The sequence below is a fragment of the Engystomops pustulosus genome, chromosome 10, assembly GCF_040894005.1.
Source record: "Engystomops pustulosus chromosome 10, aEngPut4.maternal, whole genome shotgun sequence".
NCBI classification, from domain to species: Eukaryota; Metazoa; Chordata; class Amphibia; order Anura; family Leptodactylidae; genus Engystomops; species Engystomops pustulosus.
Window position 1 is genome coordinate 33,434,874 of NC_092420.1, and position 144,179 is coordinate 33,579,052.

General features: G+C 43.0%; 2 protein-coding genes across 5 annotated transcripts; both read right to left on the reverse strand.

Moving 5' to 3' along the window:
- Positions 1-2,766: 2,766 nt before the first annotated feature.
- ADSL (adenylosuccinate lyase) lies at positions 2,767-17,921 on the reverse strand. Its single transcript, XM_072129103.1, has 13 exons — positions 17,585-17,921; positions 15,296-15,499; positions 15,090-15,134; positions 14,923-15,002; positions 13,667-13,838; positions 12,872-12,918; positions 12,376-12,466; positions 10,349-10,418; positions 9,443-9,590; positions 6,631-6,721; positions 5,491-5,580; positions 4,262-4,438; positions 2,767-3,006 (listed from the first exon to the last, which is right to left on the reverse strand). Exons 1-13 carry the CDS (start codon positions 17,792-17,794, stop codon positions 2,920-2,922), a joined length of 1,512 nt encoding a protein of 503 aa, XP_071985204.1. The 5' UTR covers positions 17,795-17,921; the 3' UTR covers positions 2,767-2,919.
- An 8,724-nt stretch (positions 17,922-26,645) lies between these two features.
- TNRC6B (trinucleotide repeat containing adaptor 6B) lies at positions 26,646-108,594 on the reverse strand. Of its 4 annotated transcripts, none has more exons than XM_072126668.1 (24): positions 108,472-108,594; positions 106,916-106,999; positions 104,989-105,084; positions 68,645-68,732; positions 62,178-62,547; positions 55,625-58,036; positions 53,039-53,197; positions 52,740-52,915; positions 51,946-52,020; positions 51,316-51,361; positions 51,064-51,212; positions 49,925-50,095; positions 48,535-48,660; positions 48,305-48,436; positions 46,759-46,860; positions 45,757-45,925; positions 45,272-45,397; positions 44,828-45,004; positions 44,034-44,180; positions 43,772-43,855; positions 43,449-43,685; positions 43,180-43,250; positions 42,958-43,097; positions 26,646-41,580 (listed from the first exon to the last, which is right to left on the reverse strand). In XM_072126668.1, the coding sequence occupies exons 3-24, from the start codon at positions 105,021-105,023 to the stop codon at positions 41,211-41,213; spliced, it is 5,562 nt and encodes a 1,853-aa protein (XP_071982769.1). In that variant the 5' UTR covers positions 105,024-105,084; positions 106,916-106,999; positions 108,472-108,594; the 3' UTR covers positions 26,646-41,210. The 4 variants fall into 4 exon arrangements, with proteins under 4 accessions (XP_071982769.1, XP_071982770.1, XP_071982772.1 ...); XM_072126669.1 differs by having other exon boundaries at positions 108,493-108,574; XM_072126671.1 differs by lacking the exon at positions 49,925-50,095.
- Positions 108,595-144,179: the final 35,585 nt, after the last annotated feature.

The window sequence follows — 144,179 nt, forward strand, 5'->3', positions numbered from 1 at the left end:
GAAAGTCTCCATTTGGAGACAGAATGCGTGGGAAGTCCTCCATTACCACTGAACCGCCCTGCTTCTTTATAACTGACTTGTAATGTATACCTCTCTTTTTACTTACTCATTACTAGGGGCTAGACAGCTTTATCCTTATTGGAGGAGGTGTGTGTTTGGTGAACCGTACCTGGTGGCGCTAAACACTTGATTATTGAATGTTTTTTAATTGCTTTTAATTTGTCCTTTACGTCTTTGATGGAGTATCTTCAATGTTATTGAAATAAAGACTTTAAAGACTTATTGTATTTTATTGATTTTGTCTTTTGGCACACTTCTTTTCTTTTTACAATAATTTCTTAACCTCTTCCCGACATTTGACATACTATTACTGCATGGCGGGAGGTGCGTTCCCGCAAAATGCAGTAATAGTATGTCATGCTTCTGGCGCCGGCTTCAGAACGGAGCCCGAACCAGAAGCTGCGGGTGTCGGCTATATATTATAGCCGACACCCGCCTCCAACACCGCGGCGTGTCAGGGGCATTTGACTGTAATCGTTCCCCCCCGCGGCGCTTACCGGGGGGTGTAAGTGCCAGTGTCCGGTGCTGCGCGATCTTCTTCCGGGGAGCCGGGTCCTGCCTTCTGGAGCAGCATGCTCAGTGTGTCACATAATACAGTGTAATACATCTGTATTACACTGTATTAGATGAAGAATCGCTTGTTCAAGCTAACCTGTAAAAGTAAAGAAAAAAAAGTTGTAAGAAACATTATTGGACCCGTACGGTGAACACCGTAAAAACAAAACCTGAAAAACTCGCCAAAAATGTAAATTTTCATAAAATCCCTTCACAAAAATGTTCCAAAAAGTCATCGAAAAAAGTTATGTGCACCAAAATGGTACCACTGAAAACGACAACTCAACATGTAAAAAATAAGCCTTAAACCAGCTCTGTCAACCAAAAAATATTAAAGTTATATCTCCGAAACACATGAGATTTTCTTTATATTGTAATTGTAAAATACATTAAAAAAAACTATATAAATGAGGTATCACCGTAATCGTAGTGATCTATATAATAAAAATATTATAGTATGTTTAGTGTATGGTGAACGACCCCCGAAATATAAAAAAAAAAAAAAGAAAAAAGAAACCCAAAATTGACAATTTTGTTTTCCTCCATACATTAAAGAGTTAATAAAACCTCATCAAAAAGCTACAGACCCACTAAAATGAAGTATTTGTAAAGTGCATCTCATGTCGCAAAAAGTAAGCCCTTATATGTCCAAATTGCCAAAAAAATAAAGATTGTATAGCCAATAAAAAGTGACAATGCATAATCTGCTCTAAATGGCGCAGCTCCCCCCTCAATGCCCTGGCGTGTGCCCATACAGCAGGTGACGACCACATATAGGGGATTGTTATACGCGGGAGGGATTGAGTATCAAATTTTGTGGAGCGTTTTGGTATTTTATCCACAGAGAATTTGTACATTTTATGAAAAACACATTCATTTAGCCAAAAAAAAAAATGTAATTTCAAAATTGCATCAGATTTTGTTTTAACCCCTGTAAACCAATTAAAGGGTTAACAAACTTCATAAAAGTTGTTTTACGTACGTTGAGGGGTGTAGTTTCTATAATGGGGTAATTTATGGGGTTTTACTTTTATTTAGGCCTCTCAAAGTGACTTGAAACCTGAGCAGGTCCCTCAATAGCAGGATTTTGCTTTTTTTATGAATATGTGAAAAATTGCACCTAACGTTCAAAGGCCCATAACATCCTGCAAAAATAAGAGGATGCCTAAAAAAAAAAACACGGTACAAAGGAGACATTCGGTGAATGTTAGTTATTACGTTTTTTGGTGTTATGACCTATGTGTGGAAAAAGTAGAACATTTTGAATTTCGAAAATTGCTAATTTTTCCAAATTTTCACCAAATATCTGATTTTCTCATAAATAAATGCAAAACATACCACCAAAAGTGTGTCACAAGTACAAAGTGTCCCAAGAAAACAATTTCAAAAATCACTTTTGTTTTGCAAAGGTTCAATTCTGCACCCAGAATCCAGAGCATTAATTTAAATACAAATGGATCCAAAACCTCCTGCAGAACTGTACATTTGTAGATTTAGTTTTTCCCCAAAATAGGAATAATACACTGGGCTGCTAATGCGGAATCATCTGTGGCTGCTAACGCAAGTTGCAGAGGATTCTGCTTTGTTCAACACACTATGAATTTGCCTCTTTTTACCCGTCTGGATTCACATTTCTCCGCAATCACAGATGTGAGAAGTGCCGTGCCACGGACTGATCATTCTGCTGGGGACTGAACTCTGTGCATCATACATCTGCATGATGCATAGAGTTTGTTTTCCCGATATGCGCCATAGCAAATAGTACAGTGTAGGCCGATCACGGACAAATGTGAAGCCAGCCTAACGTGCTCAGTCCATGTAAATGGACTTCTATGTTGGTCAGATCCGATGGACTAGTATAGTGGATGGGATTCCTTGCACCTTTGAATTATGATGCAAAGAGTCCATGTCTGTCAGCTAAGTCACATGAAAACAAGCAGTGAAGAGTCAGGTATTGCCAGGGATAAGTCACTTTTTGAGGCTGAAATGAAGTCTGAAGTGCCGCTTCTCAATCGTTAGTTCTATAGTACCTGTATAAGTGAGGAGCTCTGCTTTTGAGAGTTTTCAGAGAGTTACCACTGGTGAATATTTAATAAATCTGTTTACAACAGAAATCAGTGGTAATTCGCACCAAAAAAATAGTCTAAAACACTGTGTCTTACCAGTATAATATGAAGTCAATTGCAACACAGTAAATACAATAATAAACATTCTGTAACAATAGCAGGCAGTGCAGCTGAAGAACTGGGATCACAGAAATTCATCTATTTTATTTCCAAAATAAATATTTCATCTTGATGCATATTAAAGGTCCAGCTCTATCTTCACATCCATTTTGTTCTGGTAGAGGGTCAGTAATGGAATTGCCTCTTCCTTCAAAAATTTCACCACCTAGAGAACAAGACCAAATAAATTCTCCATTATGTCAATGTCCTCAGAATATTTTGTTGCACAGTAAATGAGGTATCAAAGGAAATATACCATCAGAATCCAGTAAGGTGCAGCCCCCCTACTTTATTTCATAATGATTGAGAAATTAAAGAAAATTTATTGCAATCCGCTCACCCCACTAATCCCCTTCTCTCCAGTACCTCATCCTGTTCGCTTTCTTCCTTTGAACCGGTCACAGAGGAAGAAGAGTCCAGACTCCTTTCCTCTGCTCGACCCACAACCTTCAGTGACCCCATCCCCTCACATCTCGTACAGTCCCTCTCCCCAGCAGTCACTTCTCACCTCAATTTCTCTTCGGGCATCGCTCCCTCTTCTTTAAAGCATGCGGTTGTTACCCCATTACTAAAGAAACCTTCCCTGGACCCATCCAGTGCTACTAACTACTGGCCAGCTTCTAATCTCCTTCCAAACTCCTGGAACGCCTGGTCTATTCTCCACTCTGGATGGCCTTCCCACCCATTATTTAAGCACGCTATCACACTTGCTAACTGTATGAAATGTCAACTCTCCCTTTACTAACCCATCCTATGTCCTATCTACTATCTGTTATCCGGCAAACACCAGATATATACCAAGCTCCAGGCTTCTCTGCAGTCACTTTCACCATAGACTTTGTACACAAGATGGCGGCTGACGGCTGGTCCAAGAAGCAGAATATTTATTAAATTTTATACTGTTCCCTTATAAAGAACAGCTGGACCATTATACAAGCTCTTATGCCTCTTGTGTCAGCCCCTTCATCCTCAAAGACTGTAAGCTCTTGCGAGCAAGGCCCTCACTCTTGATCCATATCACTGTTTGTTCTCTGTAATGTTATATTTGTACATGTCCCCTATTTGTAAAGCGTGAATTTGATGGCGCTATATAAAGATTATTACAGTGATGTTAAACTGAGCAACTTTGGTCTGAAATGGTGATGCATTGTAGGCTGGTAACTCTTTGAGAAACTATGTTCTATACTAAAAAGAATGAACCAATGTTGAGCATTGCTGAAACCAAAGGGCGAGGCCACATATAGTGGGTAATGTGCTGCAACCCCACGCATCTGTAAACATCACAGCTCCAAGTCAGTTCCACTAGTAACACTGTGTGTCTAATACGGCATTATTCAGTATTATAAAGGTCTCTGTTAACCAGTTCCTAGAAAGTGGAATCTGGTATAAGTAGTCTATATATACGATTACATTAACCCCACCTGTTGAGGGGCCCTTCCGACAAAAGATTTTGGATCCATCAATTGCTCTAATTGTCCATGAATAGGAGCAAAGTAGGGGTCAGACCGAATTCTGCTGATCAGGTCATTGTCTCCACCTTCCTGCTTTACTACTGCAGCAGCTTGTTGGGAGAGCACCCGGATTCGCTCATGACAGTCCTAAAACAGAGAGGGACAAATGGAATGAGCGATTAAACAAATGAATTATATTTTTTAGGTTAAACCTATTTTTCAGGAATATCTTATAATTTTTCTTTCCATTTCACAAAATATACTATTATCCTAGTCACTAAGCCATCTAGACATTTCCTAAATTTTGTGTTTTTTTTTTTCTGCAGCAGTCAACTCACATCACAGATAAAATTACAATAGAAGGTATGATCGCTGTAAAAAAAATAAATAAAAATCAGACCCTCCTTACGGACTATAGATGAGGTTACAAATTATTTTGCTCTTACTTGCACAGCACATGACTAGATACTACGATAGACCTAAGGCCTTAATGCTGCTGTAAAGCACTTCACTAAATTCTGGAGGGATATGTTCTCGCATCATGTAAAAGAGTAAAAGAATAAACTGGACATACATTCCCTATAAGTAAATAAAGGAAATCTACTATCAAAATAGATAGATCATAGATCCAGCCACCTTGACGGTAGTTATCTTATATCTTTATTCATGGCATCCTTTATTCTAAAATCAATTTGTAAAATTATATTAATGAGCCATTACGCCTGCTCTTCCAGCACTTCACCACTCCCTCTGCCTGATGTAATCTCACACAGTAAGAGGGGAAGTACTTCTGCACAATGTAACAGCCTGTGAACACAGAGAATGGATGAGGCTCTGGTAACACAACTTAAAAGTATGCTAATTAGCATAATTTTAAAAGTTGATTTTTAGAAGGACGGAGACCATGGTTAACAAACATAAGAAGATTAACAGTCAAAGTATCTGGATTTATGAGTAATTGACAGAGGTTTATCTTTCTTGATTTTGATGGTAGATTTCCTTCAAAGGAGTGAACCGAGGACACTGTCATGCTATGTTGACTTGTTTGCAGAATGATAGCTTTGTACTGCTGTTACATGTACCATACCATTTAGTTCCATACAGTTTAGTTGTAGTTCCTGCCACAGTGCAGGGGTGGAGTAATTGCTGTACCCAGAGGTTGGTTCCCATGACAAATAGCAGGGGATCGTGTAACCCACCTGTCGGTTTCCTCCACTTTTCACCATTGCCATTATCACATTCTCTGTAGCCATGAATGGAAGCTCCTGGCGGATGCGCCTTTCAATTACCTAGGGCAGACAACGATGGAAGAGAAGGCATTAGAAAACAAATCCATTTATGCAGCAATGATCATACAAACTACTTTGTATTTAGATGCTGCACGCCATACATTCATTCATATTTCATAGCGCTAAATAATAAATCACAAGGTTACGTGTTCACAATGTTATTTTGGGAACCTTACAGACTACATTACAATATCTAAATGGGTATCTCATGTTATGCATTTATGGCATATCCACAGGAAGGACCTTGGCTCCCATGGAAAGTATATGGAAAGAACTGCACATCCACGAGTGGATAGCCACCATATGGATAACCATAGAGATCCTCGGAAGGTTTCAGATTCACATGTGTCAGACATATATGGCATATCCTGTGTGCATGAATATTGGACACTGCGATTTTGTTTCCTTACCAACTAGGTGAACAACCATCTAAACAAGTGCTGCGGTTCTGCATTTGTATATATTGATATGCACTTGGTAGCTAAGGAAGCAAAGTTGCTGTGTCTAATATACTTTCACACAGGACATGCCATATATATCACAAAAGGAACCCAGAATTAAATTGAAAACAATGCTCTGGCAAGCGGCTCGGCACTGCAGACACATGATGTCGGGAGCGCGCAGCTGCTCAGCGCGCCCTCACCCTTAGCTGAGTCTCTTAGCTGACAGCATCCGACGCTGATTGGATGGTGTCAGAATATTTTAGCATACTCACACCCCCCCACCCGTGCTGCAGCTCCTCCTTTCTGACGGTACAGACCTCGGAATCGTCAGATCACGGGGGGCACATCTCGGGAACGGAGGGGGCTAGAACGAAAATTCCAAGTGCCCCAGAATCATGATACTAGCGCCTACATGCCGGTATGTTCAGTTTGGGAAGTCTGGGGTGGTGACAGGTCCTCTTTAAATAGACATCATTAAAAAGTAGTAGCAGTGACAGAAAAATTAAAATTCTATGACTAGACTAGAAATTGCAGATTGTAGCGGTAATAGTAATACCCAATCGTAGAGATACTAGGTCAGGGTTGTGATTTTATTGGTCCAAGTTACCTTTGGATAAACCACAAGCCCTTCAGAGACATTCTGCAGAGTGCTGAGAACAATATCTGCAGTCAGAAAAGCTTCAGCCAGACAGACGCGTCTACAAAAGAGTAAAAATAGAGAGATGGTAAATGCAGAGAAAAAAAAAATCAGGAGATTATGAAATCTACAGTGTCTTATGGCTCAAGCACTGTATTTGGAGGGTCACAAATGCCTCAGCAGACACATGGACAAACCTAGTGCACAGAGAAGCTCATCAACAGCAATGGTAGATCTGCCGTGCTTATAGAGTGCCATACACAATGGGGGAAACGTATCAAGGCGTCTGCACAAGAACTTTAATATGGGTTTTGAGACCATTTTTATGCACTTTTTTAACTTGTGGCCTTAGGAAAAAAGTCAGTGCACATTAAAATGTATTATTTTTGGCACACCAAACTGGATCAACTAAAAGATGGTGCATAGTACTCAACAGTCTTATACTACGCCGAATTTATCATCCAGCAAGGCGGGGTGTTGGGTTAGGGATATATGTATGTTATGTACCGTTCTGTGTGTGTAATTGTAATGTTTATTTTATAGTGTTGTAAAATCAGAAAACTTCAATAAAAAATATCGGATTAAAAAAAAAATATATAAAAAATGATCATCCAGCATCGGACGCAGAGATAAATCTGACACAGAAGACTGGTCTAATAACACATTGATACCACGTTTCCTAATTTTAAAAAAACAGTGTCGTGTTAATTTCTCTTCCTAAAGAGGCACTAGATCTTTTCCATGAACAAAAATTCATGTGACTCATTTCTATTAGAATCATTGGCCCCAATTACTCATAATTAACAATAGCACTTTTCTTAACCCGTTCACGACCGCGGGTGCATGGAGAGGGCTCACGCGCTGAGCCCTCTCCATAGCCGGTAAGTCTTTGCTGCATATTGCAGCAAAGGCTTACCGGTAACACCCGCGATCGGTGCTAGCACCGATTGCGGGTGTTTTCACCTCGATTGCCGCCATCTTTTTTCGAGGATCGCCGCTCCCCGTGTCGCCATGGTAACCTCGGATCTCACGAAGACCCGAGGCTACTTCGGGTTAACCCATGCATTACAATGTGCTATCAGCACATTGTAATGTATGAGTAGTAAAATCCCCATATACTGCCATACTGTAGTATGGCAGTATATGATAGGATCGTGCAGACACCCTAGGGTTAAAGTACCCTAGGGAGTCTGAAAAGTACTAAAAATAAAAATTAAAAAAAGTAAAAAAAAAAAAAATTTTATAATAAAAAACCCTAAAAACTCAAAATCACCCCCTTTCCCTAGAACTGATATAAATATAAATAAACAGTAAAAATCATAAACACATTAGGTATCGCCGCGTCCGAAAATGCCCGATCTATCAAAATATAATAACGGTTTTTCACTGCGTTTAATCCCGTAACGGAAAATCGCGCCCAAAGTCGAAAATGGCATTTTTTTTGTCATTTAAAAAAATTCTATAAAAAGTGATCACAAGGTCGAACAGTCCTAAAATTGATAACATTGTAAACGTCATCAAAATCTGCAAAAAACAGCACCACCCACAGCTCCGTACACCAAAGTATAAAAAAGTTATTAGCGCCAGAAGATGGCAAAATCCCCCAAAAAAATTTTGTACAGGAGGTTTTAATTTTTTTAAATGTATGAAAACATTATAAAACCTATACAAATTTGGTATCCCCGTAATCGCACAGACCCAAAGAATAAAGTAGACATGTCATTTGGGGCGCACAGTGAAATCCGTAAGATCCAAGCCCACAAGAACACGGCACAAATGCGTTTTTTTACCAATTTCACTGCATTTGGAATTTTTTTCCCGCTTCCCAGTACACGGCATGGAATATTCAATACCATCTCTATGAAGTGCAATTTGTTACGCAGAAAATAAGCCGTCACACAGCTCTGTACATGGAAAAATAAAAAAGTTATGGATTTTTGATCATGGGGAGTAAAAAATGAAAATGAAAAAACAAAAAAGGGCCAGGTCCTGAAAGGGTTAAAGGAAACCTGTCTTCACATTTTCATAAATACAGCTAGTGACAGGTTCCCCAAGAACCCTATTAACTGACAAACCTCTTAGCTAAAAATGGTTCCCCTTACATCCCCATAGATCAACTTTATCTGATATAACCTGGCATCAGGTAATATCATCTACTCCTCCTCATGTGACCTGTGTGATGTCATCTAATGTCCTTTACACAGTTATGTTTGCAGTGTCTACCTCATGCATGCATCCGATCACATGAAATCATGCACTTCTACTCCTCACCATACCTCCATGTGGGCATAAAGTGATTTCATATAAAATCATGTAACAGGACCTTAGATGACTTAATATGATTTTACAACATTGCAGCCAAGGTAAGGAACCATTTATGGATAAGGGCCATGTTTTTTAATCAGTTTTATTTTGGGTGGGTTAATTTTCATGGCAGGTTCCCTTTAAGTAACCATTTCTTGTTCAGGTAGCTTCTCTAATCGCATTTGCAATGCAACTGTCCGATTTTATCCCATGAATTCATGTTGCCACCTCTTGCCGTATGCAAGTTATCTACTAATAGTAAGGCATAGTGTGGGAGGAGAACTGTAGTAATGACTGTTGCTATGTCTATTTTCAGGGGAGGCCTTATATTTTTAGAATTGAAAAAAAATTGAACTAGTTTTCGGGAAAACATTTTTGGGTAAATCTCCCCGAATGTGTTTTTTTTTCTTTTTGCTTCTAAAGAACCAGGAGGCTTGTAGCTCCTTTTGTAATAAATCTCCTATATGGATAATTATACCTATTGGCGCTGTCATCCAGTGTCCGCTCAAACCACTGCACAGAAGCCGTCTGCAGTGGATTCATGATAAGGGTCATGAGATGACGAGCAAGGCTGCAGCAACGCTCAGAACGCATGGGGTTCCTCTTGTAGGGCATTGCACTCGATCCTAGGAAAAAAAGAAAAAGATTACAGTTATGGAACATATACAGAATATTTGCCAAGTTTAGAGATCAGAATCATCATTGTAGAAAAAAAAAGGACACCAGACTTCAAAAATGGATATTCAGATGGTAATAAGCCTGTAGTCAAAATCGCACAATCATACAAAATGGTCAAACGAAATTGGAATTTGAGAGAATTCTCAACTCTTGTCTTCTATAATTTAATTAGATGAACAATAACATGCGACATTCCCTTTAAGTAAAAGCAGGCTTGCCATGGATACATCCACTTTTATAATCAAGGGCTTTAAAGGACATCTACCTACCTACTGATGGGTAAACTAGTCCTCTACTTACAAGCTCCAGTGGAATCCTTTTTCTGTACGCCACAATTTTGAAAATATAGAGTTCTTAAAATCAGTTTGGGGTGCTCCAGGTTACGTCACCAGAGCTCCTCAGTTTATAATTCAACCTCCCTCCACTACTCCGACTTGTTCAGATTGCAGAGATGGGGAGTGAATAAGTGATAAGCCAAGGCGCTCAGAGGCGCTCCAGTGACGTAAGCCAGAGATTTTTTTATAATTCTATATGGTTGAAATTGCAGTGTACAGGGTTATAATAAAAGAAGTTCTAAGAAGAAGGATACCACAGGAGCTTGTAAGTAGGACTAGTCTACCACCAGTAAACCTGATGTCCTTTTATGTTATATACACATTCAGCAAAATGGAATTTGACAAGAAATAGAATTTACGCATTCATTTACCAATCTGCTCTTTCTCAAATGGCTCCTCAAGTTCCTTCAAGTTGGCTAATAAGCGAATATCAGTACATATCTGTGGGAAGATAAAATGCAGTTTTTACCCTCAATTAAATATATTTTTACCGTACACAACATTCTGTAACCATTTTACAGACACAAGTCGTAGCCTGACCATAGGTCTAACGATCAGAACTTACTGCATCATAACCATCTATGAAATGGCCAAGTCAGGCTGGAACCAGCATCACAAACAAACGCAACCGCTTAAAGGAAACCTACCACTTCCGATGGGTGAGCTGGTGCCGGTGCTCATCTTCGTTATGTTTTTCCAACAGATGTAAAGCGTTTAAATGGTTTAGTAATCTTTATATACAAGTAGCTTCACCGCACCGTGGCACGCGCTCGCCGCCGTATATAAAGATTACTAGAGCGTTTAAACGCTTTACATTTGTTTTATGAAATAAAAATAAGCGCCAGCACTAGCTCACCCTGAGCTGGTGCATGTCATTTGCAGGTAATAACCTCCATCGGAAGTGGTGGGTTTCCTTTAAAGGGGTTGTCTGGTATTACAAAAACATGAATGCATTCATCAAAAAACTGCACATACCTACAAGCTGCATGAAGACAATTTTTCTTCTTCACAACAGCTTTTTTCAGATGCTAGACAACCACTTGTGTCACTATTTGTCTCCAGTCCTCAATTTCTCTTCCAACTTACTGAATACAGGCAGTCCCTGGGTTACATACAAGATAGGGTCCGGAGGTTTGTTCTTAAGTTGAATTTGTATGCAAGTCGAAACTGTATATTTTATAATTGAAGTTCTAGACAAATTTTTTTCTTTTGTGACAATTGGAGTTTCAAAATTTTAGCTGCAATTGGACCAAGGATTATCAATAAAGCTTCATTACAGACACCTTACAGCTGATCATTGCAGTCTGGGACTATAGTAAAGCATCCAGAGACTTCACCAGAGGTCACAGTGAGCAGAGGGGTCCGTCTGTAACTATGGGTTGTCTGTAAGTCGGGTGTCCTTAAGTAGGGGACCGCCTGTACATGTTTCCAGGTTATGCATCTAAACGTTGGAAAAGCAGGAGGCCGGGAATGTAGCTGGAACTTCTCAAACAATTGTGACAGTATAATAGGGCAGATCATATTTCTCGAGCTCTACAGAGACCGTTCAACAGGTTGGTCTACAAGGGATGGATGTACAAACAATCATCATCCAAACAATACCAAGAAAACATTTCCCAAACTATAATGCTGGGTATGTCCAACAATGGTTGGTAAGTCCGCTCACTGTGCTCAAAGTGCAAGAATCTGACAGTCCCTTCCTTTGAGAGCCAAATGGATAGTAAATTTGGGACTTTAAGTACTTAATAAAAGGCCAAAAACATATATACAGTAGTAAATCCCTGTATATTATAGGGCTAGTGTACAACACTGTGGAGAATCAAAATGCAGTAACCAAGTTTGCTCAGTACTGCAGAGAGTTAACTCAAGACTATTTTTACAAGAGATGTTGTAAGATGTCATTATACGAACAATATGTAAATTATTCTCTTGTATAATGTGATTATAATTGGTACCACTGCTATAACAGCAGCTACACTCAGACTAATGGAGCTGCAGCGCCACGTATATACGTCTTTTCATTCAAACAGAGACATGGGACGCCCATTTTGTGCTCCGAGATGACTGTATACAACTGCGGACAGCCAAGTTAAGGCTCATCTAATGACATGGAACGCATGGTGCAATATTTAGTCATGTCATGGATGTGTCCCATGTGCTGAGCCAGAACATGCACCATATGTAATGCAAAGATATAATGAATTCTAGGGGAGGAGATCATATGATGTACACAGAATATTTAATGCATTTATGTTGAAGATTGAATGATCCACTGTCATAATAAATGAAAACAAAATAAACTAGAATACTCCTTTATATTAGATTTACAAATGAGACAAAAAACTATAAAAGCTATGATTTCAGCCATTTGTCCTGGTCACTCTGGATTCATACTCACCTTGTGAACTGTAGCTCCTAGGCTGGCCAGAACCGACAATACTTCTACATCCACTTTACGACTATAGGTTTGCCCAGTAACTATATAGGCCCTTTGAAAAACAATACAAAAAAAAAAAATAAAGACTGAAGTTTTAAATTTTCTCGCTCACCCTTGAATCAAATATATCCTTAGATCATGGCTGTAAGGCGTTTTCCCGCTGGAACACCTATCCCCAATCCACATGATGCCGCCTAAATGTTAGAGGTTGACTGGGGTTTCTTTAAGCATTACATTTTGTCACCACTAGATGGGGCAATGCACAAACATGTCCTAGTCTGGCCCATTAGTCTCTGAAGACTTTGACTATTGTCCTCTATGGAATTTGTGAAAGATGGACAAAACATGGACGCTTAGAAATCCAGTTGTGTGTGTTTTATGCACACATCACTTTATATGTCATCATCAGTGCAGTAAAGCGAACAGACGCAGAAAGAACGTAGAACTAGAATCTCACCTTTTAAATCCTGCCATATTAGTCACCAGTCTGTCCAACTCTTCCACCTACACAAATGGACAAACACAATGAATTCTGGGACCAAAGCCAACCCAATGTTATCATAAATCAATGGAAGACAATGGACAGTCACTTCTGATGCATTTTTTTTAGTATACACCATAAGATTAAAAAAATTAAATTGGTCCACAGGTATAATGGGGAGCAGTTTTTGCATACAATTGTCAAGCATCTTCACACTTCGTTTCACGTTGAAAGTCTATGCCAGGAAACTTCTTGATGTGCATGCTTAATGCTTCCATATACTTAAAACTCAACATACAGCAGGATACAAAGGATGGAAAAGCATTGTAAACTACACTATTTTGTCCTATTCGCTGATTTAAGACAAGTAGGCGCAGCCATCGGGGAGTGGGGCGTTCCTGCCCCCGCGTGTGCGCATTCGCTGCAGCCAGCAACTTTTCATATATGAAAAGACGCTGGCTGCATTTATTGAGATAATCTCTGCGCGTTATGATAAATCATTTCCAAGGTATCCATTTAACTGAGGCTATAATTACCAATGGGAGATAGATCCCACTGCATGGCATCCATCACCAGCCTCCATTAAACAGAGACCTTGGATGTATCCACAGTGGTGTCACTCTCCATATGTAGGCAACACCCTGAATATAAGCAGAAGTCAATCACCGCCTTACTTATTTCTAGAAGGAATGGCAGAGACGGCACATAGACCTCTAAGAAAGACGGATTTTCTTAACAAGTTCTTAAAGCCCGTTTCCAACACAACCATACCTTGTCATGGTCTCCATCAAAAAGCTGCAGGAAGCTGGCTTGTGTGCCCGTTGTGCCCTTTACCCCTCGGAATCGGAGGTCATTTCTGGCACGCTCTAGATTGCGTAGGTCCATGCATAGGTCTTGTAACCAGAGACAAGCACGTTTCCCTACAGTGGTCAGCTGAGCTGGTCTACAACATAACAACACATGGCTTACTCAGTAGTCAGAACAAAAATTTTGAACATCAGTGAAGCGTCAAGCAATTGGTGCCCTATGGCAATCTGCACACATTGTGGATTGTGTGTGGATTTTACACATAGATCTGAAATGTGTGTAGAAATAGCGATTGAAGTTTAATTAATTTAAAGGTTATGCACTTGTGCCATGGAAATAAAAAGTACAATTATGTTCTAAACAGTCAATTACTTGGCAAAACTGCAGCTGAAAAAGAAGTGGGGATATTGGTGAACGGTAATAATAATTTATTTATATAGCTCACACGGATTATGCAGCGCTGTACAGATCTGCCAAATCAGTCCCTGCCCCATTGGGGCTCACAATCTAATCAACCTACCAGTATGTTTTGGAGTGTGGGAGGAAACCAGAGGACCCGGAGGAAACCCATGCAAGCACGGAGAGAACATACTAACTCTTTGCAGGTGTTGACCTAGATGGGACTTGAACCCCAGACCAAAGCGCTGCAAGGCTGTAGTGCTAACCACTGAGCCACTGTGCTGTAAACTTAATTTTAGTGACCAGAAGTACATGCACCCTCTGCATCTGTAGCTGTTCCTGGGAAAGAGTGATATAAATATGTACAGCATTATTCTAACACATTTTGCTAAAAGTTACTACTTTAGGCAGTCCCAGAGTTAAGTACAAGATAGGTTCCACAGGTTTGTTCTTAAGTTGAATTTGTAAGTCGGAACTGTATACTTTATAATTGTAGCTCCAGTTTCAAAATTTTAGCTGTAATGGGACCAAGAATTATCAATAAAGCCTCATTACAGACACCTTACAGCTGATCATTGCAATCTAGGATTATAGTAAAGCATTCGGAGAGCTTCACCAGAGGTCTTCTATAAGTCAAGTAGGGGACCGCCTGTATATACATACTGTAAGGGAACAAAAAGCCCAAACAAATCCAACAACTAGTGAATGTGCAGTACAAGTCAGTGTACAACCAAGCTAGATAGATCATTGCAAATGTTATTGGGTGGACATGAAGATCAAATAACAAAGGTCAGAACTAGAGCAGCTGAGCCATTGCTTACTGATAGTGGGTGAATCCTAAAGTTGGAAGATCAGCATATTTTTCTGCAAAGTCTGCCAAGCGGCTTATGACCCGAGCAAGCTGTGATCCAGAGACAGGAGAAAGACACAATTACAATACAGATAGTGACTTATCCTCACAGCTTCTCTGAAGCCAGCAGTTCCTTACCTTTGGAAGAAGTAGATCAAATCCATCACGTAGAACAATAAGGTCCTGAAAGTAGAAGAAGGTCATATTGTCAGAGCAGAAACTCTAAAGTAGATATATAAAAAGTTATAGCCAAACTGATGACCATTCTTTAAAATGTACGACCGGCTTTGCTCCAATTTGACCTTTTCTTAAGATCAGTTCAAGAAACCAAAAGCAACACTCACTGTATTATCCCCTACGTAACAGGAGGTGGCCCCCAGGTGAATTATGGGTGCTGCCCTGGGACAACAGTGGGCAAATGTATGCACGTGTGCCATGACGTCATGCCGCAAACGCTTCTCCTCTTCAGCTGCCATCCTGAAGTCTATGTTCTCCAAGTTGGCCTCCATCTCTTGGATCTGCTCTTCTGATATTGGAAGCCCCAGGCTCTGTACAAGAAGATACAGCAAAGTCAGTCCCTTACCAGTCCTCTGCCCATGCACTCAAGGATCTGCCGGACAGTTGGGTTCAGTTCAGTCACGAGGTTCTTCTACAGCTCAGTTACGACACCAGGACTGAGCTGCACTACAAGCTGTAACCCCCATGCATGGTATACCGAGAAGACGATGCAGTTAGGGGAAGTGGGCGTCAATATCAAATACATACACTAATGACAAGCCAACAATATAAAAACAAAACTGAGAAAATTCTAAAGTTTGCATAAAAGGGTTGGCTGCTTATCGTAAGTATAAGACCCTAATTGGATCACCCATATTATACTTACCCTGCTTGGCGTTTGCCACAGGTCACATGACCGCAGGCAGCAAGAATCAGGACGGGCTTTTAGGGGATGGAGTCAAAGTAGCCAAACACATTGTAAACAGTGAAAACGATCCAAAAACGGGTCATGTGGCATCAGCCTTACTGACAAATCAAGGTAATCCTCCAATATTTGTTATCCATTGCCTATTTTGAGCCCAAGTCTCTGGTGGGTGTTTACTTAGCCCCTCAGATTCACAGGCTGCTACTATTAACAGAATGTGTCTCTGCTCATTGTAACAACCAGTGAAAAGACATGGGGCACTGGAAATGCCCTCCAGAGACCCTCAGGCTCATTAGCATAACTTTAAAATTATATTTTAGAAGGAAGGAGGCCATGGATAACACATATAAGAAGATCTATGAGTAAGTGCCCCTGGTTTATCTATGCAAGATTTTCATAAGTTTGCTATAAGTGGCCAACCCCTTTAAGAACTGAAAATTACCAAAAATTCAATTTAGTCAGGAAGAAGAAAAAAAAAGGGATGGCAAGACAAAAGACGGGAAACAAGCAATTATATGTTCTCAGAGGAGGAAATCAGGCTCTTATCGGCATGATACGGCAGATGTATAAATAGTCCTTTTCACTGAACACCCACATGGTTTATAAAGAAATCTAAGGGACCTCAACTGGAAAGCAAATTACTAAGCACGCCACAGTACGACCCCGCTGACTAAACAAGCGCCTGCATGAAAACCATTGTGCTTGTGGAGGACACATGAAAAACTATACCCGGGGTCCCAGTCTGCAGAAAGGTTACGATGAGAAAAAAAATCCTTGGGCCTAAAGATAGTCTCCAGCTAATAACTCAGCCTGCACGGCTAAAAATAAAACATCTTAATGGTCAGGCCGTGCACACTACACAGAGGAGCCGTGACAGCAGATACCACACTGCGGGCGTCTAGGTTTACAATATTCATTTATTGTATATCCCCTTTAAGCATTAAATGTAAAATATAGGATTGTCCATCAGATCAGTTCTTCATCTAAATCATTGGTGTTCTCCATAAAGACATAGCACCTCCGCCCCCCAGGGCTACCGATAGCACCGCCCCCGCGCCCCCCAGGGCTACACATAGCACCTCCCAATGTCATGCTCAACTGTTACTCCTTGCACTCCTAGCTGGACTGTCCATCTGGATCAGCGCCAGGACATGTCCAGCCCGTCCATAATGAATAGAGCATAAGGAGAGAAGGACACTATATATGGGGGCATAAGGAGAGGGGGTATAAAGGGTGCACTATATATGGGGGCATAATGGAACGGGCATAAGGAGAGGGCATTATGAATAGGGGAGGGGGGAGGTAATGCCTTTTAGGTAGGGCATTAGGTATTGTGTAGAACTGTGTATATTAGCCCGGCCAGGTCTAGATGGAAAGGGGCAGAGTCCTGCTGCGGATTCCCCCGGATCTTTCCTCATTATGGGGTTGGCTTCCTTGCAGGACTATTCTGTGAGATGTCACTTCCACCTTCTCTCAGGGTCTGTCATGTGCAGGTTTGGTTGTACTGACCCTGTGCCTCCATGTCTATATACACCTAGCGGGACACATGCATAGCACTGGTATAATAGTATAACAGCCTTGGACTTCCCGGGAAGTTGTAGTATGGTCTCAGCCTGTGACAGACGCCTGCACAGCGCACACGTGTTGCCCCCTTTAATAACCCCCTGATCACACACGTGCGGTACCGCAGCCAGTGCACAGGTTACCTTACCCGCTGGGCCTGCGCCAGGTACAACCACAGCCGCCTCCAGGTCTGGAATTTCTTGCTATCGCTGAAGTTGAAGGCCATTTCCCGGCTGGCATATCGTGACACCAGGGGGGAGCGGTACCGCAGGACTTCTTCAGGCCCCTGGGCAAGCGGAGACACACTGCCCGCCACTCTCGCCGCGGACTCCCCGCTCAAACCACTGCTTGCGTCCATCTCCCTGTACGAGTTGTGAAGACTATGGAAAGCGAGCCTGCCACCTCCAAGATGGAGGCGTCTCCCCGCCGCCTGTCACGTGCGGTCACATGACTCCGCCATCTTAGCTGCGGCGTGCCGCGCTCTGGTTACCACAGTGACGCTGTGTGTACCTGGTGCGCAGCAGAGAACTAATAGAAAAACGCAACTCTATGTCGTATTGTTGGGTTTTTTCTTAGTCCAATGTACAATATGTGGTTTTCATACGTTTTAAGGAGCGAAAAATAAAAGTTGTGTTATTTCTTGCGTTATTTATAAAGTATTTTTTCTCCATAAAATGTGATGTAACTCTGTATGCAATCACTCCAGCAGAGTAGGTCGTACCCAAGGATAATCTAATTTCTAAGGGACACCATGGCTACATTTATGGGAAATTATCTTAACACAGATACATTTTAAAAAAAAAAGCATCCAATGGAAGAAATCAGTTTACAGGGGTGCTTCTGTAACCCATCACCCGGGTAGCAGGCGCACCCATGCCCATTTCCACTGCTCCCGGCCCCCGGCGTTCCACTCACCTCCCCAGGATCCAGCGATGACTCCAGCAGCGCGGAATGCACATCCCCGCCGCCTAGGGCAAGTGCGCCGCAGCTTAAAGAAATTTAAAGGGTCAGCTCGCCGATAATTGGCGCTGGCTGGCCAGCCATACTGCTTAAATTCCAGCCCCTTCCTGTGTCCCCTGCCGGATCTTTATGCCTCACAGCCTTAGGCTACATTCAAACTGCCGTTCCCCGCCATACCGTAGCACGGCGGGCACACTGCAGTGCCAGGGGAGAGCGCCTCTCAGCCCCTCTCCATAGGAATATATATACGGTGTACGGAGCGGAACAGGGCCGCACGTGTGCTGTACCGTACCGCTCCCGTTGGGCGCCGTGAGTTCATAGTGATGTATGTGGGCCGTATATATGTTGGCGGTATATATCCCCCATATGTTCCTGTGAACATAGCCTTAGAGAAAGCTTCCTTGCGCTTATCCTGCCTTCCTGTGTCTCCTGCGTTCCTGTGCCTCCAGTGTGCCTGTGTGTTTCTGTATATTCCTGCGTCCCCATGTGTTCCTGCTCCTGAATCCTGTGTTGCCGTGTTCCTGTGTTACCAGAGTCCCTCCATGTTACCAGTGTTCTTCCGTGTTGCTGTGTTCCTGTGTCCCGTGTGCCTGTGTTCCCATTCCCATCTGCATGGACCTCCGGTTGCTGACCCCGGATTGGACTTGACCCTGCATCTCTGCCACCTGCCCTGACCTTGTGCCTGGACCTGACAATGTCTCCTGCTAAGGTACCTCGACCTCGGCTGCCACCGCAGGCTAGTCGCACCTGTGGAAGGACCTGGTGGTGCCCACCCGCAGCAAGTTGATCCCGCTTTGCAGCGGGCTCTGGTGAAGACCAGGTGCCACTTAGACTCCGGTCCCAGGTGTCGGATAGTACAACCTCCCGTGGTGGTTCATAGGATCCGCTGATCCCGAATCCTGACATCAGTCTATATGGTAGGTGATTTAAATGAAAAATGCCCGGATGGAACTACCCTTATAAGGTGTTTGTGATTTACCTCCACGGCAAGGTATATAACACCGTGTTATTTTCACTAAAGTCTGTGAATAATCTGGGCTGTGCATTTACCAATAAATTCTTTGACATATATCTAATTATGGAAAAGATTAAAAATAGCCCACAGACGTTATGCTTCACATTAACATGGTAGAGGCGAGACTACCATATGCATTTTGGCATGAATCATATTGTAGTTGCGTAGTTTTGAATGACATTCTGTTTGACAGATGGAGTTTCCCTCTAAGTAAGGAAGAACTTTGGCGACAAACATCATGAGAATGAGCACAATGCGTTATTTATTTTTTTATTTAGGCACATTTATATCACAGTGGTATGCAATGGTAAATTTAAAGCAGTGAGGCAATAAATTGTCACCTGAGGTAAGATTTTCATCTCGATTTTCATCTCACCTCATGGTAGATGCCATACCTCTCAACCAGGCCGGCGTCAGCACCCGGCTGACCCGGGCAAGTGCCCGGGGCCCCAGAGCTTCCAAGGGGCCCACCACGACCATGTTCGGGTTCGCCAATTTAAAAGGCAACCCCCGGTGCCTCATGTACGGCCCAGGCCGCACGCATCACAGGCCTATCCGCCCTCTCCTACGCGGTCCCCTTCCACGTCCCGACCGAGTGACCAGTCCCACGGGCGGGTGGGAGAATGTCACGGCTTCCCCCCCTCTTCCCCAGTTTGTCCCGCCTCCTCCTGGCCCCATAGATAAGAGCTGAAGAGCAGCTAAGGCATCGGAGCCAGGAGGAGGCGGGATCACCTGCTGCTACCTCCTAACATGATGCCTGCTGCAGGAGTCATGTGAAGAGGTAGCTCCGCCCCTGTCTGGCCCCGCCCCCTCCGTGAGTCAGTCAAGCCCAGGAGAAGAAATGACTGCAGGGCCGGGGGAACGAACGAGGAAAGGTAAGAAACAGGGTTTTTTTTTAAATGCCAGGAGACAGGGGGCCACAGGGAGAGAAAGCTGTAGTTCAGGGGGTGGATAGAAAACAGTGGGAGCTGGAGGACAGAAGAAGGCTGCTGGGGAACAGGAGGAGGCTGCTGGGGACAGGAGGAGGCTGCTTGAGGAAACAGGAGGAGGCTGCTGGCGGACAGGAGGAGGCTGCTGCGGGACACAGCAGGAGGCTAGAGGACAGAAGGAGGCTGTCCGGTCGCCAAGGGCGGGTGGGAGAATGTCACGGCTTCCCCCCTCTTTCCCGGTTTGTCCCGCCTCCTCCTGGCCCCGTAGATAAGAGCTGAAGAGCAGCTGAGGCATTGGAGCCAGGAGGAGGCGGGATCAGCCGCTGCTACCTCCTAACATGATGCCTGCTGCAGGAGTCATGTGAGGACGTAGCTCCGCTCCCGTCTGGCCCCGCCCCCTCCGTGAGTCAGGCGAGCCCAGGAGAAGAAATGACTGCAGCACCGGGGGAACGAGGAAAGGAAACAGGTTTTTTTTTAAATGCCAGGAGACAGGGGGCCACAGGGAGAGAAAGCTGTAGTTCAGGGGGTGGATAGAGAACAGTGGGAGCTGGAGGACAGGAGGAGGCTGCTGGGGGACAGGAGGAGGAGGCTGCTGGAGGACACAGGAGGAGGCTGGGGGCTGCTGGGGGACAGGAGGAGGCTGCTGGCGGACAGGATGAGGAGGCTGCTGGAGGACACATGAGGAGGCTGGAGGCTGCTGGGGGACAGGAGGAGGCTGCTGGGGGACACAGGAGGAGGCTGGAGTCTGCTGGGGGACAGGATGAGGCTACTGGAGGAGACAGGAGGAGGCTGCTGGAGGACACAGGAGGAGGCTAGAGGACAGGGGGAGCTGGGAACAGGAGGCTGGAGGACAGGAGGAGGAGGCTGGGGGACAGGAGGAGGAGGCTGGAGGACAGGGGCCACAGGAGGAGGCTGGAGGAAAGGGGCCACAGGAGGAGGATGGAGAACAGGGGGCCACAGAATGAGAAGGATAGAGAACAAGGACCACACCATGTGAGGAGGGGTAGGGGAAGGATTAAAGGGAGGATAAAATTAACGAGGGGTATTCTATGTTGCAGAGTTGCATTAGGTGTAGTTATACAGGTTAATGGGGGTGGGGTGGGGGGGTTGGCCAAAGAAAGGGGCATTGTACCATGTGGGGACCGTCAAGGTCAATATTATACTATGCTTGTAGGTGGGACGATGGGCATGGTTTAGAAAAGGGGGAGGGGTTTTGTCCCTCTTTATTTTGGCCAAAAGTTGGGAGGTATGTAGATGCGGTCCTGATGGCAATGACAACCCACACAAGATGCTCAGGTAGCGCAGCTCATTTAGGATGACAAAAAGGTTAGCCGTATCTGTCAGGACAGTGTCCATAGCCTGGAGCAGATACCAGAAGATGTGGTGGGGGCTAAGGGCCTAGAAACAACTGTCCAGCAGGACCGCTACCTCCTGCTTTGGCAATGCTCCTTGCTTCTTCTTGCACAAAACCCTGCAAAATGACCACCAGCAGCAGCAGGCCACTAATATCCATGTGCCAGAAGCAAACATAGGGTCCTATGATGGATGGATGTCCACAAGTCTGTGTTATGCTTTGGCTTTGCTAGAGAACACAAAGATTAGCGGATTTGACATTGGCGTCCTGTGCTTATCATGGATGAGAGCAGGTTTATACTGGGCACATGTAATGGTTCATTCACACGCGGTATGCCCGCTGTATGCTGGAGGTGAGGAGGAGGTGACCCCTCCTCCCTCCATAGAAAACAGCGGCACTCGGCCGTCTATGGGGACGTATATGCGGCTGCAAATTTGCAGCCGCATGTACTTCCCCTTGAACGGATGTGTGAATGAGCCCTAACAGATTTGACAGTTTGAGAATACCCTGGAGAACGTTCCATCACCTGCAACATCCTCCACCGTGACCGACTTGGGTCAGTAATGGGATGGCATTTCTTTGGATGGCCGCACAGCCCTCCATGTGTTTGCCAAGGATATCCTGACTGCCATTCCCCAAACCTAAATCCAATTGAGCACATCTGGGACATTCACTATTATCACATCGCAGCATCTATCCAGGAGTTGACTGTTGCTTTAATCCATGTCTGTGAGGAACATCAGCTGCCTCATCAGGAGCATGCCGAGGCGTTGTAGGGAGGTCATGCAAGCATATGGAGGTCACACACTAAGGAGCCTCATTTCCTTGTCTTGAGGCATTTTCACTGAAGTGGAATCAAGCTAAAATTTGATTTTCAGTATCCTTCCAAATACAGGACTTCCATGGGATATTCATTTTGATCATCTTCATGTATTGTTGTTCTTAACACATTCCACTATGTAACTAAATACAGAATGCTGCATGTCTATTGTTTAGTTTGATAGTTATTGCTCTGTTGTCTTATTTAATTTGTATATGTACCCCCCCCAAGGATCTGAAATGTTGTGTAAAATGATGCCACTACATACCCTATATCAGTGATGGCGAACCTTTTAGAGACCGAGTGCCCAAATTACAACCAAAATCCACTTATTTACCGTGAAGTGCCAACGTAACATTTTAAGAAGTAACTTATTGCTAGGAGCAAAAGGAGGAAGGTTGGAACAGCACTGTGTAAAAACCGGGTGCAAATCTTCTCAGCGGGTCTGACGTGACTCGCTTAACACAGTCAAAAAAGAATAGGTAGAAGCAGCACTCCAATGTGTAGTGAAAACAAAAGAATTTAATCCACCATTGATGCGACGTTTCGCCTGATCATTACAGGCATTTTCAAGCATGTGTTCTTCCACATCCTCCAATTGTATCGGCCGCCTAATACCACTCTGTAGAGGAGGTCTCTCTGTAGAGGATGAATGGTGGGTCTAGCAGGATGACTTCGAAAGGTAATGCAGCCCAGTCCACATCTTCTCACTTTTTCTCCAGTTCCAATCAGCCAACGAAGTGTCGCTTATAAATAGCGCTGAGAGCAGTATCTCATGAGTTGCCTGCGACTGCAGAAAGATTTGGTGGATTTGGTCCTGTTTGGTGAACTCTGTCCTGCAGTGATGGCCAGGGTGCCCACAGAAAGGGCTCTGAGTGGATTTAAATAGGTGAATCCAAGGGAACCCCTTCATCACTCCATCAAGTGGAGGAGAGTGGAAGGCGCCCAAATTGTCTTTGCTGCGTTCCCCACCAAAGTAATTCTAACTATTCCATAGTAAGGGTATCTTGTTTCTTTTATCCCATTGTGTTTTCATAACTGTTAGTATATTGTTTGTAACCTTTTTAAATCTGACAAGTTAAAGTTTTTATGAGTGTATTGTTCTTCCACATTTATTAAAGTTTAACCTTAATAAACCCCTGCTTGTAGCCTTAGAGAATCTAAGTTTCTGAGGGGGTTGTAGTTACCAGGTCCTATAACATAGCATATTTAGTAATTTCACGTTCTGTTGTTCTTAGTACAAGTAACTTGTGGGTGGTGGCAGTGAGTAGATTTACCGTGAAGACACCAGCTTGTATAGGTTTTTTGGGCTAAATTGTGTAAGTGTACCCCTTGATTGAACTCAAGAGTGGGGGTTCATAAAAATAAAATACAGTTATGCTTCATGCCCATGATTGTGAGCATTCAAGCAGGGGTGTAACTAGGTGAGGCCGGGCCCCATAGCAGATTTCTGCATGGGGTCCCCTTAAAAAAAAATAAATAATAAAAAAAAAATATATATATTTATATTTATTTTATATACACATATTTGTACACTCATTAATATACACATGCAAAGTGTTACATTTATAAACACACCTTTTATACACTTTTTTTTTTTAAATCAGGTAACTTTTATTTAAGCATATAAACTTCACATTCTTAGCATACAGAGATCATAAGCGCTTTGTGTAATGTACAGTTAGTTTCAAACATTATACAATACAAAACATTCCCCCCCCCCCTCCCCAACTCCCTCTCCCCTCCCCCTTGGGTCTGGCTGTTTCACTATTCCAAAAGATTGCCTCTCGTTCCAGTGTCTACAGAGTCATCAATCTCCATTCTCCCTCATAATTCCGACCAACCTTCGGGACGGACCCTCCGCCACCTTCGTACCAAATCCTCAGCCCCTATACCTGGACACTCAAGCCATTTCTTCCACTGCTTCTCAAATTTCTTGAGTGCATTTCTCTTTAGGTATACCCCCAACTCCATCTTAATGGTATTATTGAGTACTCTTTTAATTTCTGACATTCTCGGCGGGTCTGTATCTAACCAATGCCGCGCAATGGTCTTTCGTGCCTGGTACAACAATTTTGCCACTGCCATTTGTTCCGCCTTTTATACACTTTTACGCACATATTTATGCATTCATATATTCACAAGTGGGGCTTATTTATCATACGCTGGAGCTTGTGCTCTTTCGCAGTCGGATACATCAAGAATCTCCGGCTTCTTGATGTATCCGGCCAGGGCCTACGGAGAGTTTAAAACGCAGATGGCGACTTTTCACATGTAAAAATTCTCCGGCTGTGCACACTGACGTTAGGGTGGTGGATTGGGGAAAATAATTGAAAGTGCTAGCTATAAGATACGTCTGCAATAATTTTAGGGCGCAAAAGCCCTGATAAATATACTCCATAGAGTATACACAGTATGTACACATCAATTTGGAACACATTATATACATAAATACATACATATAGTATATATACATCATATATTAAGATACACATACATGCAGTATAAACACACCATATACACACATAGGGGCACATTTATCGTATGCTGGCGCTACATGACGCTGTTCCAGCCCGGCGGCAGTCGCCGAATCTAGCAGGAGGCCCCATCCTCCTGATAAATCCAGGTGGTCGGCAGCACAGTAATGCCTGGGTTCTCCTGCAACAGGTCTGACCTGGTGTAGAATTGTGCCATAGCCTGCGCAGGGTATAGGAAGAAACAACCTGCACCGACCGAAACATGGCATTACAATGCCCCCTCCTCGCCCTCTGGGACGTGGAGGGGGTAGAAGTCGCAATTCCTGGCCTCTATTTATTATTCACCTGTACAAGTATAAGGTTAAATGTGCCCCATACTGTATTTACATACAAATAGCATTTCCATACAGTACATACACACCATATATCGTATACAACATACAATATATACACACATATATACATACATACAGCATGTACACTCATACAGCATGCATATACATACCACACAACGTCCAAACATACACGTATTTATATGAGCAAACCCATCTAAAAGATATCAAAGGTACATACATCTTTGGGTGTGCTGACAGGCAGGCCGCAGATTTTTGCAGCGGGCCACTGATGGAACGGAGGGCCGTGTGGCAACAAATGGTTGGGGCTAGACGCAGATGGAATGGGCGGGCCGGTCGGCGAAAGATGAGATGGTCTTTGTTGACAGGCCGGCCGCGGATGAGATGGGCGGGGGACAACAGATGACATTGTCGGAGGCGGCCGCTGATGGGTTGGGCCGGCTGGATGCAGTTGCAGAAGGTGGGTCCAGCAGCCTGGGAGAACGGCATTCATAAATTTTGTTTTAGCCATCCATCCCGGGCCCCTGTGCCACTCTACAGCCACCATTGTAATCAATTGTATGTGTGTCTGACACGCATACAATTAATTCTACTGACATCTGACTGGACCCAAGCCCGGTTGCCCTGATTGCACCAGATCAGTTGGCCTTTACTTGCAGCCTCTTGGAAAAGTGCTCACTTGTTGATGGTTGTAGAAAAGACTACCTTGAGTCGCAAATGTGCCTGCAGAAACTCCATCAGCTCCATTGAGTTGTATGGAACAGAACGGTCATGTGCGGCCGTCTGTTCCATTAATCCCGGGAGTGACAAGGGGTCCGACTGAGGTACCTGGGACTCCATTGGATTCCTTGTTCTCGTGATCTGTGGGGGTCTTGTCACCATATTAGGCCATATCCTAGAGTGTGAATGCTGAAAGCAGGAGGGAAATGAAACGCTGTAGCCAATGCCTCAAGTTTAAAGCCTATTCCTAGATGAAATCTTGGCATCCTCGAGGGAACATACAATCAATTTCGGAAAGAGCGGACACCATTTAACCTGAACTTCAGTGCTGCAGTTCTGCCATCATCTCGCATCATCTTTTGGTATGATTGAACAAACTAAAAGGAGTTTCTGTTGCATTTCTCTTTCCTGCTAAATCAAATTCTAAAATTTCACTGTGATAGGACTGACTAGAGCCAGCATATGTAATAGATTGACAGTACCCTATGGGCCACACGAATCTCTACATAAACACCTGGAAGTGCAAAATAATCGAGGATCAGATATTTAAGAAACATTAGAAAGAAAAGACAGGAGCCAAATTAATTAATGCTTTAGCAGCCAAACACATTTTAATAGACTTTGTATTCCAAGAACCCCCCAAAAATATCTTGTCGTAGTTATAATGTGAAGCAACAAAGTTGCACATAATACAATCAAATGTTTTTAAAACAAAAACTTGTTAAAAGCTCCCACATTTGTCCCCTTTGAAAAGTTAAACAAAAAAACAAAAAACAAAAAACCTCAGTTTTCAGAAGACTCCACATGTAAATCCCTTGTCTACCAGACTCACTCTTCATATTAGGAGCTGCTGGTAGAGAATGGATAAATATATAACATCTGACAGGTATTTTGAGAAGTTACACAGACATTAACCAAAGCATCCAGAAAAATCCTGGCAACCCCACCCAATCCCCAATAATTTGGGTTTTTGTCTCTGAGTCATATGTAATGATACAGTACCAGCTGCTGCAAAACACAAAAGATTTGTAAAATTATAACTACAGTCTCAGCTTATACACAACTTATAGAGTTAAACATTTTAGCTTGCAGGAATTGACAAACATAAATTTTTCCTTCTTGTAAAGTACCACAATACTATATAAGATTTAAAACATGGTCTACAGAAACAAAAAATAATACAAAAACAGAGGGGGCGCTGTGCCAGATGGATATGCTGAAATGTGATTACTGGAGGCTAAACAAGAAGAGGTTAACATGGGAAAACATGTATGGTGCACCCAACAATTTTAGCCTGAGGAAGTTACAAGATGTTGAAGAACCTGATTTTGTCGCAAGATTTTTATTTTTTATTTTCTGGCCAAGATTTTGGCATAAGCCAGCCAAGAGCACAACTCAATTCCACGCTATAGCCCATAGTGACCTTTCCATTTAGATTGCTTGTTAAGAAGTGTCCAAAGCTGGCCACACACTTTACATAGAGGTAACGTTTCGCCATTGAGCAGATAAGCTACAGGACACATCTGCCTATATCCATTCTTTGTCGGGATAATCGGGCTAGCCCCACATTCAGTAGACCGTCATCAACCCTTATCTGGTGTCATGAAGGCCATGGCTGCAGTTGTTCATTAGATTTTCCAGAATACACAGCACATTTGATCCGGACACCAAGACGCACAATATACCCCACTTTTATCCAACAGTCATCCTAAAGCGGTGGAGGGTAGTGGCCATCGCCGACTATATAACATAGTACACATGGAGCCTTGCGTCACCTCGGAAGTATCTGATATACATACAGAACTCATGTTTATGGACAGAATTTCAGGATTTCCCTTTGCCTACATTGGAAACTTACTGGACATTCTTATACAGCTTCCCGATATTCCACAAATGGAAGCAAAATGTAGCTATGGGTCGTGTTTGTTACGCATGGAGTACAAATAGCCATAATATTAGGTGACAAACACGGCTGGCCAATGCTTGGCAATCAAAACCCAGAATGCTTTGCAAGATAAAGCAGATCATATTCAAGTATATTTTAGGAACAAAAACACTGAAATCTAGAAATCTCTCACTGCCAAAGGCTGTAATAATCTGATCAGACAGCATCGCATAATGACGGGAAAAAGTAAGATCAGCAAAATATGTGCAAGACGTCTTAATGTAACCTCCTGAGGGTGGCATAACGTATCAGAGTCACGGCATACATGTACAATGTAACCTCCTGAGGGTGGCATAACGTATCAGAGGCACGACATACATGTACATTGTAACCTCCTGAGGGTGGCATAACGTATCAGAGGCACGACATACATGTACATTGTAACCTCCTGAGGGTGGTATAACGTATCAGAGGCACGACATACATGTACATTGTAATGCCCTTCTCTTACCTATTGCGGCTGACCCATGTTTACCCACACCCAGTCCATGACTCCTGAACTCTAGAATCACATGACAGGTGAATGGAAGTATTCATGCCTTAAATTGTTGTCTAGTAAACATAAAAAAACTTGCAACAGACAGGATTCATATGCGTTTCAGTCACTTGTGTTTAGTATATATAAATCTTGAAAGTAAAAATTAAGACATTTTCCAGATAACTCTTCGCGGATTGACTTCACGATTTCTAAGTCAAGGTATTTATGCAAATTGCAAGATACATTTGGTCTGAGAACTAACATCCAGCAGTAAGAGCTCAAAAAGTTAAGTAGGTTAAAAAGAAGAAAACAGTAACTGAATGAAAAGCTTCCATTGACATGCTACCTTTGGCAGGAAGGAAGGGGGGGGGGCACATACTTAAAGGGGACTGGGGAAGGATGGCGCTGACCAGATGCACATTTATGGATTGTAAACAATGGACGGTCAGTTAAAATCCAATCCCCAACCCGCGTCATGGAGTACATGAATATCGCTTTCCATTCCCCAAGGCTGTGGATGGTTGCAGACATTTCCAAGCAATACAGAAGAGCAGCCTTCCAGGTACAGCACGAAAAGGCTGATCCGAAAACACGGTGGCATGATGGCATCTTATCCAATAGGAAATAAAAACACTGCGCCAGGTTTTAAAAGAAACATCACCTTTCAATATCTGGTATCTTTCCTAAAAGGTTAAAGTCCTGGGACTAGAGACCGATGACAGACAACAGAGAATAATGTGGCTAAACCTGATAAATTAAACATTACAAGAAGAATATAGAATACAAAGACACATTTTTCATGTTTTTTGCTTTTTTTCCTTTTTTTTTTTTTTTGCTTATTTTGGTTAGTTAAGAAAAGTCTTCGTTACACAATGATTATAAGAAACCTTTTCCCTCTTAAATGCGGAGGAATCACAATTTTTTTTTTTTAATTTTTCTTTTATATTTGTTCCCTTCCTTGTCGATCTGAAATTTAGTTCAAAGCTCTGTACCCTCTTTATAGGCGCAATGTTACAAAAATAATATATAGTGCATTGTTTTTTGTTTTTTTTTTGATTTTGGATAAATTGTCAAATTTCAACAGCTTTCAACGTCTTATTAGATGTGATAAAATAACAATTGCTTCAAAATTGCTATAAATGCTTACTATATTTTGGCAAAATGTGATTATTTGGGACACATTCCATAGAGGTAAATTGTCTATGGACCAAAACCAGTTACTAAATTTCGTATTAACAAAATATTCACAGTAGTTAGGCTAGGGATACATGTCCAATATTCCTAGGCCAGAACACAGCTGCTGTCTGGCATAACGTAACAATGCTATCAGGTGGCATTGGGCATTGCCATCATGCAGGACCACTCTATACATTAGCTCAACACTAGTTGCCATGTTGCTTCAGCCTTAATGTAGGCAAATCTATAGTTCAGCAATCCACAATAGTTTTTTTTTTCTACTCGATTATAAAATAAGGTTTCATCTCAGATGGTAACCCCTTGCATAAATCTTCTGAAATTAAAGTTTTTTTGCCATTAAAAAAACAAACAAACACACACTCCCCCCCACAATTTCATTAAATGAATAGCAGAGCTCCCAAGTGTTATCCTTTGCAGGAGCCTCATTTACTCAAGTGTTACATTTCGGCATCGCCACCCGCAGTCAACTATGGTATTCGCTACAAGAAGTCTGTGCTTTTCACGCATTCCTAAAACACTGACAAACAGAAAAAACTAGGCAGCCTGTAAAGAAGCAGTGCACATTACGGATGTCGCTCTGGTAATTGCTGGGTGCGGGCAATACCCCTCAGATTAGGTGATATACAGTGTAAGATATAGGATAGAGTTTACATTTGCATATATAGCAATTAGAGGCAGATTCTGGGACAAGGTTACAAAGCCTGTTGTGTACGAGTGAGCCGGTAGATTTCGATACAATTGTGCACTTGTTAGGATGGAGCCCTGTTCCCCCTGCCTCTTCTGCCCATCATGACAGAGCTGCTGCCTCCAGCAGTTAACAGTGAGTGATAGCCCAGCAGGAGAAACTGTACAAAACACAGGTAGGAGAGAGAGGAGGAAGCCACCTATTGGTCACACCTTTAAGGCAAATACCCAAAATATGCCATAATGAGTACAACAAATAGATACATATATAAATATATATATAGACGCAGACACAACAAAACGACAACACAATACCTGATGCGCACAGTTTCCACCAATGGAGACCTTAAGAGGAGGGGGGGGGGGGTAACATCTTCATATACATAAGAGAACAGGTGCATGGCTTACTGTATATGTGCAATGTTCCTGTCTATCCTATATATGAGAACCTTATGGGCCTAGGAGGTAATATTCTGCAAACAGCAGATCGGCTGAATGCTATGGACAGATGTTGTGCTGCAAAGTAGGACGAGAGACGCCATTCAGAATAAAGCTTGTATACCAGTAACTGGAGGAGTAACACCTCGAACGATGCATCAGATCTGTAAACATTCTGGAATGAGGTAAGAACTTACAGCTAAATATTCATGGTCAATATACCACAAGAAACCTCTTTACCAATTCAAACACTCTCATGGACAACCTTAGCAGCAGAGACACTTTTGGACCCTATGGTGGTGCTACAAATAACTGGTAGCTAAGTTCACATGTCCATTAGGTTTTCAGTTATTTGGAGCCAAAACCAAGAGAAGTTGAAGAACCACAACAGGTTCCAGAAGGGTCCAGTGCCCATTATGGAAAAACCTGCACCTGTTCTGTGCGTTTGACCACTCCTAGTAATGTAAAGGAAATGACTGAAGACCTAACAAGAAGTGAACTTGGCCGTACAATGTCGTCCCGTGCAGCCTACATTCGGATGACCGTCCTTCTACACGCACCCACAGACAATTTTACTGGACCATCAGTGAAGACACAAAAGTCTCACTTACCAAGTGCCGCAGGTGAACCTCCAACTACATTAGTAATATACATGAAACAAATGCTGGAGCGAATGTCAAACTAGTCAGGAAGCCCCCATACACAACATGGTTGACCTGTCCCACCACAATAATCAGGTATGAATATTGCCTGGGGGATGTCCGTGCCACAGAGGGAGTAGGTCCTGACATCTCCCAATTTAAGGAAAATCTCAAAAAGTGCACAATACCTTAGGGCACGTTCACACATGGTGATAACGCAAGGTTATGGCATGCATTTTGTAGACGCAATGTTCACAGCAATGTAATTAGGTAAAGCTCTTCTTGCTTTTGAAAACGCATGTGCTAACATCACGTGTGAACGCGCCCTTAGGATCTAGAGAAGTAGAAGAGAAACCTAAATTAGGATGAATTAGATATTTAGGGATTTTGCATGCCTAGTACTTCATCTACTGCATAGCACTGACCTACACATGGTCACCAACCACTCAAAACATTACTCTCTCTTCACACCAGTCAGATAGTAACACTCAAACAGAAAGAAAAGAACTGGAACTATGAATTCACTGACTAACATCTAAACCAGAGACAATTGTTACAATCACCAGATTATACATCATGCTTGAGCTTTTCTATTTGTAGCCATCTTAGATCCAAAATCAGACTAGACGTAATACAGAGGAGCTGCGGAGATATTTCACTTTTGCACATGATGTGAATGGCAAGTACATGCAATACTATTGGTTAAAAGTACCAGTACGTGTCACATCACAATACACCGTTCACGTCCAGAGATGCATTTAGAAGTCTTCAGGGCTCTTCTTAGACATAATATCACTACCTGCTGGTTTAGCGTCTGTACAGCGAGGACTAAACTAGTGCGCTATAGGAGGCGTCCGTCAGCACAAGGATCATTCTATCGGCCAAACAGGCTCTGACTATAGTTTAGGGGACAATACAAGAGTCTATAGGGTCTTATACAAGCTGAATGTGTGTACGTGCCATAAAATTACTCTGGGCTCTGTCAACCATAGGCACATGTTCCTCAACAGAAATTGAACTGTGGTACTAGGAGACTTCTGAAATTATCACAGGAGGTTGCCTGGCAAGCCAGGAGCGACCCCGGGAGAAGAAAGAGGCACGTTATCTGGGAAAAAGAATTCACTTCAGGTATCAATATAGACAAAACCGTTAAAGTCAGATTTTGAGGAGATGTAGGTATTATTTCTATGAGGAACCTCAAAAGTAAAAACACGAAATATTCTGTAATGCAGTACAAGGGATTAAAGGGCTTTTTCAGTGGGTAAAAAGGGGTAGTGGGCTCAGATTTGTTTTAGTAAAAATAATTCATGTTCTTTATATTCTCTTCCTCTTCTATCCTGATGCCGTGTTCCACAATGTTCTCTGAGCCATTCTCTGCCCGTGGTCAGGACCTGACATAGCCGGTCATTGGACCTGGGCAGCATAGAATGATGAAAACATCTTTTTTTATTTTTTTTGGAGCCAATTGAGTGCGTTCTCACCATTTTTCCTGTGAAAAATCATTTTGATGGGAAAGATCCTTTAGCTGGATAGCGACTACATGGGAACACATTCTCTCCAAGGAGTTAACAAATACTTGTTACTAAAGGACACATTTGGTACTGAAGAGTCAATGGACTCTCCTTACTGAGAACTAAATGTATTGGGCTAGTCCTTTAAAATATTAAATCTTTGCACATCTTTGTTCATGTACGATCAGGAAACCTTTGGTACAGACAGATATGGAAACGTGTTGGGGGTTTTAACTTTTTTTTTGGGGGGGATGGGGTGGTTGGGTTCAGTTCCTATTCCTTCAGATAAGCCTGTGCAATTCCAAAACGAGTTTTGGTAATGGCATATTCTGCCAGCATTGGCATTAGCAGTCATTTCATTTGCCATGTAAAACTGCTTTAAGGCCTTTCCCATACTTATTTTTTCATATTTTTAGTTTTCACCAGGCATTCTGATATTTGAGATGGCAGGACTATCATAGTCTACAGTGTTGTTCCTGCTGTCAAATATCCTTGAACCTAATAACTTTTATTATAAAAGTCAATGGTGTCTGTCATGAAAAAACATGGTATAGTGGTCATTGCGGTGGAAGCAGGGACACTTACTCACAGATCCAGGCATCATGACTGATGTAATCTTCTTGTATTTGTTATCCATGGGGGATGGCGAGACTTATACATGCTGCTGCACCGTGTAACAGTTGTAAAGCTAGATCACAGAGGGGCTAAGGTAGCCCTTCTGATTCATTAGCATATTTTTAAAGGTTTATTTAAAAAGGAAGGAGGCCATGTATAACAAATATAAGATCATCACAGCCTGGATCTATCAGTAAGTGCTCCAGGGTTATCATGATTGATAAGATATGTTATTTCTTAAAGAAAATCTACTAACTGTTAAGGGGAAATATTAAACTAGAATTTTTGGACAAAGGGCTCCAATTGTTTTCTATTGTTGGCCACAGCAGTAACCTGCCTCAAGCAGATGAGGGACCATAAATCATCATTAGGGGTGAGGTTGGAAGAGAGGACTGATACTTTAATATAAATTTTCAGCCTTTAAAAAAAAAAAAAAAAAAAAAAAAGCAACTCCAAACAATGTGGGATAATAGCACCAATACAAGGGTATCACTTCCACCTCAATCTGGAAGTTTAGAAGTTTTTTTTCTTCCTATAAAACAGCAAACAGATGGTCATGGAAGTAGTAGAAGGGAAGGGATTGGGTTGGACCAGATGTACCAAGGTCGAAAAGTGGTTGCCATAAGTAACTATTACCTTTTCTGTCCTGATTTTGATAATACTACAGATTCCATAAGTCGCAACCATAACCATTACTGCTAAAATATAGCTTTCAAAAGTTTGCAGTGTGCCATGGATCCTATAAAATTCATGGCAAAAGGAAGAAGTGTCTGGAAAGAGCTGAGAGTATGCACACAGGAAAAGCCATAATAAGACTAGGGAGGGGAAATATTTATTGATGAGCACCTTTTATTTGTAGACAAATATTTATGAGCTTTAAAAGGTCAATTTTATCATCATACAGAGTGCAGCGATCTGATATCACCTTCATAATAGTAATATCCCTGTTACAACCAGAGGTGTCATAGATAAGTGGTACAGATATTTTATGTTTCTCTGACTCCTGCACATTTCAGCGGGGCACACAAAAATAATCCAAAAAGTCAAATACAGATAAGATGGTGCCTGTTTATCCACATAGAGAGGTATTTCCTATTATCTAGTAAAGTGCATCCTGCACCTACACACAAAGGAGGCAACCGGTCCACACAGGAATAATGAAGGCTTCATGGTTTAGGTTATACTTCCCATTGCTTGTACACGCACACAAGTTGCCTCCAATGTGTTCAGGACTTGACTGGTAACCCCCATACCATCCAGACATGACTTGGATGTACAATATATTTATCTCAAAATGCTAAAGGATTTACTATGCCCCTGGGTTAGATAGAGAGAATACACAATGGCTATAAACAGTGTGTACTGTCCCTTTAAATGCATAACTTATATGGAAAACTATACAAGGAAAATTAGCAGCATGTACAGAAAACAAAAAAAAAGTTCTGTAACTTTTGCTGGAAAGATGCAGCCTTTTATGTACAGAGCCCAAATGGCAATGAAGAGAAATGACATGTTGTAGGGGAAGAAAGCAGTGGACATCACCGGGCTACTGTGATCTGAAGACACTACAAAGGAGACCTGACCGCCACGCACACGCAGAAATACAGTCCATATTGGATGTGGATTTATACACATTGATCTAAAAAAAACAAAGCCTCTGTCTGCAAGAGTCTTCTTTGGGGACCCCTCTAAAATGTTTTTTTACTAAACAGAGCGACGGATGAGTTTGGGATCCTACATCCATATTTTTATGGGGCCCCAAATGTAATGACAGGTCCCCTTTTGGAGGAAAGCTATAAACCTCCTAACTTGTCATAGTAGTAATAATTTGCATCCCCTTTATTATCTAAACTTAGCACTCTGCATTGTACCACTGTGCTCTGGTTATCCCCCTGGAAATGTATCATTTATCGCCATATACAGCATCTATCGCTACATGCCCTAACCAAATCCGACACACACACCATCAATGGTAAAATCCAGATACATTTCCAGGAGGATTACCTGAAGAGAGGTCCAACACTTGTGTTATGTTCTGAAATCAATGGCAACGAGGAGAGATATAACCTGGAAAATGAAAAAGAAATACCGCTAAGAGGCTTTTATTGGCTTTATAAGGTTTCTTATGCTCATCAATCATAAATCTTTGGCTCACAGTTTCCTTAAAGGGGCTTTTATGTAAATGGCTGAGCAGATATCCCCACTTTTTTCTATGGATGAAAGGAGAGGATCCAAAATTTGAACACGTAATAGCATAGCCCAGCCCAGGGATATTATAATCAGATATTAATACCCCTTTAAGGCAACATGTGGCATTTTAGGCAATAAAATGCAACGTGGACAAAACACTAAGATGGAACAAAACCAAAAGGCTGTTCAAGTAGTCACACTTCTACATCTTTCTCACTCTTCAGGAATGGTTGAAATGTTGTGGATCTACTAGTACCATGAGAGGACTAAACCTGGAGTGTTCCCAAACATGGAAGTGCTAACCATGATAGAGTGAGCAGTCCTTCAACCTCACAAGTGCTCTAGGATACGGACAGGTCATGGTAAACATCCCATTCACCCACAGTGACCATTTGGGCAAAACTTGAGCCACGATTAGGTGCTGAAACTGGTTTACCCGTCATCTCAGGACATGGGCACAGGTATTAAAGAGTGTATTAATAATGACATAAGGCAAGTCTGTGCCCCATGGGGATGAAATGGGGCCAAATACGGCATAGAGCTGGTGACGTGTTCCTATGCACACACTGTTTGCTGGCGATTCCAAGTCCGTGATATCAAAGAGGTTTTATTATAGCAGTTCTATCAGATGACACCACCAAACTTAGACCTATATGGCCACAGTTCCCCAAGTATAGGGGTGTCCCTCAGCAAGTATGAGAAAGTTACTTCAAAAAGAGAAAACCACCACCACATAACCCCTACTATGCCTCGCTTTCTAGGCCACTCAGGACTCCTTTTACTAGTTAAGTGCGTAACTAACCCACAGCGAGGGTTATGGTTGTGTGCAGCAATCATGGTGAATGGCTTGTGGTTTCTCCAGGTCAGAAAATGAATGTCTGGAGTCATGGTCCAACCCCCCCTCCCTTATTTAAAAAGCAAAAACACAACAAAAATTTACTAATAAAAACTGCCAAAAAACTAGACACAACATATGAAAAAAACAACAAAACATTCGCCTCCAAGTCATTCTCCCCCGCAGTATATAGTCACACGCAGCCAAGCAGCATCACAATAGTTACTCTAGCGGACACTAATGCATAGATACAGGGCCATACAGAGAATACAGTACCTGCATTTTATTCCTGTATACCAAATCCAAACCACCATGTCCACCACTTACTAGCCATCAACACATCGGGAGCTGATGAACGGGATCACCTTCCACCTGGTCTATTGGTGTAGGTAATGGTCCGCTATGAACCTCATGGAAGAACACTGTTTATCTCTATGTAAGGGATGAAATGTCACACTATAACAGCAAGTCAAGCATCCATATAAGTGCTGTCAAAGATCACTGCTTGGGTGATGTCTACCACACAAGTAACCAACCAAGCTTGTTCCTGCTGCTACAAAAAGAGCACGTTCCCGATAGGTTATTCCCAAAAGATACTGTATCATCTGTCCTAAAGACGTTCTCAGAATATAGGCAGCTAAAAATAAAAACCCTCCAGGTCACAGGTCCCAATCTGAGAACAAATTAATGGTGAGGTACTTACCTAACAGATAAGGTGTGAGGCAACAAGAAATTTTACAGCAAATATTTTTCAATTTTCAAAATTATATAGTTACAGAGCCCCCTGGTCACCATGTGAGGACCCATGGCTAGGGATGGCGGACAGAATGCTAAAATCTAAGAGCAGATAGAATCTGTTTCCTGATTCAATTCACAAGAGAAACCTGAATGGGCCCTTGAATTTTGTGATTCCCACTAATTTCTATGGGTCAATGTAAGATCGCTTTACTATATATATATTTTTTACACACAGCTAGCAGTCTGGACTAGAGGTCTGTGTATGCAGCTTACGTAGAGAGGCACAATGAGTGTTTATAGGAATGGAACATGTCACTTGTTGGGATTACAGCTTGGAGTGTGCTTAAAGAGAACCTAACTCGGTGATTTTTTCTGCTATCTGCATATAATGGAGGCGGAGAAGCTGAGCAATATTTAGGGGTTTGTGATTTGGAGTGAGATTTCTGAGTAAATTTTGTCAAGACTCCTAGAAGACACAGTGAATGGCATCTTCTTCCCTGCATCAGTGTGTACAGGGATTGCTGCCAGCCATCCTATGTGGTTGGGTAAGCAGGACTCTAATGATCTTCCCAAGGAGACCTGATTTACTTCGCTTTTTAAATAGAAATCCTTCTCCAAAAATCATTAAAAAGCCGTTTCACACGAACATGTGCAGCCCATGTAAACGGGCTGTATGATTCCACGGCCTGCACACAGAGCAGAGGACTGGAGTCCCTGTAGTATATAGAAATATGCAAGAACGTTCCTTGTAACGGCCAAACAGCCGCGGCTTTAATAGTTAATATAGTTCTGACAGGGCTGTTTGGCCCTCCTTGCATTATACTTCTATATAATGTAGGGACTCCCGTCCACTGCACTGTGTGCAGCCCTTGGGTGTGTGTGTCATCATACATTCATGTAAAACAGCCCTAACCCTGAGCATCACAGAAGAGAAGTCACCTGATAAGTTTCCTCTAAAGAATTAAGATGCCAAACTGAGGCTTCTACAAAAAATTATAAAAAATACTAGCCACACTTTCAGTGCAGTAAACGAGTAATAAAAAAAAAAAAAAACCTGATGCTAGAACGGTACCTACATGTAAGCAGCAAGCCACCAACTTGTCAAGCACAAGGGGATGTTAAAAAGGCTAAAAAACACATACACGATAAAAATATGTTGACAAAAACCAATAAAATGCCGGTTTTCAGATGGCCAGAATTTGCAAGGTTAAGAATAAGACAATAACAGTATTAAATAAAAAAAAAAATAAAAAAAATAAAAATAAATCACATTTGCATCCGAGTCTCCAAACTTCAACGACGACCAAAACATGTGAGAAGCAGCGCCACGTCTGTCCGTGGCTTTTTTCCGATACTATAGCTCAGTCCCAATCAGCGATGATACCAGTACCAGCCCTTTTATTAGTGCCCTTTACATTACATACACACTGGACTAATTGTTATCCATTAATACTCTAAAAAGTTGTTAACCATTTCATCAGACACATGGTACTGCTGTATACTGGGAAGTGGTATAAGCCAAATTTTTGGGCAGACCATTACCAAGAGCTACTGGTTTGATAAGCTTAGGCACCATATCTATTTATGGGTAATACATGATCACGGTGCACACAGCTAACACCATAGATATTTATATATAAAAAAAAAAAAGAGACAAAGGGAATGGCCAATAATAGGCATCTAATTGTGCTGGATGTAAAACATATCAGCAAGTCATCCGGGACGTTGTGACTAGCTCCACTAGGTGATCCACAAAGGGCATACGTTTACTCTAAAGGGGATCACTTATGTCTTCAATTGTAAGTTTATTCAGTAAAATAGCACCCATTACCCATCTTCTAGACCTAGGTCTGCTGACAGGACCTCTCTAGGCAGGTTAAATTAACTAGTCTGCGAAAAAAAACAAAAAAAACCCCAAAAAACATAGAAGAAGATTATTTTGGAGCGATTCCTATTGAAAGGAATACAATTCAAACCATATTATGAATAGGGCCCAGTGCACATATCCATTATAAGATTTAGGATAATTACAGACATGGAATAACACTCATATGATGACAACTTTAAAGATGCAATGAAAAAAAAGGAGCAATATATTTAGCAGCAGATTATACAAATTTGTATTGTATTACTTCTGCGTGTAAAACTGCATGACCGCTCATCAAATGTATTAAATATAATGCCACCTATGGCGCTCATTCACCAGCCAATATTCACCCCCTCTTCCCATTGGTGTCATTATGTCAGTTTTACAGGCCTGGAAGGAAAACAATGGTGCGGATCACCTGGAAATTGGGAAATGATGTGAGCGCAGTAACTGGGATTAGACAGAAGTAATAGTTTAGGTGCAGGTATCTAGACTGGCAGTGCAATGTATGCAGCAACTACAGAAGGCTTGTACACCAAGCCTACAACAAACTAAGTCTGTCACTTAGCTTTACCGCAGAAATTCCATAAAGAAATCCCTTCCAGATGAAAGCCAAGTGTGGTTCTTGCATTTCTGGAAGTCCGCTGTCTTCTAAACACATCCAAGAATCCATGAGGCAACTAGAAACTCTAAGTGCCACCAGTAAGAGATCAGAGTTCAGCCATTGACCCTTCTGTTACCAGAACATATCTAGAAAATGAAGGCCTCTCTGGCAGCAAATATAACACACACACCCTGCGGACTTAATGCACTGTAATATGCATTACCCGCAGGAACATAAAAGGGCTTAAACCAACACAACAACCTAACACGTTGGGCAAAGAGTATGTTGTATCAAATTGCCACCTCATTGAAAGCCTATGCCCCCCCCCCCTCCCTCGGCAGGCATTTTCCTGCAGATATTGCAGGAACACCGTCAATTTTGGATATTTACATGAACTCTTTGAAGGTTTGCCCATCACATGGACAACTGGGTGAAAGGGATAGACAAAATAAAATGCATGACTGTCACAGTACACAATACAAGATGAGCATGATACAATTTGGTTTTCTTTGCCAGCCATGCCAAACCTCCCCCCTCCCCCAAGCTGGGAAAGAAACAGGTGCTTATGTTGCCACGTTCTTGAAATGTTCATTAAATGCATGTTAGAGGAGCATTTCACTCGCTTACCCTGAACAAAAACAGCTCCATTGTTGGGTAAAGCACTTTGCTACCAGTGAGAACTTTAGTGCATTGATGTGCAACATGTCACAGCCCGCTCTGGCAGCAAACTGGTTATTTTTATTTCATTTTTATATTTTTTCTTTTTTTAAATACCCCTCTTCCCTGCATCTTCAAAAAATAACTTTTGCACCAACATAATTTGTTTTCAGCAGTCCCAAAATGCCATGTAAAATAAAACAAAAAAAACCCCACCCCACTCTGAACCCCCCCCCCCTCCCCCCACAAGCACAAAATGACTCTTAAATGGTAGGTTTTGTGAATTCACATTGTCTTTCAACATTGGCTTTCATTATTCAAGTATTTCAAGACTGATATGTGTTTTTGTCCTTTTTTTTTAGTTTTCTTTCATTTTCTACATCTCCCTCCCCCCCTAGACCATTTCATTCAGGACACCCTTCCTCCCCCTTTTCTTCTGATCTCCAATGGGGGGAGAAGAAGGAAACTGCAAGCACAAAATTATTAGGAAAATAAAAATAAAGAAAAAAGTAAAATTAAAAAAAAAAAACACTTTATAGTGACCGCAGGCTTTTGTAACATTGGCGATCAGGAGTCTTGACTTAACACCCACCTGATTTCACTTTGTTTTCTTTTCCTCTTTTTAGATTAAAAAAAAAAAATGTATTTATTGCAAGTTTTGAAGAAAAAAAAAAAACACAAAAAGATCAAGTTAGTGCTGCTGCTGCTCTGAAAGGTCACGAGGTCAGAGTTGAAAGTTCAAAAGTTCATATTGAGTCGGTCCCTCCTCCCAATAGATCACCGGGTAGTAGAGGGGCGGGGCTGCCCATTCGATGGGCGTCCTCTGTGCTGGGCACCCCCCACAGGCTGGATGTGTAGCTTGGTGTACTCCAAAGAGATACGCCTGGCAGGTCACTACCACCACCGCCACTGCTCCACTGTCCCAGCCCTGTGGTCCCTCCGAAAAGGTTAAGGGCTGGTCCTACTGGTTCAGCCTGATGGTTCTGTCCCACTTCCAAAGGCTGCCAGCCTGCGCCAGGAGCAGAGGGAGTTGGCGGCTGAGCTTGTGCAAGGTAACGGCTCACCTCCTCATCCGTTGCAAATTCGGCCAGGATGGTCGTGTTACCCAAAACGCACCTGGGTTGTAAGGGGATAAAACATACAATGAATGCACAATAAATAATCTGCTGTGCTACGTACGTTAAATAGAGGACAGATCCCGGTGCACAATGAAGGTCTATTACACCTGGTCACGGTGCAGTGAATCCACCTTGTGACACTGCAATGTGACCGAGCCAGGTGAGGTGCCAGTTAAAGGGGTAGTACCAACAAGAAGCCATATCTGTTATCCTGTCTAGTATCTGGCCTGCATATATGGAGAAAAAGACTAAAAAAAAAAAAAACTAGGTTCTTCCTTCAAGGATCAGTATCTGACCTACCAGTATCATAGCACTTCAACGCTGATATGGATTCCCCATGTCAGAATGGAGCAGTGGTGCATAAGGCCATTCATATTATCTCTATGAAACTACAGTAGAACGCACCTATCATCATAATTTATAAGCTTCCAATGCATGTCTTTGACACTTTAGAGAATATGCAGCTTTGATATTTAAAGAGGACCTGTCACCCAGAAATTCGGCACTAGGAGCCACATACTAAAGTAAGCGGCTCCTAGAGCCAAAACAAACGCAGCAGTGTTACAATGATAGTGTTATCGGAAACCTCCGATATCTAACATTGCTTAAGAGTACAATAGAAACGCCAGACCACTCTCATGGGCGGTGACTTCCGCATGACACGTGGCAGTCATCGCCGAGCTATGGAGAGAGCGGGGAGGTCCAGGGAAGCACCTTGGACTGCCCACTCATGAATACATCGGACCGCTTTGTACTGCGCAACGGTTTGTTTTAACACTAGGAGCTGCTTATTTTAGTAAGGAACCCCTAGTGCTGAATTTCTGGGTGACAGGTCCTCTTTAAGCAAAGGAGCTTCACAGTGCTCTTCTACCCCTAGCTATTTTGTTCAGACAGAGGTATAAGGGGCTTCATAGCATTCAGATCTCCACAAATCAAATCCTTTTGATTTCATGTCTACCAGCAGTTAGGCCAATACAAACCTGCAGAAAGTATTTGTTATTTGCCCTGGAGATTTGTGTACCCATACCTTTGTGTGCATTGTTAGTAGCAGCAGGATTTAAAAATAACAATAATTTTTTATTTAACTCTTAGTGTTCAAACAGCACAGACTATACACTTCATGTAACAGTTTCACTTTTAATAATGGTTTCTGCTAATTATCTCATACTCCTCCATGTGATAGAGGCTGCCAGGCTAGTGCCTAAATAGTCCTTTATGTACACGCTATACCGAGCTCAGTAGATTTACTTCAAGGAATATCCCTTTATTGCATTTTTTACAGTCGTTGTAAAGATTTGTACGGTCATTAAATACCCTATTCAAACCATTTCATAACATTTACATCTCTGGGGTTAAAAAGATGCATGTGACTTACATGTGCAGGGCATTCTGGGCCTTGGCTGCCTCCTGTTTGGTGCTGTATCGGATGAGAGCTGTGCCCTGGGTGAGGTTGAGATGGAATGTCAGCAGGGGGCCATGCTGCATGCAGATCGTCCGGAGTGTGGAGCCGTCGATCTAACAAGACAAAGTAACTTAATTAAAAATAATACAAATATTTCCTGCATTAAATTCTACACTTGGCAATGCTTGAACATACCTGTGGTGTCAGATTTAGAAGGATAAGCCAATAGCTAGGGCGCACAGAACTGCCGTCACTCCAGGTCGAACCTATAAAAGTAGCAGAGCAGTTTCCAGACAAAATGCAGTATTCATACACATCAAGTAGTGTTCTTGGCAAATCACCCCCTGCATGAGAGGATCCTTCAACCACCTGTGGTTGAGCAGATCCTGAACTATCATCTAGAATCTAGTTACAGAGAAACAGTAAAGTAAAGTAAAACAAGGCAAGGCCCATTGATCATTTACCAGATGAAATCCTGGAGTCCTGTGCCCCCCATCCTCTGGCAGACCGAGGGGCTGTGCTGTTCCAGGGGGAATTGGTGGCTTTGGGGTTGTTGGTGAGCCCTGGAGGGGGGCGAGGCAGCCCAGGGCTATTCCTGGACATCTGATTCTTCCACATCTTGTTTGAATGATGTGAGGGGTTGTGTCCAATGGGGTCTGGCGACCAGGCGGATTTATAGTCTCCAAACTTTGCTGAGAGTGCTAATGATAAAACACAGGCTATTTGTAAAGCAGTATATTCCACATGAAACCCCATTAAGATTTCAGGCATTATACAGGGTCAATACCTGAAGTGCTGTGGATATTCTCTGAGGCACTGTAGGGCCAGGCACCAGGTGAAGGCAGCGAGGTGTTGAGGGAAGAAGTGGACCCTAGAATAGGAAAATAGAAAATCAGGAAAGACTATTTCTTGTAATATCAATTAGAAAACAACTGAGGTTACATTGCCCTCTTGTGGTGAAACCTAAAAAACAATGTAGATACTGGGTGCCATAATTGAAACCACAAATGTCCTTATGCAGGCGATCATTTACATGACTCAGTACTTGCCTGTTGGGGTGTCCTGCAGTAGCTGGTGGTCAGTATCTACGATGGGAGATGGGGTTGGACCCCCCAGCACACTGCCAGGGGTAACATAAGGGTCGGATTCTGGGTCAATATTCTGCATTCCTTTCCATGGCACGCCTGGTTGAAATTCTGCAAAATTAAAGTGGGGGAAGCACAAAGACTATTTTCCTCACCTTAAAGATATGCAAAATTTCTTATGAAAAAATAAATATTAACTTTTCTCACACACTGGAGCAACAAGTAGGCAGTCACAAGAGCATTGCTATACTATGATCACTAGGGGGCAACCTATTATGAAAACCGGTGCAAACCTTATCACCATAATTTTTAAAGCAGAATATAATATTATAAAGATTGCTAAGAATCTATATATAGAATGTGACATTTAATTAACTTTAGCTTCTTAGACAAGGGTTCTCCCATGTTATCTGCAATGCACTCATAGGGAATAAACGGCTGATCGGTGAGGGTCCAAGCTCTGGGACACCCACCAATCATGAGAAAAGTCCTCCAGAAAGAAGGTCCCATTCTAAGTAATAGGTGGAGCAGCAGGTTGAGAAAGTGAGTCACAAATTGCTGAGCTACAGGACCCCTGTTCTCCAGATTGAAGGGGGTTCCAGTAATCACTGATAAGATTTGTATCTCCTATCCTGGGGATAGGAAAAAATGCTAACTTAGCACATCCCCTCTCAAATCACAAAACCAGGTAAGCCCTGGCATTTCACAGGAGAAAAATATAAGACTAGCACCTATATGCACACCCACTAGTGACTTACCTGGGGGCCAACTGGTATTAATTGACTTGCTTCCCATTTTGCTTGAAGGAGGTGATTTGGCAGGTAACCAGCTGTCACCCGTTGGCCCTCCATGCAAACCTACAGAATCTCCAGGCATCATGTCAAACTGGTTATAGGGAGAACCACCACGATTCTTTCCGGGGGGTGCAATGGAGCCTTATGGTGGATAGAAAGGAGATTAGAAAAAAATATAATGATAAATATGGAATGATATATATAATTGAAGAATTTCTCCTTTCTGCGGTTTATACTTCAGACTTGGCTCAAAAAGTGCTACAAAAATATGTCCTAAAATTTTATGGGGCGTTTATCATGTCGGATGTCATGAAAAGGCTCTAAGTGACCACACACACTTAGAAGTCCTTGTACTCATTTTCATTTAATCCCATAATGCAGTCTCATACATGGTAGTTTCACCCTTACCATTTTTAGGTAGACTGACATCTTGGGACACTGAAGAAGGCAAACCCTCCATCATGGACGTCCACTGCTTAAAACGAGATTCTACCCCAGTCTCCTTTCCATAATCGACTCCACTGGAGCCGAAGCCTACAAATGACAGAAAAATAATAATAACAATAATGAAGTAATTGAGTATGTACATTACAAATCAACTTTGACCAAGTAGGCAATTTATTTTTTCAAGTGATTTTTGGGGCCTAACAGAAATTTCAAGGTGCAAAATAAATAAATTTAAACAAAGCCTACCCTAGGAGCTCCATTACACAGGCCTCATTTCCCTCTACTACAAAACTCAAACTCAAGTGACCATAACCCCTGATAAGTTGTCGTTGCTCATGTGACCACCATGGCCAATGTCTTGCCCAAAGAAGTCATAGGATGATCAACCCAATGGGATACTTGAGTATAACAGAATAACCCAAACACCACTGAGTTATAGCACTAACCTGATCCATAACCAGGCATGTGCCCTTTGGACTGCATGTCTGAGAGCCCTACAGGATCAAGATGAGACTTGGGTCCAGCTGGGTGTGATGGAGAGTGCTTCATACCGGGCTGCCTCTGTTGTTGCTGCTGTTGCTGCTGCTGGAGGGCACTTACCATTCGTGCCAACTGCTGGAAAATGCACAATCATGCAAAATCAATAGCTGTAAGACTACAGAGAGTAAGACTTGCGTACAGGAATACAGGAGACAACATAATGGCAGATTCACAGTACTATTGTCAGTCCGTGAACCACGGATTGTGAGGGTGCTGTGGCATGGACCGACACCACTTCAGGGGACAGACATACATGATAGTGATCTATAATGTAATGCCAGCAGTGGTGACAGTGTAAATATGATTATTCTTTGCGCTAGTAAAAAAAAAAAAGTCTGTCTGTGCAACAGGACTCTCACTGATCGACAATGGCAGTGTGAATCTGCTCTAAAAGTGGAGAAAAAAAAAAGAAGTAAAACAAGCCACTATGCTAACTTCATACGAAAACAGAAAAGAAATGTTAAAGAAAAAAATCTTTCTTTCTGGCTATTGACAGCTTCACACATTGTGACACATACGGATTTCCTGCTGGACATTAAACCCTGTGGATGTGACCTTGAAGAGGGTGTGTGGGGTTTATGCTGGAGGGCGGATTTTGTATTTTCATATTTAGTTGTTGTTAATAAAAAACCTTAATAAAAATGATCCGATTTAAAAGTACAAGGAGGGAGCTCCCTTCTGTCACCCTAAGTGTGCCGCAAATGGGTTCCTATTAAAACCAGAGCATATACATAGTAATGCAGATTGCACTCTAAATTTACATATACAGGTACAACAATATATGAGCACATGTACAGCCCACAGTGTCAACAGAGCTCAGCCGCCAATTGTTTCATGCATTCTTCCCATTTACACCCACAGATAAATGTACATTAATAGAGGCTGAACCCGTAGGGTTAGATGGTTACCTGCTGTTCTTGCTGCTGCCTGACAGCCTGAGAGATCTTCCTTTGATTCTGCAATAGCTGCTGCTGCTGCTGCTGTTGTTGCTGCAAGAGGAGCTGACAGGCCTGTGCAGAGAGGATGCAAACAAGTCAGAACCAAATACATCAAGAGGCAACGCAAATAAACTAGGGCTGATTTCCTTTGTAGAAGATTGTACCGATAAAGTCAAACCAGATGACTGGGATACAATGTTCAATGGACACCTACCACCATATTACTGGTGGTAGTGTGTCCTAATTAGGCTGCTCATTCCATCTAAGAGATGGGGGAGGGGATGCGCGGCGGTTTTATTTATTTATTTATATTTTTTTACACTTTTCTGGCATCTTTATTAACAAAATATTAACTTTGTAAAACAGCTGGAGGCGCTGAAGCGGACTGCGCCCGAGCGGCTCTCGCCTTATGCCCGGCTTTTCATTTATGCATTCCCCCAGCAGGGGATGTGCATAAATGAAAAACCGGGGAAGTCAAGAGGCGCTTGGGCACCGTCAGCCGGAGTGCATTAGGCTGTTTTAGACAGTTAATAAAGATGCCAGAAAATTGGTAAAAAAACAGCCCCCCATCCCCTAGATGGAACGAGCAGCCTAATTAGGACACTCTACCACCAATCAATCTTTTAGGGTGGCTGTACAACAGGCTAGATGCATGAAGTCTGTCATACATGATGGGTACAATGAGAGAAGAAACAGATGACAATCTTATGGTTTATGGGGTCTTCCCTACTGTCTTACAATGATGGAAATGAGATTGGAAAACTTGTATTTCTACTATCACAATACACTATTGCTGGCAGGTGTGGTGGTGGTCAAGCCTCTCTCCTGTTGTTTTTTCATCATGTCACGCCCGGGTGGGTAATACGAATTTGTAGATAACTTGGCATACATTTTTGGGCCATTATAGTGGAGATGCGTTCACGTTGATTGACTTTTTGGACCACCACCACACTCTCTTGTGTCTTGTGGAATATTTTATATGTTTTTAATATTATGTGTCTTGATTGCTGTAAATATTTATAATAAAGATTGTTTTCATTTTGATTCCCAAACAGTTCTCTGTCTGCCTTTGGGATAGATTGTTGTCCTATATGCCTCTTTTGGTATGATTATTGTGGTCTTGGCGTTAGGATCTATACAGGAATAGGGTCATCTGATTGGTATTCATTACACACAGACTTTATCCCCTTCCCCCACTGAAATAAACATGCAAGCTTGGTAATGCCAAATGGATTCCCTTTTGGCAGAAATACATGGTTTTCTAAAAACTTATATAACATTGTACTAGTAGCCAAAACAATGCTGTGCCATTTGTTACTAAAAATATTTCACTGGACACACAGTTGAGTCCAGTGTATTGATCAGGAAAGTGCCTTGGTGCCCCACAGGGTGGCTGGCAATTGACAGGTTGCTATAAATGCACAACACAGTCATTGACCGTCCCGAGTGGTGGGGTGAATGAATACATATAGAATTCTGGCATTTTATTTTGGTGGTATTGGTTTCTTACACTCACCAGCTGGAACTGCTGGATTTGAGGGAGTTGGCTCAGCATGGCAATCTGCTGAGGGGAGAGTTGGGGCCCCATGTTGAACAGTCCTGGGTTCATGTTGCTGTTAGGGAACTGCTTCAGCATAGAGGCCGAGACCTAAGATAACAGCAAAAAAATATAAAATGTAACAAATCCAAATAATAGGTCTGAAAAATGATGGCACTCTTAAAATAAAGAAGACATTATCATCTCACCTGGGGAGAAAGGAACTGGGGAGGCACTTGTGCCCGGAGGTTGGGAGATGAGTTGAGCGATGGCACAGGGTTGTGCATGCCTCGCGATTGTGCACCGCTGTTCCCGAACAGACCGTGATTGCCACCCTATACATTGGAAAGCAAGAAATGTTACATCAAATTATCTGCTGTATAGACATTCACTAAATTAAAGTGGACTTAATGTAAATGAGCAAGAAAAAAATAACTGATGTTAAAAGCAATTGATAAGCAAAATAACAAATCTTCTTCATAAGTGGGGTCTTCGATCAAGGTATTTTACAACAAAAGGGAGACCTAAACATTAATGGGGTCAGTGATGAGACTACACGGCCATCAAACGTCTGAACAAATATGGATTTAGCCATCATTTGCAAGAAAAAAAAAATAACAAAGGAAATCAGGGTAAATGGTGTATACCTAAAGTTGGAGCTGCCATAAGGACAAATTGTGTAACTTTACACCAGCTATTCCAGTTCCCTCACACTCCAAGATCTAGGTTACAAGATTTTACCCCATTAAACTACCAGCCCCCTCAGGTGGGGTATGAAATGTTGTTTCTAAAATTACATCTTTAATGTGAAATCTCACCCGTTTACTTACAAAAAAAAAAAAAAAAAATTACTCAAAAGTCATGTGAAAATGGCCATTTGAACAAGTCCTCCCCTCATCTGTTCTATAGCACCTAGAAACATTCAAACCACATCAGGCTTATGGTTCTGTGACCTACAAAACCAGAGATACAAGGAGATAACAATCCAGTCCCAGACTTTCTTTTGTGACTGTGCATTTCTTTGGTTCTGTAGCTCACCCAGGGACGAAGTGAAAGTGTTATCCGAAGTGTCTGAGGTAAAAGTGTTCTAATCAATCAGATTTAAGCTTTAATTTTTCAAACAGCTGTGGGAAAATGAATGCTGCCCTCTGATTGGTTGCAAGGCAACTAGAACATTTCTGTGTCTTAAGGGACACTACCCCTGCAGCCAACTTGACGACTCTCAGACAAATATGACTTGTGTACACGTCCCCTTACAGTAGGGTAATAAGGCATAGCTCAGTCCAACTAGTAACACTGTGTGAGCCCAAAAAAGGGAGAATTCCCATCTCAAATACTGTGGGTCTTATAGGCAGGTGCTGCCTCTTCACAATGTTATTGTAACCACTGCAGTGGTTGTCCATGAAGTCTATCATAAAGCCAGGGCATAACCCAGGCATATGACATCCCTAACGGGAATGAAAATACCCTTTAACACATATTTATTAAATGCACTTTTGCAGTCAATGATTCACAGCAAGGTCCAAACTATACGGTTTGTAATATTTCACAGAAAAGATAGTGTGCCTTATAAGGTGGTCCGAAGCACACAATTCTTACTTGTCTAGCAGCGAAGGTTTGGGGGTTGAGGCCCGAACCAATAGCCCCCAGGCCCACGGATGGGAGCGAGGAGCCGGAGGGAGATAGCTTGTAGCTGGGGGAGGGAGAAAAGGGAGAGCACGGAGCCTCGTCCCCAAGGCACCCGTCTTGATTGGAGAAAGGCAAAGTCAGCTAAAGCCAGTCAGGGGTGTTGGTTAGTGATGCAGCAGAAGGCAAAAGGGAGAAGGAGAGACAGACACAGAAATTCTATTCAGTGCAAATGAAGGATGAGCCACTGCTTTACTAATCACATTCACTTTCTTACGTAGACAGCATGCAAGAAGGATCCAAGTGAGAGATCATTTAGAATAGTAACACTATGAGAAGTCTACGCAACATGTTAAGTTCATGGTCCCACAGGGCAAATACTACACTCAGGGGATGGTCACAGATGATTCATTACATTCCAAACCAGGAAATGGGGAGGACAGTTTCCTTATCGGAGGGCTCTATTTCACATACTGATGGCAAAACCAAGAAAGTAGGTCGTCACTACTGCAATGGCCACTACCAAATATAGGCTGTTATAGACTATGTGGCGACCACTATGGGGCTATGAAAGACACACACTATATATTAAAATGTAAATAGCAATATCATTGAAAAGGTTATTCTGACCACTGGGATCACAGGAAAGTTTTACAGTGTTCCCGCTTTGAGTAGCAAGAGTACATCCCTTCCCATGGCACTACCGGAAACAGTACAAGTTATTTTCGGCAGTGCAGTAGAGATGTATAGGTTGCTGCAAGCATGCACATACAGTGCTTTGATGCTGGCAGGGCTCATTACTTGTGTGCTGAACCCATGTCAGACCTTGAAGATCAGAGAAAAGGTAAGTGGTGAGGAAAGCTGATGCCCATGAATTGGTATTAATTTAGGAGTCATAGGTAGTGATGTGGAAGGGAGAATATACATTTTAAAAAGTATGACAAGGGGTACAGTACTTTCTGTACCAGTCACGTCCAACATCAGAAATCAACGAAGGGGAAATAATACAATACAATATTCGTGTAGATGCTTTGACTTTCCTGATCATAGAGAATGGCATCGATTCCTATTGCCATCAGCCTTAATACTTGCCCACAAAGACGAATACGCACCTTCTCAAAATAAGGCCCGCTGTCTGCGGCTCCCATCTCTTTGGAATTGGGCAGACGGAAGCCAGACCGGTCCTTCCGCATCATATCATTGAAATCCCCGAGATTCATGCCCCGCTTGTCCGCCTCAAACTTCTTATCTGGAAGAACACCTGTGGGCAAGGGGGATCACCATTAAGCTTTGGTATGTAATAAGTGGAAACAGCACGTGTTGTTACGCCACGTAGAACAGAGTCAAAATGCATACAAACTCACCAACAGGGTGGTCCATCTTACTAGCAGATGAGTCATCCACTTGGCTCTATAAAGGACACAAAACATATTAAAACACATTGATTATTGTGGTACAGGCTCTCCAGAAGCACTCCAATCTAGGCAAACATTAACCATACAATGTATGTATAGCATAAGCATCAGAGGCTGGGCCCCAGAGTGATAAAGAAATGAAGGTTACTGAAGGAAATACTAGTTCTTTCTGCATACTGTACAACTACAAAGATAAACATTTAGGAAATGCCTCCCAATCTTAGCACTGTGGGGTTGCATTCACATGGAACGAGTCTGCTTTTCCACTGTGGAACATCCACAGCATTTACAGTAGCAGCGAAGTGGATGTAATGGGAGGGTAGAGGTTAACATAACAACAAATGGCATACTAATAAGAAATAAAGACTGTGCCGTAGGGTGACATAAAGCTGATATCCTCATAGAATAGCCATGGTCGCCGCTAATAAACCCCTTAGATCATGCAGTAAACAGAGGGTTTGTGTGTGTATCCAATAACTTATTTAAGCAAACTGGTCCCCCTGAAAACAGGCTCATAATCAGATGCTTTATACCGGTGTAAAGACACAGATACCATTCATGTCTGATCATACGACTTACCAGTAATCCCATGTTAGAAAACTGTTTGGACAATGGGTTTATCCAGGAATCATTGTTTCCCCCCTTTAGGGGACCCTGAAAATAAAAAGACATTGCATAATGGTTGGAAATATCATATGGGACCTGGCAATCGTAAAATCCAGCTTCATGCGAGACTAGTTTTTGGATTGAAATGGATGCAAGCCGGGCCACATTCCTTAGCAGTAATTGATATACTCAAGTTAAAATGGCTGTCACAGCTGGTTTTATGTTTGTTACCAGGGCCAGCGTCAGCACTGGTCATACCTGGGAAAGTGCCAGGGCCCAGAGCTGCTGGTGGGCCCACATAAGGCTGTACATAAGGAATCTATGGGGACAAGGGGGGTCCGTATCTAATAAATCCATAGAGGGCGAGGGGGGCTTTTAGTATAATAACCATGAGTGGGCTGCTTGGTATGATAAACTAGGGAATATTATACTAGGCCTACAGAAACCTGGTGCACATGGAAGGGATTTGGATAAGCAATAGCGATTCTGACCCCGGTGACTCTAGCCTTAAAGGCAATAATCACATTATAGGATATGTCAGAGAGCTCTTACACCATTGCATCCCTGCATCCAATTACGCAAGGACCCCCCCCCCCATCCACAACCTCGTCAGAAATACATTTTTATTATCTATTTTTTATTTTGTACAATATAAAATATAATAAAAGATAAGCACTAATAAACAGCACTCTCAGAGCACCTTGTGGCATAGCACAGGGCCTTTACTTTTCAGTGTATAAATGTTTCCAGTCTTACAGGAGCCTCACCTTGATCTGTGGTTTCTTTCCTTGGCCCCACCCTGCCGAATTATGGGAGGAGCCACTTCCCTGAGAACCTGCGCTATTCCAGACACCACTCTCCTCCTCTTCATCCCAGCTGCTGTGACGCGTCCCCGCCACCGGTCCTTCAGTCTCTCCCCAGCCGTCTTGCATAGTTTTTGTACCTGCATAAGAGAACATGTCTGTATGTGGCATTACTGCAGACCTCACTGGATTTAAATGTAGGGGGGAAAAATGAAGACATGAAGAAATAACAAAACAATACACTTCTTCATAGAGGGACTCACCAGTTTTCATGGCACTGGGAGCTACAGGGGCTGCATTTCCCCAACCTGGGGTTGGAGGTCCTGTCTCTTCACCTTCTCCCCATCCGGAGGCAGGTTCAGACGGCTCACCCCAGGCTGACGTCCCATTATCAGCTGGAGGACCCTTATTTTTGCTCCAAACTATGAAGAGAATTACAGAAGTTTGGTAGAAAACAGAAGCAGTGGTCTCACCTGCCACTATATGACCAATATACATTACCAGTTCAGACTGGGATACTGAGGATGTGTTCATATGTGGAGTTTGCAATGCGTTTACAAAAGTAATGAAAATGCCCGGAGCTCGATCGCATCTGGGTTTCCAGTGAAACGCATGCGAACGGTCACCAGTACCCAGTGTTTTGTATGTACACAAAGCAAAACACAATGAGAAAGAACACAATGTAACAGGCGCCCACTGATTGCTACTATTGGAGCGGCCGGATTATGGCCCCCACATCATACTGAGGTGTAGCCAATACGACATGGCTGTTCTAATAATCTCTGATAAGAGAACAAATGCGGTGGTAAGACTGCAGCTCGTCCTCCCTCCATGTTTCAGAGCACGCTAAGCCTCCGTTCACATCACATTTAGCACCTGTGACCAAGGAGCGCATCAGCCTCCCGATATAGATCACCGACTGAAGGCTGCAACACATCGCTATCTATAGGCATCAGGGACTCCAACATACACAACCTATCTGGGTCACAGGCATTTGGCAGTGACCCTATATACTATGTATACAAACATGACTTCTATGCTTTATGTTTACATATCCTCTCAAACAGATGTGAATGTGCAACTGAAGTTCCTGCATACAGCAAGGGCAGGAATCCGCGTCCTCCGTAACCCCCACAGGATCCATTGTAGTCCATGGAAACAGGCCTGTATGTAGTCCCTATCCCACAGACTGCACACCTCCAGACAATGGGGAGCCCTTGCATTATACCAATATACGATTAATACAGTGCCGAAAAAGCGCCAGTCTGGCCGCACATGGGAAGTCCATGCTTATTTCGTTATAATGCAAGGACTCTGTACACGGTGTGTAGTGTGTGGGATAGACGGACATACAATTGTGTTAGAAGGCCTAAGGCTGTGTTCATACCTTGCGATTGAATTGAGTTTCAAAATTCAATTAAAACACAACATGTAAACACAGCCTTAGAGTGCGTTCACACATTCAGTTTTTCAGATGCAGTTTTTGAAGCCAAAAGCAGGGGAGTATCATAATGGGTGAGAACATATCATTGAGAGGCGGTACTCTAGTACTGGTTTGGACATCAAAAACTGCATCTGAAAAACTGAACGTGTGAACAAAGCCTGCAAGAACTCCTGGAGATGTCTCAGCCTGCAGTCAGTGTCACGTCAATTATACATGCAAATCAGACAAAATAAATTTCCTGATTTTTCACAATGTAAGATACTAATGCACAAATATATCTAATTTTATCTGCCATCTTTGGAGCCAATGGTAATTATCACAATCACTTACAATGCCTGGTGTTATTGCTGCAGGCCCCTGCCATACCAGAAGTAGTGGGGATCCAGTAATCACGATGGGCAAGAGTTCCAGAACATAGATGTCAGTGAGGACTGAATGGCCACAGCGATCACTGGATCCCCACTACTTTCAATCAGGGATGCAGGAGGAATGGTTTTCTTCATTGGTGACGTATAAACAGCTGTGTCCCAATGTTAACACAGCTGCTTACACTTCCAGCAATAATGAAAACCATCCACATGAATAGTAAAAGCGTTTAAAAATGCAGCCAAAATATGGCAAGTGTGAACACACCCTGCAGTAAATAGAGGTCTGTCCGTGGTCATGTGATGGTTACGGCTCGTGGGAGTAAGCAGACATCTGTCTTGTAACACGCTGTATATCTCTGTGACATCACATGACCATGGACGGCTTTCTGTTCACTGGAAGTAAACACTAAGGCCACGTTCACACGGCGCGCTGCATCACATTTTTTGCTGTAATTTTGATGCATTCCAAAGGCTTGAATCGTGATCACACGCAGAGGTAACATTGTGGTTTAGCAAATTCTGTGGAAACGTAATGTAACATTAGCTTGTGACCAAGGCTGAAGTCTTGGAATGTGTCAAAAACGCAACAAAAAACGTGATGCAACGCATGGTGTGAACGTGCCCTGAAGCTTACCATATAATGAAAACCATAAAGAATTGTTACACAAAGTATATTGGAAAATTGCATATTATCATCATCACAAACAATAACTTTTACAATATAATAAAGACCTAGAAAAGACCACACATCTAATTTTAAAGGTAACTGAGGGGATGTTCACAGTTTTTTAGATGCAGTTTTTTTTTAATGTCCAAACCAGGAGTGGAGTGAAAATAGCGGAGCAGCAGTAACTCTTATTGACATATTCTCACCCATTATGATCCAGACCTGCATTTGGCTTCAAAACCTGCATGTGAAAAACTGAACGTGTGAACGCACCCTGACAAATCAAGCAAATTCCTCCTGCCCTCAGTAAAGACAACTGATACAAAAGATAATTTGGGACAAATGATAGCAATAACAGGTTTGCTCATACCTGATGGCGTTGCCTTGTTGGCTACAGGCCCTGGCATTCCCTGCTCCCGTGGCATCTGTCCAGGGTTTCCTTGCGCGTTCTTGTCCCACAAGCTAACATTCTTGTAATTGTAATTGCTAGGATCCCCCCAGGCTGCAGTACCATCGTCAATGTCCATTTTACGCCCGATGTTTTGGGTTGATGGCTCCTCCCAGCCACTTGGTTCTTCATCCTTCGGCACGGAAGGGGTAGGACCACCTTTCCATCCTGGGTTAGGTGGCTGTCGCCCAGGTCCGGGTGTTGGAGGTTGCGGACCCCAAGAACCAGAGGACTGTGCAGCTGGGGCGGCTTCCTGCTGCTTATTCCAGGGTACGGGAGGCCTAGGTGCTTCTCCCCAACTACCTCCACCGGGTGGCCTTTTACTCTCTTCCCAACCACTTCGAGAAGCTGGGTTAGTGTTAGCCCCATTGCCCCAAGAGCCAACATCATTTTGCCCTACTTCTCCCCAGCCAGAGGAAGCTTTGTTTCCTGAACCATCCCAGCCAACAGGGCCTTTGGGAGGCTCCATGTCCTCACTATTGCTTCCTCCCCATCCATTCTTTCCAGCAGACCAGCCACTTCCAGGATTAAGTTGTCGCGTACCCCAACTTTGCTCAGTACTTGAACCATTATCATTGTTCCATCCAGGACCTGCCTTTTCCTCTTGACGTCCACCAACCCCACCCCCATTTCCCCCACTACCACCCCAACCAGATGGGCTATTTTTATAGTCATTCCAGCTAGTTGCTTTGGTGTCCTTCCATTCCTGACCGGATGAAACAGGGGCAGGGGTTTCTCCCCAACCAGACTTATTTTGATTGCTTTGGTTGGGGGCATCCCCCCAACCCCCTGAGCTCTTTGCTTGTGATGTATTTTCCCAGCCTTCAGTGCCACGGTCTGCTTTACCATCAGGTCGAGAAGTCACTTCCTCCGAATCCCATGCTGCATCTTGCTTTATCTGGGTTTGGCCCCAGCCCGTGTTGGAAAGTACTCTAGGATCTAAGTCTGTTCGATTTAGCATGGACTGCAAAACAGCCTGACTATCTGTGAGAGTAGATCTATGTGAACGCCGACTACAGGAGTTCAAGCTGTCTCCACTACCCCCAGCCTTGGGGTTACTTCCAGTGCTTTGCCCACCTGCCTCACTTCCTGCAGAGCTGGGAGAGCGCCCCCAACAAGCCGATGATGACGAGTTGCCCTGGTTCTCGGATAGTGAGTGGCCCTTCTGATTGTCCCATGCTCCAGTGCTAGAATTTCCTTGGCTTGAACCCCCCCAATCTCCAACCTTTAAGTCCTCTTGTCCAGACGGCTGCTTCCATTCTCCCTGAGACACCCCACCTGCCACCAATTTGTTCCCTTCACCCCACTTTACTTCACTGGGATCTGCCTGTGAGCCATATCCCCAAGAACCATTTCCACCACATTTGTTATCCCAAGAATCTCCCCTGGACCCATTGGGCCTATGAGATGAAGACACTTTCCTTGCATCCTCCCTCTCTCGTCCATTATTTCCAGAATTGCCATGTCCACTATTGGCATCTCCTGTGACAGACTGACCCCTTGTTGCCCCCCAAGTGCCCACCCCTCCATTCTTTCTTTCTCCAGTGCTTTGAGCAGAGAGGTCAGAACCTCGGCAGGCATCCCCAGCCCCAAAGGCAGTTCCCTTGTTTTCAAGGGGATTTGAAGAATTTGAGTTCGTAGAGTTAGTGTTTCCATTTTTTGGTCCGTCAGTGTGATGGGTTGTTGCCGGATCCCTGCCCGAGGCTGCAAACCCGGCACCCGCATTTTCCATCTTTGACTGCTGCTCCCGAGAGGTTGGACCCGTGGGGCCAAGCTGTGCGCTGGAGAAGCTGCCGTCTGGCTCTGGGTTCCCTTTCCTGCTGCCTTCCTGAACCAGGGCCGGCCAGGCCGACGGGTTGGTATTTGGGTTAAAATTGCCGAAACCAGAGGCAGGCCCCGTTCTTTCAGACCCACCCATATTCCTCCAGTTTCCTAGTCTATTAACGCCCTCTGTAGCAGGGTTGGAAGACGGGACGGGCTTAGCCTTGGGATCAGCTTTCCATACCCCCTGGATACATTCACCGCCAGGCTGTTGCTGCTGCTGCTGTTGTTGTTGGCCTTGGCCCCCCCTTCCTTTGTGATTAGTGGCGCTTCCTTGTGGGGGACCCTTCTCCGAGGCTGGGTTCGAGGCACTGTTGTTGTCTGTGGCGTTTTCGGAAGGGGGCTCTGCGTCCACGCCGGCTATGCAAGGCCACTCTTCCATATCCGACCCGTCTACAATCACTTTGTCCCAGGCGTGGGGAGGGTTTGCGTTGGGGCCGCTGCTGGATGGGGCTCCCGAGCCCCAAGTGGAATTTGCATAATTTGAATTAGCAGCTGCCCCTGACGATGAATCTGAAAAAAAAAAAAAAAAGGAAAATGAGCTTAAACTTGAACAAACCAGCAAGTCTTTAAATGATATTTGACTTCATCTATAAAGTACTTGGAGGGATTATACACTGACCACCTATCCATAGGAGTTTAAACAAGGGTCTAACCATTGGGTATTTGTACAGCAGGCCCGCACAAGGGACCCGAATGTTCCGAATAAATGCTGTGCTGGCATGCAGGAACAACTAGCACTCACTCATATTCACTATTATGGGACTGCAGGACTATCCATCATGGAAAGCCCCTTTTAGGATGCCAGAAGGGAAGATATGTAGATACGGCAATATCCCTGTTATAGCCTGTGCAGTCAATATGCCAAACACAACTGTAGTGCAATCTGACAAAGAAATTGTTGTGCACCTCTGCCTTGAAAAGTATCAACATAATAAAAATTCAAAATCCAACATTACAAAAATACTAAAATGCTAATACATTGTGAAATCTGATGTGCGCCTATGTTACACTGACAGAGGATACACACACATCGTTAGAGACGTTTCTGTTTCCACTCTGACGGATAAAAGCCAACGTTTTGAACCTACATAAGAGTCTACAGATGTCTGGACAGAAGTCTTGAACACCACATGGGTTGCCCCTCAAGAGGCCTCAATATGTGAAAGAGATTCTTAGAGCCTGAAAAGCTATTCCAGAACACCATGTACACTGCCGCTCTCCACAGAAAGGGGCCTTTGTGTTGTGAAGAGACCCTGCCACATGCAGAGAAGACTACGCTGCTATTCCCAATGCGTCCTGCACCACACAACTACTGCAGTACATACGGGATATCAGGATATCTAACATTTGTATAGTGGTCAAAACAGAGGCAAAGAGCAAACAGCTATGACATATGTAGATAGTTATAACTGAACAACAACATTATCATAGGTTGTGATTCCAGGCCCCTCTAATGTAGCTCTCTGGCTGTTGCAACCTACAGATTCTTTTGTAGCTGTACAGTGAGGCTGCATTCACATGACAGCCCGGGGTGGGCACACGTTGGGCGCGCTGAAGAGGAGAGGTGAGTGCTGCTCGCCCCTCACTATAGAAAACAAGGTTGCATAGCCGTTCTTATGGCCAAAGACAGAGCATGCTTTATCTGTTTTGCGGCCACGGCATGGTGAACACAACGGCTTGGGTGCCATAGACGGCTATGGAGGAAGTATATCCAGCCGCTAATTTGTTGCTGTATATATGTCCCACATATATATTCATGTGAATGCAGCCTTAAAGGGGTATTACCATTACAGCAAATAAAAATGTTATTGTTTGAATAATGAAAAGTTGTACAATTTTCAATATACTTTCTGTATAAATTCCTCTGTTTTCTAGATCTCTGCTTGTTGTCCTTCTATAGGAAAGTTCATTGTTTATTATAAGTGGAGGGAAATCTGACCATGGTCGCAAAGGTGCACGGCTCGTTATATCACACGGCTCTCATTACTCTATGTCAGTGGTGGCGAACCTATGGCACGGGTGCCAGAGGTGGCACTCAGAGCCATTTCTGTGGGCACTCAGACCATCGCTCCAGGACAGAGTTCACTAAATAGGACCAAATCCACCTGCAGTCCCATGCAACTTAAGAGATGCTGTTTTAAAGCGACATTTCATTTGCTTTTTGGAACTGCGGGAAAAGTTAGGCGTTGACAGAAGTACAATGTAGTTCATCCTGCTGGACCCACTATTCTTTCTCTACAGAGGTACCCTGGAGAGAAGCTACAATGAGGGTCTGCATCTGTGTTCCTTCTTTCAACTGTATTGGTGGCCTCAGGGGGTCAATACGATTGAAAGATGAGGAAGAACAGGTAGCAATAAGTTACTGCTTAAAATGTTGTGTTGGCACTTCATGGTAAATAAGTGGATTTTGGTTGAAGTTTGGGCACTCGGTCACGAGAAGGTTCGCCATCACTGCTCTATGTGGTACTAACGAGCCGTGCACCCATGGTCAGATTTCAGTCCATTGAAAGTAAACAAACAAGCTATCTGTAGAAGGACAGCAAGCAGAGATCCAGAAAACTGAGGGATTGCTACAGAAAGTATATTGGAAAATTGTATTCTTTTTAATGACACAAACAATAACAAATGTACTACATCTAGGTCCTGTTAAAGTATCATTCTGGGTGGTGCAGTGAAAATGGTAGACTCCTATAAAAGAGCTTCTAAAATATTTGAAGGACTCCCCCACCGTTCAGCTGATTGGAGATGTATTTGCATTTCTAACCATACAATGCTGCAGACAGTGTTAGGTGTTGGCCCTGGAAAGCTGTGTCACCATACTTTTGTCTGTGTTGTTAATTGCAGAAGGATTGTAAAAACTTATTTATATTCCAGGATTGTAGCTGGACTTCAAAAACATTGGGAGCAGCCATCTGGTTGACTATTATAGCAATGGGGAGGGGCTAAGGAACATTATGAATGCAGGGATCAAAGAACCCAGCAGTGTGAGGAAACTCCAGATGTGTTTCAAATCCAGCTACAATTCTGGAACATAAATCAATTTTTGCACAGTTCTGCTGCTAACAAACTGTTAGAACTGTGATTAAAAGGAAATCTAGCATCAAAATGAAGCATGATAAATCAGGGAGCCTTGTCAGATTGCCATCCTCTCTATTGTCGAGAAAGGTCTCCCCCGCCCTCCTGCTCTTTTGGCACTTCCACCCTCGCTCTGACTGCTATAATCTGAGTGGGTGAGTGGGTGGGTGGGGGGAGTGCTCACAGTGTAACAGCTTGTGAATCTACAGCACGTTTGGGCCCTGGTAATGCCCCCAGAGCAGTATTTCAAAAGATGATTTTAGAATGACCCCCTAAAATAGTTGTCATATTGTCACTTCAACGCGCTTTAGCTTAATAGTAGCCTTAAAGGAAATGTACCATCAAAATCAAGTATGATAAACCAGGGACACTTACTCATAGATCCAGACACTGACTGCGGTTGTCCTTTTAAATTTGTTTTCCACGGCCTCCGTCCTTCTAAAATCATCTTTTAAAATTATGCTCTGGTGGTGTTACCAGAGCCCCAATGTGAGCACTTCCCACTCCCACTCAGATTATAGCAGTCAGAGCGAGGGTGGAAGTGCCAAAAGAGCGCGGGGGAGACAGTGTACCAGCCTGTAAAGCTACAGGCTGAGGGGCTCTAGTAACAACTCCCAGTGCCATTCTGGTTCATTAAATAATAGTGAAAATTTATTTTAGAAGAAAGGAGGCCATGGATAACAAATACAAGATGACCACCACAGCTGCGGTGCCTGGATCAATGAGTAAGTGCCCCTGGTTTATCATGATGGATTTTAATGGTAGATTTGCTTTAAGGCTACTTTCAAGATAAAGCCTGTCAAAGGTTTTAAAAATATATATCTTACTGTCCATTGCTTCATTTGTTACAAAGTGACAATATCTATCTATGCAGTCGACAGTGCTCACTTTTCATTAGAAAGGATGATGAACTTGAACTCTGACAAGGTTTGTACATATACTAGTTTATGTTGTACCTTTGGGGTTTTTTTTTTTCCAAATAAAATTTTAAAGTGTGAATTTTTCTAATTTTTACAAAACTAATTCCACCATTGGCTTAAACAACCTTTTGTTCCTCTATAAAGAGAATAAAGCTCAGAGTAAACACTGTCCAAAAAAAAATCTGAATTCTAAAATCCCTTCTGCTGCTTGAAACTTTGCAGATCTCACCCCTGACCGCAGACATTGGCGCAGGAAGAAATAACCATGAGAGGATAAAAGTAGATTCTTGTGTGTAGATTGGTGACAAGTCACACTGGAGCCCAATGTTCATTGCTACTGGGGCATACGTAATTTGCTGTATGCTATATGATATTTCTAGCACTTTGTGACTCTAGATGGAAGATTGTGAGAGTTACTAGAATAAAATATTGAAATAACAACCGGGATCAGTTTTAGGCGCAGTCTGACCTGTGTTCAGCAGGTTCTGATCCCCTTTTGTTTTTCCCTATTATAACAGAAGGCAATCTTTCCATCCTAAAACAGTGTGTAGCGAAAACCCTCAATGCAGGTGTGAACTGAACCTTAGAGGTGTGCCTGGGGTGAATAGAAGAGATAGAGCAATCCATGATTGAGGCTATGGCACCACCTTTCTTACCTGTAGCGGGTCCACTCTCCCCCGGCAGCAGTGCTCCTGCCCCTGGCTGTGCGTTGCCTGGGCTAGTCCCTGGTGCAGTGGAGGAGGGGGGAGTCCCTGCTCCTCCCCCCAGCAGCATACAGGACGCTGGAGGGGGCTGCCCCCGTTTCAGTAACACTTTGTGGTCCTGCTGGCAGCGGAATCGCGGTGGCACCTCCCGAGGCATGTAGCGGGCGGTGCTGGGCGGTTGTCCGTTCGGCACTGCCACCCTTTTGGCATTGTTGCCACCATTTACTGGTGGCGAGGGGGAACTGCCAGGTAGGCTGGCGGCCGTCGCTTGGCTTGAACTTGGTTTCGTCACTTCGGGCACTTTGGTTTTTTGTTCTGTGACCTGTCAAGGTAAGTATATTGTAGTTACATCAGCTTGTAAGAAAAGGATATTCTTGTAACAAAAACTTTAAGAATTGCTAAAATTCAAACGTTTTTTGACCGACTGCTTAAAAACGGCAAAAAAAGCCACGTGTGCTATCACCCTCAGGCTACAGTCACATGGCCGTATGGAGGACGTAGGTAGGGCAGCAAGCTTGTGGCCGTATACACGTCTCCCTTAGACGGCAATGGCCACGCGGAGCGATGCGGTGCCGCACATGTACCACTCCGTACAAAGATAGGACGTCTTTCCCCGTGTGCCGTACATTTCTATAGAGAGGGGAGGGGTCACCCCTCCTCCTCTCCAGCGTGCCAGGCGTATGCCGGCCCAACCATATGTCCGTCTAAATGCAGCCTAAGGGTGAAGACACACGTGGCGTTTTTAGGCCGTTTTTAGTTAGTGCGTTTTCACATCGTTAAAAAACGCATGCGTTTTTGACCAGTTTGAATTAAGATAATTGGTCAAACCTGCCAAAAACGTATGCGTTTTCAAAACGGCCCAAAAATGCCACGTGTGTCTTCACCCTAAGGGTGAAGACACACGTGGCGTTTTTAGGCCGTTTTTAGTAGAGCGTTTTCAGATCGAAAAAACCCCGCATGCATTTTTTAAATGCATTTATGCATTTTTGAAAACGCATGCGGTTTTTGAAAACGCATGTGATTTTGACAGGTTTGACCAATTCAAACTGCTCAAAAACGCATGGGTTTTCAAAAAACGCATGCGGTTTCTACGATCTGAAAACGCACTAACTAAAAACAGACCAAAAACGGCCTAAAAACGCCACGTGTGACTTCACCCTTAGTGTGCGGTCATACGTGGTGTTTAACGCATGAGTTTTAAAATGCATTGCAACAGCTGAAGAGAGATTTCCCTAATTAAACTGACATTAACATTTGTGTTTACAGTAACAAAGTCATGTGTTCACAGTATTGTAACATGCGTTAGCGGTTGCGTTTTGGAAACACACATGTTAACAGCTGTTTGATTAGACAAATCTCTCTTCAGCTGTTGCTTTGTGTTTTGAACTTAAATCGAAAAATCCCCAATAGGCACAATCACCTGGGTTTTACATCAATACTTCAGGAAATAGCTGTGGTATAGGTAGTAAAACAACCCACCCTTAAAGGGAACCTAAAACCAGATTTTACCCCATTAAACTACTAGCCCTAGTATGAAATGTCCTTCATTTATGCAATATCTCCTCCATTTACTCCTCCAAAACAAAGCTCCTCCAAATTCATGTGAAAATGAGAGGAGTCATTACTTCAGATGCCCCTATCTTTGCTTCTGTAGCATCATGAATCATGAAGGTGTCATACTAAAGATAAATATCACATCTTTCAGATCGCATCAGACATGTGGTTCTGTGAGCTACAGAACCGGTGATTAACACAGTTGTAAAATGCGGCATCTCCTGTTACATAGATCAAAGAACCACAAGGCTGATGCAATCTGAAAGAGGAGATCCTTATCTTTGTCATATTAAAGAGATTCTAGGGCAGTGATGGCTGACCTATGGCACTGGTGCCAGAAGTGGCACTCAGAGCCCTTTCTGTGGGCACTCAGACCATCACCAGAGATGACTCCAGGTATCTTCCAGCAGTCCCAGACAGCCCAGGACTTGCTGTGCACAGAGCTATATTAAAGTGACAGCTCTACCTGGGACTATTTTCTGCTTTATTGGTGTCCTCAGTGAAAACTGTGACAGAGAAGGGAGTATAACTCACAAATTAAATTTCTGTGTTGGCACTTTGCGATAAATAAGCGGGTCTTTGTTGCAGTTTGGGCACTCTGTCTCTAAAAGGTTAGCCATCACTTTTCTAGGTGCCACCTAATAAAATAAATGCGACAATCTCCCCAGCAGCCTCTAAAAGTAACTCCTCTCAGTCAAAATCTGACTCTTCTCTGTTCGTTTTCACATGACTTTGGAGATTTTTTTTTTGTAGGTAAACTGGTTAAATCTGACAGAGGGAATTGTAGAAGTTTAGTGGGGTAAAACCTGGTGACAGGTTCCCTTTAAAACATGATCTATTGAACTTAGACAAAACATAGTCAGATGCAGAATTTGAAGCTGAGATAGTGAGTAGAAGCCAGTTTAGAAAACATCTACACCAAATGGTAAGCGGATATGAAGTGGCCATTAATCGTTGCCAGGTAGAAGTCTGAAGAACGGAATCTGCATCAATGAATTTGTGGTTTTCAAGCCAAAGTGCTTTCTCTTCAGCCTGTAATTGCTTGTCCCAGGAGGAGGAGGGCAGCGGAGGAAGTGAACGTACAAAAGACGCAGGTATTCTACACAAAAACTTCAGTGTGAGACTTCTGAGAAACTCCAGGACAGGGACGTCAATGTTAACCCAATACATCCTGAACCGGTTTACAGCTCAGAATAATTTCATGAAAAAGTAGGACTATCCCTACCCTGGTAATCCATCAAGGACAACTACTCCAACTCCATTATAGAGAAGGAAGCGATTACATATGTAGTACTGCGCAGATATGAGGGTCTGGGGGCGGCTGCTTTTAAAGCGATCCAGCTGCAACATACAGTGAGCGTCTATAGACCTGATTTACATAGGTTGCGATAAATCCTTTCACACAGACGTGTGGTCACAGTGGTTAGTGGAGAGTTTATTATTATATAGATGAATTATGCTTCGTTAATGGCTCCCTGTGCTTGTTAGGCCACTTAGGTACCCCAGGGCCAAGTCTTTCTGTGGCTATTCCAAGAAATTGGAATGCTGGGGAAACCAACTTATATTTGCCTGGCAAACCATAAGGCAAGTGCTCAATCGGAGGTCCCCAGTCCACAGAGGTTGTTCACATGGTGCATAAGTATTCAGACCTTTTGTTGTGACACTCACATTTAACTCACATGCTGTCCATTTCCTTCTTATCCTTGTTTAGATGGTTCAAATCCTTCATTGGACTCCAGCATGTGTTTAATTGAACTGATTGGACTTGATTAGAAAAGGCACACACTGTTCTATTATAAGTCCTGACATTTCACAGTGCATGTTATAGAGCACATGAGCATCATGAGGTCTAAGGAACTGCCTAAGGGGCTCAGAGACTTGTGGATTATGGCAAGGCACAGATCTGGCCAAGGTTACAAAAGTGTATTTGTAGCACTCAAGGTTCCTAAGAGCACATTGGCCTCCATAATCCTTAAATGGAAGTAGTTTGTGGTGACCACAACTCTCCTTCGACCTGCACCAGTCAGCTCTATGCCACAGTGTGCCGACAGAAGCCTCTCCTCAGTGCAAGACATATGGAAGGCACATACAGTTTCCAAAAAAAAACAACACATGAAGGATTCTTAGACTATGAGAAATAAGATTCGCTGGTCTGATGAGACCAAGATTGAACTTTTTGGTGTTAATTCTAAGCAGCATGTGTGGAGAAAACCAGGTTCTGTTCATCATCTGCCAAATACAATCCCAACAATGAAACATGGTGACAGCATCAGGCTATGGGGGTGTTTTTCAGCTGAAGGGACAGGACGACTGGCTGCAATTGAAGGAAACATGAATGCGGTCATAGCACAGAGATATCCTGAAAACCTCTTCCAGAGTGCTCTGGACCTCAGACTGGGCTGAAGGTTCACTTTCCAACAAGACAATGACCCTAAGCACACAGCTAAAATACCAAATCAGAACATCTCTGTGACCATTCCTGACTGACCCAGAGCCCTGACCTAAACCCAATTGAGCATCTCTGGAGAGACTTGAATATGGCTTCCACCAACATTCACCATCCAACCTGAGGGACCTGTAGAGGATCTGCAAGGAAGAGGATTCCCAAATCAAGGTATGGAAAAACTTGCATCATTCCCAAGAAGACTCATGTCTGTACAAGCTGAAAAGCTGCTTCTACTCAATACTGAGCAAAGGGTCTGAATACTTCTGACCATGTGTTATTTCCGTTTTTCTTGTTTGATAAATTAGCAAGACTATCTACATTTTTGGTTTTTTTTTTAAACTCAATAAGGGGTATAGAGTATACATTAATGAGCAAAAACAAACCTTTTTGATCTTACCAATTGGCTGCAATGATACAAAGAGTAGAAAATGTAAAGGGATCCGAATACTTTCCATACATACTGTACATAGTATGCATGTACTGCAGGCATTGTCAGTCTGTGTGGTATTACATTTATACAGCACTACAATCCCCTTATGGTTATATAAATGATATGCAGACTCTCCTATATGAGCTTACAAAATTGCAGGATCTTGTAGATAAGTTTTTATCTTATTGCAGCAAGAACCCAGCCAGAGCTCCCAGCAATAAAGTAACACATGCATGATATGTGATAAGGTGGGACTCTGACATTTTGTAAATTTTGCTTTTTGAGGCAGATGATTGGAAGAGGTGTAACCACAAGTCCCCTTAATAAATCCTTATATTAAAAAAAAAAAAAAAAGGTGAAATAATCTCTTCCCAGAAGTCTTTGTGATTGTGTTATGCTATTTAACAATCAACCATTCCCCTGGTCAAAGGCATATATGGCGGCCAATATAAGCACAGATTGGATAGTGGGACAATAACCCTCACTGGGTATCATTTATTGGCAATTTCTAGATAAATTTCTAGGCAGAATAATAAAGGAAAGGCACCAATGCATGTTCTAAACTATTGAAGTATTTATTAAGTCATGTAAGGAGGGCGCACAGTGTAAAACCAAGGATATAAAATCTTGAACAGTGGGAAGAGATGAATTGTAAGTATGTGTAATATGCTCATTGTCCAAAGCTCGCCCACTGCCCATCTCATACCAGCCTCTCTCCAGAAGCTGCGCTTACATGTAACGCAATAGGCAGGGGCACTTATTGCACTTATATGCCGGATTGTGGAAGGTTAGAAAACCTATAGAATCCACTACACCCTTATAGAAATATTCTGCTTCCTGCAGTAGGGGTCATTTCTAGAACAGGACAGATGATCATAATCAAGCATGGTAAACCAGGACATCAACTCATAGATCCAGGCACCATGACCGGTAACCACCTTATATTTATTTTCCATGGCCTTTGCCCCTCTAAAAATCAACTTTTATAATAACCGTATATACTCGAGTATAGGCAACCCGAGTATAACCGAGGTACCTAATTTTAACAAAAAACGCTTAAAAACTACTGACTCTAGTGTAAGCCGAGGATAGGAAATGTATAGAAAAACGCGGCTTATACTTGAATATCTAAGGTATGCTAATGAGCCACAAGGGCAGATTCACAGGCTGTTACAGTGTATTTCGCTCCCCCTCTGATATCGCAGCTCTTCCCCCTGCCTTATAATCTCATCAGTGGAGGGAGAGGTGCTCGTACACATTGTACATCCTGTGAGGACAGAGCACAGAGGGGCTGTGGCAACTCCCGCAGGGCCCTTCTGTTGCATTAGCATAAATTTTAAAAGGTGATGTTAGAAGGAAGGAGGCCATGTATAACGAATAAGAAGATTACCACAGTCACTGCATCTGGAGTAAGTATCCCTGGTCTATCACGACAAATTATTATTTATTTATTTTTTTAAAGACCCTTTCCCGAACAGATATTTTATTTATAAAAAGCTATGAGCACAGAGCCTTTGCTGCATGTACAGAAATATAAAACTGAATGCAGTCCATCTACCACCATAACACAACACATAACACAGAGGATCAAATAGTCAGGGTCAGATCCTACAAGAGCACACAAGTGTATGGCACATGAAAGGATGCAACATCCAGCCGGGTGCAGGAGGGCCGAGTGCTCCTCGCCACTCCCCTCTCCCGTGAAAGCCTAGCAGCAGGTGCCGTAATATGGCAAGATATAGGACATATAGGTCCTATATTTTTCTGTGCTCTGTGCGGTTAAATGGTGCGTGCTCAACGCATTGTCACCGGGTGCCATATACAGCGTTTTGTGCCATATGTTTTAAGGACACGTCCCTGGGGATAGGGAGAGGGGGATTCTGAAGTGTCCTTACATCATTACGCCAGGACCTTTTGATGAGCGGATCATGGTCCCCCTTAGGTTCACCTGCATGTGGCCTAAGCAGGACATGAGCTAGAAGAGCCTACCTTCTGAGCAGCGTCTTTCTTCTTCTTATCCTCTTTCTTCCTTTTCTTGTCTTCCATTAACTGTTCTTCCCTTTCTTGCTCCTTCTCTCTGCAAGTGCAAACACAAGAAGAACATTTAGAAAATGTAAAAATTCCATTTTTAAATAAGATTTTAAGAAAAGGGTAAACAGTAACGGGAATATGCAAATAGCCAACATTTAGAGACAAATCTTCGGCTTTAAATCATTAGTTATGACCACAAACTGCAGCCAGCATTATGTATTGGCCCTGGAGAGATGTGTAATCATAGTTTTGTGTGTGAGGCTCCTGTAATTGCTTCATGCGGGTCTTTCAGGTGGGATAGTTTCTGCTCTTGGCAATGAATTGTTGCACAGCCTCTTCCCGCTTGCTGGTGCGGCTGTGGAGCAGCATAGAAAGCAGAAAGCTCTTCAGGCTGAAAGACTTGCCAAAAGCCCTTGCAAGAGCTGCACACCCGAATTATAACTTAGAGAGGTTGTCCATGTATATAAAAAGATTTATATATTGGTGTGGAAGCTTTATTAATAAACAGCAATTACTCAACACCAACCCCCCCTCCCCCCGCTCTTGTTCAGCTGTGACACCGGTCATCAGCCGGGACTCTGACTTTTTTTTACATTTTTTTTATTTTTTACAGAGGCCGGTGCTGTCTGCTGCATAATAAAACAAATGCTGTGGCTTGCATGTGGCTGTGGTCGGGACAGGCTGCAGGTGACCAGGGGCCCCAGAGGAGGAGAGTAGAAAAAGTTTGTTTTACTAGCACACCCCCCCCCCCCCGCCTCCCCAAAGCCATCTATAGTGGTTTTATTTCTAAATCCAGGGCAGCACCTTTATCACAGTCTCATGACCACTACCAGCATACACAAACATAATATTGGCTGCATCTTTATATGGCCAAAACTGCAGACAGATTCCCTTTAAGAATATCTCAAAAGAGCCAAGGTCCTGCACTCAACCAATCACACGGGGCGCTTACAAACGTTTTAATGGTAACCTATGAAAAACGTGTGGTGCGCATTCACCATCTCATATGTTTAGGTGTAAATACATCTGCGATTGGGGAGGATCCCACCTGCTGCAAATTTATAGAGTTTCTAAATGCAATTCAAACGCAGAGTATGAGCGCTGCTTGTAGGGAACTTCCAGCCTGACACTGGGTTTACATATTCATATATTTTTGTGCAGTTTATGAAACCAGAACCAGAAGTGAATTCATGATCACACTGGCCTATTCTATTAGGCCATGAAAAAAAAGCAATACAAGGTGAAGATCCGCAATCCGAATGAATTGACGCTCACTTGCCGGGTCATTTATACAAAAATTCACGCTGCATGTAGGAGGTATGATGGCTCATCCGTCATGCTTAGTATGAGCAGCACCACATCACATGGGAAATACCAGCAAGTATCTTTATGTTGGCATAAGCATGCATTTCATCATATTGGCAGATTATTTCCCTGCTTACATGGAGGTTAAGGCTCTGTTCATACATTCATCTGGAACAACCAGGGCCAATTTGAGACAAAGTAGGGTCCTGGTCAAAACTAAAAGTGGGGCCCCAAAATAAAACTATTTTATGAACAGTTACAGTCAGTAAGATGCTCCTTTAGCATTTTCACCTGGGCATTCAACAAAGGGGTATTAAAGGAGCAGTAAATCCTAAGCCTACAAAAGTACACAAGCAGGGGGCCCCTTTAGGACAGGGGGCCCTGGGCAAATGCCCAGTTTTCCACCCCCTAACACCAGCCCTGGGAACACCTGTGGATCATGACACTTTTTCTGGACTAAATAAATGAAAACATTGACAGCAATGTGAACAGAGGCTTAAGTGGGAGGAGCACCTGAATCTATTATCCTGGATCTGATACAATGTAAACCGTCAATGATTACAGTCTTATGCATTCCATGTCCTTTCTGCAAAACTAGAGACAGTGGTTTTTCCAATAGACTGTACTAAGGGATTAGGCAAATTCATTCATTCACGTCCACCTCCCATGCACCTCTACATCCTGGCTGTGGAGGTACAGTATACATCAATACTCACCAGGGGCATAACTAGGAGGGGCAGGGTCCCATAGCAGGCTTCTGTATGGGACCCCCTTAGTATACATATTTGTTTACTCACATGCGAGTTACAATCACACATTTATATGTGTACCAAATGATTAATCTCCCCCATGTGTCCAAACATCCAAACCCCACATATTTTCACAAGTGCAAACACAGCAATTTGAGCAGCATCTTATTGTGCCCTGTTCTATCACAGGTTTCAATTGTATTGGTGTCTTTAGGAAAATAATACAGTAGAAATAAGGAGGAGAAAACTGGATTATCATTGCAGTTTCCCTCCGGATATGCAGCAGATTTACGTTGTAGTGGTCATTATTAACCCCTTAAGGCAGTGATGGCTAACCTATGGCACTGGTGCCAGAGGTGCCACTCAGAGCCCTTTCTGTGGGCACTCGGGCCATCACCAGAGATGACTCCAGGTATCTTCCTGCAGTCCCAGACAGCCCAGGACTTGCTGTGCACAGAGCTATTTTATAGTGACAGCTCTACCTGGGGCTATTTTCTGCTTTATTGGTGTCCTCAGGTGCTGGTATCAATGAAAACTGTGACAGAGAAGGAAGTATAAATCACAAATTAAATTTCTGTGTTGGCACTTTGCGATAATTAAGTGGGTCTTTGTTATTGTTTGGGCACTCGGCCTCTAAAAGGTTCGCCATCACTGCCTTAAGGGGTTTCTGTATATGCCCTTTTTATAACCCCCCTCCCCCCCGCCCCCCCAATTTGCACTTCTTTCCTTTGTGGACACAGTTTTTACTGTGTACTCCAAATGACAACTGTAATTTATTCTCTGGAATAGTACCATTACCGGGATACCAAATTTATATTGGTTATGTGGGTTATTTATTGGTTTAAACATTAAAAACTTTTGCACAAAAAAGTATTTGCGTTTCCACATTCTGCCATCAACATAAATTCTTATTTCTGTGTACATTTTTTGGACTGTACAACCTTTTGATCACTTTTTATTCAAACTTTTTATGAGTTGCAAAATGGTGGTTTGGACATTTGGCACTATTTTCCGTTATAGGGTTCACCACCAGGAATAACCTTTTAATACTTTGATAAAAGACCCGGAACTATTGAGACTTTTTTAAATTTTTGTTTTATATCAGTTCTAGTGAAGAGAGGCGATATAAACTTTTTTTTTTACCGTCAGTCTGACAACAGATGTTTATGTATCTATACAACCAGCCAGACAAGCACATTCTTGGAGAGACGAGAGGTAAAATGTCCAGTGTATGGGCCGGCTTTGGGTCACACATCAGTAAAGTTTATTTTATCTGCGTCTCTACAGATGGGTCTGCACAGGGAAGATTACACAGGAATTAGGAGTAACCACACCCAACCGTCTGGGGCAGACTCTATGGAGGAGTGTCCCACTGTACTCCGCATCATCTGAGGTCACCGCACGAACGCTGCAACATGCCAAACCAGGTCTACAATCCAAATTACCCCAGGCGAGGAGACGCGCATTGTACTGACAGTCACTGCCACTTCTCTTCGACAAGTTCTGTAACAGCAGCTCAAGGAAAATGTATTACGCTTATAACCAGAGAGGAAAAAACATTTACGTCAGGATTTAGAGGCTATTCACAGAAGTGTTATTACTGTTCTGAGGAAACGCTCCCAATCTCATCCATGTGCCTTTTAAAACCAAAAAAGGTAGAATCTATAGCAAATCCCCTGCATGTGATTATGATCCATCTACCTGTATCACACGTAGAAGTCTTCTACTTACACTGCGCCATTATGGGGAACGCAAGTCTAAACATCCCCCTGTGCTGCCAACAAGTGCAGACTATGAGGTGATGAATACGAGCTTTGTTGCAGTGGTAGGTAGTGCTTCCAGGAAGATCCATTCCCTATTACTGCCTATGGCGTGGTCGTCTAGTATTGGTTGGAAACAAAAAAAATGATATTAATGCTGGATCCCACATTTGCCTATGTCATTCCTGGTCTTGCGCCGACATTATGACATGGCCATGTGACCCTAGACTATGGGCGGTCAGCTATCCATGGACTGGCTGCAACTATGTGATATCGGCAATCCAACTGGAACAGTACTGCGTTCACAATAAACCTATGCCCTCTGTGCTGTAGCCAGGTGTGCATATGTTCATCACATATCGCTCCGTGAGGCCATTACCGACGGTCGTGTGAATGCAGCCTACCAGTAAATCATACAATATTTCTACAAGCATTATAAGCACAGCTTTATTCTACCTTCAGACGAGCAAACATGACATCTTATCTGGTGTATTATCTGGATCACAGGTTACCCAGCGGTGCCAGACATTCCAGCCAAACACAAGCTACACTTTGGACGTAGGGGCCGGGCACCGGTAAAAAGGCAATGTGATAGTACAGTAATCTTGTACTCAGGTTACACTGAATCTACACATAAAGGTGTGCACAAACAAACTAAATAAGCTTTATGAAGGAACTGGAGCGTGTGGAGCCGTAATACCGGCAGTGAAGGAGGACGTGCCCATGTATAACTTCCAACATCAGGAAGAATGGAAAGAGGGACACGTCCTGAGGCACAGCAATACCGTGTCCTTAATCCCACCGCACACGTTAATCCCCCCGTGCTGCCTTCGTCGTGTAACATACAGTAATGGTACCCCATTAGTGTCCTCGTGGTGGCCTCTGTTTGGTGTAGAGTCATACCATGTCCTCATATTAATGATACTGTATGCATAGCAAGAATGGGGCAAGGATGGGCCTTAAAGGGGTATTCAACCAGATAGTTGTCCTCAGACACAACCACCTCTGCACCCTGGCAGCAGCATACATTACCATCACCGGCTGCGGGACATACTGTAACCAGGGACAGCTTGTCACCATTTATAAGGGACCATATGACTACAAAAAAAACTACATAAGAAAAACTGAACATGTAAACGCGGCTGGAGTAAAGCATTGCTGTTGCCATACGCCAGTGGTGGCGAACCTATGGCACGCGTGCCAGAGAGGGCACGCCGAGCCCTCTCTGTGGGCACGCGGACCATCTCCCCTGCTGTCCATATATAAATCATTAGAACTCCCGGCAGGCAGGAAAAGCTGCCGATCGCCGAGAGCTCCAGTGATCTCTTTCACTGACGGCTGCATCAGACCTGCTCTGTGCTCATTAATGCTGCCTAGAGACACAGCAGCAGGTCTGTGCCCGCCCCTCCACCCCCTCCCCCTCCCCCTTCAGCCCGGGAACATGAGGAGAAGAGAGGGAACTGCCGGAGCACGCAGCCGGTGCACAGTGAGTACAAAAGTGCAGCAGGAGGGCAGGAGCTGCTCTGTGTGTATTACACAGGCAGCAGGCAGGCAGCTTTGGGACACTGAACAACTATAGGTGCTTATTGTTTAGTGTCCCAAACTGCCCTGTATGACACATGTCTGTGGCCACATGTATACTGCCCCCGGTCCAGTTCTCCTGTCACTGTGCCATGCTGCCAGTGACCCTGGGGTGCGCTATACTGCCCTCACTGACAGCATGGCACAGGTGCCCAGAGCTCCAGACCAAGAGCAGTATATATATGTATATATGTATGTGTGTGTGGCCACAGACATGTGTCATGTGGTGATTTGATGGTAAATTCACCTGCCTGATTCCATGTAGATTTGCTGTTCAGTGCACCCACCCTACAACATACACATTACCCTACACACCCCCTCCCGAATTCAACAATCCTTCATATTGCCCCTGGATGGGGGTAGTGATCCTCTCTGGATGGGGGTAGTGTTCCTCACTGGATGGGGGTAGTGATCCTCACTGGATGGAGGTAGTGATCCTCTCTGGATGGGGGTAGTGTTCCTCACTGGATGGGGGTAGTGCTCCTCACTGGATGGGGGTAGTGCTCCTCACTGGATGGGGGTAGTGCTCCTCACTGGATGGGGGTAGTGCTCCTCACCGGATGGGGGTAGTGCTCCTCACCGGATGGAGGTAGTGCTCCTCACCGGATGGGGGTAGTGTTCCTCTCTGGATGGGGGTAGTGTTCCTCTCTGGATGGGGGTAGTGTTCCTCGCTGGATGGGGGTAGTGTTCCTCGCTGGATGGGGGTAGTGTTCCTCGCTGGATGGGGGTAGTGTTCCTCGCTGGATGGGGGTAGTGTTCCTCACTGGATGGCGGTAGTGTTCCCCGCTGGATGGCGGTAGTGTCCCTCACTGGATGGGGGTAGTGTCCCTCACTGGATGGGGGTAGTGTTCCCCGCTGGATGGGGGTAGTGTTCCCCGCTGGATGGGGGTAGTGTTCCCCGCTGGATGGGGGTAGTGTTCCTCGCTGGATGGGGGTAGTGTTCCCCGCTGTATTTGCTCCTGCTTTGTGATATAATTGCTGATGTTGGTCTTTCTATGGTGGTCTGTTCATTATCAGTATGGTGGTATTTATCTTGTTGTACTGGTAATGGTCATCATGTAGCAGTATTATATGTCCCTTATAGAGTGGTATGGTGTGATTTTAGGCTAAATAGACATGTTGGCACTTTGCGATGATTACATGGACTTTGGTTTGGAGTTTGGGCACTCGGTCTCTAAAAGGTTCGCCATCACTGCCATACGCTTACATACAAGAACGACATCTAAAACAAATCATTTTTTTACAAACACATCACTAATGAAACTTCCAAATGAAAATAACACAAGACAAATATGGGATAAGAGATAAAACTTCCAGCGGTGCCAGTCTACAACACAAGTGGCATGCACCCAAAATGTGGGACACTCTCCATTGCGGCAAACGTATGCGGGATACATATGTGTTAATGTAGCCTTAAAGTGGGAGACCAGCGAACACTGCAGAGGAGGACTGGATCACTTGCAATCTGTGTTCAGAGCCCAGCAGTTTAAGGGATAGGTGGCTGCTCCACCATTGCACCAGCCAATGTCTCTAGGACTAATGGGCAGCGAAGGAGGAAAAAAAAAGCATGTTTTATATGCAGGGGTAGACTACTATAATGTACATTTAAAATATGGAACAAAATTTCAGACTGTATAACCCCCTTACCACATGTTGCTAATGTATGATAAAAAACATGGGGATGAATAAAATACTGAAGTAGTTCTACCACTCCACGAGTCAGGGTAAAGACTCATTTGCCTAGATACTGACAGCATGTGTCACCTGCTAGCGATCCAGTTATCTAGCTATGCATTAATGTACTAAACAGCAAAATGTCCAACTAGTGAGGTGTGGAGTATGGATACTTGTCTGACAGGTAAGTGTCCATTACCATTCAGTGCTTGCCAACTATGTTGCAATGTAGGAACATACATACAAACCCCTCCCTATACAATGTGGAAGACTTGGAGTTTGCAAATAGCAACCGAGCGCTAGTATTGTCCACCTCCAGCTAAGTAACCGGGTGCCAAACAAACATGTGATGGAAGCGGCTTACACTGCAAATGTTGAATTCTGGGAAGATTCTGGGAGGCGAGTCAGGATGTCGTTGGCCAATTTACCTCCAGGGCGACAAATGCTTTACTAACATTTGGTCTCAGTCAAGGGTTTACACTATTCTGTCATCTAGCAACAAGTTCTTGACTATCAATTTCCCTCTCCATCACTGGCGGAGGTGGTTAGAGACACGAGGTCCCTGGAGCACACGGCATGCTTGCCTATCTTATACAATTACTGTCTATATACAGTCTATAATTGCCAGACGTATGCCAGGACTGCCCCTCTAGGGAGAATTTGGCATTCAGTGGCTGCATTTACCAGAACTACCAAGGGGATGAACTTGTGGCATCATAGTGACTTATGGTGCCACAGGACACATTCTCCAGGATATCTCCAGTCTGGAGCAGCATAAGACACGGTATAATCTATGATAATAATCAACTACAATCAATACTGGCGTTAATTTTACGTTTAAGTCTTCAGCAAGAAACAAAGCAAAAATATTACTTCTACAATCTAACTTCTATGGTGACCACCAAATCGCTCCCCTTTATCTACTGTCAGGAAAAATCAGGATTTCAATAAGGATTTCTATTGCCTTCTACAAAATAAGAGGAAACTGGCCTTCCCGACCCCGGCCTCCCTCTTGCTCCACAGTGAATGAGAGATCACATGACAGGTCAGCGAGCTGTCAGCGTCTATAGGAAGCTGCTGAATTATGTATTCTCCGAGGCCTGGACAGGGCAGAGCCCGTGATGAAAAGCAGATGGGCCGGTCTATTACCACACACTGTATAAACCAAAACCAGAATTTATACATCATAGCAAAATGTTATAAGAGGTACACACTGCACAGTACAGACGCCTTCCCAATCCTTCCTCTTCTACAACTATTAAAGGGAACCCGTCACCACTATTTTCACAAATACAGGTCGTGACAGGTTCCTATAGAGCTCTAATAACTATCTGACACCCTGCTTGTAGCTAAAAATTATGCCCCTGAGATTCCCATATATTCAACTTTATAGTTTTATCTGGTAACTAAGCATGGCTACAGTGAGTCCAGGTGGGTGTGGCCTCCTCAGGCTGAATCCAGCAGCTCCTCCCCATCCCTATCTCTGTATGCTGCTATAAGGTCATGTGACCAGGGTGACATCATCACAGGTCCTATAGCTTTTGTAGCATTAGGAACTGTACACTAAGCACATATGTCATGAAATCACAGCATATTTTATCACATCAAATCACAGTAGCCTGCATGGAGAGGAGTAGAAGTCCATGGAGGCTGCTGTGATGGTTTTATGTGGTCAGATATGTACATGGGGTATAGTTTTCATATTAAGTAGCTCAAGGACCTTTGATGATGTCATCCTGGTCACATGACATTAGGCCACGCCCCCCATGGACTCGCTCCAAAGCTGCATAGATACCAGGCAAGATTATAACTCTGATTTTATGGGGATCTGAGGGGAACAATTTTTAGCTACAAGCAGGGTGTCAGATAGTTACTAGAGCTCTATAGGAACCTGCCACTACCTGTATTTGTGAAAATAGTGGTGATGGGTTCCCTTTAAACTTGTGATTGACTTTGATAGGAGTTTTTTTTTTTGCAACACTGTTTTTACATGCAGACAAAACAGGAGGAGAGAAAAAAATATATATTAATGGGGATCACCCCAGTGCCACGGCTCTGATCACTGCAGGAGTTATTGGCGGGGGACCGCCCGAGCAACCTTTGTAAAATGGGGCAATGGGTAAAAAAATGTTATAAATTTTTTAATGGTCTGACTAATGCCATGTCATGTATACACTGCTGAACTGCACAACCTGAAGGGCAGGCATCATTTCTCCAGCAATATTATTCCTGCAGACTCCAGGCTCCAACTATGTCTCCTAATCCCTTATCCTCACAGCCTTAAGGAAAACAACTGGCTGGAGCAAGCGATTCCCGGCTCTCTTGTGTATACAACAGCACAGAGATGAGAAAACCCCAACTGGTCAAAGATGGATGCATCAGCAGTTACCCCTGTAGGATTATGCAGGAAATGCTGATATACATCAATGACAAATTATTTAACTGACCTTATACTAAAGCTTCTTTGGATGCAGATTTGTAGTCTTCATTAACTTTTGCGGCAGATACAGCTACATTACAGGATCAACCATACACAGCTGTAGACTATGAAGCCCTGTGTATCAGTGTATAACGGAGAGGCACACAAATATTGTATAAAATAAGAAGTGCACATTACACTGGGTACCAGCATTAGGTCTCTAGGCACAATAGCACAATCAGATTCCTGGAAATGTTACTTCTATGGTAACTTGCACATATTCCGGCAATGGAGGTAACGTTTCCATACACTACTGTGCTATGTCCCTGGAGTAGAGATCTGCAAGTGTTCCTTATCCTAGCACTGACTTCAGACAAAACACTCTCCCGCAGATATGTACGTGTAATAAATGCAATCCCACAAACCATTTTCTTATCTGTATATAGTAAGAAAGGTAACAGCCATGTGCCTGTGTGTTTTGAGGTCACAGATCATCCATTAGGAAATCGAGTGACCTCTGCTCATCATATGCAGGGGCCCACAGAGGGTTGTGAATTCCACTTGCCGAACTTCAGCACCATATAAAATGAGGAGACAAAACTAATCTGCCTCTATACAAGAATGGCGGCAAATTTTTTGGCATGACTCACATTTTACAATCTCCACTACAGATTTGTCCCTAAACCAGCAATAAACCACATGTGATTTTCCCAATGCAGTGTGGGGGGAATCTGCAGCATTTTGGAAATCTGCAACTTTCCAGATCTGACCACTTGCCAAAATAAATTTCAAAAGTTGAATGGACCCCCAGCGATCTGACACTGATCAATGATCTGAAAGACAGGAGGTCATTAAATAAATCCAAGAAAATTCCCTATAAATCTGGGGGATCTTTTCCTAGAACTCCATGGTGTTCCAAAGAGCCTGACAATCCGTGTGGACTGCATCAGGACACACCTCATTGACTAACTGAGTAGCAACACTCCAAAACAATACACATTAGGGCAATGTTGCATTGGAGTCCAATAAGACTTTATCATCCAGATAAATAAAGTATTTCTCCAACGTAAGCCCTACGGACCCCATAATAGTCAATAGAGCCTCTTGTGCGACAGGAGCATATGTAGCCTGATCCTCAAGTGATTTGATCCGTGAATAAGAATATATATGCAACATCTAAAAAGGAAAAGCCACTGTCATCATAAACGGACCTGCAGCGCTGCTCCGGAAACTTCAGGACACATTACACTCAAAAGTGACATTTTAGACCACCAGCAATGCAGGCAGCGCCATCAATGTGACTTGTATTGCAGATAAGAGGACACAGAGAACACACTGGTCAGGATATCAGGTTATAGATGCATTGGGAGGGGACGACTCTCGGCCACAAAGCACCCCTAATATTGTAAAGGAATGCAGGCAACGTTTCTGCATGCGTATTCATATAACCTACAAAAAATACTGACTAAATTTGGTCACAAAAAGGGTTGTCAAGACATGTCTGATTTTTTCCAAAAACAGCTCCGCTCCTTCCCATGGGTAGTATTTGCCATTCCAACCAAACTGCACTGGCCCCAATCATGGTCAAGTGTGGTGCTGGTTTTAAAAGAAAGCAGCCATATTTTCCTACCTCTGGACAACCTCTTCATTACACACATCTACTATATATATATATGAAAATAGGTCCAATCTGTCAAATTTAGCAGACCATCTAATGTTTATGGGGCCTAACATGGCAGATGGTAGCGGAGAGAAGGATGAGGCAAGTTAGAATTTAGATGCCAAATACTTCTGTCTTCCAAGTTTGGCAGCAGCTTTCTCCTTTAAGGGGGTTTTCCCACAAAACAAGTTTGGCTAGTGATGACCCCCCCCCCCCCACAGATCATGAGAACAGGGGGGTGTCCTAGGTAGCTCTATGGACGCCTCATCACTCCCTGAGATGAGTGGATCTAGCTTGTTTTGTAGGAAAACCCCTCTAATGACACCTGAACCTTTGGCAGAGCCAACTGCCGGTCCAGGCCGTACTGGGACACACCACGGGAAATAAGCAGTACATTACAAGTTTTATTTGTTTGCAGGAATGCAAAACTATTGCAAAATTTATCATTTTGATATTATTTCCAATATTAGTGACTTTTAAAAAAAATATATTTAAGCAATTTTAGTTACCAAAACCCCAATTATTTAGAGGCAAGATATATCTTATGATTATTCACTGGTAGCACATGATGCAAGTATATGTAAAGTAAGGCCCAAGGCGTACCCTTTCCTCCTGCTCCCGTCACTGGCACATAAATAATACACAACAGGTGCTAGAAGAGCACATCCTGGAGAGAAAAAGGGACAGTTAAAGGAAACCTACCACTTGTAGTGGCAGGTTTCCGATGGAAATACCGGGCACCAGCTCAGGGTGAGCTGGTGCCGGAGCTTATTTTCGTTAGTGTTTTAAACCGCGGTATCGCGGTTTAAAACACTTTTTAAACTTTATAGCCGGCGCAGGCAGGTACGCGCTCGGCTCTCCTTCACTTCCTATGTAGCCGCGCGCACGGTAAGCGCCAAGCGCGTACCTGCCTGCGCCGGCTATTAAGTTTAAAAAGTGTTTTAAACCGCGGTATCGCTGGTGCCCGGTATTTCCATCAGAAACCTGCCACTTCAAGTGGTAGGTTTCCTTTAAAGGAAAGCTACCACCAGGATGAAGGATTGTAAACCAAGCACATTGACATACTGGTGTTCACCCGCTCTGGCATGACCTGTACTTCCTTTAACTTCTTCTGACCTCGTTTTCAAGAAAAATAGGCTGTAAAAATTATGCATATGAGCTTGATGGGCTCCATGATGCATTAACGCCTATGGAGCTAGGCTCAGCTTCATATTTCCTGCTTTTTATTTTTTTTAATGCTTCATCCTGCTGGTAGATGTCCTTTAAGCCTCAGTTCGCACCTGCCTAGGAGCTTAAGAGAGTGTACCTTGAGTAAAAAAAAGATCTGAAGCTCAGAATTCCACAACACAAGTGCTTGACATTAACTACTGCTAAACAGGAAGGCATCAAAAACAAAGATATGAGAACTGACCCGCCATGGTCAGCCACAGCACCATGATAATCCAACTAATAGGAAGTGCAAAGTTAGACCGTATGGCCTTAAAACTATGCCGGTTTTATCATTCAATCTGGAGCAGCTTTGGACACTAGGTGTCCATCAGTCTCTGTACAGAGAGGTTGCGGTAGTAACGTCACGTCCATGATGATGTGCCCAGCAGCCAATCAGCCAAGCCACGGAGTTGCTCCAATGGCCATGTGCCATCAATGTGGCTGCTGCAGCCTCCACATACAAATAGACTGGCAGCAACAGGAGCTAAAATGAGAGGAGAGAGGGAAAGACCGGAATATATATTTTTTGCATCATATGATGCTACTTTATAAGTTAGTGATGCCTAAATAAGCCAGGAAAAAAAATGTATAAGCATATAGTTCACAGACTTCTGCATGAATTTTTTTCCAATCTCTATGTGTCTACATTTCTATAATGTTGGGAAGTACATAAAGCAAATAAGTCCATGTCTGGTGCATCCAAACTCTGATCTGATGAAAATTCTTTGCTAGGGGTCTCAGCCCTATATAGTAAGCTGCTGAAGGTCCCTCTGGCGTTACATTTACTGTTTACCAATCAACCCACAGTAACCAAATCCACAGCAGCCGAAGACTTTTGGCAATCGTATAGCAGGTGGTAAGGCCCACTAAATAAATATGGCTACCAGTATAAACATATAAATTTCCCACCATTAACAAGTAGGAGTTTTACAGCATCTTCTCCTTTATTTGGATATAGCCGTGCAGAAGTTGCCCATGAAGGAGCTTACCCAACAAGATAGCATTTGGCCCGCTCTCCCAACTACTTTCCAATATTTCAATAGTGAGCGAGATAAAGGGCTGCTCGACACTTATCTCTGGCTAAAAACTCATGAACACGGTCGGTCTCTGAAGTGTGGACCGTGGGGTAACCGGTTATCATAAACTGAATAGTGTGCCAGCAATGGGGCTCCCAGAATCAGTCATATATGATGCAAGGAGTCCCTGCTTCCACGTGAAAGAGCAGCAGCAAAATCTAATCTTGATAACAGGCTGTCGCTGTTCTAACTATGACGCTCTATGACTATTCAGCAGCTTTGTCGTTTTAGCTTCAGCAAAATGAATAACCAAACCTGCTGAAATCCTAAAACACCTGACAACAGGCATTGGGAGAGGAGGCCAATGTTGTGATGGATATATGGGGGTCTTTAGTTTTTTCCATGTCTGTAGTTTTTTTTTTTACCATTTCTCCCGGGGTGGTTTCGCTGGTTACTACAGTCTATAGTATTTGAGTACTTATTTAAACAACTTAAGCCTTTTATAGGACATCTAAAACCAGGGCTTTAAAAATCTAATGTATAACCTTTACCAATCCAGGCCTGACAGGGTTTTCTTCCATCTTGTGGAACGTCTGGTGGAGTAAAAGATCGTCTAATTGGAAACAAAGTTTTTATCCGCTCGTCTTCAGGTGTACAATCTCGAGGAACACCTTCCACTCCCTTGAACCAAATAAATTTGAAGCAATTTGATCAGTACTCACTTGTTGGTATAAATCGTGGTATGATCTTTATTGGTCCCGGATAAATGTACTACATGTATACAGCCATGAAATTAGAAGATGCCATAAGGTGCTTGTCAGACCCTTTTGGTCTTTTGTCATAAATGACTAAAGGTCTGAAACATATTGATGACTGTATACCTTTAGTGCTTTAATCCTGGACCAATAAAGATCATACCACATTTTATACCAACAAGTGGGTACTGATCAAATAGCTTCAAGTTTCTGGAGTATTAGATAGCGGAGTGTCAGATAGCCAAGGCCACCATCGATCAGGAGAAACAAAAAGTGTGGATAGCAAACATAGCGCGCAGACGTGATCACCACGCCATTCACACATATGGTCCTGCCATGTAGGTCAGTATTGCAGAAGTCCATGGAGAGATGGAAGAACATTACCACTCCCATTGAGAGAAAGAACGGGAGATCCCCCTCAGTACCCGGGGTGAATGAGGTGCCACCTATGAACACCAGACACTGGGGATAGGGCAAAAAAAAGTATCAGTGGGAAATCCCCTTTGAAAATAGAGAATCCATAACATAACATAACAGGAATCATTAACATTATGATAACTACAGGGGGCCGCAGTGTTTTAGGACGAGAAACAACAAGGAATATTACATATTAACTCACAATGTGGCTTTATAATGCCCATTACCTTCCTTTATGCAAACCAGTCATATGCCATCAAAAACACGGACGACACGGATGACTGTCCTGGAAGCTGACGCCGTGGGATCACACTGGGAGGTCTGTCAGAGGTATGAAGTAAAATTGCTTTCGAGAACACCTAAGCAAACTAGAACTGCCCATTGTATGACAACAAATGCCATGTATAGCAACCACAAACACTACACACAAACTAAACGCATAAACCTGCACACAGCTCGCCGCCGTCAGCCGATATCCATCCCTTCTATTAACCCCACGTTCCCACAATCCTACGAATTACCTATCTTCTGATTAATAGGATGTCTGCCCATACACACAGCCATCCCATATTCCACAGCAACCGAAACAGCAGCGGCGTGCAGCAGACGTCAACAATTTTTTTTTTCCATACCAGGAAGGAAGAGGTTAAGCCGCACACATAGGAGAGAGATTTAATCCTATGTGACACTGCTCTAAAACAATAATTAGCACTTTTTCCCGAGCGCGGAGCACACACACCTCTCTAGCTTTTAAAAATAAAATCCAGAGTAGACGCTGCAGATCACAAACATTGCAGATGCCTGCAGTTTGCATATATACAGTAGCTCGTACGCATTCAGCCAGGAAAAAAAATGCCCCCAACCCCCACCATACTCACTCCCCTCCTCCCCCTCCCTTCCTTCCTTCTCTCCCCTCCTGTTAGGCCTTTAGTGGCTTTGAAAATGCAAATCCGTCATATATAAGAGACATTCAGTGCTGTAATCTCCAGCCAGACCCATATACAAATGCACACACATTGCTAAACCCGTCACTCGCTCCCCGGCCAGCCGCATACTGATACAACGTCTGGGATTATTTTTCAAATTATTTTATAATTAAACAAGAATTTGCATAAATAAAAACCTTAAGTGTAAAAATTAAAAAAAGCGGAAAACAGGTAGAAATTTCCTAGGATGTATGAAATGACGGAGGGGACAGAGAGAAGTTCCCGTACACAGGAGTGGAGGCTGATCCACTGCAGCAAATCATCTGGAGCTTTTCCACTCTCCCCGTACAGACAGCATAAACAATGTGTACAACCCAAAGAGGAAAAAAACAGAAAACGCACAGCAAACAAGGCGGCAGTCTCTTCTAAAACACCCCTGAAATGACGCTGCAGGAGCAGAAGCGTCGCTACGATCCGTGGTACTGACCTTATAAAGTGCAACTGTGCTATAATCCAGCGATATGAGGCATACTAGGTAAATCCAGTACAAAAAAAAACCAAGAAAAATACACAAAATAAAAACAGTCGGAATCCAAAAAAAAAAAAGCGACAATAATAAATCCCAAACACACTTTTGCTTTCCTTTTCTCTTTTAAAGGTAAATGTGCAGAAACCAGAGACTGGCAGCCATTTTGCATTGATCGTTCTCTCTGCTCTCTCCTCCCTCTCGCTCGCTCTCCCTCTCTGAAGGAAGCAGCTTTTTTTTTTTTTGTGACCTTCAAATAGAGGCAGGTCATGTGACCAGGGCTAGACCTGTCAATCAGGAGTGTAAGCGAAAGAAGAGGAGGGGCGGCCTGCCTTAAAGGGACAGCAACCAGTTTATCAGCGTGGTTACATGACTTCTTAGTAACCGGAGGACACAGGAGGAATACAAACACTGAGCATTGCTCTAACGTGCCACACGGTGGAAACGGCTGTCTCTAGATTTTTGGAATCTGTTTTTTATTTTATCATGATCAGAATCACGTAAATGATTTATGTGCAAAAAATTTGATAATTCAATTCTGATAAAAATAAATTAGCAACATTTCAAAAACAGTCATTTTAAAGACATTTTAAATATTTTTTTTTAAAAAAGTGCATAGTCATGTGTATGTCAAAAATTCTGTCACTCTCACCTATTTGATACATATCAGCACCCAACCATAAGTGCCCAATGAAAAGACGACTAAAATGGAGATTAAAAGTTGCAATTAATAATATCCCCCATGAGATTCATATATCCATAGAATAGGGGAGCCGCACCAATCACAAGAATGAGACCACCAGCAAACAAGACAATGGGGGTCCCTTCACCGCTAATTTCAAGTGAGGGGGCGGTCACAAGTCGCGTTTAACCCATGCCTTTAAAACCACATTGCAATAGCGGAAGAGTGATTTGCCTAAAAGCTGTTAACACTTGCGTTTACAGCAATCTTAATGCATGTGTTAACTATGTGTTAACAGTTGCATTTTGTAAACACATGTGTTAACAGTCGTTTCATTAGGCAAATCACTTTTCAGCTATAGCAATGCGTTTTTAAACGCATGCGTTAAACGCGACGTGTGACCGCACCCAGAGTGTCAGCGATCAGAGGACTGTTTTAACCGGCCTAGATTTCACTAGACTACGGCAACTGATTGGCCACAGCAGATCACATGGTCAATGACATAGGAGTTTCGTCAAGCAGATTGGCGCAGCCGATGCCAGCTGTGCAATAGTGCTGGAGTGGGCTCAGCTCTAAACACCATTAAAGGCATTGTACCAACAATTTCGTAACAAGCTGATCGCCGAGGGACCGAGAGCTGGGAAAGGGGAATCTCAACAATACACCAATGGGTGAAGCAGCAGCAGGACGGGCATGCATCCTGCCGCTCCAATCAATAGTATGAGAATGAAAAGCACATCACTTGGCTATCCCATTCACTGGAATCAATTGCCTCAGCTCGGTGATATTACTTGTTTCCCAATACTGGTCGGTACCGTCCTACGATTGCCGACACCTCCACCCATTATGGGAAAACATTGGGAACTGGTGCACGGTAATTGTGTCATAATTTTTTGTAAATCTCAATGGGTTTACTGAGATTCTTGGAAAACCCCTAAAAAGTTAAGTCGGGGGTCGTACCACTGGGTCCTGCAAACCGATGGACTGGCAGGTCAAGTACGTATTCTGTGGCTTTATTCACGACTATGGAAAGGTACAACTCACCCCTAAAATAAGAAAACAAATCCAAACCACAAACAAATCTACAATAAATTAGATGCAGAAAGTTCTCATCACATAAATTTTTCCTCAAAGTACTATAACATATATTTTTTTTTTTTAAAGGTTTTTATGTCCTGCTTCAGGTCGCGTTCACACATTGCGCTTTGGTTGCGTTTTCATTGCATTTTAAAACGCTTTACAACAGCTGAGGAGAGGCGATCTGCCCAATTACATTACTGTTAAAGGAAACCTACCATTTCAAATGGTAGGTGTAAGCTGTAAACACCGAGCACCAGCTCAGGGTGAGCTAGTGCCGGTACTTACTTTCGTTAGTGTTAAAACCGTGGTATCGCGGTTTTAACACTTTTTAAACTTTATAGCAGAAGCTGCTTCGGCGCTGCGCGTGACCGTGCGCGCGCAACGCCTGGGGCATTTCCTATGTAGGCGCGGGCACGATCGTGCGCACGCTGCGCCGAAGCAGTTTCTGCTATAAAGTTTAAAAAGTGTTAAAACCGCGATACCGCGGTTTTAACACTAACGAAGCTAAGCACCGGCACCAGCTCACCCTGAGCTGGTGCTCGGTGTTTACAGCTTACACCGACCATTTGAAATGGTAGGTTTCCTTTAACATTTGCATTAACAAAATGTAACATAGCGTTAACAAATGTAAATAGTAATGTAATTAGGCAATTCACCTCTCCACAGCTGTTGTTATGCATTTTACATGCAATGAAAACGCAACCAAAACGCAATGTGTGAACACGCTCGTAGGCTTGATGAAAATCTGAAACTTCCCTGTATTGTGTGTAATTTTGTCAAAACGAGATGAAGAATGAATGGAGATAAAAAAAACCTGTCACTGATTATACAGAGAAAGCCGTCAATCACCGAAAGCCCTCGCATCCGTCACGTTTAACATTGAAAAAGCACATATACGAATACAATTAATCACACTGAATATTTTTCTCCACTAAATGATAGATCAACCTGCTCACCTGCCTCGCTCTATAACACTTCAGACTGCATTATCCAGGTGACAGATTACCTGTAAAGGTGTTTTTCGGGGTAATCATATTGTGGACGTATCCACAAGATCCTGATAATCCACAAGACCAGCTGATAATAGCACACACAGGGAAAAAAAATCTGGAAGTCCTGCTCTCTGTGTAGCGGTCTGTGCCAGGAATCACAAACGCTTCTATACACGGGAATAGGAGCTCGGCTGATTGGCGAGTGTCGGACTCCAATTTATGATTATGGAGGGATCATATTGTGGGAAGCTCTTTCATTGATAAGTAATTTACAATTTGAGGCCATGCATTACAAGCATGATGTGTAAATATTATGAGGAAGCTGTATGATATGGCCATCTAGCTCATGGTCAGGCTTGTGGGTCGGTAAGCCAAACCTCTAACTCAGTGATGGCAAACCTTTTAGAGACCGAGTGCCCAAACTACAACATAGACCCGCTTATTTATCGCAAGGTGCCAACACAGAAATTTAATGTGTGATTTATACTCCCTTCTCTGTCACATCTTTCATTGATACCAGCACTCTGAGGCACCAATAAAGCAGAAAATAGTCCCAGGTACAGCGGTCACTTTAAAATGGCTCTGTGCACAGCAAGTCCTGGGCTGTCTGTGACTGCAGAGTCAAACTGCAGAGATACCTGGAGTCCTCTCTGGTGATGGCCTGAGTGCCCACAGAAAGGGCTCTGAGTGCCACCTCTGGCACCAGTGCCATAGCTTAGCCATCACTGACCTAATTCCTCAATTTCCTGAACTTTGACTCAGACTCCAGCTTCACAGTGCAATGTACATTTCCATAACCTCCATTGGTGCAGGAGGATGGATAGCGGTGAGTTCCCCAGGGAAATTGTCGCTGCTCCTGTGTCCTGACTCCTGCGTCTGGTTGTATGTGTCATAACCTAGACCTGACCCCCCCCCAGGACCAGGATAGAGCCCAGGAGTGGCAAGTCTTTGTGAACTGTACTGTACTGATCCTGGGTCCAGATGCCACCACATACAACCAGAGCGCGGACACACAGCAGAGCGGCACATGGAGGAGAAGAGGAGCCAGGAAGAGAGAGGATTATTTTTTGTCTTGTATGGGTTCTCCAGTATTAGCAGGCATAAGATACTGGAGACCACTACAGCATAACACTACTATGTGGTCTCCAGTACTATTATTATCTGCTCTGGGGTCTGCAATATTATTGCCTGCTCTTAATGGAGTATTGGGTTTCTAGGGTGGTATTTATAATTTCTGTGGTGGTTGGTGCATCTTGTGTGTTGGTTACCAATTCGGCCCCTTAAAGCTGATCAGTATGGTCCTTGGACCAATTAACGTTGCTCACCTCTGGTGTAAATCCTTAGATTAGGAATAGAACAGACAATTAATGGAAATTGGGCTTGTAGTGCAGACAGGAGCCACCAGTATTTAACACTTATCCATACTCTGAACAGAACAGTGAGAAATATTCTGATCCACACAGATTGGCAAACACAGGCAGACGTAGCCCTGCCATACACTGCATACAATGGACCCACAATATTGCATATCCCACTCACTTAAGCAACCCCCATGTGCTATCTGCAGGCGAGGCCATGGGCACTGTCCAGCCACAGGCGTATAGAGCCTTAAAATACAATTTACCATACATTAGTGGTTTGAAAGGCTCTTGCACATTAAATATGATAACCTCTAGTGTAGTAGTAAAGTGTATGTGGTTTCCATACTCATGTGCACAGCATCCCAAGCTTCAGAAATTTTGTGGCTCAGTACATATATGAATACACACCATCTAGAAATGCATAAAACCTCTTTATTGATCTCTACAATCCAAAACCAATATTGCATATAACCAGTAAAATAGGAGACAGGGCAAAAATGGCAATACAAATAGTTAGAGCAGCACACGATACATCCATCTCATATAGAATTGTCTCCTGTAGATTATTATGGCTACAATATCCAAGTACAATGGTCCTCTAATATAACCAGATACCAAACATTGAAAGAACACATTAAAATAATGCTACATTTATTCAGCCCATGGGACAGCATCAGCCCCCCGCACATGGGCAGCTTCCACACTTCCACTAAGATATGGCATTCAAACATGGACCGTATTTCTCAGAGAGATCATGTTTCCACATTTAGGTATTTTTACACACAGTTTAAAAAAAAAAAAAAAAAAAAAAAAAGGTGTTGCCCTGTGCATGATACAGTATCCCCAATTATGGTGTGCACTTTTAACAATTGCAATTTTTAAACGCATTGCAATAACTGAAGAGTGATTTACCTAATTAAACAGCTGTTAGCATGTGTGTTTACAAAACACAACCGTAAACACATTGTTAACATACATGTTAACATTGCGGTTAACACAAGTGTTAACATTTGTGTTTTGTAAACACATTAACAGCTGTTTAATCAGGCAAATCTCTCTTCAGCTGTTGCAGTGCAGGCCAGGCCAAGCTTACTGTGTTCTCAAATTCATTTTCGCCCACAAATCAGTCTTTAAAAAAAAAAAAAAAAAAACACCACCACACACTGTCAGGCTGCATTCAGGGCACTGTCCCACGTTGCGTTTTGGCTGTGTTTGCAAACGCAAACCAAACCGTGCCCACCGGGGTGGCCCGATCGCATCGGCGTCTCAATTGGCAACGAGCCGCCGGTGGTTTGCATTAAATGAATGCAAAACACCGGCGGGTCGTTCCCGAACGCCAGAGTTTCCATAGAAACGCCGATGCGATCAGGCCGCCCCGGTGGGCGCGGTTTGGTCTGCGATTGCAAAGCGGTCAAACGGATGCGTTTTGAAAAACAGCAAGTGATTTTTAACGGACTGCTTAAAAACAGCCCAAAACTGGTTCAAAATGTGGCTTGGGCACCTGAACACTGCAGACACTACGCAATTTTCTGTATGGAAACTCTGTAGCATGTTCTCCTGCAAGTCAACACCACACAAAATCTTGTGACATACCTGCAGGATACACCTCCCCCCTTCCCCCTGTGGTTTTCAAACTATAAAGAGCACAACTTTTGCATCTCTTTCCCTATGTATCTGGTTATAGATCTCCGCATGAGACTTCTGTGCCCTACAGTCATTCAGCCATTGATCCAGCAATAGCAATGACCGAGGAACATGTCAGAACATTTTAGTCTTCGAGTGCCACATGTGATGCTTTTCCCCACAAACCAACCACATCTGGTAAACGACATGTTAGGAGGCCGCACACTAATTCTGACATTACATGGGTTAAGCCTGTGAAGAACATGTTTAAGTAACTCAAAAATATCATGTCAGCCAAACAAGATTACACGCCTGAGCGCCCTCCAATCTGCCAGGGATGGGAAATGCCCGCTGCTCCCAGGAAGGTTGCTAATTACACTATACAAAGAGTCACATGTTCTGCTGAGAGGATTTAACCCACAATCCGGGCGGCTGATCGCTGAGGCATTCTAGGCCGACTACTCCACAAAGGGACAAAAGTGCACAAACCTCATGGTTGGGACAGGACTTAAGATATTAGGATTAATTCTTATGTAACACTGACAGGATATACATTAAATTTAGCAGATGCCATTGGGGCTTGATCACTTTCCAAGTGTTATATGAACATAATTGCTGCTTAACCTTTCCTTGACTGCGGTTCATTGGTATCTGAATGTCCAGGTCAAATTTAGATATTTTGAATTTTTGTTATGTTCTTCTTTAAAGGGGTTTTCCCACGAAGCAAGGTTAGGCCCTATCCCATGGACTGAGACCCCCCCCCCAGATTGTGAGAACGAAGGGTCCTTCGGCGCTCGGCGCTCCTCAGACTATTAAAGCAGGCAGCCGCAGATGACCATTTTGCTCCATTAATCTCTATGGAGCGGACGGAGATAGGTGAGCGCCGCACTCTGCAATATCTGTCAGCTCCAGCAGAATGGTCACGTGCAGCCGTCTGCTCCATTAGTCTGAGGAGCGGCGAGGGGTCGGTCGGACCCCTCGTTTTCACGATCTGCGGGTGTCTCAGCACAGAGACCCCCACTGATCAGCAAGTTAAGTCCTATGCACGGGATAGGGCCTAACTTTGCTTTGTAGGAAAAGCCCTTTAAATGATCATTTCTTTGGAACTTTTTTACACAAGAATTTTTGCTTATTTTTCCCCTTGCCATGAGCGATTTTAACACTATAAGATATGCAAGTAATAAAACAGTTTTTTGTTTATAGTACTAGGAGATAAAAGACTAGAAATGTGAAAAGATCTTTTTTTGTAATTTGACCCAATAAAGTAATAAAATTTAATAAAGACCTTACCAAAATATGCTATAAATATGTATGGCACTGATTTGGCGCCCTTCCTCTGGTTTAGCTACAGATGCAGGGGGGTACAGGTACTTCTGCAAACTAAAAGCCACGTCTCCCTGCAGTTTCTTCTCCAACCAGCCTCCAGCTGACAGCTCGGAGGGGGCACACTTTAAATGACTACATCTCCTGAACCTATAATCACAGGAGAAAATTTTCCTCTTTAATATGACACCAGAACTGTGTTTATAGGTGCTAACATTCAGAAGATATGGTTTATATGGGGACTCTGATCACGTCTATATCGCATACCAGTGCTTTCTGCGCAAGAATCTATACAAATTGTGTGGAATATGTATCGTATATAGCCATATGGCAGTTTTAAAGGGGTTAAAAGAAACCTGTTGCCTCTGCTGACATGGTTGGTTTAGTGAATACTTGCAATCCCTATTGAGTAGGTTGATTAATTTTAAAGTTGTGATGTCATTCTATTATTCCTCCTGGAAATGTATACATTGCTCAGCGAGTGCTACCAGTTGGGGGCGCAAGTGCACAGTCTGACATTGTAAAATCAGTGCTGATTGGGTAAGATTACAGTGACAATAGCCTGTTGTCAACTTATTCATTAACATCTAGGAATAACTGGAGTGACCAGATGCTTTTCGAGGCCACTTTCACGCACAGTGTTAGAATTGTGAATTGAAATACAATTCTTACGCAACCCGGAGGGGCTTGGCCAAACGCATATGAGTTTCCACATGAATCAATAGGATGCATATATCACATTCGACCGCATCCTTAGATGTGTTATTCAGGATTGGAAGAACTTTTCTAGAATTTCCTTAACTGCCGCACCCCTGACCATTGGTAATGTGCGGTAATGCAGCACAGTCTTATTCGCTTCAATAGAGCTCAATATCCAACAGCACCTATGCTTGGTCTAGATGTTGCCATGTTTTCTAATCAAAGGATTACAGAACCAAAATCATCTGTTTTTGCGTCCTTTGCAGACAAACTTTTTTTTTTCACCAATTAGGCCACGTTCACAAGTTGCACTTCAATTGCATTTTGAAATGCACTTGAACATGAGGAGCTACTCCAGAGCGCAGAAGCATTAATAGTTAAAATGCTTGCGTTCAGAAACTACCAACACACGTTTTGCTGGTTAACAAGTTCTGGTTGTTGGGTAGAAAAAAAATAAAATAAATAAATGTGTTTAACAAATGAAAAAGTACAAAAAAAATATATTATATACACAATGTATACATCCACATACTTACAGATTTTACATTTTGACACAGTAATGGATTACAGAAGTCATTAGTGTATAATATATAACAACCCGTTGAAAGAGAACCCGTCATGCAAAATAACCCCCTAATCTAAATATATTTTCATAAACTGCCATTAGAAAGCATTGCCTCTATCCCTTCTTGTCCCTCTACATGTCTGTAAACTTAAAGAGGACCTGTCACCCCATTTATCGGCACTAGGAGCTGTTTACTAAAGTAAGCAGCTCCTAGTGCTTGAACAAACGCCGCCGTGTTAGAGTGATAGCGTTGCCAGAAACCTCCGGTAACGCTATCTAACACAGCGGCAGGGTATAGTGTAATTGTTGGGACAGCTGGCAAAGCTGTCCGACGTATTCATGAGGGGTCGGGGTTGGGGCGTGACTAGGGGCGGCAACTGCCGCCTAGCGTGCGGCAGTCAATGCCGGCCTATGGAGCGAGCGGGGCGGTCCGGGGTAGAGGCAGCGCCTCAGACCGCCCCCTCATGAAAACATCTTTGCAAGCTGTCCGATGATTACACTATACCCGGCGTTTGATCAAGCACTAGGAGCTGCTTACTTTAGTAAGCAGCTCCTAGTGCCGATAAATGGGGTGACAAGTCCTCTTTAAGCAATGAGGTCCTAAAGCTGTATGCAAATGACCTGTGAAATGTCCAATGAGTCATTAGCATATTCAAACTGTCCAGTTTATTCATGAGAGGGAGGCACAGCCACACCCCCAGTGCATGACTGACAGCCTGTATAATGGTGTGAGGCTGTATAAGTGGTGGCGAACCTATGGCACGGGTGCCAGAGGTGGCACTCGGAGCCCTTACTGTGGGCACCCAGCACAGAATTTATCAGATAGGACTCAAGGCTTCCTCCTGCAGTCCAAGACAACCCAGGACGCGCCATGCTCAGTGCTATTTTAATGACACCCCTACTTGGCTGCCAGGACTACAGGAGGAGCAAGAAGGTGTGGACAGAGATGGATTATCGTTGGAGCTACTGCTTTGGGTCCTCTGATTCTTCCTCTTCAGGGGACCCTGGAGGGAAGCTACAATCCAAATGTCTCCTACTTTCTATTTTATTAGTGTCTTCAGGACGCCAATATGATTGAAACTTGTGATACAGCAGAGATCAATAGGTTACTGCTTAAATGGTCAGGGTGCCCAAACTACAACCAAAATCCACTTTTATGTTGCAAAGTGCCAACATGTGTCTAAAAGGTTCGCCATCACTGCTGTATAATGATGTGCTTATGTGTATAATGCTGGTGCTGGCGCCCCCTGCAGCCTGTGTGTGTATAGGAGAGATACAACAGCTCCAGGCAGCCATGTTATAGCAGAACATGCCAGGTACTTGTGTAGCTGATGTCTGTGTCTCACACCTGTATATTAGGAGGATGCAGCATGTCAGCAGATGACATACACACACTAGCCATGCTTTACTATACATTACACACAGACATGAGCAGGGGGAGGAGAGGGGGGGTAACAGGGGTGACATCACTGCCTCTGACCATGTGACCAGCCTCATTTACATAATAAAGAAATTATGATTTTACAATGATTAATGTATGAATTGACTAGAAAGAGGCTGGGATGGAATCATTGTGAGCTGCTCCAACAGGTAGAGGTGACAGAAATAGTGACAGAGACCTGATGACAGGTGTCCTTTAAGGATTCTTTCACACTAGATACATGAGTTTCTTTCAATTCAACAGATAGCACACGGACACGTGAATTTCTATAGGCTCATGAAATATCTGATTTTCACGAATCTGCATGCAAACCAGGAGTCCAAGCCACAAAACCCTGTGAAGAAAGGACGTTCTGGTGTCATATTAACCCCTTAACGCTGAAGCCACTTTTCACCTTCCTGACACGGCCCATTTTTTAAAATCTGACATGTGTCTATTTAAGTGGTTATAACTTTGGAACGCTTTAACATATGCAGTTGATTTTGAGATTGTACTTCATGCTGGTTGAGAAATTTAATCAATATATTTAGTATTTATTTATTAAATAAATGGAAATTTGGCAAAATTTTTGAAAAAAACAATGTTTTCCAAATTCAAAAGTTTCTACTTTTTGAAAAGTTGGTCATATCACTAAAATAACTTGATAACTAACATTTTCCATATGTCTGCTTTAACTTGGCATCATTTTTCAAACATCTTTTCCTTTTTTTAGGATGTTAGGAGGCTTATAACTTTAGGTGCAATTTTTCAGATTTTCATGAAAATCATCAAAACCTACTTTTGGAGGGTCAATTTAGTTAGAAGTGACTTTATAAGGCCCACATGACAGAAAACCCCCACAAATGACACCATTTCAGAAACTACACCCCTCAAAATATTCAAAACAACCTTTGGGAATTTTGTTAACCCTATGAGCGTTTCATGAGGGTGAAAGATAAATGAAAGTGAAATTACAGAAATGTAATTTTATCTTACTATAGATTCATTGAACACTAAAATTTGCACCTTCACAATGGGTTAAAAAGGAAAATGCATTTTACAATGTTGGGGGCAATTCTTCCTGAGTATGCAAATACCCATTTTGTCACTGTACCCTGCTGCACGGGCACAGGGGGGCACTTGGAAGGGAAAGAGCATTGTTTCGTTTTTGCAGGGCAAATATGGCTGAAAAAGTTTTCATGTGTCAGGATGCATTTGGAAAGCCATAATGGTACCAAAACAGAGGAAAGCCCCAACAAGAGACACCATTTTGGAAAGTACACCCCTTGGAGAGTTTAGCAAGGTGTAATTTGTGTAGTTGCCCCAATAGTTGTTTGATTCAATTAGGCCCCAAAAGGGAAAAAAAGGTGAAAATTTTCTCAAAAAAGTCACTTTTACCCCAAATTTTTGTAAGCCACAAGGGATAAAAGATGAAACAACCCCCATAAATGTGTAAAACTATTTCTCCTAAGCACAGAACTGCACCACTTTTGCATATAAAGTGTTGTATGGGTGCAAAGTAGGGCTCAGAAGGGAAAGAGGGGCTTTGGCCTTTTAGAAGCCAGATTTGACAATCATCCTTTACATGTGTCAGGATGCATTTGGAGAGCCCTAGTGGTACCAAAACAGAGGGGAACCCCAACAAGTGTCACCATTTTGGAAAGTGCACCCTTTGGAGAATTTAGCAAGGTGTAATATGTGTATTTTCCCCTACAGGTGTTTGTTTCAATTAGGTCCCAAAAAGGAAAAATATGAACATTTTCCCAAAAAAGTCACTTTTACGGCTATTTTTTGTATCCCATAAGGCATTAAAGATAAAACAACCCCAAAAAATGTGTACTAGCATTTCTCCCGAGTATAAAATTGCCCCACACATGCAAATAAAATGTTGTATGGGTACGCAGTGAAGCTCAGAAGGGAAAGAGGGGCGTTGGCCTTTTAGAAGCCAAATTTGACAGACATCCTTTACATGTGTCAGGATGCATTTAGAGAGCTGTAGTGGTACCAAAACAGAGCGGAACCCCAACAAGTATCACCATTTTGGAAAGCACACTCCTTAGAGAATTTAGCAAGGTGTAATATGTGTATTTGTCCATAAAGTTGTTTGATTTAATTAGGACTTAAATAGGAAAAAGGTGAAAATTTTCTTATAAAGGTCGTTGTACCCCTAATTTTTTATAGCCACAAGGGATAAAAATATGTAATAACCCCCCAAAATGTGTAGACCTATTTCTCTCGAGTGTAGAAGTACCCCACATGTGTATATAAAATGTTGTATGGGCGCACAGTAAAAGGGAAGGGGGATGTTTGCCTTTTATAAGCCAAATTTGACAGAAATGTTTGACATGCATTTGGAGAACCCTAGCGGTATAAAACAGATAAGAATCCGAAAAGTGACCCTAATTTTTGAATGCACACCCCTTAGAGAATTTTGCAATGTGTAATATATGTATTTTTTTTCCTACGGGTGAATGATCCAATTAGGCCCTAAACATAAAAAAGGTGAACATTTTCCTATAAATGTCACTTTACCCCTAATTTTTGTAAGCCACAAGGGATAATATATTAAATAACCCCGAAAAAGGTGTAAAACTATTTCTCCCGAGTGTAGAAGTACCCCACATGTGCATATAAAATGCTTTATGGGCGCACAGTAGAGGAAAAGAGGGATGTTTGTCTTTTAGTGGCCAAATTTGACAGAAATCCTTCATATGTGTCAGGATACATTTGGAGAGCCGTAGTGGTACCAAAACAGAGGAAAACCCGAAAAGTGACCCTAATTGTTGAATGTACACCCCTTGGGGAATATAGCAAGGTGTAATATGTGGTGTAGGGTAATACACAAGGTGAAATGAGCATTTTGAACATATAGGTGGTTTCCAAATATGATGTGCAATGGAGCCCAAGATGGAAATTGCAATTATTTCTGGAAAGTTCAGTGCCCGTTATGTGGCGCCCCTTATGAAATAATGGAGGGTTATAGGGAGCAACGGGACATAACAGTTGTTACAATTATTCATTTTACTGAAATTAATTCACAACAGGTTGGGCGTGAATTGTGAATGTGTTGCGTATAAGGAGGTAGATGATACCAAGGGACCAACTAAACTTTTGTCACTCTGGAGTTGTCGCAGGTCTCTTAGTAGTATATAGTGTCCATCCCAACTCCTCTTTTGGAACAGACTCTTTATTGAGTCCTACAATTAGAAGCAGCAGAATTCACCGGGAAAATGCTGTCCTGGCAAAACACAGGAACATCTAAACCAGAGGTACTGGGGCCCCGTCCTTCTTGTCCCAATATTAGTTTCCTAATACCTTCCTCTTGAAAACGGAGAAATGATACGGCAGGACCTGCACATTGGAACAGCTCGTAAGAGTTGTACAGCGTAATCTGTACAATGTGCACGGCCAGCGCTTTTGTACCATATCTTCGTTTTCCGTAGGGAAATTATTGCCAAGTGTTGCTCTTATTCACCTTAGCGATGCCCATTGTGACGAATATTGCTGCTTTTGGCTGGACCAAATCGACCAGCCAATAGCGGCAAACATGGACAGAGGGGGGCAGCAAAACCCTTCTGGAGCACAAGGCACAATTGGTGGCAGTCAGGAACAGCCGCCACCCTGCCCCGATCACCGTGTCTACAGACATGGTGACCGGTATTACTGACGTCATAAGTAAATTCGCTTCTATTGGCTGGTCTGAATTGATGAGCCAATAGCAGGGATCGTGAACTGGGGGTGTGGGGGGGACGGAACCATTCTGGTCCATGGGGCAGGATGGATGGCCGTCAGGATCAGCCGCCATCTTGCCCCGATCATGGTGTCTGTACCGTGTGGGCAAGTCACTACCCACCGCACCGTTCTATGACAACGCGCGTTGGGAATAGGCTATACAATCTTTATTTATTTTTTAAGCAATTTAAACAAATAATGTATTTGTATTGCACTGTGCATGCCCAGTGTCTTACAGCCGGGTCCTGCCAGGAGGCACGGACCCGGCACCGGGAGGAAGATCGCGCAGCCCCGGGCACCGGCAGTCCCGGGGCTGCGATCGGAGTTGCGGACCCCCCCGGTAAGTGCCGCGGGGGGGTCCGATTGACATCAAATACTTTTTAAATGCCTCTAACACGCCGCGGTCGCGTCGCGACCGCGGCGTGTTAGGGGTTAACACCCGCGATCGGAGAAATCTCCGATCGCGGGTGTTAGAGGCGGGTGTCGGCTAAAATATATAGCCGACACCCGCAGCTTCTGGCGCCGGCTCCGTTCAGGAGCCGGCGCCAGAAGTTTGACGTAATAGTACTGCATTTTGCGGGAACGCACCTCCCGCGATGCAGTACTATTACGTCAAATGTCGGGAAGGGGTTAATCCCCCCTTCAATCTGATATCTGGATAGTGTATTGATCCTTCTTGCAATTTGCATTTAAAAAAGTGGATCTTTATAGAGAGCTTTCTATTTCAGAGATTTCCAACTAACTTTAAGGGTGCAACCACATGTTCAGTTTTTCAGCTGCACCTTCCTTTTGATCCCAAAACCAGTAGCAGAGTTAAAAATAAATAAATAAATAATAGAGGAGCAGCACTTCTTAATGATAAGTCTTCTCCCATTATGATCCATTCCTGCTTTTGGCTTCAAAAACTGCATCTGAAAAACTGAACGTGTGGCTGCACCCTAAGGGTGATGCCACACATGACGTTTTGAAACAGTTTTTGGTCCGTTTAAGCAATGCGTTAAAAAAAAACCGCATGCAGTTTTTAACGGACTGCTTAAAAAAACGGACCAAAAAACGGTTCTAAAACGCCATGTGTGGCATCACCCTAAGGCTGGTGCCACACGCACCGCTTTGTGTTTTCAAACGCAGACAAAGCCGCACCCACCGGGGCGGGACTCGGCCCGATCGCATCGGCGTTTCTATGGAAACGCCTGCGATCGGGAATGAGCCGCCAGTGTTTTGCGTGAATTTAATGCAAAATACCGGCGGCTCGTTCCCAATCGCCGATCGGGCCGCGTCCCGCCCCGGTGGGTGCGGCTTTGTCTGCATTTGGGTTTTCAAAGGCAGACAAAGTGGTGAAAAATTTTTTGGGGGATTTTGCCATCTTCTGGCGCTAATAACTTTTATATACTTTGGTGTACGGAGCTGTGGGTGGTGTCATTTTTTGCGACATTTGATAATATTTTCAATTATATCATTTTTAGGACTGTACGACCTTTTGATCACTTTTTATAGATTTTTTAAAATATTTTTCCAAATGGCAAAAAAAGTGCAATTTTTTACTTTGGGCGCTATTTTCCGTTACGGGGTTAAACGCATTGAAAAAACGTTAATATATTTTGATGATCGGGCATTTTCGGACGCGGTGATACATAATGCGCTTATGATTTTTACTGTTTATTTAGATTTATATCAGTTCTAGGGAAAGGGGGGTTAATTGAATTTTTAGGGTTTTTTGTTATAATATTTTTTTAAAAATTTTTTTAAATTTTTCTTTTTACTATTTTTCAGACTCCCTAGGGTACTTTAACCCTAGGTTGTCTGATCGATCCTATCATATACTGCTATACTACAGTATGGCAGTATGTAGGGAAGTTCCTCCTCATTCATTACAATGTGCTATCATCACATTGTAATGAAGGGGTTAAAACGAAATAGCCTCGGGGCTACCATGGAGAGGGATCGCTGCTCCCCAATGACGTTACGGGGAGCGACGATCCTAGGCAAGATGGCGACGCCCATGCGCCGCTATCTTTTTGAGGCTGCCAGCAGCGATCACTGTGACAACACCCGCGATCAGTGCTACCGGTAAGCCTTTGCTGCAATATGCAGCAAAGACTTACCGGCTATGGAGAGGGCTCAGCGCGTGAGCCCTCTCCATGCAGCAGGACACGACCGCCGCCGTGAATACAAGGCGGGAGGTCGTGAACCAGTTATTATAAATATTTTTCTAGGTGCCAGGGAACAAGAGAGTTCCAAAAGACATTCCAGGTGTGCCCCCCCCCCCCCCGGCCTGCCAGCTGAGGACAGAATGTAGAAGCTGTAAGGAACTTACAGTTTGCAGAAGTACATGCACCTTCTGCATCTGTACCTGAACATGATAGAATGATGCTGTACATATTTATAACATATTTTAGTAAAAGTTTATTTAGTTTTAGAAAAAGAAAAAAAAAATGTAATAAATAAAACTATACTATCAAATCAAAGTCTCACATATCATGAGGAAAAAAAACAAAGTAAAAGTTGTTATGATATGTAAAGCGTTTCTAAAGATGCAAAAATTTGTCTGGTCATTGAGGCACCAATGACCCTTGGTCACAAAGGAGTTAAACACACTAAGGACATGCGAACCACAACAGCAGGCCACGGATGAGTTGGTTAAATATAAAGCACATGTGCCTGTGAATGTAGCTGTAAAGCACATAACAAAATGCCATAATCCATGCAAATATTTTATTTTAATTTGAAGTCAATAAGGAAATGACAGCAGAAGACAATTAATGAATACAGAAGTGTATATAAAACAGAAGTACAGTATTGTGTGGATGACAATCACTTTAGATTCCAATATGCACACAACTCCTGCTACATTAACCTGAAAAAGAGACTGTTAAAGATTGTGGTCGGGCCAAAACACTGCTTCAGGTTCCTGATGTGAACAAGTAACAAGTCCTCATCAATATCCGATGACTAATAGAATTCCGCTGATCCTTCACTTCAATGCAGACACTCACAATGCTACAAGAACCAAGTGAATACGGCTGATACATGATGCATAATAATGATCTATGAGCAGGAAAAACTCATGGTGCAAGATCAATCACATAAGGTAAATCTGTGTCCAGTGAAACGTGATAACTGTAGTAAATGGTTCTTGTATATCTATAGATTATATTGATCATTTGGCAGCTTATCTACTTGCTCACGTATAAGCTTCAAACTGTTGAAAATTGGTCCCTCACTAACAATGCCTATCACAGAAACTGAGGGCACGCTTAGACGATGCGTTTCAGCCGTGAACACACACTTGAGTAACATTGCGGTTTAGCAGATGCAATGTTACCTCAGCATGTGATCAAGGCTGAAGCCTTTGGAATGTGTCAAAAACACATCAAAAAATGTGACGCAACGCATCATGTGAACGTGCCCCAAGGGTGCCTCCACACGTCCAGTTTTTCAAATGCAGTTTTTGGAGCTAAAAGCAGGTGTGGATCATAATTGGTGAGGACTTGTCATTGAGAGAAGCTACTCCTCCTCTATTTTCACTCCACTCCCGATTAAGACATCAAAAATTGAATCTAAAAAAACTGAACGTGTGGATGCACCCCAAGGCCTTAAAGAAAATCTACCATCAAAATCCATCACGATAAACCAGTGACACTTACTCATATGATTACCACAGTCACAGTGCCTGGATAAAGATTCCAAAATCAACTTTTTGAATTATGCGAATAAGTCTGAAGGGCTCTGGGGGTTTTGCCAGAGGATTTCAGTGCTGCAGATTCATAGGCTGTTACAATGAGCAGAGCATGTTTTCCTCTGCTCTCTCCCTTCTCCCTGTGTAGTCTATAAGCAGCAGGAAGTGCTTGGGAGACCTGCTGTTACTCTCCAGCACTGAAGGTGCTCTAAAGGTTCATTCAGACGGCCATTTTGGGGACCGTGATCTGGTTGCCCCCATACACTTCGAATGGCTTTTGTTGATGGATGGAGGAGCGGCGAATAGAACTTGCCCCTCCTACGGCCCGCGGTCAGGGAAAGAACCTGGCTCTCTGAATGCAAGAGTAAGTGTGTCCCTTGTTTATCATGACAGATCTCTTAATTCATATGGCAGGGTGGTAGAAGACGGGGGTTGAGGGAAGTGCTCATCACCACTTCACTCTCCATAGGAAGCACAGTGGCATACACGGTGTGGTTACACACACTCTGCTCAGCGTACCACTACCTTCTGTAATATATCTCTATTGGGGCCTCCAATATGGTTGTGTGCATGGGGCATTAGAATATGTCCCTATGTGACAGAACAAACCAATATAGAGAAGATTTAAAAAGGGTTGTCCCAAGTATTTAAGCTATAAAATTCCATATAAAATCTGTATAGACACATTCAGAACTTGTGTTGCAGGTCGACAGTAGAAGAGATTTTCAATGATTGTTGGGATAGGTTGTGGATTTCAGAGTGTGACGTTTGGTTCTTTTTTTTATTGAATTGCCTTAAGTTTTAACTGCAGAAACCACCAGTAGGACAGCAGTTTAAAAGGAAATCTACCATTTGCTTTGTTGCATTATGAACCAAACATACCTTGAGAATGCTGTAGCTACACTGAGGTTGGGAAGAGTTTCCTTACAGATTCTGGGAAAATATAGCGAAACCAGTTCTCTACGCTGTGCTGAGGAGACCCAATCAGGCTGAAACAGTGGTGTCTACAGTTGTGAGTCTGTTCCTTCTAGCATACATATACTGGTTTGGTTTTAATCCTGCATCATATCATAAGGCCTCTCGTAGGTCAGCCGTTTGCATATTTTCCCAGTAGTGAAACTGATGCCGTAACATATCTCGTTTAATCCCTGAACTGAGTGGATTTGCTGAAAAAAACAAGTATAAAGTTATGATTAGGAGTCTGTCGCTCCTGTGGCTGGCTCTAGCGCTTCTCCTCTTACCCCAATTATGTACTGCTCCGGAGAATGTAATCACTGTGCTGTCCCTGATGGGCAGAATTAATCGCTGCACCATCATGCAGCTGCTGTGTATCAGTGATCCAGCTCAGGTTGTTAAGTCCTGTCTGGATGATTCAGGAAGCTCTGTGTAATGCGTTTATGTATGGCAGGCAGGCTGCACCCAGCTTTCCCAAGGTCCTGAATTTTATAATTGTTTTTTTTTTGTTTTTTTTTTTGAGTAAAACTACTCGGATCAGTGATTAAACAAGATATGTTTCTACATCAGTGTAGACATACCTACAGCATTCTCAAGACATGTTTGGTTCACAATGCATTAAAACAAATGGTAGATTTCCTTTAATAAAACACACTGTGTCTTTTAGCACAGGCTTCCCATAGACAGATAAAATACTCAAGTGAACCTTGTCCCACAAAGAATTCATACTTGCTATTTTCACACTGCACTATACTAGAATAACTCATTAAATAAGATGCCCAGTGGCTCACAAGGGGTAAAACACTATAATAGCCAGTAAATTCACCTATTCTTTGACACGCTGACATTCCCTGGGTTTCTCACAATTGTTGACTCAAATTATATCACCTTCCAAAGGGGAACACCATTGGGGTCAGTGATTGGCAAGGAGGTCACTTGGGACCTGAATGTAAAGAGCAGCAGGGGGACCTGGAAGCTTTCATATAGCTGTGGATAAGTGTTATGTTTGACCCCATTCCTCCCCAACGCATATCTTTAATAAAAAAAAGTTGAACATACACTTAGTTTAATTTTTACCTAGATTAGGAATTTAAATTATATATTAAAGGAAAACTTCCATATCTGAAAAACAATCTTGCTATCCCTGGCAGCAATATTTACCTGGTATTTAGAAATGACTGACCAATTCAAAGAAAAACATTAATGCCAGTTCAGTGGGAGTCAGACGACCCCACAAATAAGCTGAACGAGTAGCTGGATATACTGTGTAGTGTTTTAGCAGGGTTACTGTAGCTCATCTACTTAGCAAGCTGCAATAGTCCAGGACGGCCAGAACATGAATTATAAAGCAGCCAATTACAGCTCCAGATATGAGCTGATGTTTTCTGGTGCCAGATGTCTGTCCCCCACAATAACAACCTATCATCAATGTCAGAACTATTGGGGTTCAAATCCCAGCCAACCCATCAATCAACTAAGTGAAACAACCACAGTTCTAACATACTATGCAGAGGCTGGGAGTATTGTTGTAGCTCAGCCTTATCCACTTAAAATGAACAGCGCTGCAGTAACCGGGCATGGCACCTATGCAACGTATAATGCTGTGACTGCATCCAGAGAGCCGCAGCCTCTTACATCAGCTGATCAGAGTGGATAATGTTAGACACCGGCCGCTCTAATACCAATGATGGTGATATTATAAACACACCTTCATTATCCCTATAGTCATACCTGGTAGTGCAGCAAACTGCATTCATGTTAATGGGAAGAGTAGCACCTACTTAGCAGAGACAGGCATCTTTATAAACAGCTAGTTCCACTGCAGCTTCTTAAGTAGTCTAACAATCTGTAAATACAGCATGGATTGCTCACTGCCAGAGCAAAGTCAGCCAGAAACAGGATCCTGATAACAAAAATGTCTACTAATGCTTAGCAACAACATATTCAGCATAGGTCAATGGAGTGTACAGGGTCATTAAGACAGATCTCTTTTTAAAGACGCTGCTGTACCAGACAAAATACAGACATAGCATTGTTCTAGACACCCCCTTTAACTGTGCATATGATGTAATCGTGCAATCCTTTTTCAAAGCAATTTAGACTTTTTACACATATCTCTTACATTGCTTTGGTACATTACTTTATTTGAGCACATCCACCTAATTTACAATTTCATTCCATACTCTCCATGCACTGACCTTGGGACAGCTTTCCTTAAGTGTTTCTCCCTCATTCGTCTGCATGGGAAAGAAAAATGGTGTGCAAAATGGTGAAGAATCACACGCAGGTATTGTCTAGAAGTAAAAATGGATGAAAGTCAGTGTGGTGATACATTTCATACACAGTCCGCAGTCCACATTGTAAATCCCCATACAGGAACTGAAAACAGATCGACTTAAAGATTTCCAAAGTAAATTTTTAAACCAATAGTATTGATTTACAGTATTTAAAGAAAATACATCATTAACTATGAAGCATCATAAACCAGGTACACTTACTCATAGATGCAGGCACCATAATCATCTTATATTTATAATCCATGGCTCCTTCCTGCCACTATAGGCCCTCTGTGATGTGACTTTGCAGGTGTTATTACACTGTCCCCACCCCTTCAATCCTTCAGAAGGATTGCCACAGTCACAGGGCCTGGATCTAGGAGTAAGGCTGCATACACACTGCCGCGAGGGGGTCGTATATACGGCCGATATACGTCCCCCATAGACGGCAATGGGCGCACGTCGCCCAACGGGAGCAGTGCGGTGCAGCACACGTGCGGCACCGTACCGCTCCGTACCCCAGAAAAAGATAGGACATGTCCTAGCTTTCTCTGTAGTACGGCACCGTGCGCTATATGTTTCTATGGAGAGGGGCGGATATGTTCCCCGCGCGCTGCCGTTGCCCGCCGTGCCACGGTACGGCGGGCAACGGCAGTGTGAATGTAGCCTTAGTGTTCCTGGTTTATCATGCTGGATGATATAGATTTCCTTTTATATATTTTCTTTGTTAATGATAGGTCATTAACTGGAGATTTGTAGGAGATCAATACCCAAAACTCATACAATTCAGCTTTTAGGGAGAGCCTGAAGCAGATCCCACACATCCCTCATTGGCAGTGTTGTACTATTGCAGCTTATCTTCCCACGATAAGAATAGTAGATGAACTGTAATAAAGAAGTTGGGCCACTATTCTATGTATGGAAACATCTGCTTATAAAACAACTATAAAACTTAGCAGGCTAATGTACTAATACACCTGCATTTATAAAAATGAACATGAAAATGAGACCCGTCCTCAGTCAGTGCGCTACAAGCGCTTGTTCTGTTTGTCTATTGGATTCCCATCTTTCTTGCTGAACAAGGTACTCGGTACATGATATACACTTGGCATTGTGCTCAGTCAACGAAACTGGACACTGATTCACAGATGTGTGTTTTAGCCCTAAAGCTGGACACCATCCGTAGGAGACACTGATGACAGGTGTCCACAGAGATAAGGATTTTCCTGTTGGATTTCAACATGTCTTAGGGAGATAAGCCGGCAGCCTTTTCCCCTCTTGTGCATATGTATAGGAGGTAGTCCAGAGTGCTGGAGGTCATTATGTTTGACAGCCTACAATGGAAATCAGCAATGTATAGGTAAATATCTCACTATGAGAAGACTAATGTCTGTACAAGGTCATGTGCAAAAGGTCCTGCAGATGTAAAGAGGTCTCAGATGAAGGCAACATATACATGAAAATGCATAACACTATAGTACAGAATCACAACTACTTTCCAATAACAATAATTTTTCAAGTTAAGTACATGCACCACACAATGACTAAAGGGGCATCTCAGAATCACCATAAAGAAACCATAAGCAATATATCAATATATGTAAAACACTACATATACATAACCTTTAGGTGCACAGGCAATCTATGATCTAGTAATACACGGCACACACTTATACCACAATTACAATTCTATGCACCTTTTCAGTCAGGTTGCTGGGTATGTAGCCAATAATGTAGCCGAGTCTGCTGGAAAACTTTCATTATTAAAAGTCCATTGCAGCTGTTAACACTATATAGGGCTGAATGGTTTTGCTGATGCACCCTGTGGGGTGTGAATGCGTGATCGTACCTTTCACCAGCTCTGTGTGTGACAACAGCCAGCAAGGTGTCAAATCCTGGGTAGAGTCAGTGCACAGAGTAAGAGACAAAAGACCTGTGAATAGAAAGAAAACAAGAGATAAGCAATGTGACAGAACTGAGCCCCTGACCTGCTAGAATGGGGAACCTGACCTCAAATCTGCTGCAATCTGCAGATGTTAAGCATCGATGGCAGAGAGCGCCACAGGAGAAACTTATTCATACGCATGTACAATACACACAAGCAAAATTATTATTTTTTGGACCTGTACGGTGGTACAGCTACGTGTCCCTCTACAGGCAACTTTTTTAATGCAAAACGCTGCTGTAGATCCAGGACACTAAAGGTGCTGCTGTATCAGTACAGATCGAACATGCACTGTCAAATCCTATCAAGATGTCACCACTTAATGAGTTGGAAATCAGCAATAACACTTTATGAAAGGAGTTTTTGGCAAAATTCAATTCACTTAGTTCTGAAGTTCTAGCTTAGCCTAAACATGCAGATGAGGACCCATCCATACACAACCAGGCAGACTAGTCATTAAGGACAGCCAGTTGTCAACCACCCTACTCAGAAAATACACATAACAAGGAGAAACTGCTTAGAAAAAGCTCAAACTCAACTGAACAGATATAAATAAGCTATAAATGCTTATTTGGAGCAGTCAACTTTCGGTATAGGGATAATAATCACTTATTATACTTGTGATTGTATAATGCACCACTAAATAACCAAGCACCCATATGGGATGTATCAACTGCATATTTGCTGAATGTGCTACAAGGGTGACAAAAGGTACCTGACACAGCCCACTGCCATATGTCTAGGCTGGTTGTCCTTTGATTTCATTGTATACTGTATATAAGGTTTAATTTCTCCTTAGTTATTATGATTTTAGCAGGAGATCACTTGTGGCTCCCCTAAACCCTGAATAAGAGCCAACCTTACCCAACTGCTCTGTGCCTTTACATAGGAAAGCCCATTAATCCCACCAAGCCAGTGCCATGGAAGTACATGCAGGATTGGTAAGAGGCACCCATCATGTGTACCAGTGCTAGCACCTCTATAAGAGATTGGCGGTGACAGCAGTGACTGGGCAGTCATGTTTCATGTTCTTATTCAATCCCTTCCCCCCATTATTAGTGACACAATCACTTTAATAAGAACATCTATATACAATACATAACAGACCAGAACAATGATGCAGCTGCACCACAAGCACCAGCTCTGCCATTACATAACATGGACACCCAATGACTGGACATTACAGTCCTGCATCAGCCTCTATGAGAAATCACATGCACACAACTTGATGCAGCACGCGGCTACAAAGCCGCACAATGTGAACGTAGCGCTAAATGTCAAGGCTGAAGCCGGCCACAGGTCATGCAGCTCGCTCTCTCCCTCAGCCATTAGGCCTTGAGCGCGCGTGCACACACGCACGATCTCCACACTGCCTCATGTACACCACAGCCCCGCACCTACATGATGGCAACGCGCTGCCATTTACCCGCACCCACAGCCACCCCGTCTTCCCCTCTCACCGGTCTCCCGGTGACTCCCACCTCCGCCAACTCCGCGCTCCCCTGCCTGACTGCACCACAGCCCGCTCCGCCCTCTGGCAACAACACCACAACATGACTCGACATGAGCACGCCCATCCGCCGCTACCATTGGACCAGAGCTTTGAGAGTACAATCTCCTATTGGCTCCACTGGCTGTCACTCACAGAGACCCGACCTTTCATTAGTCCTAGCTCCTTATTGGGCCTATCGTGTACACGCCCTTCCGAACGTCGCTCAGGCCGCGGGGCGGACGTGCTGACGCCATGACGTGCAAGCGTGTGCGTTCCACGTCTCGTTTTGCCTTGTTACTGCGGGAATGAAGTCATTGCGGGAGGGTTCTGTGCCGCCAACCAAAGCTGAGGACGTGCGGCCAATAGGCGTCCTGCTACTGTTTTGCGTTAGCTGCGGCTCCATAGCAATCGCCATGACGAGTATTAGGGGCCATGTTTTTTTATGTATACGATCTCTATAGTCTCATTTTTTTCACACGAGGGCGACACGTAATTCCCCCCACGTAGTCGTTACGTGCGGTGTGTCGTGAAACAATCTACCGGCAACATACGTTCATTGACGCGTCTTTCCTTGATAATGTAAATTCACGAATGCGATGTGTTCAGATGATGCGGGTTTCTACTGCTTATAAACCCGATTCTGTTGTGCTGACAAAACAGACAGAATCTGTTGCTGTGTCTTAAAACAGAAGACCTTAATATTATCAATGCCAGAGTTTTTGTGAAAATTGATATTGTCAGGCAGGTTATGAAAAACATATGGATATAGTTAACCCCACTAAGATGGGTGGGGCAGCAAAAACTGCAGATGTGATATCCGTGTGCGGTCTGTATTGTAGCCGCATCTGTCTTTCACATCCGTATGTCGTGAGGTTTTTTTTACATTTGCAAAAATAAAATGTATTTTTGCCTAGCAACATATCAGAAAATAAGACCAAATACGGATGTCATCCGCGTGCCGTCCCTTTTTTTAAAAAAAATTCTTTTGCAAATCCATTGCCTTCTATGGAGGTCTGTGATCCACATGTGAGAAAAAAAAAGTGCATGCTGCAATTTTTTTTCTTTAGTCTGTACATAAGTAAAAAAAAAAAACGGACATGTTTACAAACTCATAAAAATCAATGGGCCAGTGTGTAGTCTGCAAAAAACTGGATAACATGTCAAAAATTCCCGTCTGAATGAGGCCTTCTACAGTATAAAATATGAAAAATATTTGTAATGGATCTGAATTTGTATTATAATAATAATTCCTCTATTTATATAGTGTACACAGATTACACAGCACTACACAGAGTTTGCCAGATCAGTCCCTCACAATCTAATCAACCTACTAGTATGTTTTGGAGTGTGGAAATTAGTATGCAAGTTGGTGCTTATAATTAATTTAAAGAATTTTTTTTTGTCCCAGTGACAATCTGATGAAATTTTGTGTTGTCATGTGAACAAGAATTATCAATAAAGCTTCATTACAGACACATTACAGCTTATCATTGAAACCTGGGAATTAAGTAAAGCATCCAGAGAGATTCACCAGAGGTCACAGTGGGTAGAGAGGTCATCTGTAAGTTCGGTGTCCCTTAGGGCTCATTCACACGGGCGTTCATGGGGATGTGAGTGTGCGGCCGTGCGCCGCTGTTTTCTATGGAGGGAGGAGGGGTCACCTCCTCCTCACCTTCAGCACACAGCGGTATGCCTGCATGTGAATGAACCCTAAGTCGGGGACCGCCTGTAAACACTTTTTAAACTATCACGTAGTACATCAAATACAGTGTAATCCACCAAATACACAGGCGTAATAAAGAGAAATAAAATAATAAAAAAAAACTCTGACGTTTGTTTGTTTAAGTTTTAATTTCTTGGGCTTAAAAACAAAATAGTTGTTGTGGACCTAAGAAACAGATACAATATTGACACAACATAGCAGAAGTAGGATCCATTGTTTGTGGTTTTAAAATGAGAACACAACTGTCTCACGGTGATAACAGTTGTAGACTGCAATCTCCTGAGCTACACTGATTAGGGCAAATGTTTCTGTATATGGAAATTCACTTTTTTGTAAATGAAAATTTAAGGCAAAAATAAGCAATGTGGATGCAAAGTTTCAGCGATGCTCACGGTGGCCTCCATGATTGTTGTTTTTTTTCAGAAAATTATTGCACATATATATGTGTTAAGTTTATTCACGTTGTAGTCTCTGGTCTCATAAACAACAAAGTATGAACAAGCTTCAAACATTTTAGCCACGTTTACATCCCTGTCCCAGGTGTACATCCCTGTCTGTTTAGAATGATTAAACCATATGAGTTTATAGGGATGAAGATGCAATATTGGTTGCTTACATTTTTGAGGCCTTCTTATATGATGCCTAAGACACTTGATTATCTCAAAGAACTAAGTCCTGAATCAAAATCTAAGATTATTTTATAGAAGATTAATCAACACACTTTAAGCGGTCAACCCACAGTTGTCAAAAACTTGGGTGCCATTTCATAGGCTCTATGCATTTCTGATTGTGGAGTTCTGAATTCCAGGTCTCTTACTAATCCTGTGAGGGAGGGGGGCATTCCTTTTTCACCAGCTATGTAGAAACTAAAATGCAGCTACATTGAAGTTTTCAATACGGTCCCTTAGCCTTGTACGAATGTACGGAGCTGCACTAGCATAACTATTTTGCCCTGTGTTGTGAGTAATAAACTACAGGCATGGCCAAAAAATTTGAGAATGACACAAATATTATATTTTCACATGATCTGTTGCCCTCTGGTTTTTATGTGTGTTTGTCAGATGTTTTTATCACATACAGAAATACAAGTGCAATCATATTATGAGTAACAAAAGCTTTTATTGACAGTTAGAATGAGTTACTGCAGCAAGTCAATATTTGCAGTGTTGACCCTTCTTCTTCAGGACCTCTGCAATTCTCCCTGGCAGCTCTCAATCAACTTGTGGACCAAATCCTGACTGATAGCAGTCCACTCTTGCACAATCAATGCTTGCATTTTGTCACAATTTGTTGGTTTTTGTTTGTCCAGCCATCTCTTGATGATTGACCACAAGTTCTCAATGGGATTAAGACCCCAAATCTCTATGTTTTGTTCCCTGAGCCATGTTTTGTTCCCTGCTTTATGGCAAGGTGCTCCATCATGCTGGAAAAGGCATTGTTGATCACCAAATTGCTCTTGGATGGTTGGGAGAAATTGCTCTTGGAGGACATTCTGGTACCATTCTTCATTCATTCTTTATGCTATCAGGATGTGTTTTTAGGCAAGGTTGTAAGAGAGCCGATTCCCACACATGAATGGTTGCAGGATGCTTTACAGTTGGCATGAGACAAGACTGGTGGTATCACTCACCTTGTCTTCTCCGAACAATCGGAAAGGGGATTGATCAGAGAAAATGACTTTACCCCAGTCCACAGCAGTCCACTCCCTGTAGCTTTTGCAGAATATCAGTCAGTCCCTGATGTTTTTTCTGGAGAGAAGTAGCTTCCTTGCTGTCCTCCTTGACATCAGGCCTTTCTCCAAGAGTCTCTGCCTCACAGTGCGTGCAGATGCACTCACACCTGCCTGCTGCCATTCCTGATCAAGTTCTGCACTGCTGGTAGCCCGATCCCAAAGCTGAAACACTTTTAAGAGACGGTCCTGGTGCTTGCTGGTCCTTCTTTCTAGCTGCGATACTCTCCCTGTAAGGCCAGTTTTGTGCAGTGGAATGATGACTGCATGTGTTGCTTTAGAGAAAACCATGGTTAACAGAAGAGAAACAATGATGCCAAGCACCAGCCTCCTTCTAAAGTGTCCAGTGGTGTGATTCTTACTTAATCATGACAGATTGATCTCCAGCCCTGTCCTCATCAACACCCACATCTGTGTTACTGGAGCAATCACTGAAACAATGTTAGCTGCTCCTTTTAAGGCAGGACTGCAATGAAGTTGAAATGTGTTTTGGGGGAAAAAGTTCATTTTCTAGGCAAATATTGACTTTGCAATTAATTGCTGTTAAGCTTATCACTCTTTATAACATTCTGGAGTATATGCAAATTGCCATTATAAAACCTGATGCAGTATACTTTGTAAAAATTAACATTTGTATCATTCTCAAAACTTTTGCCCATGACTGTAGGGATATTGATGCTTTATCATGCATTGTGAACTGCAGTGTGATGCATTAGTTAATTTTTCTAAAATAAAACAAAACAATATTTAATGAATCTCATTGATAAATGGTAATAATAAATCTTCCCTACTGTTCTTTTACTGATTGACTTTACTGTGTTTAAAACAAACTAAACAAACTCCAACACAGTCAATGTGCAGGTGGCATATGATAGAGCAGAAAAAGCTGAGCAAATTGTACAGTAACCTATATGCAGGCAGCATGCTGGGGAGCAGAGCAGATTGTATCCAGTGTCCTAGTGCCAGTAGCATTTTATAGAGCAGAAGCTGAGTGTACATTGTGCCCTATACAGGTTGCATGTTATAGAGCATGATGCCCATACACTGTCCTACGTGTGGGACGTTCTGAGCAATCTGGAGACAATATGTTATAGAACAAATGTAGCTAAGCAGATTGTATATAGCAATCTATCTCTAGGCAGTATGTTAGGGAGCAGGAGGAAATTTAAGATTTAAATCCTGAATAACTTGAAAAAGAGATATTGATAAGATCAACCAATGGAATCCTAACAAAGCATAAGCAATGATTTAAATAACTGAACGTAGTATAAATCATCCTGCTCAGTTCCTCCTGCCCTATAACATGCTGCCTTCAGATAAAATGCTATTGTTACTGTAACAGTACCATATAACTCTTAATGACCTGGACTATGTGGGCCCTAACTTTATTTTTTACATTACCATTATTGTAGGTATATAGATTCTTAAACTGAATTATTAACATTTATTAAGGACAAAATATTTTAATATTGGTCAGATTCCCAGCTGCCATAGCAACCTATCAGCAGACTGAAAATCCCTTGCCAGTTGAGCTTTTCAGTATGACATGTTCACTATAAAGCTAAAAAGACCTCAATTTAGGTGAAGAAATACAATTTTAAAGTGAACCCTTCAGGCAAAATAACCCCCTAAACGAAATATGTTTTCATAAACTGCCATTAGAAAGCATTGCCTCTATCCCTTCATTGTCCCACTACATGCCTGTAAACTTAACCTCTTGACGCTCAGCGTCCGATATATCGGATGCTAAGCGCAGTGACTTAGTTCTCAGCGTCCGATATATCGGACGCTGAGCCAATGCCGGTTCAGCTCAAGATCTGAGCCGGACCTGCGTCGGGAAACACGAGGTGCCGGCTGTAACATATAGCTGGCACCCCAGTTTAACACCCGCGATCGGAGTGGGCTTTAGAAGATATACAATATATGAAATAAGCTTAATATGATAGGGTAGGATTTAAGATATCCTCATGCGTTGGCTAATCAATAAGCATGCAAAGGATGACTAAATGCAAATGAATGATAAATTGATAATGCTGTTGCCCTGGGCAAGAATCAGCACTGCACAGGTTTATTTGGTTTCACAAAACTATATAGAAAAAATTGGAAAGAAACAGAAGAGGGAGGAGAGTTCCCAGTTTATGAAGTCTCTTAAATGGAGAACTTCCCTGCTGTCACACATTGACGTCAGGATAATGCATTTTTTAAATTCTTTAGCCCTTGATGTTTTGGTTATGGTACACTATGCCAGCGCCATCTTAAAATGTAATCTCTGTTACAATGCTTTTAGGAAAATAAGACAAGTAGAAATGACAGGATTTGATCTATCAGCTAGGTTTACCTTAACAGTACCCCTAAATCCTGGAATTTCAGCTACTCTTAGTCTAGAAGGACCTACAGATCTGCCCATATGTGCTTCGTTCTCCTCTTCGCCAGTTGGCAGACCCCTGTTGGGTGTGCCCCCACTTAGTGGACTTTCACATATGGGAATCAAATCTCTACTCTACCTTTCCCTACTCCAGGGGGGCTGTTTGATATGTTTCAGGGGTGCAAATTTAGGTAACTTGAGTTAGGGGTCTTTGGCTTGTCTAACTACTGATACCCATGATACTTGGTGGACTTAATGAGTGGGACCACATAACACGCAATAAATGACAAGAGCAAAATCACAATCCCCAATATCACCCCCACTTAAAGGAAACCCTTCCAATCCCCCAACCACAAACTGAAGGATATAGCGTCCACTTATGAGTTTCTTTTGAGTTCCCTGGAGAGTCCTTCAATCTTTTCAAGTGCATGGGTAATGGATCCATAGAGGGCAATGTTATCCGGGAACTACATGCAACAAGCCCCTCCCATCATCTCACAGACTCCTCCCTTCTCAGCATGTCCAAAGCCATGCGGTTCTGGAAAGCATCTCGGATATAATTCACAAGTCTCTGTTGATTACAATAAAAACAGTTAACCCAATCTACATTTTTGCTCATAGCTATCTGGGGAATAATGGACTCTAAACCTGCCCATATCTGATTGTGGGCCTTGTACTCATCTGGGACCCCCTTGGTGCTCCCACTGTATCTATATAAACATTGTCATCTAGGCACTTCTCTCAGACCTTCAGAATCCTAATGGATTCTCTATCTTTTCTTTATGTGTCTAATAAAACTTATCCCTGGGTATCACAAGGAAGAAATGAACATTATCACAGTACACTCACCTTCCCAGCCTCTAGGCTCGACCTGACTCTCCTATCCCCACAAATCCAATACACATCAGAAACTGCTAAAACAGGGTTACCTGTGCTGTCAATGTTAAAGAAGGTCATTGTCTTGTTGCACCAACCGTAGGTAAAGTCTCCTACCCTGGGGGCATCCTGGTCAGCCCTATGGATACATTGATAGTCATGGTTGGGGTGTCCCTGAGCATACAGTCAGTCAGAAGAGACCAGCTAGAAAGAAAAAAAAGTAAGTTTGCAATAAAAAGCATGGATGCTTCCCCTCAGCTTCACGGACGTGTCGCTGGTCATCAGGACTTGGAAAGGACCATCGTAGCAAGGCTCCAGACTCTCTCGTGTCTCTTTATCACCACGTAGTCTCCAGGCTTCAGGTCATCCTGAGGTCTCTGTCTGGATCTGAAAAGGAATCAGAAACACTTTTGTGGACCTTGGGAAAATTGGGAAGAGGCAATGCAGTAATCAAGGGGCAGCATCATGCTGGAGGCAGCAGTCATTATCTTAGGCCTGCAGGAGCTGTCCAGTCCTAGAAACGTGTGGAGAGGCTTAGGGACTAAGGGCAAGGACATATTCTGGACTGCCAGCTTTCTTCTTTCAGGTATCTGCCTGTCGCTGAGAAACAGTGGCCTAGGAAGACCACCTTCTCCTGTCAGTACTGGAGTTTGTCTCTGGAAACTTTGCAACCCTTCTGGAACAGAAAACACATAAGGTCAATAAATGCATTCTGGCAAACCTGCAAAATGGAGGCACAAGAACAGTAGGTCATCCACATACTGTTATAGGAGAACACAGTAAGGGGCTGGTCTGCCAGTCTTCTCCCTGTAGCCATGGATTACTGGCTGGGGGGAGTTTTATCCCCCTTGTGGGAATCTGCAACAGATATACTGGAATACTGAACTGGTAAGGGCAAATCAAAACATTTGCCAAATCAATAACAATGAATAATATGTCACTCCCGGGGACTGCTGCCAGTTTGGGCTAGGGACCACTGGGCTTCAGTACACTCATTGGCAGCTTGGAGTTCATGGAGTACATGTATCTGGCTGTTCTTTCTGGGTTTTTTTCTTGACTGGGAATGGGTTAAAATCAGCATCGGACTAGCAGGGGAGGAATCAAACTTCTCGCTCTCCCAACTTTCGTAAACATTGGCACTAGCAGCTCAATATGGAGAAATTCAGCTTTCTGTGAACGTCAAGATCAGTTCTGAACAAAACAGATAACGCAGCCCAGGCAAAGCCCAGCTGCACAGCTGCCCCCACGATCTGCTTCATTAATGCTACAAACTCCAGAAAGCAGGTAACGGAGACATTGCAACACTCTTTCTAGTAATTTTTCTCTAATCGTCAGGATCAAATAAGTTTTAACTGGACCATAATAAACCAAACAAACAGCGTCCCACACTCCAAGAATAATCTTAGCAGAGATCTAGAATTGGTGAAATCTCACCTATGCCGGCATTTAATCCAAACACCTGTCAAGAATCTCGAAGGGTGCTCAGCTGCTAAACTACAACAAAAAAAACAGGTGTTTTCTATAACTATTATCCTCAATCAGCCTTTATGGCTGCCAACAGAGTAGAGTCATAGGCAATTAACATTCAGGGACTTGAAGAGAATATAACTGATCTAAGATGGCCACCACTGAAGGATGGTAGGGCGTGTCATCTTCTCTAACCACCAGATACAGGGGGGGAGTCTGCATTCTAGACGACATTTTTCCCTCCTGAGGAAAATAAAGTTTTTTTTTCTCAAATTCTTTCCACATCAAAAACTTTGAAATGTCCCTTATCGCCTGTCTCTTTCTTCAATGGACACTCTGAAGGATTCCTGTCACTCTGTCCTAGTCCGTCTGTCAAAGCCAGAGGCTCTAAGTGTCTGTTTGGAAATCTGATTAAGTTTTCTCACTTGTACAATCATCAGATCCTCTAACACATCCCAAAACCTTCAAACCTTCACTACTACTTTTCTTTTCACCATAATGCTTCCAGCCCTTCTGTTCCATTATATCAACTTGTACTTTTCCAACAGTCCTATTTTACTCAACAACCCTCTGTCTATGCATCTTTCCCTTCCCCGCACTGAACTAACGCTAGCGTGCCAGTGGTTCTCTCCAGGAGGACGTCCTTTCTATTCCAAAACCTCAGCATAATTTGTCCGAGACGCTTACCGATGCAGCTGCTCACCGGCCTAAGGGCTGACCTTCAAGCTCACCGATAACCAGTTACAGAGACTTAGCTTACTGCGTGTCAGTTAGAGGTTCATCAGAAGGCACCCTTTAACGATCTTTCTTTTCTCCTAATTCCTGTGAAATCCACAGACACATGTTCTTTACCTTTTCTCCTATTCTGGCGGCTTATGTCTGATGTGCAAACATCTGCCTATTCTCCTTATTCTGGCGGCCCCCCTATGTATGATGTGCAGACATCTGTCCTATTCTTCTAATTCTAACGGCTAGGTTTACCTTAACAAATATACTTTATATTTTACTCATGTTAGGATATAGTCACATAAGACTACACAATGTCCATGACATTTAGGAAATTGTGTTTTGTTCTGTAATTTTAATCTCCAGGGTAGATCGGTTAGGGGAGCTAGCCCTTCTCATTAGACCATATTATTTGGTGGATATTCTGCATTGAATGTGGTACTATTGCTGTTTCCTCACACTTTTACTGCATTTCAGTGAATCACTCACTCAACATCACATTTGACTTGTCCTGTCCCTAAGGTAGTGTTGGAGGACATTTATCAAGTTGTCTGTGCCAGAAACCTAAAGCGCTTTGCACCAAAATACCGCCTGAAATGTCTTGCTCCACATTTATTAGGGGTTTTACAAAAACAGTTCATGGCCTAAGGAAAATAATAATAATCTTTATATAGTGCCATCATATTCTGTAGCGCTTTAAATATTTTCTCTAAACTCAGACTCTACAGTATATGAGGGAGCCAAAGTGTCAAACTGAAATCTATTACAAAGGTTATACAGAGTTGTAATATGCCAGGGAGGGCCTCTTTAATAAGTCAATTGAAAGGAAATATACCATCAAAATCAAGCATGATTACTCAAAGATTCAGGCAGACTGTGGTAATATTCTTATATTTGTTATCCATGTTATTTCCTTCTAAATATCAAGTTTTAAAACAAATATGCTGATTTTAAAAATGCCTTTTTCAGCATTCTGAATAATTTCAGTAGATTATAGTACTTTATTTTACATTACCTGCCTCCATGCCAGCAGTGTGTGGTGCGTCCCTGGGGAGAGGCAGCTGCAGTGTGCGCACCTGTGTTAGTCTCCTCCCATCCACACTCATCCAACTCCCTCTGCACTTCATGTCGTTTGCATTGAGCAGGTAGGGGAGGGAGATGATGAGGAGGATAGGAAGAATGCATACTGGGAGACAGGCATAGAGCCTACTACTACTGGACATCATGCCCGCAGGCCCCTAGGGTGTTACCAGAACCCTCCATGCTCTGTCTGCATAGGGTGTTTGACTGTCTCTTCCTGTAATTTCACTTCAACAGAGGAAGTTTCAGCACACGATAGGAGGGGGAGTGTGTTCCATGCACACTGTAACAACCTGTGAATCTGCAGCAAGGAGTTTCTCTGGTAAAGACCATTAGAGCCCTTCTGGCTTATTAACATAATTTTGAAAGTTAATTTTAGATGGAAGGAGGCCATGTATAGTAAATATAAGAAGATTACCATAGTCGTGGTCCCTGGATCTATGAATAAGTGCTCCCGGTTCATCATACTTTGTTTTCATGTTAGATTTAATTTAACCTTTACCGAATTGCATATTTCTGAATGAATGACATATATGACTAATACCAGTACCCACGATAAAAACAACTGCAATGATAGGTATTCATTAGAGGAAATCAACAGATAAAAGACAACTGACAGTCAGTGCTCACATTGCTATTATTAGCGTCATTACTGCTTTACTAGCTAGTATGCCAAATCCCACATCATTGATAATATGCTAGTGTGATTTTACAACTGTCTGAATAAATAAGCATAGTAATAATGCCAACATTTACATAGTAAATAAATAGCAGATATGTGATGTTACTTAATCGAGCAGATTTTCTACTATTATGATGCAAATTGTGCCAAAAAGTATATATTGCTGCATTTAATAAATGTTTTAGACAATTTCTGAGTTTCTGCACCTTTTGCTGTAGTGGAGAATGGAATATGGGTAGAGAATTGGGGCTTAGGAGGAACAACTATGTGCCAAAAAAATCATCAAAATTTTGGTACGTTTTTTTTGTGTAGAAAATGGCCTACAAAGCGATGCTGTAAACTTAGAATAGACAGTCTAATAATGTTCTTTATTTATCATCAACATCAACCAATGTGATAAATCTGCACCATTGTAATGCTGTCTGATCTAACAGCTTCATGCAAATTCCTAAAACATAGCTAACCCACATGCCTTCTAGCCCTTGCATGGCTTATACTGCCTGGCTTATAGAAAGAGAAGTGTAGATTAGCAGGAAAAGGAATGTGGCTTAAGATGTGATACAATGCAAAAATTCTTCTAATTTTACCAATATTGTATGCTATACATTTAGACTAGACAGATTTAGCATACAGGATCTGCCACTTTACAACAACCTGGAGCACTGTAAGTCTCTCTAGCAATCCCCCTCCTGTATACCTATCATGCAGTGTATGTGCCTATTCATGCCGCCCCCTACACTTGACTTACAGACAACCCCTAGTTTCAAACGGACCTCTGAATGTTGGTTATTTATTGTACTTTAGCCCTAGGCAACAATGATCAGCTGTAACAGTTATCAAAGATGTCTGCAATTAAGCTTTATTGTTAATCTTGGTTTTTATGACAACCCAACATTTTTATAATACAACAAACCTACAGAACCTATTTTGTATATAACCCTGTACCTATCATATGCCGTTAATCCTTATACCTATCCCCTAATGTGTGTCTATACTATACCTACCATGTAGTGTGGATGCCAATACCTATTCTCACAGGTGCTCCCGCAACCCACGTCTCGGGTCGTGGGCTCACCCATGATCCTTGGTGTGCTCCAGCGTCCTCCACCATGTCTTACATCTCCTTGTTCCAGATAACCGCCCATCGGCCATGCGCGCGCGTTCCCGTCTCCTAGGGCGCGCGTGCACCGGCTTCAGAAGATTTAAAGGGACAGCACATCGCTAATAAGTGCTGGCACTTTTCAGGAAATCAATAAAGCCCGGCGTCTCCCAACATTCCCTGCTGGATCTTAGTGCTTATGCCTATTAGAAAGCTGTTTCCTGTGCCTCGTGCGAGTGATTGGAGTTCCCGTTGTGACCCCGGACTTGTTCTCGACTTTGCTCCTCCGCTGTCAGCCCTGACCTCTTGCTTCGTCCCTGACCTTGAACCACTGCCACCTGCCTTGACCATCTGCCTGAGATTGCCTGCTGATTCTGTACCTCGACCTTGGCTGCCACCGCAGATAAGTCGCACCTGTGGAACGACCTGGTGGTACCACACCGTAGCAAGACCATCCTGCTTTGCGGCAAGCTCTGGTGAAGACCGGGTGCCACTTAGATTCCGGTCCTATGTGTCGGCTTGTGGCATCGTCCGCGGTGGTCCAGAGGACCCACTATCTCCAAGCCTGAGTAATATCTAGCCATGGATCCCGCGAAGTTCCACTACCTGTTCTGTCGAATCTTACCACTGTCATGATCCACCATTCCCAGCAAATTGTCACATAAGGTGAACAGCTGGGTCAGATCACCGCCATGTTGCAGCAATTGATGGCAGCTCCACCTGCTACTCTGGTTGGCCCGCCTGCCGCTGAACCTAGGGTGAGACTTTCTATGCCTATGAAGTATGATGGGGACCCCAAGCTGTGCAGGGGCTTTATTACCAAGTGCTCCCTGCACATTGAATTTATATCGTCTCAGTTTGTCACTCATCAGCCTCCTCTCTGGGAAGGCCCTGGCCTGGGCTACCCCTCTTTGGGTCAGAGGCGATCTAGTCACGGCAACCCACACTGCCTTGCTGGTGGAATGCCGGACCGTGTTTGAGGAACCTGCACGAGCCTCCTCAGCTGAGACTGCGCTGCTGAACCTGCGCCAAGGGCATTCATCCGTTGGAGAGTATGCAGTTCAGTTCTGCACCCTGGCCTCAAAACTTTCCTGTAATGAAGCAGCCCTGACCGCCTCCTTTAAGAAAGATCTTTCAGCTCAAGTCAAAGATGCTTTGGCTGCTTGTGACCTGCCATCCACTCTGAGTGATCTCATCACACTAGCCACTAGGATTGATGTGCGGTTTACGGCGTGTGCTGAGGATCTACGTTTCGAGCACCCACAGGCCCGGGTTAGACGTTTACCTTGTTGGTACCTTCTTTCCAAAAGCCGCTCCAGCCTCTGCCTGCATCGTCTGCAGAGGAACCTATGCAGGTGGACAGAACCGCAATCTCCCTCCAGGAAGGTTCCAAATTATGTCAAGATAACCTCTGCCTATATTGTGCCTGCCTGGAGCACTTCATTCGGCCTTGTCCTGTTGGTCCCCAACGTCCGGGAAACGCCAGCACCTAGGGTTCTTGGGAGAAGCGTCCCTAGGTGTGAGCAAAGCTTCTCCACATCTGGACATTCCCGTGCTCCTCAGTGTTGGCACAGGTAGCCAGTTACAAGTGTGTGCCTTCTTGGACTCCGGGTCTGCAGGAAACTTTGTGGATGCTGTCCTAGTCTCTCAGCATCACATCCCTGTGGTTCCTCTCGAGAAGCCCCTGGTCATCTCCTCGGGTAGTGGTCAGATTCTTCTTCTGGATTTTTAGTCCGGTACCACACACAGCCCTTGTACCTGCAAGTTGGAGCCCTCCATAAGGAGTGTCTGTCCTTCTATGCACTGCCTCACTCCACCTTGCCCCTCCTTGACCCTGGGTCTTCTGTCTTAATTGGAGGATGGGGAAATTCTTCATTGGGGGCCAGATTGACAGTCCAGCTGCATGGTGGTTCATCATCCAGTACCCGTTATGGTCTCTTCTGTGGTTCCCAAGCCTCTGGAGGGTCCCCCAACTTCCTATCAGGACTTAGTGGACCGCTGCTATGTCGGACTACAGTAAAGAAAACCTACAGAGGGGGATCATTCGTAAATCCTCTTCCCCGGCTGGTACAGGCTTCTTCTTCGTCACCAAAAAGGATGGGTCACTCCATCCGTGCATTTACTACCACGGTCTTAACAAGGTCACCGTTAAGAACTGCTATCTGCCTACCTTTGATTACCGAGCTGTTTGACCGCCTGCGTGGAGCCAAGGTCTTCTCCAAACCAGACCTTTGTGGGGCCTACAACCTCATCTGCATTCACAAGTGGAAGATCGCCTTTAACAATTGCGATGGACACTTTGAGTATTTGGTGATGCCGTTCGGACTTTGCAATGCCCCTGCTGTTTTCCAGGAATTTGTCAACAAGATCTTCATGGATCTACCATATACCTGTGTAGTGGTCTATCTTGATGACATCCTGGTGTTTTCTCCGGATCTCGAGCCCCGCCAGTCTCATGTATGGCATGTATTGTAAAAAGTCTCATATCTGAATCCCCATTTACTGTGCATGTTCCGTTATTCTTGTTGCTATAGTGACAGACAACACGTCTTCTCTCCTGTTCAATCAGTCCCCGTGTACGGCTTCCCCGTAACCAAGGTGATTGATGTGAGGTCACGTGTCCATTCGCCTTGTCACGTGACCGGCAGTCTCTTATTCATTGTTATTGCTGCAATTCTCACGCACCGGTGAAGGAGCTGCAAGCTCAATACTGTAGGATATTTACCAACAGGTAAAAAATGTATGTAGTTATGGCATCGCCATCTTACGATAGCTTGGGCTGCAAGTATGAAAAATTCTAATAAAAATACACAATGTTACATATGAAAAAAGGGGCTTATTATGGGGGATCCATGCATCATTTCATGCATACTCGGCCTCTACTAGTGCATAGAGAAATAAGGTAAAATATGTCTCCGGCACCAATTAGTGTCTTGGGCAATCGTTCCTACATTCTCATACTGCACTGCGATTGCGCCAACCAACTGAACTTGTTTTTAACCCATAATTCTTGTGGTTAAACCCGAATAGGGATATTCCGCCAAATAAGAAGAGCGGTTACACGTATTTGTTGGATAATGTGCCGATACACACAGGTATATATTGGGATGAAGTTCTCCAAACCAAGGAGCAGAATCCCTCTTCATACCATTTAGATCACTCACCTATTCCTATAGTCCATAAAAAACATATATATATATATTTGCCAGTCCAAAACCATCGACAACTGAGCAATGCTATCAACATGGAGAGGAATGGAGAGAAACACCAGCATATTAGTGATAAATGTGAGAAAAGTTTCTAGAAAAATAGAACAATAATGTTAAAAAATCACAGTAATCGTATCACTACTGAGTAAAATACTTTAACTTAATATAATAGAAAGTCTACATATACGGACAAGTAGCGCAGAAAAACCGGTGATGCATCTAGATAACACTGGCCATTTTAAAGTCCCTATTTAAGCCCTTTTGTTTTAAAGTATCTAGTTTGTAGATTCATTTGAGTTCTAGCTTTTTCAAAGCTCTTTCCCTGTTGCCCCCCTTTATGTCACTGTATTCCATCGATAATGCGGGAATATTTTTGAGTAAACCTACTATTTGAACTGTACGGAGACAATGGAAGAGTGAAAGGAAACACCTTATCTCCATTTACATTTATCCACATTTGCTGAGTACTATAAAGCTAGAAGGATCCCGAGAGGTATACGCTCACATTTACGCCCCAATCTTTTCCCTAATGGCCTACTAAATTAGAACAAATTGCAAATAAGTTCTCATTTGATGTGATGCTTCTGAACATTGAATTCTTACAAAATAAAATCAAGGACTGTAGGGACAAATGTGATAAGAATACAAAGATCTTATGGATAAATATACAAAAATGAACAGGAGACGACTAAACGTCATAAATGGCATTGCGATTTGGAAGACTATAGAAAGGGAAATGTTTATAGATGGCAAAATATGGATACTTTCTCTTTCAAGAACATACAGAAAAAAAGACGCATACACTTGGGTCAAGGATTTTGTGAAACCGAATCATCAGATGACTCATCCAGTGTACAATCCTCTTCCACTTTTTTAGGACAAAGGAACAGAACAAAAAGTATAAACATGGAGGGACAAAACACAAGAGAACCATCAATAGGATATACGACCCGCTCCAAGTTACCCTCAACGGGGAAGAAATTACCCAAGAATCCGGCACAGAAAACAAATTAGTTATAAATATTTCTTTGGTACAGTTGATGGACAGTGAATTGAGTATATTGAATAAGGGACTGTCTTTTTCTCCTCAGAACAAGGTAGACTGGTTTTCCTATGAATGTATGACTTATTTGCATTTTTTAGACGATTAAGACTAAAAGCTAATTGCCTAGTATTGCGGATGTACCTAATGCTGGTAACTGTGTCACTACATTTAAAGCAAAAGAAGTAGGGCTATATAACCCTAGTGATTTTCAACCCCCCCCCCAGACAGACAAAGCAGGTGAGACGTACTTAAAAATTGTGAAAACTGAAAAGGAATACTGTAGGTGGTCTTCAACATCCTAATCTCACATGGATTCTACTTATTAACAGTGTTATCCCTAACTACCGTGAAGGAGGGAGCCACAGCACCAGAGGTCAAAATTCAAAAGGATTTATTTACAAGTGCATCCAAACATGATGAGCGCGACGTTTCGATTCACAATGAATCTTTATCAAGCATAAAAATGGCCAATGCCAGTACATATATATATACAACATACTCAGTGACGTCATTTCCTTTAGGGCGTGATGTGGAATTGATTAAAGATACAATTCATATATAATACATAAAGATAAGGGAGTACTATACTCCATACGTGAATATTAATAGCATTAAATATTGTGATCAGTAAAAAACAGCAATAGAAAACAATCCTTAATATTCATCAGTGATTAAATACAGGTGCATATCCCCGTCATGTGTGCGTTGATGGGATGCGTCTCCATGGGATTAGTCCGAGCGCGCTGCGACTGCGCATGCGTAGTTGGTAAGGTTGTCATGGTGATATTAGTCACCTGATCAGTGCCGATATCACAGTAAGTGTTCCGATCACGTGATGTATCCTGTTCATGGAGCGTACCGAAGGTAAATATGATAAAAGAAATACTTATAATAATCTGAACAGTATCGGTATCTCATAATCTTTGTTTTAAGTACTAAGTGGCACAGCAAGTGCCATAATTGTACGGTAGCAGTATACTCAAGAGATATCTAGGAGGACACCCTGTAGTAAAAGAATCAGGTTAGATTCAGGTTATATTCAAGGGTCATGCATTCATCTAAAGCATCCATAATCAGCCTCTAGAGGTACATAGGGTTGGCTAGGACGAGTCATCAAGTGTCCGTAGGGGACCAAGTCACGACCAGCACAAAAGAGCCCCAATTTTTGTACCTATACATGGGCCATAAGGGACTGAACGTAAAGGGTTATATCTGGTGGCATTCGTCTGTGACCACAGACTGACTCTGCACAACAGTAAATTTACCCACGTATTTGTCCCATTAGTGCTAGAGATATAGCCAGTTAATTCAGGATCCCGGAAACGGGAAACTTCATGTGGCGTATAAATAACCAATCATGCAACTACATACATACACCCCCAAGCTACAGAAAAGAAGGGGGGTATCCAGATAGATATATCATAACCATACCTGCCACAACGAGAAGGGAGTGAATCCTCATGATCGAAAAGGAGACGTGCATCCACGGGGAATAAAGCTTATACATAGTGAAGTGACATAATTAATCTGTGAAAGAGTAAAGAAAGTTATTGAATAAGACTCAGTAATGAGTGCAGTATAGGATTATCCCCAAAGCATAGGGGATCACAGTAAACCTAAGTCACTGGGCACAAAACTTAAAAATCAAAGTACAATACAGACAGTGAATGTATTGTACAATACAGACAGACAATGTGGCACCCACATATGCCAATATCTACATGGCATGGTTTGAGGAAAAGTTTGTGTACCCATCCAGCCATTTCCACCACGTGGTAGGCTGGATGAGGTACATAGACGATATATTCTTCATATGGAAGGGAAGTGAGGAAGAACTGTCATTATTTGCACAAGAGATTAATTTACACATTTCTGAGCTACAATTCACCATGGTGAATTCAAAGACATCCTTACAATTTTTGGACACAGTAGTCAATATTAACAACAATCAACTTCTCACTGACATTTATACCAAAACTACTGATAAAAACAGCCTACTACTACATAGTAGCAACCATCCAAAAAATATGTTAGACTCACTACCATTTAGTCAATTGCTTAGGGTACGTAGAATTGTGGCCGAGGAGGAAAAAGTGGACCTAAGACTAGACTCTATGTGCACCAAATTTGAAAAAAGGGGGTATCCTCGCCCCTTACTGACTCGTACTAAAACTAGGGTCAGGGAGCAAGAGAGAAGCACGTTGTTACAACATAAACCCAAACCAGTGGAGGGCACTAAACGTATTCCGTTTGTGTCCACCTTCTGCACAGCGAGTAAAAAAGTAGCGAATATTTTAAGAGACAGCTGGTCTGTCATCCGGGACTCTTTTCCTAACATACCTGAATTCCAAAACCCCCCCATGATGGCGTATAGAAGACCCAAAAATCTAGGGGACCGCCTGGTACACGCTGACATGCAGACGACAGTGAAGACTGAGACTGGTAGAAAGGGTTGCTTCCCCTGTCTCAATTGTTGCAATTGCAACAATATGTTAAAAAGTGACACATTTAGCCATCCCAGCACTGGGAAACGATATCACATCAGACAGCATTACACGTGCTTATCCTCTTTTATTATTTATGTTATTCAGTGCCCATGTGGTCTACTATACGTGGGAGAGACTACACAAGAATGCCGTTTATGGATAAATCAACATAAATCGACTATCAGGACATGCAAAACTGACTTACCCCTCCCAGACCATTTCACGAGAAACCAACACCATATTTCACAACTCCGCTTTCGTATTATAGATGGGGTCCAAAAACATCGTAGGGGAGGCGATAGGGAAAGGGCATTAAAACGCCTTGAACTCCAATGGATATATGAACTTAATACTCTGGAACCACATGGGCTAAATAGAGAATTCAAGATGGGTGGTGTCATCTAGATTCCCAATTGGTATGACTACATTCACTGTCTGTAATGTACTTTGATTTTTAAGTTTTGTGCCCAGTGACTTAGGTTTACTGTGATCCCCTATGCTTTGGGGATAATCCTATACTGAACTCATTACTGAGTCTTATTCAATAACTTTCTTTACTCTTTCACAGATTAATTATGTCACTTCACTATGTATAAGCTTTATTCCCCGTGGATGCACGTCTCCTTTTCGATCATGAGGATTCACTCCCTTCTCGTTGTGGCAGGTATGGTTATGATATATCTATCTGGATACCCCCCTTCTTTTCTGTAGCTTGGGGGTGTATGTATGTAGTTGCATGATTGGTTATTTATACGCCACATGAAGTTTCCCGTTTCCGGGATCCTGAATTAACTGGCTATATCTCTAGCACTAATGGGACAAATACGTGGGTAAATTTACTGTTGTGCAGAGTCAGTCTGTGGTCACAGACGAATGCCACCAGATATAACCCTTTACGTTCAGTCCCTTATGGCCCATGTATAGGTACAAAAATTGGGGCTCTTTTGTGCTGGTCGTGACTTGGTCCCCTACGGACACTTGATGACTCGTCCTAGCCAACCCTATGTACCTCTAGAGGCTGATTATGGATGCTTTAGATGAATGCATGACCCTTGAATATAACCTGAATCTAACCTGATTCTTTTACTACAGGGTGTCCTCCTAGATATCTCTTGAGTATACTGCTACCGTACAATTATGGCACTTGCTGTGCCACTTAGTACTTAAAACAAAGATTATGAGATACCGATACTGTTCAGATTATTATAAGTATTTCTTTTATCATATTTACCTTCGGTACGCTCCATGAACAGGATACATCACGTGATCGGAACACTTACTGTGATATCGGCACTGATCAGGTGACTAATATCACCATGACAACCTTACCAACTACGCATGCGCAGTCGCAGCGCGCTCGGACTAATCCCATGGAGACGCATCCCATCAACGCACACATGACGGGGATATGCACCTGTATTTAATCACTGATGAATATTAAGGATTGTTTTCTATTGCTGTTTTTTACTGATCACAATATTTAATGCTATTAATATTCACGTATGGAGTATAGTACTCCCTTATCTTTATGTATTATATATGAATTGTATCTTTAATCAATTCCACATCACGCCCTAAAGGAAATGACGTCACTGAGTATGTTGTATATATATATGTACTGGCATTGGCCATTTTTATGCTTGATAAAGATTCATTGTGAATCGAAACGTCGCGCTCATCATGTTTGGATGCACTTGTAAATAAATCCTTTTGAATTTTGACCTCTGGTGCTGTGGCTCCCTCCTTCAAGATTGTTGACTCCTGGTTTCCGGCATCAGAAACTTTGGCCGCGGGCACCACCATAAATTGATCCACTTCACAAGAAGGATTGCTGTCCTACCTCTCCATTGTCTATCCCTAACTACCGCTCACTGTAAGTAAACAGGAAATGTCCCCAGAAATTCGAGCGTGTCTGGTCTAGATTCATAAGATTCTCCGATTCCAATCCAATACCATAACGGAGGAAAGTGAGCATGATGGTATGAATGTGTGAGTGCATGGCTGTCTAACGTCAAGGTTAATTTAGGTTTAAACAAGTGGACTGGCTGTATTATCCAAATTTTTTATTGAAGCTCGTGTTATATACCACATGTAATGTTTGGACAATGTAATATCCTGACCGCTTTTTCCTGTCATCTCAGAATACTTCTGATACATGGTTCTGTACATGTCACAGCTTGGAACTTTGTTACTATGTTTCTGTTTTGTATTTGTTAAAAAATTGCAAAAATAAAAGCTTTAAAGAAAAATCTTGAGAACCCGCCCTGAAGACCTATTGTGGCAGACGCCGATTCTATCCTTTTCCTGCTTTCTGTATTTCTAAATAAGGTTTTGAGATCAGCAGCCATAAATGCTAAATCATATGTGCAAGACACCACAGATTTTCTCAATCAGCTGTCCACATTGGAAGTGCATAAGGGGGACGTGTTGGTGTCTTTTGACGTGGTCAGCTTATATACCAGCATAGAACATGAAAAAGGGATAGCAGCGGTGGTTGAGGCTATTCGTACTTGGGAAATGGAAGATGGTTATAAGGAATTTATTATTTCTCTCCTTGAGATTGTTTTACAATGTAATTACTTCCTTTTTTAGTCAGAAACGTGGATTTGCGATAGGGTCTTATGTGGCGCCCACATACTCCAATATTTTTATAACATGGTTTGAGGAGACGTTTGTATCATAGTATCATAGTATATAAGGCTGGAAGGAGACGCAAGTCCATCAAGTCCACCCTTTAAGAATTAAATAAATGTTTTATCCCCATAACCCGTGATATTTTTTCTCTCCAGAAAGGCATCCAGGCCTCTCTTGAACATGTACATAGAGTCCGCCATAACAACCTCCTGCGGCAGAGAGTTCCATAGTCTCACTGCTCTTACAGTAAAGAACCTTTGTCTATGTTGATGGTAAAATCGCCTCTCCTCTAGGCGTAGAGGATGCCCCCTTGTCCTGGTCACAGGCCGAGGTATAAAAAGATCTTTGGAGAGATCCTTGTACCATCCGTTCAGGTATTTGTACATTGTAATGAGGTCTCCCCTCAGTCGTCTTTTTTCTAAACTGAATAATCCCAAATTTTTTAATCTGTCAGTGTATTCTAGTTCCCCCATTCCCCTAATAATCCTGGTTGCTCTCCTCTGCACCTGTTCCAGCTCTACTATATCCTTTTTGTACACTGGTGCCCAAAACTGTACACAATATTCCATGTGTGGTCTGACCAGGGATTTGTATAAGAGCAAAACTATGTCTTTATCATGAGAATCTATGTCTATATCATGAGAATCTCTTGATACATCCCATTATTTTATTTGCTTTAGCAGCAGCCACCTGGCTCTGGTCACTAAAATTAAGTTTACCATCCACCAATACCCCCAAGTCCTTTTCAGCTTCAGTTTTACTAAGTAATTGACCGTTTAGAACATAATTATACTTTTTGTTTCCATGGCCCAAGTGCATAACTTTACATTTATCTACATTAAACCTCATCAACCATTTCTCTGCCCATCCCTCAAGCTTCCACAAATCCCTCTGTAATGCTAAACTATCGACCTCAGTATTTATTACTTTACACAGCTTGTGTACCCATCCAGCCAATTCCACAATGTGGTTGGATAGATGAGATACATAGACGATATTTTCTTTGTTTGGAGAGGCAGCCATGATAATCTATTACTATTCACACAAGAAATTAATTCACATATATTTGAGCTACAATTCACCAGAGCAGATTCTGAAGAAGTCCTGCAATTTCTGGACACTAGGGTCAGTACACATGAGGGTACATTGGTTACCGATTTACATACAAAAGACACCGATAAAAACAGTCTACTTAATTTTAATAGCGATCACCCTAAATTCATGTTAGATTCCCTTCGGTTCAGTCAATTGTTGAGGGTTAAAAGAATTGTGGCGGCAGAAGAGGTTGACCTTCAACTTAACACCATGTGCCAGAAATTCATGCAGAGAGAATACATCAAAAATTACTTACACATGTAAAAAATAGGGTTAAAAACTATACGAGAGAAACTCTCTTGCACTCCAAAAAAATAAGGGAGAATAGAATACCCTTTGTGTCCACATTCTGCCCGATTTGCAACAAAATTGTGGGGATCCTAAAAGAACCATGGTTTTATCTATCTCATTCTTTTCCAAAAATTCCAGAATTTCGAAAATCACCTATGATGGAATATAGAAGAGCTACTAATTTATGTGACCATTTGGTCCATGCAGATATATCTCCTAAAAAATCGATTGTGAGCAAAACAGGCTGTTATCCGTGCCCTGGCTGTTGTAATTGCAGTAATATGATTAAAGGTGACATTTTCTTCCATCCAAGAACTGGCAAAAGATGCAATATCAAAAATTTTTTTACATGCACATCTGAGTTTGTTATATATTTGATACAGTGTCCGTGTAGCTACCTATATGTGGGTGAGACCACATAGAAATCTACGATTAGAACTGGCAAAACAGAATTACTCCTTCTAAACCATTTTTCAAAAACAGGAACTCAAATCTCTCAATTTCGTTTCTGCATATTCGATGGAATACAGTGACATAGAAGGGCAGGCAACAGGGAAAGAGCTTTGAAAAGATGCATGACCAGTTTTTCTGTGCTACCTATTATGTATTATTACTACGTATATGTAGACTTTACTTAAAGTATTGTACCCAGTAATGATATGATTACTGTGATTTTTTAACATTATTGTTCTATTTTTCTAGAAACTTTTCTCACATTTCTCACTATTACTCTGGTGTTCCTCTCCACTTCTCTCCATGTTGATGGCATTGCTTAGTTGTCGATGGTTGTGGACTGGCAAGTATATATATATATATGGTATGGAGAACTTCATCCCAATGTATACCTGTGTGTATCGGCACTTTATCTAACAAATATGTGTAACCGCTCTTCTTAGAGTGATGGCACACGTGGCGTTTTTGGGCCGTTTTTGAGCAGTCCTTCAAAAAATGCATGCATTTTCCGAAAAAGCATGCATTTTTGACCAGTTTCAATTAAGATAATTGGTCAAACCTGTCAAAAACGCATGCGTTTTTTGACGGACTGCTTATAAACGGCCCCAAAACGCCACATATGCCATCACCCTTATTTGGCCGAATATCCCTATTTGGGTTTAACCGCAAAAATTATGGGTTAAAAACATGTTCAGTTGGTTGGCCCTATCGCAGTGCGGTATGAGAATGTGTGACGATTGCCCGAGACACTAATTGGTGCCGGAGACATATGTTACATAATTTCTCTATGCACTAGTAGAGGCCGCGTATGCATGATATGATGCATGGATCCCCCATAATAAGTCCCTTTTTTTCACACTGTAACATTGTGTTTTTTTATTTGAAACATTTTATACTTGCCGCCAAAGCTATCGTAAGAGGACAATGCCATAACTACATAGATTTTTTTACCTCTTTGTAAATATCCTACAGTGTTGAGCTCTCATCTCCTTCACTGATGAATGAAAATCACATAGATAACAATGAATAAGAGACTGGCGGTCACGTGACAATACGAATGGACACGTGACCTCACATGAATCACCCTGGTTACGGGACTGATTGAACTGGAGAGAAGACGTGTTATCTGTCCCTATACAAACAAGAATAATGGAACATGCGCAGTGAATAGGGATTCGGATACAAGACTTTTTGCAATACAGGTGATGCGATCTATGCGATCTACCTAATGGGGGTTTTCGTGGAGCAACTTTTTTAGAACATTGATTAAAGTTGGAGGATAAAATGCTGAATGTAACACAATTCACTTATTGTTCAGTATATACCTTTTATTAAGTATTTTGTAAACTAGATGTTTTTGATCGATGTTATAACAGGATATGATGTCACCAGGATGTGGGTGTATATATACATGCACTTGCACATTTGCTGTATGCTTGACAAAGATTCATGGGGAATCAAAACGTAACTGCTTTTTTTATGTTCGTGTGAATAAGGACTTCTTATCTTGTGTCTTCCTTTCCTTGGTTGTATTATCTCCGACAGAGGTCTCCTGATGGATCCTGCCAAGCTGTCTGCTGTTCTTCAATGGCCTTGTCCTATAGCACTATGCACTATACAGTGGTTTCTGGGCTTTGCAAATTACTACTGGCAGTTCATCCCGCACTTCTCCTCTCTGTTGTCTCTTATTGTGGCGCTCACCAAGAAGAGTGCCAACCCCCGACTCTAGCCTTCGGCAGCTGAAGAAGCCTTGACAAACTTGTAGTCTGCGTTTGCTTCAGCCCCAGTTCTAGTACATCCCGATAGAGAGAAGCCTTTCCATCTGGAAGTGGATGCCTCCTCAGTGGGGGCGGTGCGGTGCTCACGTACAAGGGTCCCAAAGGCCAAACCCTCACCTGCGTTTTATTTCTCTAAGACTTTCTCCTTTGCAGAGAGGAATTATTCCATAGGTGATAGGGAACTTCTGGCCATCAAACTTGCCCTGAAAGAATGGAGCTATCCAGTCTGAGTATATACGGACCATAAGAATCTCCTGTAACTCCAGACAGCCAAACGTCACAACCGTAGGCAAACCCGTTGGTGTCTCTTCTTCTCATGCTTCAACCTCCTGACCACTTCCGTCCTGCTGAGAAGAATATCAAGGCGGATTTCCTTTCCCATGCTTCTGATGTCATAGAAGAGCAACCATCTCCTCGGCACATTATTACTCCTGAACAGCTGATTGTTGCTGCCCCAGTGGATCTTCGTCAACTACCTCCTGGAAAGACCTATGTCAGACTGGCTCTACGGAAGAAAATTCTGACTTGGGGACATTGCTCACGAGTGGCTGGGCACCCTGGGGTGCAGTGCTCTGTCGCCCTCATGCCCCAATTCTACTGGTGGCCAGATCTAGTCAAGGATATTCTGGTCTTTGTGGGTTCCTGCAGTTCCTTTGCCCGGAATAAGCTGATGCGTCTCAAGCCTCCTGGTCTCCTTCTGCCATTGCCGATACCCAGCTGCCCGTTGTCTCATGTGGCTATGGAATTCATTACGGATCTTCCGCCTTCTTCAGGCAATACCATCATCTGAGTGGTAACATGGTAACAGACGTTTTTCCTAAATGTTCTATTTTGTCCCTCTTCTTTGTCTGCCGTCTTCTCTGAGTCTTGCCAGTCTCTTCTTCCACCACATCCTCCGGCTCCATGGACTTTCACAGCACATTGTTTCTGATCGAGGGGTTCAGTTCATCTTCAAATTCTGGTGTTCTCTGGGTAACCAGCTACAGGGGCTATTCCCCTCTGGGGCAGGAACGATCTGGTCACGGCTACTCTTACCATGTTCCTCATTGAACTTCGGTCCGTCTTTTAGGAACCTGCTTGGGCGTCTTCTGCTGAGACTGCACTGTTGAACCTGCGTCAAGGGGACTCTTCTGTTGGAGACGCTGTCCAGTTCTGTACTTTAGACTCTGAGCTGGATTGGAAGGAGGCGGCCTTGCTTGCGACTTTTAAAAAGGGACTGTCTGGTCAGATCAAAGACGCCCTGTCTGCACGCCACCTCCCGTCTAAGCTGAGTGATCTACTCTCGTTGGCCACCCAGATAGACATGCGGTTTACTGAGCGCTCTGAGGAGCACTGTCTGGAACAACCGCAAGTCAGGACCCGTCGTCTGCCCCACCTGGCTGGCCGTCCTCCGTGCCTGTTGCAGAGGAGCCAATGCAGGTGGATACAGCTCGTCTGACCTCTCAAGAGCATACCAGATGAAGACAGAGAACCTCTGCCTCTATTGTGCCAGCCGGGAGCACTAGCGTCTTGTCCAGTTCGTCCACAGTGTCCAGGAAATGCCCGCACCTAGGGTTCTTGGGAGAAGCTTCCCTAAGTGAGAGCAAAGCTTCTCCTTGTCCCCGCGATGCCCGCGCGTCCCTGTCTCCTAGAGTGTTCGCATGCCAGCTCTGTAAAATTTAAAGGGCCAGCACGCTGATATTTACCGCTGGCCGGCTGCCAATTCTGTTAAATAGCCAGCCTCTACCTGTGTTCCCTGCCGGATCTTTGGGCCTCATAGCCTTAGAGAAAGCTTGTTCCTGATGCCCTGTGCAATTATTCTGAATTCCCGTTGAGACCTCGATTCCGTTCCAGACCTCGCTTCTGTGCTGCCCCTCCTGACCTTCCGCTACGTCCCCGACTCTTATCCTGTGCTGCCTGTCTTGACCTCCTGCCTGTCCCCGACCACGCTCCTTCCAAATGATTCTGTACTCCGCCTTGGCCGCCACGACCTAGGAACTACGCCGAAATATGTCCAACCTGCTTTGTGGCAGGCTCTGGTGAAAACCAGGTGCCACTTAGACTCTGGTCCCAGGTGTCGGCTTACATCATCATCCGCGGTGGTCCGGAGGATCCACTACCACTGACCACTGGTACAGAGTCATGAGGCAGATTTAAGGTTGGGAACAGGCAGGAGGTGGAGACAGGCAGAACAGGATCGAGGTCAAAGGCAGAGCAGGTCAGGGCAGGCAGCAAAGGAGCGTAGTCAGGGACGGAACCAGGGTCACAACGGGAATTCTCAACACAAGGACAAGGCATACGGAACACAGCTTTCTCTGGGGCATGAGGCACAAGGATCCAGTGAGGGAAGAGGCTGACTATTTATCTGATTAGCTGGTGACCAGTGCCAATTAGCGGCATTCTGGTACTTTAAATCTCCAGAAGCCGGCGAGAGCCATTGTTGGAACAAGGCCAGGTGAATATCACGCCGGAGGTGCTGGGGAACAGATAGGGACACTTGTGTGCCTGCGACCCGAGACATGGGTCTCAGGGGCACCCTTGACACTATCACTCAGTGATGGTCCTTACAGGGTGTAGGCAGGGATTCTCTAAGCAGACACTTCATGATCCCTCTAGTTCTGTGAGCTGACAATGTGGTTAGATTATTTAAGGTGTTTATATACACTTTCATTTACCTTCTTAACACTGTTCTAGTATCTGTCACATAGAAAGAGAGAGATGAGACAGATCAGAGTGATGAGATCCATGAGATGCCCATTACACACAAGGACAGTCAGCTCTCTTACATCTCTACTATTCCACTACACACTGCTAGATCTGCTGTGCCTTCCCCCCTTCCCCAAATAAAGAACTTATCTGCCTGTAGCTTGTAGTTCTCCTCTTGCTGCTGCCATCAGTGTCTGTGTATCAGTGAGTGAGCTCCTTCCTAGAATGGGGAGGGGTTAGAGGCAGAGAACAGAGAGAGACAGAAATATCGCTTCCACAGCCATCAGACAGAAAACCAAGATGACTTCCCCAACCTTAAATTCAGAAGATACAGGATCGTGTCTGGGGGCAACTGAAATTCTGTACACCAGGACTGATTGAGACAGGTTGGAATTATATCTGTGAAATGCTGTATTTTTGTTAATCACAGTGAATTAGAGAATGTGTTATCCTATCCTTTTATTTTGTTATCCTGAGTACATGTAATAAACTTGTCTTCGTGGGAACCCCTTTAATGAGCAGTCAGCCTGTTTTTTTAATGATTTTTACTTACCTGATTAAGGTACATTTGTTCTTTTGAGGCCACATATTATGTGACAATCATGAGAACCTATGTGATTATGCAAAGACCATCAAGAAATTATTATACCTCTTGCAAGCCCTGGTAATGCACATTGCATTTTAACCCCTTAATGACCGCCCTATCGGGTTTTTACGGCGGTCATTAAGGGTACTTCTTCTGATGCGACGCCTTTCTACGGCGGCGCATCAGAAGAAGTTTTCGGGACACCGGGTCTCGCTGGTGCCGGTGTCGGGCTGTGATATCACAGCCCAGACCCGGCACTAACACCCGGGATCAGAAAAACTCCGATCCCGGGTGTTTAACCCCTTGCACGCCGCGGTCAAGCATGACCGCGGCGTGCAAGTGTGTCCCCCGTGGATCGGACCCCCCCGGTGTGCTTACCAGGGGATCCGATCCCTCCTGCCGCTGCCCCGGGTTCCGACGAGTGACCCGGGGCTGTCGGCTCCTCTTCTCACCGGGTCCTGCCTTCCTGGCAGGACCCGGCTGTAAGTAACTGAGCATGCGCAGCATGCTCAGTTACTTTCACTATAAACTGCAATACAAGTGTATTGCAGTGTAAAGGCTTGAATAAGCGATCGGATGATCGCTTATTCAAGCCAAGAAGTAGAAAATGTAAAAAAAAGTAAAAAAAAAAAAATCTTTTTATAATATAATTAAATAAATAAATAAAATAAAAGTCCCATAATCTCCCCAGTAACACATAAAATGCAAATAAAGTAAATAAAACACAAAAACACGTACATATTTGGTATCACCGCGTCCGTATTAATCTGTACAATAAATCTAAATCAATATTGAACCCGCTCGGTGAACTACGTAAAAAAAAAACTCGAAAAACTTCCCATAATATACAATTTTTCATCAAACACCATCACAAAAAATGTTCTAAAAAGTGATCAAAAAAAGTTACGGTACCTAATATGATACGACTGAAAAGAACAACTGTTTTCGCAAAAAATAAGTCCTCAACCAGATCTGACAACAGAAAAATACAGAAGTTATGGCCCTGAAAAGTTGTCAATAGTAAAAACAATGCGATTTTCTCCAATATTGGTTTTGCTCAGGAAAATTGAGCAAAAATAAGAAAAACTATATAAATGAGGTATCACCGCAATCGTAGTGAACCAGAGAATAAAGATAAAATATTATTTTTACATTACGGTGAGCGGGGGGAAAAAAATGCTAACAATCCAAAATAAAAATTGATGATTTTGTTTGTGTCCCCCTTGAAATAGTTAATAAAATCTCATGAATAAGCTTTAGACTCCCAAAATAAATTATTTATACATTGTATCTCATCCCGTACATAATAAGCCCTCATATGTTCGCATTACCAAAAAAAATAAAAATTTATAGGTCGTACAATGTGACAATACAAATCTGCTGTGAATGGCGCCTCCATTCATTCTATACTCGGCCGTGAGCCCGTACAGCAGTTTACCACCACATATGTGGTATCAGTATTGGGCATCAAGCGTTGCAGTGCGTTTCATCATTTAATTTATTCTGAAAATGTCAGTTTTGGCCTAAATGAATGTATTTCCAAAAAAATTCTAGTTTCTAAATCGCAGGTCCATATTTTTTAACCCATGTGAAACACTTAAAGGGTTAATGGACTTAATAGAAGTTGTTTTACATATGTTGAGGGGTGAACTTTCTATAGTGGGGTAATTTATGGGGTTTTACTATTATTTAGGCCTCTCAAAGTCACTTGAAAGCTGAGTTGTCCCTCAAAATGTGAGTTTTGGCAATTTTCATGAAAATAAGAAAAATCGCACCTAAAGTTCTGCACCTCATAACATCCTAGAAAAATGACCGGAAGCATAAAATATCATCTCAAGATAAAGCAGATATTCTGTAAATGTTAATTATCAAACTTTTTGGGTAGTTTTACTTCCTGTCTGGAAACCAGAACATTTCAAACTTGGAAAATGAAGAATTTTTACAAACTTTTGCCAAATTTTCACTTTTTTTCAGAACGAAACGCAAAACTTATCACTTAAATTTTATAACTAACATGAAGTACAATGTGTCACGAGAAAACATTCTCAAAATCACCCGGATATGTTAAAGCGTTCCGAAGTTATAACCAATTATCGTGAGACATGTCAGATTTGAAAAATCGAGTCTGGTCATTGAGCTGAAAACTAGTGTCGGTGATAAGGGGTTAATATGTAGTATATTTTTGTAATTTGCATTGTTTTTAATATTTTTGTCACTTAATGAAATAAATGACACCACACTTATATGGTAATATGTAATATTTACTTTTTTAATGTAATTTACACCTTATCATAATGTATCACAATTATCAGTATTCTGAATAATTATGCATAACTTGGTCACTTTTATTGTGTTATAAATATAAAGTAACTAGTTACTACTATATCAGCAGAATATGAACCACAATAATATTTCATGAAACACTTATTTGGCACATACCATTATAGTTATAAGATTTATACACTGTTACTACCGGACTTACAGATGTGGTGCTGTCTGAATATGTAAACAAGAAGTTACCATATATACTCGAGTATAATCCAAGTTTTTCAGCACAAAAAATGCACCCAACCTAGGACGGTGAACTTCAGTGAACTCCGACGGAATTCAGCGCAGCAGCGACACCTGGTGTAAAACGGGCGCACTACCTTAGTGAATCGCCGGAAGACCCAAATCCTCCACACAGAACGCAGCACTGGATCGTGACAGGACTGGGTAAGTAAATCTGCCACATTGAGTCCCATTGGGCCCATGTACAGCAAGTTCTCTGGCGCCTAAGGGCCAATTGCCTATATGCCGAACTCGAGAAGTGCCAATTCCATCAGAAGAGTCTCCCATTCCTTGGATATATTATCTCAGACAAGGGACTACATATGGATCCTGCCAAGTTGTCTGCAGTACTTCATTGGCCGCATCCAGTAGGACTACAAGCTATCCAGAGGTTCCTGGGCTTCACTAATTACTACTGGCAGTTTATCCCACATTTCTCCTCCCTGGTATCTCCCATTGTGACAGTGACCAAGAAGAACGCCAAACCTAAGCTCTGGCCTCCGGCAGCCTTTATGAAGCTAAAATCTGCCTTTTCATCTGCTCCCGTTCTTACCTGGCCTGACACTGAGAAACCGTTACTGCTAGAGGTTGACACCTCATCCTTTGGTGCTGGAGCCGTTCTCACCCAGAAGGGGCCTAAGGGCCGAACTCTCACCTGTGGGTTCTTCTCCAAGACCTTTTCAGCCGCAGAACAGAACTACTCTATTGGTGATTGGGAGCTTCTGGCAATTAAACTTGCTTTGGAAGAGTGGCGTTATCTTCTGGAGGGAGCTCGTCATCCAGTTAGTATCTATACTGATCACAAAAACCTCCTGTACATCCAGACTGCCCAGCATCTCAATCCAATACAGGCTTGATGGTCTCTCTCTTCTTCTCCCATTTCAATTTTCTGATACATTTCCGTCCTGCAGAGAATGTTAAGGCCGATGCTCTCTCTCATGCCTTGGATGCTGGGGAAGATCCTGCTCCAAGACATATTGTTCCTCCTGAACGGCTGGTTCTTGCTGCTCCTGTAGACCTTCGGCAACTTCCTCCTGGCAAGACTTATGTCCGACCTGCCCTGGGGGCCAGATCTGGTCAAGGATGTATGGGATTTTGTGGGCTCCTGCACTTCCTGTGCCTGAAACGAGCCATCTCGTCTTAAACCTGCTGTTCTTCTTCTGCCGTTACCGATACCCAGCTGCCCGTGGACTCACATGGCAATGGACTCTTTCACCGATCTTCTATCTTCCTGGGGTAATACTGTCATTTGGGTGGTAACCGACCGCTTCTCCAAGATGTCCCACTTCGCTCCGGGCGTGACCCCCGAAACGTTATAGCACAGTGCTCACAGCACTTTCGGGAGGTGTCTGCTTGAGTTAGGGTCTCCGTCCATGCACCAGGATACGTGAGTTGTTTAAAAGGACATTCAAAGGATGGACTGTGATTATGCTTATGCAAGTTTACAAATAAGTTTACAAATATGTTAACATACTCACGCTACCTTGTGGTCTGAAAATGCAAACTCTATCATAGTGAATATATGGTCAAATTATCAAAAAAATGTGAATGTTTTACAAGAAATTATGAAGTAAAAGGAAGATTTTATCCAGAAAACTTGTGTAGTCAGTTTTGCTCTTGGACACTATTCACATGATGTGTTTGGGGAGTGAAGGAGAGCTCCCAGTCCTAGACCACATCACAGATTAATATTAGCTCCACCGTTTACGTATTTGTTGTGCCACTTCGCTCCTCTGCCAGGCCTGTCGTCGGCTCCATGCCTTACCAGTTTGTTCTTCCTACACATCTTCCGGCTTCATGGACTTCCCCTGCATATTGTCTCAGACCGTGAGGTCCAGTTTGTTTCCCATTTCTGGCAATCCCTGTGCAGTCAACTACAAGTGAAGCTGGACTTCTCATTTGCTTATCATCCTCAGCTCAGTCCAATGCACAGGTTGAGAGGGTTAATCAGACCCTAGGCTGCTATCTCCACCATTTTGTCTCCGCCCGACAGGACGACAAGTCCACCCTGCTACCATGGGCGGAGTTCTCCTACAACTCTCTGGACTCTGAATCTGCTGGCTTCGCTCCATTTTTTTGTGTATGGACAACATCTTCGTCCACTCTCTCTCCCTCTTGCTGAGAGCTCAGATGCTCCTGCCATGGACGAATTGGTCCAAGATCTCAGATCCATCTGGGAGAAAACATGTCAGTCTTTACTCCGGGCATCTGCCCACACCAAAATCCAGGCGGACAAGAAACGCAAGTCTCCTCCAGTCTTTTTCCCAGGTGACAAAGTATGGCTGTCTTCTAGGTACGTCCGATTGAAGATTCCCAGCTCGATTTTCCCAGAATTCTATAAAAATCTGCCTCTCCCTGCACACCCTGACGGATCTTCATGCCTTGTGCCTTTTTGGAAGCTTTGTCTCAAGCCCGGTGCTGATATTGTGATTTCCCGTTGTGACCCCGGTTCCGTTCCTGACTACACTCCTCCGCTGCCTGCCTTGACCGACTCTGATCCTGTGCTACCTATCTCGACCTCCTGCCTATCACCGACCACGAGTTTGGAATGATCTGGTTGTACCACGCCGCAAAAAGCCCAACCCGCTTTGTGGCGGGCTCTGGTGAGAACCGGGTACAATTTAGACTCCGGTCCCAGGTGTCGCGGTGGTACAGAGGATCCACTACCACAGATCCTGACATACCTCAGTGGCTCTGCTAATACCCCCTTTCCCTAGAACTGCTATAAATATAAATAAACAGTAAAAATCATAAACACATTAGGTATTGCCATGTCTGAAAATGCACAATGTATTAAAATATAATAAAAAATTTTCACTGCGTTTTACCCCGTAATGAAAAATAGCACCCAAAGTCAAAAATGGCACTTTTTTGCCATTTTGAAAAATATAAAAAATTCAATAAAAAGTGATCAAACGGTTGTAGAGTCCTAAAAATGATAGCAATGAAAAAGATGGCAAAATAAAAAAAAAAAATTTGTACAGGAGGTTTTAATTTTTGTAAATGTATAAAAACATTATTAAACCTATACAAATTTGTTATCCCCGTGATCGTACCGACCCAAAGAATAAAGCAGACATGTCATTTTGGGCACCCAGTGAAATCTGTAAAATTCAAGCCCACAAGAAAACGGCGCAATTGCGTTTTTTCACCATTTTCACTGCATTTGGAAATTTTTTCCCACTTCCCAGTACATGGCATGGAATATCCAATACCATCCCTAAGAAGTGTAATTTGTTACGCAGAAAACAAGCCACCTACAGAGCTCTTTACGTGGAAAAATAAAAAAGGTTTTTGAAGGTGATGAGTGAAAAATGGAAATGAAGAGACACCCTTTTTGAGCCTCCTCCATGACCCCACAGACAATAAATAGCTTATCCGAAAAAAGGTTGGCAATATAAAAGTTAGTGATGTCTACAAATGAGGTGAATGTTTATACATAGGCTCCTATGGTACTAAATGAGAAAGTGGCATCCATGTCCTGTAGACCAATTGCTGATGCAATGACTGTGACCTTAATAATGAAAATTGATCAGTATAATCCGTACAGCACTGGAAATTAAGGACATGTAGCAAATTTCTAAGGGCATATAGACATAATAAATGCTCAGGATCTCTTTTTATATGAACCAGGACACAGAGCTGCACTTTTACAAAGTATGTTCATATATTACATGGAGAAGCTGTACCTTGATAATACAGTATAATATATATATATATATATATATATATATATATATATACATACAATTCTAATATGAACAGCTTAACTGTTTCTCTATCTCCTACACAGTATACGGCTGATTGCAGGTGAATGCGTGCAGCCTCCTGGTCAGACCTGAATCTTGGTCTGATCCCATGGAATCAACACATTACATAGGATGGACCTACTTGTATCATACTGAAATATGATGCAAGGACTCCCAGTCTGCTGGACGAACTGCAAAGCTGGTATTGTAAGGACTGTTATTGTGCTGATGCTGCAGTTTCTGTGCATATAAGATCAGACCAACATACTGGTCTGTTCTACGCGGTGCACATGTGCAACCAGCCTAATGGTGAGTTATTTGTATGTGACCAGGAGAGATAAGTGACCACTGTTCTCAGGACAGGTAAGGGAACCAGGGAGCAAAGTTATATTGCTGTCACACAGGATATTCAGTACTAGAGATGAGCGAGCACTAAAATGCTCGGGTACTCGTTATTCGAGACGAACTTTTCCCGATGCTCGAGTGCTCGTCTCGAATAACGAGCCCCATTGAAGTCAATGGGAGACTCGAGCATTTTTCAAGGGGACCAAGGCTCTGCACAGGGAAGCTTGGCCAAACACCTGGGAACCTCAGAAAAGGATGGAAACACCACGGAAATGGACAGGAAACAGCAGGGGCAGCATGCATGGATGCCTCTGAGGCTGCTTAATCGCAGCATTATGCCAAAATTATGGGCAACAGCATGGCCATGACAGAGTGACAGAATGAAGCTAGATAGCATCTAAAACATCCAATAATTGACCCTGACACTATAGGGGACGGCATGCAGAGGCAGCGGCAGCAGCGGCAGGCTAGAGAGTGGCATGGCGACATACCCTAAATGGACTCAGGCTTCAAACCAATGGGTGGCAGAGAGGAACCAAAGGAGGTGAGCAAGAAGTGCTCAAATAATATCGGTACATGATAAAAGTTTGCCAGTATATTTTGTGGATTACACAGCAGGGTGGCGACAAAGTTAACATGGAAGCCATGAAAACAACCCAAAATTCTGCCTGACACAGCTCGTTTGATAAGGGGACCATGTATGGAGGCAGTGAACTAGTAGTAGATTAAAGGTGCTGCAGTTAAAACTATGTTAGTTGGATCTTGGCATGGAGCTGGCGCTCCGCTGCCAGGCGAGCTTTCGCCAATCCAAATCCCTGTCTCTAGGCTACTCCCCAAACAGCACTTCTAAGAACCTTTTGTATAAGATCAAGTGTAGTAGCGTTCTTATAAGTTTGGGATATGGCGGGTGAGGGGAATGTAAACAGATGCGCAAGAAGCGCATGATGCGCATGGAGCTGGCGCTCCGCTGCCAGGTGAGCTTTCGCCAATCCAAGCCCCTGTCTCTAGGCTACTCCCCAAACA

What these genes read in the sequence shown, in the direction of transcription:
- ADSL (XM_072129103.1), bottom strand. Translation starts at nt 17,794, where the DNA reads ATGGACGCAAGCAGTGGTTTGAGCGGGGAGTCCGCGGCGAGAGTGGCG. An exon ending in TAGGAGCTACAGTTCACAAG is followed by an intron (nt 10,419 to 12,375) that starts GTGAGTATGAAT and finishes ATCTTCCCACAG; the next exon opens with ATATGTACTGATATTCGCTT. An exon ending in CTGGATGACAGCGCCAATAG is followed by an intron (nt 6,722 to 9,442) that starts GTATAATTATCC and finishes ACTCTTTTGTAG; the next exon opens with ACGCGTCTGTCTGGCTGAAG.
- TNRC6B (XM_072126668.1), bottom strand. Translation starts at nt 105,023, where the DNA reads ATGAGGGAGAAACACTTAAGGAAAGCTGTCCCAAG. An exon ending in TAAGATGGACCACCCTGTTG is followed by an intron (nt 51,213 to 51,315) that starts GTGAGTTTGTAT and finishes CCTTGCCCACAG; the next exon opens with GTGTTCTTCCAGATAAGAAG. An exon ending in GCGGGCCTTATTTTGAGAAG is followed by an intron (nt 50,096 to 51,063) that starts GTGCGTATTCGT and finishes GACTGGCTTTAG; the next exon opens with CTGACTTTGCCTTTCTCCAA.